Source organism: Narcine bancroftii, chromosome 1, assembly GCF_036971445.1.
Source record: "Narcine bancroftii isolate sNarBan1 chromosome 1, sNarBan1.hap1, whole genome shotgun sequence".
Classification (NCBI taxonomy): domain Eukaryota; kingdom Metazoa; phylum Chordata; class Chondrichthyes; order Torpediniformes; family Narcinidae; genus Narcine; species Narcine bancroftii.
The window spans coordinates 390,900,036-391,021,931 of record NC_091469.1 but is presented as its reverse complement, the minus strand read 5'-3'; the positions used below and the strand labels follow the sequence as shown (position 1 = coordinate 391,021,931).

Here is a 121,896-nt window from a genome sequence, read left to right as displayed (position 1 = left end):
ACTACCAGCCCCCCCACATCTCCATCGGGCACACAAAACTCAAAACGGTCAACCAGTTTACCTATCTCGGCTGCACCATTTCATCAGATGCAAGGATCGACAATGAGATAGACAACAGACTCGCCAAGGCAAATAGCGCCTTTGGAAGACTACACAAAAGAGTCTGGAAAAACAACCAACTGAAAAACCTCACAAAGATAAGCGTATACAGAGCCGTTGTCATACCCACACTCCTGTTCGGCTCCGAATCATGGGTCCTCTACCGGCACCACCTACGGCTCCTAGAACGCTTCCACCAGCGTTGTCTCCGCTCCATCCTCAACATCCATTGGAGCGCTCACACCCCTAACGTCGAGGTACTCGAGATGGCAGAGGTCGACAGCATCGAGTCCACGCTGCTGAAGATCCAGCTGCGCTGGATGGGTCACGTCTCCAGAATGGAGGACCATCGCCTTCCCAAGATCGTATTATATGGCGAGCTCTCCACTGGCCACCGTGACAGAGGTGCACCAAAGAAAAGGTACAAGGACTGCCTAAAGAAATCTCTTGGTGCCTGCCACATTGACCACCGCCAGTGGGCTGATAACGCCTCAAACCGTGCATCTTGGCGCCTCACAGTTTGGCGGGCAGCAGCCTCCTTTGAAGAAGACCGCAGAGCCCACCTCACTGACAAAAGGCAAAGGAGGAAAAACCCAACACCCAACCCCAACCAACCAATTTTCCCTTGCAACCGCTGCAATCGTGTCTGCCTGTCCCGCATCGGACTGGTCAGCCACAAACGAGCCTGCAGCTGACGTGGACTTTTTACCCCCTCCATAAATCTTCGTCCGCGAAGCCAAGCCAAAGAAGATTACTGTGCCAGCAACCCAGGTACAAATCCAGCACTGTTTGTGTGGAGTCTGTACATTCTCCTTGTGTCTGCGTTGGTTTCCTCCAGGTGCTCCTATTTCCTGCCACCCTTGAAAGAAAAGCGTTAATTTGGAGTATTTGGGTGGCACAGGCTTGTGGGCCAGAATGGCCTCCTACTGTACTGTACATCTCAAAACAAAATCAGTGGTTAGGCTGAATAAACATTTTTGTAGACTGTGTCATTGATTTTTTTTCCACAGGGGTGACAGGAAGAATGTGGAAGCATCATGGTCTGGATTGCATTGCCCTCATGAAAATTATATAAAAAAATATTTCCCAGGTCCAGTCTGACACATTGCCAAGATGTATACCATGTCACTTGTTTAAATAGAGATATAGCAATCTGTTAGAATGAACCTTCAAGTTTTGTAAGTCGAGGGTTCTCCCCTTTGGACATGATGAGACATTCCCTACTAATAAGCAAATGCTAGGGCTGAGTATTTCCTGAAACCTGTGGGATGGCTAGGCCTAAGGCTCAAAGGGTCAGTAAGGATTCAAAAGGGTGGGGTGGGGGGGAAACGTGGCATGATGGCGTAGGTTGGAGACCTGAAAATATGCTTCTCCCGGCAGAATTAATTAAAAACCGACTAAAAATACTTTTTTTCAAATTTTCTTAAACTTAAAAATTTCGGGAATTTATTCACAAATCAGTATAACATGGCTTCAAGTAAAGGGAAAATTCAAATGGCTAAGAAAGCAGTTGTTAAAGAGGTTAGTATAGCTGAAGAAATTGGGCCTACCCTAACAATGGAGCCTTGGGCTCATGTTACTCCTCCCCCATGAGTGACTCACTCTGCGCTAGCACAGATTCATATGACTCCACTGTCATCTAGCCAGGGAGCCAGGGGAAGGTGGCACTGGAGTTCAGAAGATGATTGAACTATAGACGCCACAGGAACAATTGCGCATGTGCAAGAGTTTGCATATAAGCACAACGGAACAGGCTGTTTCCCTATGACAGTAGCGTTGCTAGCCAGACACAGCCATTGACTCAGATGGACAAAAGGATGAAGACCAAGATAAAGAGAAGGAAGAAAAAGCTTATGAAGAATTGGAGGGAGCAGGAATAGAATATGAAAAAAATGAAGCCCAACTGATTCACAGGATTGAAGCTAAACAATTCAGATATCCTGAAGCTCGAACCTAAGGTATAGAAGCACAAGAACAAACCTCTGTAATTATCAACCACATCCAGTTAATGTGTAAACATATGGTTTGCAATTTGTATCTATCAGAAGTGATGTAAAAGCACAATTTGAATACGTCAAGGGTGAAATTAAAAATATTAAAGTTGTTAATAAAGTTGAAATTCAAGTCCAGAAAATTGAAAATTATATTCAAGATTATTGTTATGAAGTGGAACAATGCAAAGATGCAGTTAATAAAATGGAAGATTCTGTTATGTCATGGGATGTGCAAAGGAAAGGGCTTTTACAAAGGATTGATTTATTGGAAAATCATAGTCACAGGACTAATGTTGGGTTGGTTAAAGAATTTGAAGGTTCTAATCCAGTACAATTTTTTTCAAAAATAGACTCCAGAATTTCTGGGTCCTGAGAACTTTCCAAATGGTCTTGTACTGGATAGAGCACATAGGGCTAATAGAAAGAAGTCATACCTGGGACAAGCGCCACGCTCGGTTATATTATCAAGATAAAGAAATGATATTAAGAGTGGCTGTACAAAATGCCTGAAAATATCAAGGTCCATTAACAGTTGAAAATAACAAGGTGAAGTGCTGGACACAGCCAAGAAAGACTCAGCCACTACATTGAAAGTCGTTAATGACTGTTTTTATTCAAATTCAGCGTGCGCCCTTTTAAGGGCAGCATGAGCTTAGTCACCTCGTGCCTTGTGACATCATAATCCCTGCCCCAGGCGTGCACTGGGCAGGAGACTTGAGGCAGGGAGAAAACCTAACAGCGGCATCTTCCCATGGCTGCCCCGCCAAGTGGCGTTACACGCAGGGCCGGTTCGCCATGAGAGAGTGCGCCGCCACACAACACCCCCCCAGAACTGGCTAATCATTTGCCGCTTAAGCGGGCAGCCTTGGTGTTTGGGCATGGATACCTGCACCGGCCGTGATAGGTCTAAGTGCGCCTTCAAACAGTCCACGGTGAAAAGCTCATCTTTACCCCCAATGTCCAAAGTGAAAGTCCTGCTGGACCGCTGGAGGACCTTGTATGGAACTTCGTATGGGCGTTGTTAAGGTGTGGGCCATGCCGAACACATACGAATTCTGCCGAGTCCAGCTGTTTGGGATAATGTGTCAATGGATGCCATGATGCGAGGGAGGCTTTGGTGGGGGAGGGTCTAGCATGGATAGTTTCTTATGGTGATCTGCCAAAAGGTTCACATGCTCGGACGTGACATTGGGCTCCAGGCCAAAGAACTCACCAGGCAGTGGGAGCGGCGCGCCATAGACCAGCTCCGCAGAAGACACCTGTAGGTCCTCCTTGGGGGCTGTTCTGATGCCAAGGAGGACCCAAGGCAATTCGTCTGCCCATCCTGGGCCAGTGAGGCGAGCCATGAGGGCAGATTTCATATGACAATGAAACCTCTCCATCAAACCATTTGCTTGCGGGTGGTAGGCTATGGTGTGGTGGAGTTTAACCCCCAGGAGGTTCGCCAGCTGAGCCCAGAGCATGAAGGTGAACTGGGCATCCCTGTCACTGGTGATGTGCACTGGGACTCTGAACCTAGAGATCCAGTGACTGACTAGGTTCCTGGTGCACATCTCTGCGGAAGCCTCTTTGAATGGCCTCCAGCCATCTTGTGGTCCGATCGACTATTGTGAGAAGGTAGCGCGGTTCTCTGGACACGAGCAGGGGGCTTATGACGTTAACGTGGATGAGTTGAAATCTCTGCACCGCCGGGTCGAATTTCTAGATTGGGGCCTGTGTATGCCAGTGGACCTTGGAGGCCTGGCTCATGGTGCAGTTCCTCGCTATCTCAGCCACCTCCTTTTTGAGCCCGTGCCACACAAACCGTTCTGCCACCATTCGCACTGAAGTCTTCACTGAGGGTTGAGCTAGGTCGTGGAAAACCCTTGACCTCCACTGCAGTGGGACTACCGGGCACAGCGAGCTGGAGGAGGCGCCGCAGAGCAGCATGTCCAGGCTGTTGGGCAACTGAAAGTCCTGGAGCTTGAGGCCAGAGATGGCGTTCCGGAGAGCCTGCATCTCTCTGTCCAACTTCCGGGCCTGTGCCAACTGTGCATAGTCAAGGCTGGGGGGGAAAGCGTTGATCGCCGAACGAGAGAGTGCATCCGCCATGATGTTATCTTTGCCTGTCCTGTGCCAGATGTCTGTGGTGAACTCCAACACGTTGGAGAGATGGCATTGCTGGCGAGCCGAGCACGGATCTTTGGCCATCGTGAGTGCCTGTATTAGTGGCTTGTGGTCGGTGTACACCGTGAAGGGCCTGCTCTCCAGAAAGTATCAAAGTATTGGATGGCCAGGTACATCACCAGAGCTCCCAGTCAGAAGCACTGTACTTGAGCTCTGGCAGGCGCAGCTGTTTGCTAAAGAAGGCCAGTGGGCGCCACTGTCCATTGTGCCACTGCTCGAGTACATACATTACTGCCATGGCTGAGCCATCCACCGAGAGTGCCGTGTGTGCCTCCGGGTGTGGGTGCACCAATAGAGTTGCATTGGCGAAAGCCTCCTTTGTTGCAGCAAAAGCAGTCTCTGCCTCCTCCGACCAGGTTAGGACTTTCTCCTTAGCGGCATTCAATGTGAACAGTGGTCGCATGGTGTGGGCAGCGCTGGGGATGAACTGATGATAAAAATTCACCATCCCCATGAACTCCTGCATGCCCTTGAGGGTGGTTGGCTTGGGGAACCGCTGGACGGCCACGACCTCCTCTGGCACTAGGCAGCACCTGCTGCGGAGATGATGTGCTCCAGGAACTGCAGTGTCTGCTTGCTGAACTGGCACATGGCCACATTGACCGTGAGGCCAAACTCCGCCAGTCGGGCAAACAGGGTACGGAGGTGGGCCTTGTGCTCTTCACGGTTGCGGCTGGTGATAAGGATATCATCCAGGAAGATAAACAAAAGTCCAAGTCCCTACACACAGCATCCATGAGGTGCTGAAAAGTCTGGGCTGCGTTCTTGAGGCTGAAAGGCATACGCAGGAAATCAAAGAGGCCAAAGTGGGTGATGATTGTTGTCTTGCCAATGTCCTCGGGGTGGACAGGGATCTGATGATACCCCCACACCAGATCGACCTTGGAGAAGACTTAAAAAAAAGAAAAGTTTGGCTGAGAATTCCTGAATGGGGGAAACTGGGTACCTGTCTGGAGTGGTTGTGACATTCAAATGTCAGTAATCACCATAGGGTCTCCAGCCCCCGGAGGAGGACCATGTGGATAGGGGTTACCCAGGCGCTGTCTGAGCAACAGATTATCCCCGACTCCTGCAGTCGGGAAAACTCCTCCTTTGCCAGCTGCAGCTTCTCAGGCAGAAGTCGTCTGGGCTTGGCATGCAGCGGGTGGCCCTGCATGGAGATATGGTAGTATACCCCATGCTGGGGTAAGGTGGCACTGAATTGTGTCTGTCAGATGGTGGGGAACTCAAGGAGTACGCTCAAATACTCATCGCTGGAAATGGCAATGGCGGCGATCTCGGGCTTGCAGGTATCCGTGGTGTCCAGGCGCACCAAATGGAAGGTGCAAGCATTGACCAGCCTCTTGACCTTTATGTTGACCAACAGTCAGCCCCAACAATGCAGTGCCCACTGAGGCTAACACGAACTTCCAGTGGAATTTCTCTTTCCCGATCTGTATCTGCGCCCTGTGGGTACCGAAGGTCTTGATGGTGGAACTGTTGGCTGCCCGCAGGGTGGAACCATGAGATAGGGTGCGTGTCTTGAGGGCGGTGGGGGGGGGGCAGGACGCTCAGCACTGCTCCTATGTCCACCTGCCAGTTGACTTGTCAGTAACATGAAGGAAGCTGTCCACGTGGCCAGCTGTTGCAATTATCAACTGTGGCTGGTTGGGTCATTTCCCCTGGTAGTCACATGGTTTTTTTTTAAACTTTATTTAAGATTTTATAACATGAATAACATATAGAATTACATTTTAAAAAATTAAGAACAAAATAATAAAATTACAATGCAGTATCAGTAATCTAAATAAACTACACCCCCCCAATAATTATTACACATTAATAACCCAACTCAAATTAGTCCAACCCCCCCTTTCCCCCCAAAATAAAGAGTGAAGAATTAATAAAGTTAATAATATATGTGAGAAAAAAACCCACTTACAAAAAAAACAAAAACATAACCGATTAAAATACTAACAAAAAGAAAAGTAGTTAATACTGATATCAGACTTAAAAACATATTTAAATCAAACTTAAATGCATATATTTAACAGAGTTAAGATGAAACATATATTTAACTCAAACTTAATATAAAAAATTAGTAAAGTTAGTAACATTGTCTATCAAAAATTCTTAAACAATAATCAATTCTTTAAAAAAAATTGTAGCATGAGAAAAAAAAAAGATCAAAAAAAAACTTTCTCTATAGAGATAAACCTTCACCAAATATCAACTAACTTCACATCTATCATCATATTAGTCACATAAACCACCATCTTAAAACAAAATTCAAACCTCATTAAACATTGTACAATACAATTTTAGTATTCTTCCACCATTTTTCCCTTTTACTCTTGAATAATTATCCAATAAAAGCTCCCATACCACATTTAAATATCCCCAATCATTACGTTAAAATTCAGATATCCAAATAATAAAAACACATCTACAACAAAATCTATATCTTCAACAAATGGAGCATAAACCACAAACAAAATTCAAGCCTCATTAAGAATTGTACAATTCAATTTATAACTTTCACCATTATTCCCTTCGTTCTATAACTAAAATAGCAAAATAATATACATCAAAATTACCACTCCTTTCACCTTAAAGTTAAAGAAAAAATATTAAAATAAACTTATCCATCCCATTCACATTTAAATTTCAAATATTCCTTATCTACTGAATAAACTTTACAAAAAAAACCACATCAATTTTTAGTTTTTTAAACAATCAAATACTTTCTTATGTTTTTTTTTAAAAACCCTTCACTCTTTAATCTAATAATACAAAAAAAGGAAAACAAAAATGGGTAGGAGGTTAAAAATACCCCCTCCCGTCTAAACCGCACAATGCGGTAACTCCCAAAAAAAAACGGGTGTGAGATAACTCACAGGTAGCAGATGACTTTCAGGAAATAGTGCCCATCCAGTTCTCTCCCCCAACTCTCACTTCATCTTAAACCATAGGAGACCCTATGGTGATTACTGACATTTGAATGTCGCAACCACTCCAGACAGGTACCCAGTTTCCCACATTCAGGAATTCTCAGCCAACTTTTCTTTTTTTTAAGTCTTCTCCAAGGTCGATCTGGTGTGGGGGTATCATCAGATCCCTGTCCACCCCGAGGACTAATATTCCTTTTTTTTAAAAAAAACATTAGAAAAAAAGAGAACAACTCTTCTTTTAATCAACTCCAACTGCTGAGTCACCATTACAACTATTCCTTCTTGGAGCACGGCTCTTTTCTTCCATCTCTTGTCTCCTTAAAGATCGCGGCGGACTACGTCTCTATTGAAACTGAGTAATTGGCAGCTCTTGAGCAAATGCTATAGCTTCCTTTGGAGAATCAAAGAACTTTGGTTGGTAACCATCTTGAAAAACCTTCAAAACAGCTGGATATCTAAAGGTTGCCTTATAACCTTTCTTCCACAACAACTCTTTAGCAGAGTTGAATTCCTGTCGTTGGAACATAACTTCTTGACTCAAATCCGCATAGAAGAAAACTTGATTATTTTGAATCATCAAGGGTGATTTTCTCTGTTGTGCATTTCTAATAGCCACTCGTAAAATTATTTCTCTGTCGTAATAGTTCAAGCAACGAACCAAAACAGGTCTTGGACTTTGACCTGAAATAGGTCTTCTACGCAAGGCTCTGTGAGCACGTTCCAGTATTATACCTTCCGGGAAATGTTCTTGACCCAGCACCTGCGGAATCCATTCAGTAAAAAATTTTCTTGGGTCTGGTCCCTCCATTCCTTCCGGCAAACCAATAATCTTTATATTGTTCCGTCTGGATTGGTTTTCCAAATAATCAATCTTTTTCACCAAATTTTTATTTTGAGTTTGTAAGTCTTCGACCATTTTGGTAATATCTGAAACTTGATCTCGTATTTCGTCTATATCTTCTTCACGCGAATTAAATTTATCTCTCACTTCAAGCTTAAAAGCTCCAAACTCAGCCATCTGTTGAGAATTTATTTCCATTAGAGTATTGAACCTAGTACCAAGTTCAGTCATAATCTTAGATAATCCCTGCATTGTATAAGATAATTTAGATTCAAGATTCACAAGAATCTTTTCAATTGGAAGAGATTCTGGCTAAACAGATTCCTGCTTCTTCTGCATAACCAAAGGGTCTTCTGTTGCTTCCTTCATTCTGGTTGCCTTCCTTGTAGTATAGCTGCGTGTGGAAACCCCAGCCACAGCCTCTCCAGCAATGACTGGAGGACGCTGGCCGGGATTTTCCCCAGTCCACAATGTGTTAATTTCTCCCAGTACATCAAGTTGTATAGGTTCTTTTATCTCAAAAGGTGCAGTTTGCAGTGCCACCGCTACAGTTGACAAATGCCTTTCCCCAGCCGGTACTTCAACTGATGTTACTACAAGTGATTCATTCATAACATTGCTGTCAGATGCTACTGCACATGAGCGAACCTGAGTAACTCTTTGTTCTAAAGGCTGTTTGGCGCTCTCTTTAGAGGGCTCTACCGATGTAATATTGAACTCTATATCCGAAAGCTGTACCTTTCTCCTGGGATCCATTTCAGGCTGAGTATCGATGTCTTTCCTGTAGGTAGGCTCCAAAACTTGAACTTTTGGAAAATGTAGTTTTTTGATAATCTGTTGTCGTTTTTTTTTTGCTCTTTTCCACCAATTGTACCATCATAAGTTAAATTAACAGCACTGAAGTTATTTAAACTTTTAAAGAATTTTAACGGGCATTTCTAGACAAAACAATAAGATAGAGTCAGGAGAGGACTGTAAGGTACGTCTGATCCTTACGCCATCTTGCCACGCCCCCCCCCCGGTAGTCACATGGTTGTCAGCACTTACGAGCTTGTGCTCCCCATTGCTGATGGTAAAAGCACCAGGTGGAATGGTGCTCCTCCGGATTGTGCTTGGGGGAGTGTTGCAGCCGGCTGGCTCTTGGTTGCGCAACCTGACTGAGGGTTGCTTCATTCTCCCTCTTGGTGTGCCAGAGGCTGTCTGCTCAGGCTCCAACTCGGCAAGTGTCCATGAAGTCCTCATCCACCAGGAGTAGTTGGATGTCCCTGGGCATCTGCTCGAGGAAGATCTGATGGAATAGGAAACAAGATTTGTGATCCTCTGCCAGTGCCAGCATCTCATCCATTAGGGCTGATGGTGTGTGGTCCCCAAGCCCATCGAGGTGCAGGAGCCTGGAGGCATGCTGCTGAGGGGAGAGCCCGAAAGTGCCAAGGAGCAGGTTCTTGAGGGCAGGATATTTACCCTCGGCCAGTGGGTTGTGTATTAGATCATCCACCCTGTCTCCTGTTTCTTCATTCAGCACTCTCAGGACGTGGTAGAACATCGTGGTGCCTGCTGAAATGTTCCTCATTTGAAACTGTGCCTCCGCCTGCCCGAACCATGTATGCGGGTGATGGGTCCAGAAAGGGGGCAGTTTGATGGCAACGGCTTTGATCTCTGCCGGATCCATGTTCTTGAGACCAGAGAAGCATCTGGGCTCAACGGGGTTACCAATGTAGTGCTGGACACAGCCAAGAAAGACTCAGCCACCACATTGAAAGTCATTAATGACTGTTTTTATTCAAACTCAGTGCACGCCCTTTTAAGGGCAGCATGAGCTCAATCACCTTGTGCATTGTGACATTATAATCTCTGCCCTAAGCACACGCTGGGCAGGAGACTTGAGGCAGGGAGAAACCCTGACAGCTCCATCTTCCCATGGCTGCCCTGGCACATGGCGTTACACGCGAGGTTGGTTCGCCATGAGAGAGTGCGCTGCCACAAAGGTATTTTGCTATGCAGATTTAAGCATGTTAATAGTGAAAAGAAGAAAGGAGTTTAATCCTGCAAAATCAGTTCTCTGGAAAAAAGGATATAAATTTTATTTTCAATATCCAGCTACACTTAGTGTTTTCTGGAGAAAACCAATCAAGATTTTTTACAAATAAAGAAGCAGCTTTGGAATTTGTGAATTCACTTCCAAATATTAAACAGGATCAAAGAATGGATGTCAGAGTTCAGTTATCCCACAAGTTTTGGCAGACCGATCTGTGATGATGCAAGATGCAGGTGTTGAAGCAACAAGAATAGGTTGAGATCAATGATGTGAAAGTGAATAAAGACCTTGCAGAAGTTCATTACACTTATAAGTGAAATGTTTAATTAAAGTAATGTATATTCTGTCTGGGAGGGGTGGACTTTTTAATTTTCTTCTTCCATGACTATGTGCCACTTTTGGTGAAGGCCACTTCCCGTATAATAGTGGGAAGCAGTACTGATCTTTTTTTCATCAGGTTTTTATTTTCATTTTTTTTTCTGGTTTTCTTTCTTTTTCTTTTCATTTATTTCTAGTTGGAGATGTAAAATGTAAGTGAAGATTGTTTTTGAGATGGGGCTCTAATGGGGAGGAAGGGGGGTGGTGAGAGTTCTTTAATATTTGGATTTAAGAGAAGGTAGTTAGTAAGGAATTAAATTTTGTAAGTTTTAATACAAATGGGCTTAATAATAAAATTAAGAGAAATTTAGTGGTACTAACTGCAGAGCTCAAGAAACACAGCTTACCAGAGAAGAGTCAACTACCAACTGTTTAAATTTTAAAAAAATCACACACCTCAAAGGGGAGCAATGTCAGCGTGTTTCATAAGGGGAGTGATGTCAGCATGTTTCATAAGGGGAGCAATGTCAGCATGTTTCATAAGGGGAGCAATGTCAGCGTGTTTCATAAGGGGAGTGATGTCAGCATGTTTCATAAGGGGAGCAATGTCAGCGTGTTTCATAAAGGGGAATAATGTCAGCGTGTTTCATAAAGGGGAGTGATGTCAACACATCTCACAAAGGGGAGTGAAGTTAACGTGCTGCAGAACCATTGTCTTTCTGGCAACATGCCTGCAGGGGAGCAATGTGCTTCATCAACCCATTCAGGTCTGCAAATGTGGGCTTTTCCTGGGCATTCTGTGCCATCCACTTGGTGCGGCAATTCTGCCTATGCAGCTGTGCAGCCGCTCAGTCACCACATCACCCCCCCCCCAAGAAAAATTGCTTAATTGCCATGTCACAACTTTAGGTATTTTAGGAGGGTGACCCCGGTGCTTGGGAGGCGGGACATGGACAGGTCCAACAATGTCTATGTTTACAGGCTTTAGTCTGTCTCGAGTAAAAAAAGTTCTGGTTGACCACCAATGTCCAATAGCACCATAGATCATTATGTTGTAGCACTTTATAAGGCCCCTTAGGGTTGCTGCAGGACTGTAGCGTGGGATGGACATTGAACAAAGACATAGGAAGTAGAGGCAGCAGGAATGTGTGTAGGTGATCCATGATGAGTTGCTGAAAGCAGAACCAGGGAACCCATCTTGTTTTTTAATTCTTGTAATTCCTCTGAAAATGATGATCTATTTTTGGCTGGAGATGGTGTGATGTCTGCCAGTACTAGGAGTGGAGCACCATAAACTAATTCAGCTGAAGAAGTCTCCAGGTCAACCTTAGGTGCCATTCTAATACCCAAAAGCACCCACAGTAACTCAACTGCCCACTGAGGCCTGTTTGGTCTTGCGTGCAAGGCTTATTTTAGTTGCCGGTGGAAATGATCCACTAGCCCATTATTCTGCGGGTGGTACGCCGTTGAAGTCTCGCTAGATTTGCCCATAAGTTTGAAATAAACTGAGTTACCCTGTCAGAGGTTAGATGGACTGGTACTCCGAATCAAGAAAACCAGGTCAAGAGAAAAGTCCAAGCACATGCTTCAGCTTTGATGTCCATTATTGGTGTAGCTTCCAGCCAGCGGGTAAAACGGTCAACAATTGTTAGTATATAGCATTGACTTCTGGACCCAGGCAACGGGCCCACAATGTCTATGTATACATGCTGAAACCTTTGAGCTGTGGGCGGAAATTGTTGAAGTGGTGCTCGGTTGTGCCGTTGACCTTAGCTGCCAAGCAGGAGAGGAATGTTCGTGCCTAGAGAGTGACCTCCTTCCTTAAGCCATTCCAGACATACTTTGAGGACATAAGCTTGATGGTTGTCTTGTCAGATAGATGAGCTAGGCCGTGAAGTTGGTCAAAAAGCTTCCTCTGCCAAGACAGTGGGATAATTGGTCATGGGTGGTGAGTTGAAGTAACACAAAGTATGTTCACCTGGTTGGGAGCCCAATGATATGTTGGCTAAGAGCAAGTCCTTAATAGCTGTCCAGAAAGCTTGTACCTCCTAGTTCTCTTGTTGGGTTATTGCGAGAGCCCAGAGATCCAGCCCTCCTGTAATCACATTGACCTCTGTCCTGGGCAAGGCATCAGCTACAACATTGTCTTTACCAGACAAATGCTGCACATCGGAGGTAAATTCAGAAATATAGGCTGGACGCCTCTGTTGATGCAGCGACCAGGGATCTGCAATCTTGGCAAGGGCAAACATTAGAGGCTTATGATCAGTAAATGCAGTAAAATGCGAGCCCTCAAGAAAATATCTGAAATGTTTGATGGCCAGATAAAGTGCTAACAACTCCCAATCGAAAACGCTATACGCCAGGGGTTGCCACTGACTGCTGATTTTCTATTCTAAGACCGCCCCCCTACAGCGATGTTCAGTGTGTCTGACATGAGCGCAAGCAGGGTGTGCATATGGGGGTGGGCCAACATGGTTACCTTTGAAAGCACCTCTTTTGCTTTGTCAAATGCTTCTGTGGCTTTTGTAGTCCAGAGCAGTTTTTTTTAGGTTTTCCGGTGAGGATGTGGACCAAGGGCTTCATGATCCTGGCAGCTGCTGGAATAAACCTGTAATAAAAGTTAACCATTATCTGGAATTCTCTAGCCCTTTAACTGTAGTGGACTTTGGGAGGGCCTGAATGGCTGATATTTTGTCTGGAAGCAGTGCTGTGCCTGCATTCAAAATCCCGTATCCCAAAAAGTCAATTGTATGTTTGCCAAATGCACACTTCGCAAAGATAGAAAGCCGAAATCTCAAAGCCTCTGGAACAATTGTCGCAGATATCAGACCTTCAAATGATACCTATTTCCTCCATAATTTTGAACTCTTTTTTTGGCCTGTAGTAGCCAGTCAGAGGGAAGTCTGTGTGCCTTGGAATGTAGGGGAGAACCAGGTGGTGGTTATGTAGTGCTGAACTCCATGACATGGAGACACTAAATGGAAATCTAATGTAAGTAGTATGGAAAACTCTAATAAGTTTGCAAAATCCTCAGTGATGAGTGTTTGCACATGGAGCATCTCAGCTGAATACCTGAAGAAAGTGGGCATGTGTGGAATGTGGTGGTGTGGACAAAACGGTACCCTTTTACATCTATCAACAAGTCATGTGCCCTCAGGACGTTTGCTCCCAAAGTGGGCTGTCCTACGGCCACTAGTGTGAAAGTCCAGTGGTAAGGTATATCCCCAATACCAGTTGTAGCAACTTGGTATCATAACTCCAAATCGTAGTGCCATTGGCGGCACACAAGTCGACTTGAAGCACTCAAGATTCCTGCTCGTAAGAGGATGGCAGGAAAATACTGAGTTGAGCTCCGGTGTCGACTAGCAGTTTGCATCCCATGCACTGATCATATAACTGGTCGCCAACTGCTAGAGTCATCAGTGGTGGTTGGTATTGTCATTTCACTGGGAGTCAACCACGTAACTGCAAGGTGGCACATAGGGGTGTGCATTCCTGCCCCACTTTCTGGATAGAAACACTGCTCTCCAATGGCTTTTTCTTCCTCAGTGGCTTGTGGAGTGCCGTAGAACTGATGGCTTCATTGACTTGACTCTCTGAGGTGACCTGTTGAAACTTTGCCATGGGAGGCTACAGTACCCTGTGAAGTCTGTCTGCCTCCCTTGCCACTTTCCTTGGATTGGAGAAGTCAACAGAAGAGAGCAGCAGGGTGGAGTCAAGAAGGGAGCCCATTCTAAGAAGGCTGCCTTGAAGGTTAAGCAGTTGAAATGGCCGTCTGCTAACACAAGCATTTCATTCATCAGTTCTAATGGCCTTCTGTCCCCCAAATCGTCGAGGTGGAGTAAGCGTGTGCCTTTTTCCAGGTCACACATGCTGAAAGACGCGAGGAGGTGTGCCTTAAAAGCACTATATTGATTCTCCTCGGGCAGGTTGTTGATAAAATCATCTACCTTGGCAGGAGAATCTTCATCTAATGAGGTGACTACATGCCAGAATTTGAAGGCTTCATTTGCTCTGTTCCTAATATGGAATTGAGCCTCATCCTGCTGGAACCATGGACGTGGTCTGTGAGGCCAGAAGGTGGGAAGTTTCACAGCCACCGCGGGCAGCGCAGTAGTGACATCCATTCTGCAGGCTTTCTCACTATGTTCCACTGTTGGGGCTCAAAAGACATTGAGCATCCGTCAGGGTCACTAATTCAGTGGGACTAACTGCAGAGCTCAAGAAACACAGAGAAGGGTCAACTACCAACTGTCTTTTATTTTAAACATTCATGCACCTCATAAAGGAGAGTGATGTCAGCATATTTCATAAAGGGGAGTGAGGTCAGTGCACCTCATAAAGGGGAGTGATGTCAGCATATTTCATAAAGGGGAGTGAGGTCAGTGTGCCTCACAAAGGGAAGTGATGTAACATTTCATAAAGGGAGTGATGTCAGCGGGCCTCACAAAGATGAGTTGTTAGCTTGCTGCAGAATCACTCCCTCTCGGGCAACATGCCAGCAGAGATCTTCAGCAATGTGGACACTTATGAATATTTATGCACCTATTGTTGATGATGAAAAATTTATTTATGATGCTTTTATGGATGTTGCTGAAGCTCATGAAAAGGTTTTAATTAGTGGAGATTTTAATTGTTTCCTTAATCCAATTTTGGTAAGTCGCAAAAGTCAGTTATTAGGACAAACTGCAAAGAGGATTTTGACTTTGATGAAGGATTTGAATTTGATAGATATTTGGTGAAGGATAAATCTGAAGGAAAAGGATTATTCTTTTTATACTTTTACTTTTATGCATGACTTTTATTCGAGGGAAGCAACAAGCTATGCCAACCCATGTGGGTCTGCAAACGTGGGCTTCTCTTGGGTGAAGAAGGGAACCTGCACCATTCTGTGCCAGCCATTCATTGCAACAATTCTGCTTGTTCAACTGTGTAGTCACTCAGTCCACCACAGAAAAAAACTTTTAGCTTATATTAGAATAAAAATGAAAATTGATATTACTTTTTTTTTACAAGAGACGCATTTAACAGAGAAAGAGCATCAAAAATTAAAAAAGAGATAGGGTAGGGCAAGTGAAAGCTTCAGCATTTTATTCTAAAGCAAGAGGGGTTGCAATTTTGATTAATAAGATTCTACCTGTTAAGATTCAATCTGTAGTTACTGATCCTGCTGGGAGGTTCGTTTTGGTACATTGTCAAATTTATTCAGAGACGTGGACACTTATGAATATTTATACACCTAATGTTGATGATGAAAGATTTATTTATGATGCTTTTATGCATCTTTCCGAAGCTCATGACAAGGTTTTAATTAATGGAGATTTTAATTGGTCCCTTGATCCAATTTTGGATAAGTCGCAAAAGTCAGTTATTAGGACAAACTGTGAAAATTTTGATGAAGGATTTGAATTTGATAGATAAATCTGAAGGAAAAGGATTATTATTTTTATACTTTTATGCATGACTCTTATTCAAGAATAGATATGTTTTTAATGTTGGCACAGTTACAAGGAAGAGTTATGCATACAGAATATAAACCTCAGATTTTATCTGATCATTCATCACTTTTGATGACGTTTAGTTTCTAAAAAGGAAAAATAATTTTATAGATGGAGATTTAAATCTATGTTTTTGTAAAGGGTAGATTTTTGTGATTTTATAAGAAAACAAATTCAAGAATTCTTAGAAATAAAATCTAATTCAGTGTTTGATAAAATTTATTTTATGGGATTCTTTCAAAGTGTATTTAGGAGGACAGATAATAAGTTGTTCAGATAAAATTAAGAAGGATTATAATAAAGAAGTTGACCAATTGCAAAAAGAGATAGAGAGTTTAGAAAAGAATTCACAGAAAAAGGTTTCTGATGAAAAAAGAAAAAGTTTAATAAGGAAAAATTGTTATTATAATACTATTCAGAGTTATAGAACTTAAAAATTAATTGAGAGAACTAAACAAAAAGTATTATGAATTGGGAGAAAGAGCTCAAAGTTCTAGGTTGGCAAATGAAGGCAGAATAAACTTCTGGAACAATTCATGCTATTAAGAAGAATACATATAAGCCTCAAGAAATAAATGATTTATTTAAAGATTTTTATTTTAATTTATATAGATCCCAGTCTAATATCGATGAGGTTAAAATTAACCATTTTTTGTATCAAATAAATGTTTCTACTTTGAATTGTCAAGCCCAAAAAGTTCTAGTTGCTCCATTTTCGGCAAGAGAAATTAATGAGGTACTTAGTTCTTTGCAAAGTTGTAAGTCAACAGGGAGGATGGTTTTCTGTCTGAATTTTCTAAGAAATGTAAAGATTTTTTAATATTTCCTTTTATGGAATCTTTCTCAAATGCAATTATTAGTGTAATACCTAAGAAAGACAGAGGTTTGTTAAAAACTGAAATTATAGGCCAATATCTTTGCTAAATGTTGATTATAAAATTATTGCCAAATTTTTGGCAAATAGAATGACCAGATATCTACTGAATTTAATTCATATGGATCAAACAGTCTTTATTGAAAAATGGCAATCTGCCAATAATGTTGCTAGATTGATTAGTTTAATATATTTATTGCAAAAGAAGGGTGCTTTATCGGTGGCAGTAACTTTAGATGCTGAGAAGGTCTTTGATAGGGTAGAATTGAATTATTTATTTAAGATATTAGTAAAATTTGGTTTTGGATCTATATTTATTAATTGGGTTAAAAGTTTATATAAAAATCCCTTTGCTGAAGTTCTGCTTTTCTAATGTCAAGATCATGTAGTCAAGGATCTCCTTCATCACCAGCTTTATTTGTTTTAGCAATAGAACCTTGAGCAGAGTTAATAAGACAAGATTCTAAGATTAAGGGTATAAAGGTTAATCAGCAGGAATATAAGATTAATTTATTTGCTGATGATGTTTTGGTTTATATTACAGACCCTATAAATTATTTGCATCAATTATATAAGATTGGAAGAATATGGTGAATATCAAGTTATAAAATTAATTGACACATGTGAAATTATGCCCATGGTTAAGGATGATTTTACTAAATGCAGAAAATTTACTCAATTTAAGTGGCTAGAGGATGGAATTAAGTATTTTGGGATTAAGATTGATAATGACTTAAATAATTTATATAATTTGAATGATTTACCTTTACTTAATAAAATTAAAGATTTGAATAGGTGGAATAATTTGTCTACAACCTTAGTAGGTAGAGTTAATTGAATAAAGATGAATATTTTTCCAAGGGTTCAATATCTTTTTCAGTCAATTCCTTGTTTGAGTCCCCAAATTTTTTTTTAAAGATTTGCCCTCGAGTATTAGGAAGTATTTATGGAAAGGAAGATGCCTGGAGTGTCTTTGGAAATATTGACTTGGACGTTTGAATTGGGAGTTTTGCAACTTCCCCATTTTAAGAATTATTATAACTCAACTCAATTGAATTTTATTAATGTGATGTTTGATGTAGATACAACTCCAACTTGGGTTAAAATAGAATTGAGTAAAATAAGAGAAAAAAGTATGCAGGATTTTATTTATAAATGGAATTCAAAATTGTTAATAGGAAGTAGAGACACATCCGTTTTGAAACATTTGATTGAATTATGGAGTAAAATAGATAATGAAGTAGGTCTGATTTCTTGAAAAATGCCTTTATATCAAAATAGACTTCTTCCTTTATCTATGGATAATCAATTTTTGAGGATTTTGAGTGCAATGGGGGTTAAGAAAATAGAAGATTGTTTTGAAGATGGTAGATTTATGACTTTTGAACAAATGAGGAATAAATTTAATGTTCCAAATAATACCTTTTTTTGTTATTATCAGGTTAAGGCTTTCTTGGTTGATAAACTAGATCCTAGTTTAATACTACTTAGACAGAATGAATTAGAATTATTGATTTGTCAGGGCAGTTTGAATAAGTTTATTTCAGTGATATATAAACTACTTCAAAAAGAAGCTCCTAAATTAGGAATGCATAAATCAAAATTAAGATGAAAGATCGATTTAAATAGACAAATAGATGAAAATTATTGGATGCAATTATGTAAAGAAAATATGACAAAAATTACTAATGATAGATAGGTATAGACTAGTTCAATGTAATTTTTTGCATCAATTATACTTAACTCCTCAAAAACTTTTTAAAAATTGAACCCAATATTATCAGATTTATATTTTAGATGTAGTCAGGAAGCTGGTCCTTTTTTTTTCATTCTATTTGGAAGTGTCGTAGGGTATAACATTTTTGATTAGAAGTGGGAAATTTTTTGGATTATGGAGTAAAATAGATAATGAAGTAGGTCTGATTTCTTGAAAAATGCCTTTATATCAAAATAGACTTCTTCCTTTATCTATGGGTTAAACTCCCACAGGATCTGATGTCAATTTTGTTGGGTAATATTAAAGTTATTAGACCTAAAATTGAGGTTAACTATGTATCAAATTGAATTTTTATGTTTTGTTTTAGCTGTTTCTAGGAAGTGCGCAGCCATTACTTGGAAATCCGATACAAATTTAGGGATGGAGAGATGGCATGCTGAATTACGTAGCTGTATCCATTTGAGAAGATAACATAATTTACATAATATTAACATTTTTTGCAAATATGAAGCCCATACTTACAGTATATTGGTTTGAAAATTCGAAGGATTCTCTGAAAGCCTATCCTGTTGGTAACCCCTAGCTCTGTTATTAGTAGTATTGAGATTTTTTTTTACATTCTCCAAATTTTCTTTATCTTATCTATTTTTCTTTTGGTATATTCTGAGGGGGAGGTGGATGCGGGGGGGGCGGTTGTTTATAATTGTTTGCAGTTTTATTGATTATGTATACATTGATGTGGTTTTTAAATTATTTAATATTAAAAAGGATTCAAATTATTAGTTGCTTTACTCTGTATATATGCTGCCCGACCTGCTGAATTGGCTTTATTTTTGACTCAATTTAATGAACGTGGGAGGAAACACTCCTTTCCATTTTCCTTTCGATATGTCTTTTCATATATTAATTCTGCTGCAGAAATCATGTAATTGGCTCTGCATGACTTTCAAGTTGATTTGTGTGTTGACATCATCGGGCTATGACTTTCAATCAGAAGTAGGATCCTTCTGGTATTTTATGTGATCCTTGTTCAATGTCTGCTTTACCCTACTATATATTTACATATGAGAATATGCCTTGAAGAATCTCCTCTTACTTGATTTCCTGGTCAACTCTTGCTTATGTGTTGGTTGGGACGGAGATGAATGATGAGGTTTGTGAATGGCTCTAAAAATCATAGGAAATCCGAGATGATCCCTAACTAAAACAAACCATAAATTCAAGCATACAACCAAATCTAAGCAAATACTTTCAGCTATAATGAAGCCTCATTCTGTTGTCTCTGCTCATTTTAGCCATTATATTGTATGGTCTCAGTTTTCCTGTTGTTAGAGGTGACCAGTTTACTTGGGTTAGTGCTCCACATTTTCCCTGCTGAAAGAATGTATGCACATGTCTTCAGCTCAGAGCTAGGTTGAGATGCAACTTCCTCTGAAGTATGAGTGAAAGTAAATTAAACATTGGTAGTATCATATTGTAAAATTTTGCCAACTTACATAGATTTTATTTCTGCTTTCTCACTATAATGTTGTACTGGCCAACACTGGCTTTCTTCACCTATGCCCTCCGAATGTCTCAGCTGCTGATGCTCAGGTTGAGACTTGCACTTGAACTGTGGACATTTGGCAAAGCCAAATATTATTTGAAATCTTCTGCAACAATATTCAATCCTTTTGCAAAAAAGAAAACTTGACTAGCTCATGAAAAAGAGACAGTTTGTTTTCTAATGTTGCTCATGTTCCTCTGACCTGAGTGAATATCTCAGTTTATCCATGGTTCTCAGAGCTCCAAACAATATTAAAGTATTTAAAGGCTGAGGAAAAGATTTTAGCCTCACCTGAATATCAAAAAAAAAACAAGACCTATTAAAGATTTTTAGTTTAGAAACATGCATTGTTATTGTTTGATTACTCTCCAATAAAGAACCTTGCTGTATTTTTCTATTATATTGGTGATAAATAACACAAGTCATGAGTGTACCTGGTGAATGTGGAAACTGAAAAGCAAAGTTGGAACATTCAAATGAATGGAAGATAAAAATGCACAGTCAAATAGAAGGATTTTAAAAGACATGTAGAAGCATGAAGTAAAAGTTCCCAAGCAGACATTTTAAAGTGATGTGGAACATTAATATTTCATTGTTACAAGATTACAAAATGCTAATAGGGTCTCAGAGATTTAAATATAATGATGAACATTTTAAATTATGCATATTTTCTGAGTTCCATTGAAAAAAGATTGAAAGTTAACACAAAACAAACTCTTTGGTTCCAGAAATATTTTCTACCATTTTTTACATTTTTGGTTATTTTACATTCAAAATAACTATGTGCCTTTACATTTTAAACTACCACTTGAAAGGATGTTTTATTGCACCACCCCTTCTGTTTAATTTACATTGAAAATCACATTGAGATTATAAATTAACTCAAGTAGCTTGTGTATCAGATATGGACTCAGGCTATTATAACTGGGTATTTAGCAAGAGATAAATTTAGATTCCCACATGAGAAAGGTGGCGACATGTGAATCAGTTACTCCTCTCTCTTTGGAAGACTTTGGGGAGTGGGGATAATTTTTTTTTTTAAGTTGTAACATGAACTAGAGTCATGAAACAAGTTACTTCAGAACATTTTCATGCTTTATTTCACAATTATTAAAACATCTCACTTGTCACATATACAAAATAGGAACATTTTTAGTTGTCATTGTTTGATTTAGAATTGTCGCCTCCTTTTTCCATTCAGATGGAGTGAAAGTGCATGGCTAAATAGCATGAACACCTGAAGTAATAAGATGGAAATGGCAAGGAAGGTATCCACATGTTTAATTTGGGAATAGACAAGAGGATTCCATGGTAATTCAATGGAAGTTGTTGAGAAATAAAAACCACTGTACATCTTAATACAGTACTGGAAATGTGGTCTCACATAGTGACAGACTCAGTGATGGCACAGGTCATTCAATTAGCACCACAATCAGTACTTCAAGTACGGTATCTGCATAATTCAATACCACTTAGCACCTTCACAAAATGACGTGAACCCCAAGTACCACAGTTAATTTTGAGAAAGAAATTATGTGTTTAATACTTTAAAATAAGTATATGAGGTAGTTTAAACCTTGGGAAGCTATGGTTTTAAACTTCCTCTTTGAAAGATACTGAAAGACTACAAATAACACTCATTTTCACTTTATTTTATTTACTTTCCATTGTTTTGATTTTAATCTTTAGGCCAAGGTTTCATCTGCAATAATCTCTTCAAATTTCCATAGTGTTGGGAACTGCATTAAAATTGCATGAAGAAAACAGTTTTCCTTTTTTTGTGGATCTCCTACTTCTCTTTAAGCCCAGAACTTAAGCAAGTGGATGAGCAGAGGACATGGAATGAGTCAGCAATGTAAAAAATAAATGAAAAAATGCAGAGAGTATTCTAATTTAGCTCAAGTTCATTTATTTGAAACAGACTGGGCCAATGTCCAAACCAAATTCTTGTTCTGGGCCACCAATATCCATAGGTGCAATGTCCATAAATGGCAAGCGAGATGTTTTCTGTGTCCTGTATTCAATGACTGTCTTACTCCATTCACCGGTATGTCTCTGTTACAATCAAGACAGAATAATATTATTTTGAGGTAATACATTAAATTGGTTTAAAAAAAAAAACCTGATTGAAAATAAAATATTCTGAAGAGGACAAAAAATGTTTGTGTTTTTTTAAAAAATATGATTATTCAAGGATCTGGATTTGTCCATTACCTAGATGTTGCTTCCTGGCAGTTTTGGACAAGCCACCAACCAAGGATGTGTGAGGTAATGTTGGACATGGTTTTGGTTTATTAGTTTCCATGACCACAGGTTATCCTTTAATCCAGTGTAACAACTTAAGATACACACACAAAACTAGTCATTTTATTTGCCAGAGTATAACATAAGAACAAGTTGGGTTAAATTATATGGTTCCCATTTCAATATTTATGAGGAGATAGAGCAATTTAAAATGCTCTTCTTGAAATTACTGAGGATTACCTGCACATTACAGACCTAGTAAATATTTGAACATGTTTATGGAACATTTTTAGTATTGTTCTGATTGTTAGTGATGGCAGCACTTTATTAAGTTATTTTTTTTTTTAAATTGTTGTAAGTATGTTTTACTTTACAGAACACAATCAACAAAAATAAAAAAAATATAGTATGTTCCTTCCCATTGACCATTGCTATAGATATCACTGGAGAAGCATTGAGAACACTTACTGTACTAAGAGGAAAAAAAAGGTAGAGGCAATGAAATAGTGGGAAGGAAGGAAAACAAAGCAAGGCTTTTACTGGAACTAAATAATTTAATATAGAATAAATACTAAGAACAAATAGTAGACGAGTTCGTTATACAAAGTTGGAATATAGTTGAGAAGTGATTGTGGCACTTTGGGCAAAAGAGTTTCTTTGTCTAATTGAAATATTGGAAAGAAAAAAAAATCATAAAATGGCAGATTTTGAAAAGCAGGGTATTTTAAAAATAGAGGGATTAAGCAATAGCCAGCAGTAAACAATGAACAGATCAGAATTTAAAACTTTTGTAGCTTCTCTATTTTGCCTACAGCTTAAAAAGTGGATGTATTTGATAACTGATGGATTGTTACATAATGCACATTTAATAACTTTGAAAGAAACTACCATAACTTACCGTGCATCCATCTTCCAGAACATTGTAAGTGAATCTGCTGTTACCTTCAGCTCGGAGTTCAACATCATTGGAACCGAGAAGGATAACTGACTTTTTCAGGCTTCCGGTCTCCGCATCCATGTATGCAACACTGTTCTTACAATGGTAGGTGATATTCTGGGAAACTTCATTGGAGAGAAGATGCAGGAAGGTCAGCTGGGTCCCCATGATAAATGGAGTGATGTGCTCATCATTGTAGGCGAACTAGAGTAAAGGGATCAAAGTTAGATATCTGTTGAGCATTTTAAATTAATTTTATTGAACATTTTATTGTACAAAACTGCAGAATAATTTGTAACATGCTACATTTGTGTTAGTTACCTGTACACCATCTTTAATAGTTTCACCAAACCAGACGTGTTTCTTTTCATGGAGATTCTTGTTATTCCACCAGTTCCTACGTTCAATGATGTCTGGGTTGGCATGTACACAAGTCTCTCCAGATACAAAGTCACAGTAAACTCTAATAGCATCCATGATACATCCTTGATTGGGATCGATCCAGTAGTAGCCTAAGGCAATCAATTGATAGTATTAAATCAAATGTTCTCATTGCTGCAGCCACTCAGATTAGTGCCAACTCAACACAAACAGAAAACAAAAATAAAAAGCAGTTGAGCAAATCAAAGCTTGGATAGTAAGTTTTGCTCGTAATCCAAACAAATCATACAGTATGCACAACTTATTCTTGTTAAAACAAGGTGTGAAATTTATCTTTGGATTTACCAAGAATAAATACAAAAATATCCTTGACCTAGTAAATGGATCACATTGCAAATTTGATCAATTTTCAACCTTATCCCGAATATATCCTTCCATAGATCATTTCTTGGTGAAATTACACCAAACACAAAATTGAAGCAGATTCTTCCATATTGGAAAGCTTGATATTTTCCCAATATCAAGTATGCACTAAATTATATTGTTATTTATGTAAAATCCTTTCTGTTCTTATCAAGCCCAAATTGGAATGAAAAGCTGGAAGATGCAAGTTCTTTGGAACACACTTGGTGGAACACTTGCGACTCCATAATCCTGGGGAATCAGCGCTTCATTGGTCTTTGCACTGCCTAGAAGGATTGGCCCAGGGGATAAGGATAACCCACAGTTCCATGAATTGTCACAGCAGTGCACTCTCCAACCACACCATGATGCAGTGAAAGCCACTCATACATCAAGGGAGATGTAGATAATGCCATGGGTCTCTTAAGATGAGATTGCATTGTCTTTATTGTTCTTGGGTATCCAACTGAACGTACCAAATATGTGGGATAGCTTCATTGCCTCAATCTTTATAATCTAACAAACAGCAGCTGTCATCAGATGAAGACCAGAAGGAACACCCCAGAGAACAGTAAGAGTAGAAGGAGTGATAGGAAGAAGTAGGGCATTGTTGCCCAGCATCAACAGCCTAATTTCCAAGCTGAAGTTTGGAGGAAGGGATTGATTGGACAGAGGGATGCTCTAATAGAGATTGGATTATTCATAAGGAATCTGCAAAATAAAAATTCCTACTGGAAAGGCAAGTGGGTGTGGATGGGGTCTCCATACTATAGTTCCCAATACCAACATGGCACAAGTGGGAGAATCCAGATGATATATGGCATCCTTTCACATATGGCTGTGTAGGTCAACATCTTTTGAATGTAATACATGAGTAAGTGAATCCTTGTTTAAAAATTCCTACTGGAAAGGCAAGTGGGTGTGGATGGGGTCTCCATACTATAGTTCCCAATACCAACATGGCACAAGTGGGAGAAGCCAGATGATATATGGCATCCTTTCACATATGACTGTGTAGGTCAACATCCTTTGAATGTAATACATGAGTAAGTGAATCCTTGTTCAAATTAATTACTTTGGTGGCACAGATGGCATAGCAATTAGTGCCATGCCTTTACAGCGCCAACTGCCAGGACCTGGATTTGAATCCCACACTGACTGTAAGGAGTTTGTGCATTCTCCCTGTCTGTTTGGGTTTTCCACGGGGGATCTTATTGCCCACTGTTCATAACGTACTGAGTGTGTAGGTTAATTGAGTGTAAAAATTGGTTGGCATGGACTTTTACAGAGCTGTATGACTAAATTTAAATTTAATGGTTTGTTGCAACATTTCCAATGTCTAGTTATTCCCACCAGAGGAGAAAATCTTCCATCTTAATGGTGAGCTTGGCAGGTGTCCTGCCTATTTCCTAACCTGATTACCTGTAGCATGTTTTTTGTTGACCAGGTCTTGAATGGCCCATGTACTTGCTTTGGAAGCAACTTGCCTCCAGTGAAGCCAAAGTGTGTGTTGCAGCTCTATATCTGCACTGGAAGTGTGCCTTCAGGGTCAATGACCCTTCTTTGAATACTGCAGTATTGAGAACTACACAAAAGGTCCCACAGGAAATGGTGCAGATCTTGTATTATTGCTTGCTTATGGATGTAAACTAGCCTGACACCAATTCACACTGGAATACGCCCAATTTTAACATTTTTGTGGATTTTAGCACTAAACATAGACACTGAAAACAGGTGTGATCCGATTCATAGACAGTTATTTCTAGTTCTCTATGTGAAGCTAGAAATCTTTTTCTATCCTAGTTTCCTTAGTTCAGTTTGCAGTTGTTGGCAATCCCTTGACTTGTTACTTCACTGACTCATTTTCACATGTGAGTTACGTAATGATTAATAACTTCTGTCAAAGATAGAGAGCAACAGGGTAATCAATAACGGCCCCTTATCAGAGATCTCTAACTATTTAGTAAGGATCACCAATCAGAAACTGCAATATGGGCCAACATTTTGCTTTTCTTCTCCTGTGGGGCTCACTCAGTCAGATCAGCAATAGAATGTATGCCTTCCGTGGTCTGCATGTGCCATCCTACAGGGTATTTGGTGATGTTTGATTTTAAAAAGAAGACAACAAAGATACTATCATTTTCTGCAAAGACTAACCTGACATCCATTCAGGATGGCTGAATCTCAGGTCACGGCAAGAGCGAGCAGGATTTTTCTTTGAGCCTTCAGGACTGCGGATGTTCTCAATTTGCTTGGTCAAAACTTTCAATTTGGCATCAACTTCAAGATCTTTCTCTCTGGCAGCCGGTTGATCAGCTCGATAATATTCATGATCATAGCTCACTTCGTAGTGACCGCCAGCAGCACCTGGGAATCCAGGGGGACCAGGAGGACCTGGGGGACCCTAAAACAGGGCAAAGTGCGGAGATGATATGCCTCATTTCACCAATCTTTTATTATGTGCCAATCACTTATACACTGTTATTCCTCCTCAGAGGTTTTACAGAATTTTCACCATAAGGAAACATTGCATCATATTTTTAAGAAAAAGAGAGTTTGGGACATGAATCTATCTGCTTCAGTTACTTGGTTCTTGGGTCGCTAATTATGAAGCTACTGGGAATTAAACATCTAAGAAAAATGAATTTCATTAGGTTCCAAACCCTTTTTTCTTTTAAAAAACCTGTACAGGATAGATAATTGCACAGCCAATCTGCTTCTTCCCATCCCTTATGTGTACAAATCACAGAGAATAGGAACAGGAAAAGGCTATTCAGTCTTTTGAACCTGATTCACTATTCAATAAGACCATGGTAGATTCTTAATCTCAATTCCACATGCTCATACTCTTCCAACATCCTTTGATATTTTTTGAACATCATTTATGGTTTTTACACAGCCACTGCGTAATGGGAAATTACCGTTCCAAATTTTTTCCTGCGGCAGCCCTGGATATGTTTGAGGACTACTTGCAGTCTAAAATGAACTGCAGGCAGTCCGCAACAATGGGTTAATGAATAGCATGTGTAATTGGATGTCCCGCCTCTTTACCTACCACACTTCCATTGTTTAGTGTAAATCGCGCAAGGGACTGGAGATTGAGTTTTGGATGCTCGTGTGTGAACGGCCACTCCGGAATGTATGAAAAAAATTTTGAAGAGAAAAGATCTGTAATTTCTATGTAAAAAAGACATAATTGTGTCCACCCTTTCTAAGTAGTCCTTTCTCCATAGGTTGCTCTGGTACATCATGAATTTATGAAAGGCTATGTTAGAAGGCAAGTATTTTCCTGTGTATAAAAATGAAACAGAAAATTGTTCAGGTTCCAAACATCGACTTACTTGGGGACCCATATCACCATTACGGCCACGGTGACCAACAGGGCCGATAGGGCCAACGTGTCCAGCGGAACCATCTTTGCCAGGAGGGCCAGCAGGGCCGGTCGGACCCTGGGAGGAATGAGTAGAGCTGATTAGTTTTCTGCTGGTGTGTTTGATTCCAACAACTGATTAGTAGAATTACAAAGCAATGGCTCTTTTCTTACCCTTGGGCCAGAAGGACCAGCAGCACCATGACCACCAGGTTCACCAGAAATGCCCTGTCAAGATAAAAAAAACAATGAGGAGCTCTTGTTATGAAGAACAATTCCACATGCTCATATGGTATGAAGTGAAGAAGGAGGGAAAAAAAAATCAAGGATCATTGATTCCTTACAGAAACACCAGGGAGACCTTGCAGGCCTCCGGGTCCTCTTAACCCTTTCAGGCCTCTGGAACCAGGATCACCAACTTCACCCTTTTCTCCACGTGGACCTTGTGGACCCTACAAAGAGAAATATCAACATTTTGTATTGATGAAATCAGGTGAAGATGGGACAAACAAGATTACAAAGGAAAACTATTGGCCAGAAAGATGGACAAGACTGTAGCCTTTGTTTTTGAAACCTTCAAACTGCTGCTGGAGAAGAGCAGGTAGAAAAGGTTTGAGGCATGGTTCAGTGTGTCACAGTTGCAAGGACACCTTGCTCTTGGCACATCTTTGCCTAATGCTTCACAATCTCAGGCTCTTCAGGCCAAGAACGATCTAAGAGTGTTGCCAGTGTCAGGATGTTTGGCTGTGATAAAAGATAAGTATCTCTCTAGAGGATTAGCAGAAATATTGAGGGAGAGGGAGCTGGAAATGTTTTTTCTCACTTCAGCACCAAGGCCCCAATGAATCTATGCCTTAATCCCCAAGCAACACCAAGGTTTCATCTCCCTTCCTCTCCATACTGCTGCTGAATTGACTGCTCCCATCAGAAGAAGAGAGATGTCAAAGGCCAAGTCAGCCTGATAATAGTGATATATTCAGCTTCTTTTTTTTTTAAATGACAACATCTTTATTTCCCAGAATGGCTGGAATACGGAGTTGTTTTGATAAGCTTCAAAAGAATAAAACTTCCTCTCTAGCAGATTGTTAATTTCACAAACACATCTTAAAACATTCAGAACATAGAAAATTTCTTTTGGAAATATCATTATTTCACAAACATTTGTTCAGTGGTTTATACGTGAAAATGTATAAAAATTAAAACATGAAACCTACCCATCTCCCAGACACAAAATGAATATGAAGCATTTGACATTTTGTACCCTCAGTGTTTACAATATTTAAAAATAATAATGCAGTCAAGAGAAATGTTTGCATGCAAGTTATATTTATATTGCGACTTCTTAAAGATGTACTCACAGCAAGACCTCTTGGCCCCATTGGTCCGACAGCACCAACTCCACCAGTGACACCCTGGAGTAAAGGAAAAATAAGAAATTACTTTGCTGTGCAAATGATAAAAAGGAAAGATTTAAATGAACTGATTTTTAAAAACTCCTTAATTGAAGAAGTAAAATTGCAAACGTACAGCCTCACCACGGTTGCCAGCCTTGCCAGCTGGACCTGCGTGACCTGAATTACCAGGCTGACCAACAGCACCAGGAGAGCCAACCCTTCCACTTTCTCCACGCTCACCCTGAATATTGGGAAAAAAAACATGATCAAGTTAAAATGTGAAAGAAACAAGGTGGTTACAGGTCAATGAACAAAATATAGCTTTCTGAAAGAAGCCATAGTGCTGCATGTACCTTGGGGCCAGGGAATCCAGCACGGCCAGGAGCACCATCATTACCAGTATTTCCCTGAAAATCAAATCAGGAAGAGAGTTAAAATAAGTAAAAATCAGACATCCCACTGGCATCATCTGCAGTTTTAGGATAGAGATTATTGGCAATAATGAGTTAGTCATGCACTTACATCCCGGCCAGATTCACCATGTTGACCAGTGAGACCAGCAGGACCAACAGGTCCAGCTGCACCACGTTGACCAGGAGGACCTGCAGGCCCAGTTCGACCAGGCAAACCCTGGAAATAAATAACATAGAAATAACATTAAATCCTGGGTAATGAATTTACTGACAGTAAGCTAACCATTCCAGAAATACAAGAAACATTTCTAAAAGAAGGGTCCTCCAAGAATTCAGTAAAAATTCTGGCATGCCTTTAGTGAGAAACTGCTGTAAAGCCGAGTGAAATACCACATGCAATGATCATGGAATTCCTTTTTCCAGGACTTAAGGGAAGTTTCAATGGATAACCAGTCACTCCTCTTTTCTTGAAAGGGTTTAAAAAAAAAAAAAAAATCCTCTTTCATGGGACGTGAACATCTCTGGCACCATAGGCATTTATTGTCCATCTCTCATTGCCCTTAAACATTAGTTGGACTAGGGGTACGTGTGGACCCAGAATGTGCAAGGGTGGCAGATTTCCTCCGATCTGGTAGTTTCTTGCTCATCATTACTAAGATTGTTTTCAATTCCAGTGTAATTTAACTGGTTGAACTGGAAGAGCCACAAAATACATTACTCTTCTGGTAAGAAAGTAAATACTCAGCAAAAAAAAACTCCTTGATTTGCTAAATATTTGAATATTATTTTAATAATTCTTTTAATTACAACTTAAAATGTCTCCAGGCGTGGAAAATTCCCAAAAGTCAACTGCTTGCATTATTTTATTAACCAAGAACATCATGGCTCATGTCATGGCTCAGATGATCCACATATCCTTAGACTCTTTTGGTGTATATAATCTATTGGTCTCAGCTTTCAATTATTCACAAGGATTATTTCGAGCATTGGGAATACCTGTTATAATATTGGCAGAAAGGAAGATTTATTCAAATCAGTACTAAATGCTTGACTGCTTATCCTAGGATTATATCCCAAGGATTAGACTCTGTGACAAAAGGAACAGCTGTATCCATGTTCCCATCAATCCCTCAGAGAACCTTATGTTCTAAAGATCTCCTTTAGACTTTTAAATGTGAATGAGCATTGAGCTATTGCACTCATTGCTCATCAAAGAGACTACATTTGCCCACAATGGTTGAGATTTTTTTTAAATTTAAAATTTAAATGTAGACAAACAGAGGCCCATGCTGCTCAATTTACATCCAATTAATCTACACCCCAGGTATGTTTTGAATGGTGGTAGGAAACCAGAGCCCCCGGAGAAAACCCATGCATTCACACGGGGAACATACAAACTCCTTACAGATAGCGTGAGATTCAAACCACTGTCCAAATTGCAGCTGGCACCGTCGAGGCATTGTGTTAACTGCTAAGCCAACCGAGCCACCCTATATATCACCCATACCATGTAGAGTAGTGACAAGATTTCCTCCCTCTTCTAATTGAATCCTCTCAATAGAGACCAGAATACTATTTGCTTTCCTAATTGTTTCCTATATCTGAATCTCTACTTGTGTTTCATAATCCAAAATAATCTATATTGTTATTCCTCCTACCAAAGTGATTAACCTCTTATTTTCTTACTGATGTTTTACCAATTCTTCAGCCAAGTTGATTACCATCTCTTTGGCTTTGCATTAAAATGTAATCTCTTGCCTTTCATTAAGTGAACATTAAAATTTCCATTTTCGACTTTGAGAGAACCATTCTCTAATTAGAATTATCAAACCCATTTTTATTTATTAAGCTAAAATTGCTTTATCAAATTTTGGTATTCTAGGTGTCTTATTCTGCTTCCTTTACAATGGATTTTCATGAAAATTGATGTCAGTCTCACCAGTCATCAGTTTCTTATTTTCTCTGTCCTTCCTTTCATGATTTTCCTTCTACTCCATGTAAATGTAGTGAATATAAAGAATTTAAGAAGTCCACCACTGATTCAATATTTGTACCGCTGCTTAATTTTTAGAATCTGAGGTTATAGGCTCAAAGACTTTGTTGACTCTTTGTCCTACATTACTTCTGCTGCACTTGTTGTTTGTTTCACACACTAATTTGTCCATTGGTTCCCCACTATTTCTAATTCATCTTTTATGTCTTCTACTGTGAAGATAAATGCAAAATATTTGGTGAATAACAATTTATTCATTTTTATATTCTTCCTGAAAATTTACCCTGTATTTGGCTCTGAGAATTTTTATTTATTTTTTCTTCTATTATCTCACATATTCTATTTTTTTCCCTTTTTAATAGAAATTGTCACACTTGTTTTTAAAACTTCCATTCCTTAGGCATACAACTCTTTTTAGTAACTTTATAAGCTTCTTTGTATTGACTTGAGCTAGTGATAAGTCTTATCTAAACATTTTTTTCCATAACACCATCTACAGGCTTTTAAAGCCCAAAATTTTAGCCTCTAATTGTAACTTCTTCGTTTATATTGTTTCCTCTCGCTCTAATTTTCACCCTATTTTCTCAAGCACACAAAGGACTTAACAATATTCAAATTAAATATAAAGCCACCTCATACAATGTTTTTTGAAAATTTAGCTTAAGCTTAATCAGTTCCAAACAAATCCATCATAGTACTATTAAATTTACTTGTTAACCCATTATAAAAAAAAACTTTATACTTACATTTGGACCTGAGATACCTGGGAGACCTGATTCACCTCTCATTCCTGGGAGACCGAGTGAACCTGTGTGACCAAGCAAACCTTGAGGACCAGCAGAGCCTGGAAGACCCTGTACAGAAAGATGGACACAAGTGGATAAGTCAAGTGTTACTTTCCCGAGTAAAATCATCTTTGAAACATGTTTGAAGTTTCCTTACAGGAGCTCCTGCTTCACCATGTGCACCCTTGTCTCCAGGGAAACCAACCGAGCCTGGAGGACCTGTTGGACCCGAACGACCTTGTGCACCGGGGTCACCTCTTGCCCCTTGTGGGCCCGTGTTACCAAATGGGCCAGAAGGACCTGAAAGACCTTGAGGACCCTGTCAAAGCACAAATTAGTTCATTACTTATCTACATTTATCCTTTTGATTACAATTTCTGTTTGCTAATAGGTTTTCTATTATTTCTTCATAATTTGAAAATTTGATAGAAATATAGAGTGTAGCATATTTTTCAAAACAATATTTTATAAAACAACAGAATGACTAACATTTATTCTAGAAAAAAGATTCATTTAAGGCAAATGGTAAGGAAATGGATATAATGAGGGTTAGTTGATGTGGTTTACATAGGTCAGCACAACATCGTGGACTACAGGGCCCATACTGTGATGCAAGATGAAATAATTACTGCATTTACTAGAAGCATTCAACAGATAAAATGCCATCAATAGGAGAAGGAATGTTTTAACTATACAAAATTTTGTCAGAATTGAAAAGGGTCATGAACTAAACATTAAATCTACCTTTTCTGCCTTAGTATCCTCTGCTTTACTTAAGATTTTAAAGATCGAGAGTATTTTGCTTTCCGTCTATAAGATAGATATAAGACACTGCTCCACATCTAGTTTCTCGTTTTTCTTGTTCCTCCTTCACCTAGTAGTGACAGGTTTCTACTTGATTGTAATTAAACTGGCAGTCTAAGCTGACATGTGCTTGAGGACTGCTTTGGAGGGAGCATGCAAGTTCATGTGTTTCTTCGATGTAGTTAATGATTTCTGGGATCTGGTTCGGGGGACTGGTTATATTTGCCCTCTGCTGCAGGCCCCCTGGAACTGAGTTTTATAACAAACATCCACACAACATTCATTTTTGGCCTATTGATTTGGAATGGAGATGTAATGAATGAAGTAAACATGCAAGTTGAAATTCTTGCCAAGGGCAGTAAAGGTTTACAGATCAACCATGATAAGGAGAGGAAATTAAATAATCCATCTAATTATCTTTATGAAATTCCAAACGCATATAATCTTTGATAATTGATTGGAATTAAAATAAATCATTTGTTACTTTAATCATGTTTAACACTAATACTGAAACTTGCTCTGGATTTGTTAATCATAGGATTGAACTTCAATGTAAAATAACATTGACCTACATACAGGTATAATTTCTAACATTGACATGAAGCACTTGTCTACTGCTTATCAGATTTATCAGACTACTAAAGTTCATTAATAAGCATTAACAAAAGACTTACAGCTGGGCCAGGGGCACCCATTAAGCCAGCAGGACCTGGGAAGCCAGTCATGCCCTGGAAATAGCAAAGCAGTTTTTGAAAATATCTATTTGTAAACATCACATTATTCAATTGACACAAGTTGGACAATAATTAGGTTGTTTAGCCCAAATACTCTGCCATTCAAAAAGATCATAATGCCTCATCTCTATAACTCTATATTCCCTTTGTGTATAACATCTATCGACTTCCATCTTCTATACACTCATTACCTGAACAGCCGCAACCCTCCATATTTAAATTTCTTTAAACAATGTCAGTCCTAAATGGTTGAATCCTTTTGGTTAGATTAAAACCCCAGATCTAAACACTTCAGCTATGACACCAACCATCCTAACAAACCCTTTTAAGAATGTAATATTCTCCAATTAATTCTGCTCTCATCCTTCTCAATGAAATGATTTTTCAACTTACTGGTGCACCAGATGAACCCATAGCTCCTTGCAGACCAGGTTCTCCAGCAGCACCCTAAGGAGAGAAATACAAATACATCAACATGGAAAGGGTGTTTATGATCTTTGCTAACATATAATGCTAGATCAATCCTGCTGACATGTTCAGTATGAACAAATTTCTGTCCCTGGATCTAAGACAATAATGTTGAACATTTTCCTTTGCCCATTAACAATTTATTCCTTTCATTTTTCTGCTACACCATTTGGATGTAGCAACTGTGACAGAGTATATAGAAATGTTTTGGGGAGAGAAAATGAGAAAAGTTTGTTAGAGTAGGTCACTTTAAAACAGATCTTATTTGAAATACTGGAGACAGAGTGGCTTTTCACCTTTTTACAAGAGCTTTGAAGAGTGCTCAAGAGACATCACTAATGGATTATTGTTTATCAAGGCAACAGATGAAAAAGCAAGTCGGAGTTGCTATTGTCTGAAGGAGAGTTTTGTTATTGTAATAGGATCATGTGGTTTTGTAAGCTGAGAGAGTCAAACAGACTTTTCTCTGAATGAATGTGAGAAAAGCAGAGATCACTCTGACTGCATTTCAGCCAGCAAGAGCAGCTGGAACTAAAACAGGAAAAGCTGGCAAAAAGCCCCAGTGTGGTAGATGGCCTAGTTACAGCCCTTGTGGTCATGCAAGAGGAGAGGACTGGCTGTCTAATGTTACACTTGGAATAAGCGAAACAGAAAGGAACTCAGTGATGACCTGAAAGAAAGAGGTTACCATTTGGAGAACCCTGATGGGCAAGTTTAGTCAGCAAAACACTGAGGTGACTGATGGAAGTACATCAGTTGTGGATGTCCTGGAACAACACATCGCTCTCTGAAAACTGACAAGAACCTTCCTGAGCGGTAACCATTTACCTTTCGAGGACCAAAGCCTGGTGAATTTTATACATATTAAATTCTGTGCACAGTATAAGAATTGTCTGCAACCAGTGAACTTGGAGGAATGAAAAGTGAGATTGGACTGTGAACCAAAGAACTTTTCTGAACTTACACACACACATTACATACACGTGTGTTTAGAATTAGAAGGGGTTAAGTTAATAATAGATAAGTTAAAGTTTGATTTTGTTTTCATGTTTAAAGATAATTAAAAGCATCTTTTGTTTAAGTAACTATTTGTCTTGGTGAATATCTACTGTTGCTGGGTTCATGGGCCCTCCATGGTTTACATCTCACAGGTATAGGAGTCAATAATACACAATTGAATACTGTACATGAACCAAAAGGGGCTTCACTGAATAAAGTTTCAGAAGACTAGCCACCACCAGTTCATAAATTTATAAGAAAATGGTAATTTCCTGGACAACAAGCACAATATTTACATTTTAAGTTAGTTCACTGTATTACTGATGTTTTAAAAGATAACTGTAAATCTATTTTACATTAGTATTGACAATCACACTTAATAATCAGATATATGCAGTTTGAAGGTTGTTATGTCATGAGTAAGAACTCCCAAAGACAAGGTGACAAGTTAACATAACAGCTTGCTCTGTTCCTCAAGGTACTCAGACAGTGAGAATTCCTGTGTCAAATACTTTTATAAATGATTGCACTGGAGTCAAAAACTTAATCTCAAAGGATCTTGACAGAAATGTTAGTGGTCATGAAATGGATTTTTAGCAGTTCCTCAACTTTCACCAGCTGGTAAATTTTCAGTGGATCTGTAGGAAAGTCCATTGTTTTAGCTTGGTGTAATCCATTTGTTCCTTAAGGCAGGGTGCTGGATAGTCTCCATGAAATAACCAAGGAAACTGTTGCAGGAGGTTACAGGTGTAATTTCCATGGTTTACATGGGTGCTCAGGACTTTATATAGGAGTTGGATGGGATTAATACATTATTGGTCCTCAGATAAGAGCTCTATGTACATTTACTAAATAATATTGAAACAATGAAAACATGCTTATCTAACTCTTCAATGTCAGGAAAGTTACTCTTAAGGTCACATGATTTTTTTTTTACATGACCCGGTAAATTCTGGAGAAAGAACACTGAGGCACACAAAAAAATGTTCGGTGGGCTATTTTTTTTCTCTCATTTGCAGATCAGATATGATGTCACTTGAATAAATCTGTCATTCATCATATTAACTACTTATTTCAATGTAAATTAATCCCAGAGATCTCAGATTCAGATGGTACTCCAATCTCACAAATGTGGATATCACAAAAGCAATAAATGTAGTTTAGTAGATTGGAAAGTTTCATAATTTCATCAATCCTTTAGTCATTGCAAAAGGAGTTGCTAGAGACAGAACTGGGTATGAAATTATAATGCCCTAGTGCTGCCCACTTCAAGACAAATGTTTACTTTTTGAAATAAATGATCTTCATTTTAAAAAAAATATCCCATAACTATCAATGAGTTAACGTAGGATTGCTCTTTAGTCTAATAGCTTTATATTCAGAGGCTCACCGCAGGACCAGCAGGACCAGGAAGACCCAAAGCACCAGCATGACCAACTTCTCCTTTGGCACCAGGAGTGCCTTTCTCTCCTTTAGCTCCAGGGTGTCCATCTGCGCCCTAGAGAGCAAAATAAAAAAGAAAAAAAAAGTGGGTCCCCATGTTTAAATAAAGTGAAACAATTTAAATAAATTAGGTGAACAATTTCAAACTTACAGGAGGACCAACAAATCCAGTAGGCCCACCACGACCAACTTCTCCACGTTCACCCTAGTACAAGAAGAACAAACCAAACAATATCATCGTTAAGCCATCTCACAAAGTAACCAAATACTGCTGACTAAAATAGATTTTTTTTGCATTTTCAGCAATTAGTTTAAATACAAGACAGGTGATTTGTGGTCTACATGGTCCAATATTGACAAAAAAAAACAAAGATCAAGGATGCACTGCATGAATGATGATCTTTCAATTTACTCTCTGTGTTCCCTCATGCATCAGAGGAGTGGCACATAGAATGCCATGGATCTGTGTGATGGTGCCCTATGGCATGCAATTCATGTTCAAGAGCTAGCTCTGGGACTTTAATTCATGTCAAAGAAGAAGGTTTCTAACAAGTCTGCCAGGCGTGTTTATGGACCGAGGAAATAGGCCTTGCCATGCAGATTCTAGCTGGGACTAGGTACCTGACTCAAGTGGGGTTTCTTTACATTACCAGCTCTCCTTTTGAATCCCACTTCTCTTATGTGACCCCAAATCCCCTACTCATGATTGATGCCTCCTGATTCCCATTCAGAAATATCTACCGATTATGTCACTCAACCTTTCCCATGAAAAATGTTGTTTGATCAACTGACAGCTTCCCAGTTTACCAATTACTGTCAGAACCTGTTGCTGATCACTCAAATACCACACTCACCAATCATCTGACCAGAATGTTTCCCACTACCCACCCACCCACCACCCTAACCCTAACCAATGACCACAAACATCTCTCCAACTGCCACTAGTGATCATTTCAAGTTCCCCTTCTGATCCAGAACCTCATTGCCAACCTAGACCTCTTTTAGTGCTTCCTAGATTTTCCTAGGACCAGACCTGGCAGACTCACTCTGTGTGCTCTGATCTGACACAAGGTGCAAAAGAAAGGCCAAACCCGTGGTAACTACTTGTGAGCCTGTCACATAACAGTTGTTTAACTTGCCTTTCCAGGTCCCATGGAAATTCCATGGCCCATAGCACTAAACATAGAGGGAAATAAGAACTCAGTTTAAATTACTTTCCCCTCCCCCTTCCATTTTTACTTACAGGAGCACCACGAGCACCAGCTAGGCCAGGTAAACCAGAGGCACCAGCTTCACCCTGAGGAAGAAAGATATAGGTCAGCTGATGACTGTAATTAAAAGTTATAGAATGAAAACTATTTGGAGAGGGAAATCTTGACTATGATCAGGGTGCAGTTTAAATTTTAGGTGCCGGAGCTCAACAAAAACAAGACACCTGGTCTTGTTGGCCTCCTCATTATATTTGGTATTAATGACAACAAATTGTAGGACTACGAAGAAGAATGACTTGATGTCGAAGAAAAAGGTTAAGAATAGCATTCGGGGGTGGGGGGGGGGTGGTGGGTGGCCATGAGGTGCCGGAGTGGCCCCAAAGTGGCCCGATGAAGTGCCAGAGTGGTCCGATGAGGTGCTGGAGCAATACTTATGTTGCCTGTTACAGAAGAACGATCAGTTTAACATTCATAGAAAATTATGACACAGAAGGAAGCCACCGTGTTCATGCTGCTCTGTCAAATTTCTTTGGTTATTACTTCTTTTCAACTCTTAATTCATAATGCAAGGACATGAAAAATACTGCACCATTACATAAGAACCTTGGCAATCTGATTGTGGTCTTCATTTTCCTTTGGGTTACATATAATTCTTAATTTACTGAAGAATAAAAATATGTATCCTCAGTTCTGAACATATTTATTGATTTAGATCTCTGAGGTGGCAACTTTCAAAAGCCACTTTCACACTTGCAAGTGGTCCCAAGAATTAATGAGATGACATCATCTCACGCCGGGGATATACTGCCTCGACCCCTAGTACAATTCCTGGTATCTGCAGGCACTGACATTGCAATCAGGCATGAATAGAATGGGCAACTCCATACTGGGATAGAAATGACCCAAGTTTTTGCAGGAAGGTGAAGGAAGAAAAGATTAAAATGAAGGTATAAACTTTGCCATGGGAAAGTCGCAGTGGGAGAGGAAGAGAGGATATAAATAGCAATTGGCCAATTTTTAAACAGCATGGGAAAGTTGGTAACCCTATAGCACACAATTTATAAAGACAGTGGGAAAAAGTGATGGTGGACCTGACTTCCCAGAATGCCGTGCAGCAGAGAAACCCTCCATGAGTGTTTCATGCATGGAGCTGTGCATACAGCCCTTTCTCTGGCACATAGCATTCTGGGAGGGCAGGTCTGCTATCACTTTTTCCCCCACTGTATTTATATCTTGTGCACGATAGCGCTACCAACTTTCCCATGGTCTTTAATAAATTGTAAGCTATTATCAACTTTCCCACACTTTAAAAAAAATTGTCTGCTATTGCTATTTATTGTTAGCACTTTCCTATGGTCCCTCAAAAGTTTATATAGGTCGGCACATCAACAACATGGGCTGAAGGGCTCATACTGTGCTGTACACAAAACTCAAGTTATAATTAGGCATGATTAATTTTGTTCAAATACAAAATCATAATACATTGATCAGGATTAGGCAGGTCCACAATCACTCAATGTGTCATGACATCACCAGTAGAAGGTAGAACAGTCCTAACCCCAGGGATGGCTCCTTGCAAGTGTGAACACAGTTAAGAGTGGTCAAGTGTGAACATCATAAAAGCCATTCCTATCCCGGGACATTGTATGGCCGATTTAGTGGGATGCAAATGTAAATGGGGCTAAGGTTTGCAACCCTTGATGTGAACCATTTCTTATAAATTTTATTGTACACTATCAGGCAGTAGTTTTCAATCCCCCTCTACTCTGGGTGAAAAATATTTTCTTCAAATATTGTCCAATTATTTTATTTGGTAAATCAAATCTATATTTTTGACTCTTCTCGTCACCCTGTAGAGAAATTTTACAATTGTCCATCAGCCTCGAAATTTCATAATTTGATTTCAGTTACATCTCCCTGTCTAGGCCAGTTTTACTCATAATTAACATTATCTGACCCTAGCAACTTAATTAGTACATCAGAGAAGGAGGCCATTCCGCCCATTGTGAAAATGCTGGCTTAAGCAGAGCTTTCCCAGGAGTCCCATTCCCATTTTCCCTGCAGCTTGTTTCTCTCAGATCAACCCCCCCCATCCCCACCCCTTTGGTTCTTTTGCTGTGTTAAAGAGTTAACTTTGTTAATTAACCTACCATCTCATCTACTGCACTTGAGGAAATGCATGAAATTACAATGGGAACTTAAGCATACCACAAGGCAGTACCCAAGGTCCCTGAACTGTGATGCAGTAGCACCACCCACATTAACTTTCTTTGTTCTACCCCTAATATGTTGACCAAAACTATATAGAGTACTCTTGTGGCAGAATTAGTGTTTTTTATAGTTCTAGCATTGTCTCCATATTTTTATATTCTAAACCTTGACAGATTTGGACAAGTGTCTGTTAAGACCATCTTCATCACTTTATTAATCTGTTCTACTTGTTGCAGGAGTTTGTGGAGAAGCACTCCAATGACTCCATGTTCTCCTTATCTCTTATTTTATTCTCCATTTATTGCATAGAGCAAATTTTTTTCTGAGCATTTAAAAAAATCTCAGAAAATGAAGGGCAGTTTCCCAAGTTAAATTTATGTTTTTCATGGGATGATTGATCATAGTCTGGATTGCAAAGTTGTATGAGAAATGGTGAAGAGAAGCTATTACCATAAAGATGACAAGAAATGATTAATGCAAGTTTTCAGAATCTTACCCTGTCACCAGGAGGGCCAGCTGGACCAGGTGCACCAGCAGAACCAGGAGCACCCTGGAAAATAAGAGAAATATTAAGCCATGCATTTCATTGGTATGTATTTTCCAATGGAATTGTATTAAAAGTAAAACAGACTAATTTAATGCAAAGATACAAACCCGTGGGCCATCCATGCCAGGGTTTCCTTGTGGACCAGGGGAGCCAACGTCACCCTACAAAGACATGCAGGACAAGTTAGAGTGAATATAGGATTGTATAGAAATAGGAATACTATTGCATCTTAACATCTCTCAATTCTTTTAGGCTTTATGTGCAAGACTGATAATACTTTGTACAGTCCTGAAGAATATTAATTGGCCATGAGCTACACTTGTTCTAATTTACACCTCACTTTTAAACTGTTAAAGGAAAACAAATGATAGAAATTTATTTTGCTATAGACCTTCATCTCTGTAGTGCTGCACTGAAGCAGCAACATTTTGCGTTCTGTCTCTGGAATGCACCCCTTTTGAAGTCAATGCAATGGAATTTCAGAGGTGTGCAAATTGTGCTACCACAAGAATTTGGTAACACTAACTCGTAGGATGACTCAGTATTATAAAGCATCAATATAAAGGTAAAGGTTTCATTATTTTCATGTATGTTACACTTAGAATATAACATACATGAAATTCTTTAATTTTGTCTACCGTAAGGAAGACAGAGAGTTGTCACTTTATCAGGTGCCCCTCACAAAAATGAGGTCCCAACGAGGAACAAACTTGTGACCTCTGGTTCAAAAGACCAGTGCTCTAACCACTGAGCTATCAGAGCCTCAATTAACATAGAAAATGGGAGTTTCAATAGCTTTAATTCAGATTAGTAAATGGCACACAGTGCATTCTAATGACTCCTCAAGATATACACTTAGCCAGGCACAAATGGAGAAATTTATGAAGATTATAAAACTTGAAGAAAAATCATCATTATATGGAAAAGAAATTACCTTTTCACCCTTTATGCCAGGACTCCCAGAACCACCTCTCTCACCTGGCATACCTTGACCACCTTGAGGGCCTGGGTGACCAGCAGGACCAGAAACACCAGCTTCACCCTAATAAGGAACAAGGTTGATCAGTTACTTAATATTTTGTACTCGAATCACTACAATCCACTTGTTTCTTCTCCCAAGAAATTTGAATTGTAAAGTAGGACTGAGTTTTCACATTAAAAGGTGTGCATTCATGGCAATTGAAAATTGGTCAAGTCAGTACAATCAACTCAGACAAATACTAATGCAATTTTGACATGGAAGACTGAAATATGTGCAAGAATTTTGCAGACACCAATGATCTTATGATCAAGTCTGCACATGCATTTGGCCAATTTTTTTGTGTGAATTTGCTGGAAGAAACTAACTCCAGACTTAACAGTAGGTCATGCCCTCTGCACAGAAATCAAATCAACTGTACCGAGAGTGGAGGGGAAGATCAGTAGCAAAACTGCAAAATAAAACATTTACAAGCAGTTGAGATGTGCATGGACTTGACTGCTGTCAAAGCTATCCATGTTTCAGTCATTAAGAACATTCAAAAACATAACTGTTAAAAATAGCCTATTTAAAAAAAATTACATTAGCATTAAATAAACAAATTAAAATTAAAAGTTAAAATCATTCAGAAAAATGATTAATCAGTAGGTTGGCACCACGACACAGTGTGAGAGCAGTTTCCCTTGCAGCCCTTGTGACCCAGCCTCATTCATGATCTTCAGTGATGCCTGTGTGTAGTTTGTACATTTTCTCTAGGTTTCCCTCAGGTCCTCTGGTTTCCTCCCACTTTTCATGTGGGCTGATAGGTTAACTGGCCACTATAAAATATCACTATTGTGCAAGTGAGTGGTAGGGTCAGGATGGAGTTGATGGGGACTGGGGAGAATAGAATGGGGAGAATGTAAATGGTCAACTCAGTGGACTGCAGGGTCTGTTTCCATTGCTGTGTTACCCTCTGTGACCCCATAAATTGCAACATTATTTAAACATTTAAAAATAGTGAAAAGATAAATGTTAAGAAAAAGGATATCAATTCAATTGAAGCAATTAAAAGGACCTAAAATACAAGTACTTTGCTTATTCCCTTGAAGAACCCCCTCCCCCCATTGAATTATTGGAGCAAGATCCCTGAGCAGACATAATTGGTGCAATTTTGTACTTCACGACAGAACTTAATTGTAAATGCATGGCTAAAGAACCATGAGTGGTTTGGAATGTTGTATTTGGGCTAGCATGTGTAGAAATCGTGACTGTGCCAGAATTTGTCCATAAATCTAGCTAGTAAAGGCCAGTAAAATGTAAGGATGTGAATATTTTCCCCTTGTTGCATCCATGACAAGAATTTCAATTATTTTAAAGCAAGTCAATAAAAAAAAGTGAAGCAACACTTTTCTGAGAAAATGCTAAAATTAATTGTGGGCACGATTCCTATGCAAAAAGCATGGATTCCAACTTTTCTTGAAATGAAAGGTGTTAAGTTACGTACTCACGGGATGGAACTTGACTTCATAATGATTGAGCAGCTATGTTGGGAATGCAGTTTAGTGAGAGGGGTGTAATAACCCTTAAACAAAAGTGAGAGTGAGGCATGAGTGATGCTGTCAGTCTTCATTTTGGGGGCCAGTTGATTTTGGGGACATGATTTATACCAGTAATACACAATTTATATATTCAATGTTTGCATGAGACTGGGGGAAAAAACTGCAATTAAAGGTAGACAGCACTGGAATTGCTTTTTATCAACATACCTTTCCACCATCAGTTCCAGGGGAACCAGGGGGACCACGAGCCCCACTCAGACCTTGAGGACCAGCAGCACCTCGAGGACCTGGGAGACCTCGATCACCCTAAAGAGGGAAATACAAGTATGTGCTTTAATCTTGATCTTATGATATGAAGCAAACTCAAAGCTTAAAACACAGAAGAAACTTACTCTTGCACCAGAAGTGCCTTGTGCACCGGGATCACCTCGGATACCCTGTTATGAAATGAGAAGAGGATAAGTATGATGTTTTAACATTACATGGAAAAAAAACATTTGATAAATCTGTCAATTACAGTGCTGGCTCCCATTTCCTCTTAGATTGATTTAAGCAGTATGAATTTATGAAATAAGGAAACCATACCCCCAAAAGTGATGAATGATAAAATAAGCTGTTTTTGTCTTTAGCGTGAATGTTGTGGACATGCGGTAGATTTTAATTTTCAGTGTTGCAATTGTAATCAAGCTGACCATATAGTCTATTGTCATCAAAGCAACTGAAAATTACACAGATTCTAATCTGTCTCATTAAATGGGCTGCGAAGAAGAAAACTCTATTTTCAACAATTTAATTTGAACAGTACTTGAACTGCAAATCAGTGATAAAAGATGAACATAAAAAAATTGATGCATTATTTGCTAATTTAGCTCAATTATTATATAAAATAGGATACATTTTGTTCTCAATATTTTTGCATGTGTTTATAATATTAGTGAGCTCAAAATCAAATTCATGAGCTGTTCCTGCTGACCTTGACTCAATTAGAATTTTGTGCACTATTCTGCTGGAGGCTGCTTAAAAATTACTATGGCTACACAACTATGATTATTGGAGCCAAATGCACAAATCTGTAGGGAACCTACTTATAATATTTTAAGAAAAGCTGCCCAGGAAATCTAACATATTTGATCAGTATATTTTACAATATTATCAAAGTGCATGAGCTGGATAATTTTCACCCTTTTTCAATTTATTCATGTTCGTAGAACATCACAAAAACAGGCCTCTTCGGCCCTTCTAGTCTGTGCCGAACTTTTTTTTTGCCTAGTCCCACTGACATACACCCAGCCAATAGCCCTCCATACCATTCCCAATAATGTACCTGTTCAAATTCTCCTTAAATGTTAAAATTGAGCCCACATTCATTACTTCAGCTGAGATCTTATTCCACACTCCCACCACTCTCTGTGTAAAGAAGTTCCCCTGAATGTTCCCCCCTAAACCACAGTTTGGCGGGCAGCAACCTCCTTTGAAGAAGACCGCAGAGCCTACCTCACTGACAAAAGGCAAAGGAGGAAAAACCCAACACCCAACCCCAACCAACCAATTTTCCCCTGCAACCGCTGCAATCGTGTCTGCCTGTCCCGCATCGGACTTGTCAGCCACAAACGAGCCTGCAGCTGACGTGGACTTTTTACCCCCTCCATAAATCTTCGTCCGCGAAGCCAATCCAAAGAAAGAAGAAACCTTTCCCCTTTCATTCTTAACTTATGTCCTCTAGTTTGTATCTCACTTACCCTCAAGTGGAAAAAACCTACCTACCTGTCTATCCCCCTCATAATTTTAAATACCTCCATCAAATCTCCCCTCATTCTTCTATGCTCCAGGGAATAAACTCCTAACTTGTTTAACCTTTCCCTGTAACTCAGTTCTGGAAACAGGAAACATACTTGTAAATCTTCTCTTCTTTCTATCTTATTGATATCTTTCCTGTAGTTAGGTGACCAAAACTGCACACCATACTCCAAATTTGGCCTCACCATTGTCTTAACCATAGAACACTACAGCACAGAAAACAGGCCATTCATCCCTACTAGTCTGTGCTGAAACATCACACTGTTAGTCCCACTGATCTTCACCCTTCAGATCTCTCCCAAACATGTATCTATCCATTTTTAAAACTTAAGAATGAGCCTGCATTTACCACATTAGATGGCAGCTTATTCCACACTCCTACTGCTCTCTGAGTGAAAAAGATCCCCCTATACAACTTTACCATAGCATCCCAACTCCTATACTCCATACTTTGATTTATGAAGTTCAATATGCCAAATGTTCCCTTTACAAACCTATACACCTCTGATGCCACTGTCAGGGAATTATGTATCTGTATTCCCTCTGTTCTACCGCACACCTCGGTACCCTAACATTTACCGTGTATGTCCTTTCTTGGTTAGTCCTTCCAAAATGCAAGACCTCACACTTGTCTGCATTAAATTTTATCTGCCATTTTTCAGCTAGTCTAGATCCCTCTGCAACCTTGTCCAATATATTTCCAATCTTAGTGTCATCTGCAAACTTGTTGATCCCATTAACCACATCATCATCCAGATCATTGATGTAGACAACAATGGTCCTAGCACCCATCCTTGAGGCACAGCACTAGTCACAAGCCTCCAGTTTGAGAAACAATCATCCACCACTACTCTCTGGCTTTCCCATCCAGACATCGTTGAATCCAGTTTATGACCTCACCATGAACACTTATAGCGTCTAAGCCTTCCTGACCATCCTCCCATGTGGGACCTTGTCAAAGGCCTTACTAAAGTCCATGTCGACAACAACCACAGCCTTTCCTTCATCAACTTTTCGGGTAGTCTCCTCAAAAAACTCTATTAGATACATTAAACATGATCTACCACACACACAGCTACAATGACTATCCTTAATCAGCCCTTGGCTGTCCAAATAGCTGTATATCTGATTTCTCAAAACATTGTCTAATAATTTTCCTACTTCTGACATCAGACTCACCAGCCTATCATTTCCAGGGTTACTTTTGGAGCCTTTTTTAAAACAACAGAACAATGCAAGATACCATCTAAGCCTCCAGCACCTCACCCTTGGCCAAGGACATTTTAAATATTTCTTTGAGAATGCCTGTAATTTCTACATTAGCCTCCCTCAAGGTCTGAAGGAATATCTTGTCAGGCCATAGTTATTTCTTACATTTTGCTTTTTATAAATGCATTTCATAAATTACTGGTTAATTATTTCCTTACCTTGTCACCCATTTTACCAAGTTCTCCAACTGCACCAGAAGGACCTGGGAGACCCTACAGTGGCAAAAAAAATGGACAATGATATTTGATGTGGATAAGGTTATGTGAAGTTGACAGATATGCTCCTTTTCAGTAATCTACATTTATAATATTTTAACTGACTTTTAAGAATAAAATATGGAAAATCACCTCATGTCAGATCTCTCAATAGCTGCACTAAATATTGCTAAAGATAACAATGTGAGTTATATAGATCCATCCCTTATGTAATCCTATCGGTGCAACAAGTAACTAAATAAAGAGGAAATTGAGCATTTGGATGGTAATGCATGATAATACCACTAAGCAAGCACTGCAAACACTGAGATTGTAGCAAAATCAGAAGAATGCTGAAGAAACTCAACAGGTCTCACAGATTCCACAGGAGGTAAAGATATACAACCAACGTTTCGGCCTGAGGCCTTCAATGTATGAGTGAAAAGCAAGCAGGTGCCTGAATAAAAAGGTTTGGGAAAAGGGAAGAAAGAGCAAGGAGAGGACCACAGGTCAACAGACAAAAGGTGATAATTGGACATAGATAGGACATGAGACCATGGACAGATATGTTAGCATGGAAATGGGTTATCATGGGTGCTAATTAACTTTGATATCTTTCATCTTTGTAACCAATCACCTTTCAGCAATATTTAACATTTAGAAAATACTTGAGAGCAATACTTATTATCATTGAGAACAATTTCAACAAATGATTGGCATAAATTAAGAATATATCTGCTTTATTTAATGAGGTAAGCGCCTATTGCTTTGTGGTAGAACTAAAATGTGATTAATGGATTTGAAATGGACACCAGATAGTTAGAAGAGTTAACAAATTGGCTACAACCTGTAACTAGCTGAGTAGGCTCAAACTTGGCACTGGTTTATCTACATGTATGGAACATTCTGTTTCATAATTTTCAAAGTGAAAATCTGCTTCTATAATTGACATTATTAACTTTAAGCATTCAGAAAAGCAAAAAATAGAAAAATAAATCAAATATTATTGCTTTAATTGCTGAACAAAATGTATGTCATATTCTATTGGCACACATACGTTAACATGTCTGCTACTCGTGCAATGAGGTAAACCTGTTCATTTCACATTTATTTTCATTAAAATATATTAATGTTTTTAGAAGATCATTTTACCCATTGAAAGTATGTTTGAGAATAAAATGATACATTTCCCCTTATTCATGAAAAGGAATACAATTTCAGAAACAAACCTGGAATCCAGCACTTCCAGAAGGGCCCGGTTCACCTCTTGCACCAACGGGACCCTGAGGAGTAACAACATTCAAATTATTCGGATGACCAAATTATTGAGTATTAACTCTATCTAGATTGTCAGATTTGTTCTGGTAGTCAAGGAACATGTATAACTTGATTCTGTAATAAGTTGTAATGATTAAAACACAACAATTAATACTGATGATCATTTCATACAATATAAATTTAACATATATAAAATGAACCCAACCCATGATCATCAATATTCTTTTGATTGTAACTGGAATTCTAAAAGATATTTAACAATGTGAAAATATTAACATTAATTCATTTTAATAAATAAATATTGAACTTAATCCTTAATTCCATTCTTGACTTAAATTAATTATTTTTTAACTTGTTAAAACTGCTGGGAAGTGAAGAAAAATAATTCTGAATGATCATGTTTAGCATTCATAATTAATTTTCATGCAACATGATTTTAAGGCTTAACTATAAATCCCTAATTTGTGCCTAAAATCAAGACCAGTTTTTTTTAATGATTTACTTACCACAGCACCAGTAAGACCTTGGGCTCCAGCCTCACCATCTTTGCCAGGTGCACCCTGAAGTATAATTTGACCAGAGAAACATTCTGTGAGTTCTATTATATCAATGAACATTCCATATTGTCACTCCTTATTGATTGTCAAGGTTCTGTTTAATACTGTTGTATAAACGTCAGAAGGAACAGGTAAAATTAATTTTGTCATTGTTGTTCTCAGAGATCTTTGTGTTTCTGGACCAACACACAAAATGTTGGAGGAACTCTGCAAGTCAGGCAGCACCCATAGAAAGCAATAGATAGTCAATATTTTGGGCCGAACTGTTGACTACCTGTTGTCTTGTATTGCCGATGATGCCTGACCTGAAAGAACAAACAAAATGCAGGAGGAACTCAGCAGTTTTATGGTATCTGCAATCTCTCGTTTATTTTATTTTATGATTGATTTTACTTGAGACATAATTAATCAATGTGCTTCTCTAGTGATGGAGATGTGTGCATTTATATTCATTCATTTTTGTTTTGGCAACTTTGCCAGCAATTTTCAAACACTAGCCATTGCTTCTGCATTTACAAGCAGGAAGCCTTGAAGGACTGCACAAAATTACACTGGATACCAATCGACTTCCCTAATTCAATATTCTCTTGCATGCCTTCTCCAAAGCAAGAAAGTTTATTTAAATATATAAATTAGCGATATAGGAGGCTGATTGCAATGTTAAATAAGAGCTGGGTGGGCTACGTCTCACACACATTGGTCCAAGCCATGCCAGGGTTTAAGATGCTTAACTTATCTGCATGGAAGGACCTGTAATTGAATTTGGTTCTGAAGTTTTTATGAAGCTTGGAGGATCGGACCTTTTGTTTTGCAGGTCACACCTTATGAAAGCAAGTGATTTCCTCCAAAATGAAACAGGCATTCTGTGACCATTTTACTCAGGAGCTTTCAGTAAATTTCAGAGGTGTAAACCTGAAAATAATGTGGGCCTGTTGACTGTGATATAGGCAGCCATTGCCACATCAACTCCAACTTCAGGGTGAAATTCCACCCATTCCCTCTAAGGCATTATTCACATTTATGGGAAAATATGAAAGTAAGCTGAAGTATGTCATGAAATAGCTCCTTTAAATCCTGATCTATTTGTCTGAAGTTCCTTTTTGTCCCACTTTAACAGTTCATTTTAATTTTTTTTTTATGGAAGTCAGTGTGCTTCAACATTTGCATCTACATGTGATTACATTCTTTTTAAAGGCAAACATTAATTTTTTGAGTATTTTGTGAAATTATCAAATTATATCAAACTCTAAAGGGTGAAAGTCACTAGAAATGGTCTCAGTCACCACTTCTGAGCAATCACCCCGTCCTATTTTAATAGTGAAATTAGGTCATTTATTTTAAATGTGTTAATCTTCTGCTTTCATATGGACTGATAAGCATTAGAGAAAAAAAATAGATGTGTGCTCCAGATAATATCAAAACAGTAGTTTTTAATCCTTGAATTGCACAAAATTGCAACACAATTTAAAACGACAAATTTTATGACTTGTTCATGACAATAAATTCTGATTCTGAAATAAACAGAGACAGTGACATTTGTGGGTAATCATGCATTTGTTGAACTTATACAGTGCATGAACTAACCAGTGGATTGAAACTCAAAGTATTTATCATGTTAGACTTACCCTTGGGCCAGCAGGACCAACAGCTCCTCTATCACCAGGTTTACCAGATTGCCCCTGAGAAATACAGCAAAGAGTTTTTAAATTAAACTTTGGCTTTTGAAAAGTGAACTTTTAGGCATTATTCTAATTAACTATTTAACTTGATTAACAAGATGAATTAAAACTTGCAGCTTAATTTCTATATAATTGATAGTTACAGAGAAGGTGAAGATCTGAAATTGCTTTCACGTATAACGCTTCAATAATTGAACTGAAGTGGGATCACCATGCTAGAGTGAGGTTTAAAAGCCATACTAGACACTGATCAACATGAAGTTAACCAGCAAAGCACAAAACAACATATGGTACAGATAGTGCATGCATATTATACAGAGATACATGCACACACATTTAGATGCCCATTCACATGTATGTAAATACATGTATACCACACTCTATGGCATTAAAGACCCCCCAAGTGGCACCCCAGGCCCTAGGGGGAACCCTCCCACTGTGATACCAGGTCCTGGCAACAATACTGGGGAAGACAGCGGGGGATTCCTCATCCTTGATACCAGTACCTGGTGGCAATACAATACTCCCCAAAATGTCACCTTCACATACAAGATCAGGGTGGCTTTTTGGAGTGATTTTTTTTTTTAAGGGAAAAAAGGGGTCTTTTATGCCATCAAATATGGTGCATATTATATATACACACATATATATAGTCAGCACGAGTATTTGGATCTACACTCTCATTTTTATTACATAAATGCAAATAGCTAGCACTATCCATCTTTTAGTTCAAACAAAATAGCTAACATCTGATGGATAAACCTAATGACTAATATCAATGCCTTCAGGTGCGGAAGAGTAGAAATACTCATTTCTTATTAATCATCTAAATAAATAAATCTTTAGTGCATCAAGGTAACATTGAATATATATATATATATATATATACACACACACACACATACACATATATATATATACATACACATACATATATATACATATATATATACATACACACACACATATATACATATATATATACATACACACACACATATATATACATACACACACATATATATATATACATACACACACACATATATATATACATACACACACACATATATATATACATACACACACACATATGTATATATACATACACACACACATACATATGTATATATACACACACACACATACATATGTATATATACACACACACACATACATATGTATATATACACACACACACATACATATGTATATATACACACACACACACACACATACGTATATATACACACACACACACACACACATACATATGTATATACACACACACACACACACATATGGATAGATAAATAGATATTGGAAGTAAAATATCTTGTTTATATTCAGGAAATATTACAATGATGTTAATAAAAATAATTTAAAAAGGATATTGAAATAATCTTGATTTGGAAAGTTTAAAAAAGTAGATCAATTAATTGTAAAGACCATTCAGATAACCTTAACAATAACACATTTGACATTTAGTATCCAGTTGCTGATAAATATATAATTAAATTACTTACAGTGGACCCTTTTGGACCAGGGAAGCCCATCATACCGACTTGACCTCTTGGGCCAGTTGGACCAGGGGGACCAGCACGACCTTCTTCACCAGATGGGCCCTAAAATATATGATCTTAGACAATGAAATATTGCTCTTCACAAGTTACTGTGGATCTTTCTTGCAAATGCATGTTTACAGTTTCACTTCCATGCATGTTATTGCTAAATGCAAATATATTTGAATAAATTCTTTGCATTTGTTATTCATTTGTAATTACATAGTAGTTGATATTGTAGCATCAAGTAAAATGCATAGACTTAAAACATTAGTAGGCTTTAGTATTTTAAGAGTCAAATCACATATTGTAATAAAACAATTCAGACAATGAAATATGAAAGTCAATTGAGGATGCTATAAATTAATTATTCAGTGTTACTGCTTTTAAAGCTATATAAATGCCAGCAGGATCTATTTTAACCTATTTGTCTACATATTGGACTGAAATAGTGGGATTTAGTTCAGGTATATGTAAGAGCATTGCAACTAAATCAAATTAAACAGCTGCAGTTGACATGAGATGGGTGATAGGAACTGGAACTTGTTATGGCTTGGAATTCCTTGTGCTCAATGCAAAATTAGGATCCAATATAATGCTTAAAATATGCCCACATGGATGCCTACAAAAGGTAAAATGGCAATACACTTTCAACCAGGTGATTGTTGTCTTTTGTTTAGCAAAAGTTATATTTGAAATTTGTTCTTCTGGAGTCTTTAATACTTATTGCTGTATTATACTAACTATTTTGTGTGATCATCTACAATTTCACAATATCATATTAATTGTCAAATATTTACTTTATGTATATGATTTGCATATGGGTTCTTCATGTTTAAGGTAGGTGTTGATGTAATAGATATATTTTAATTTGTTATTAATTATGAATAGCAACTTTTGTGCTGAACACACCGTTACCAATTAAATCGTTTCAAGGACATAGCTGTTTGTTAAGTAATAATGAGTATGCAATGTTATTGCATCATAAATAAGTAATTGTTAGTAGAACTAAATGGCACAGTTTGCAGTTACTGCACCAAAATTAAATTACTACATTATTCAAATTATATTTTAAAAAATGTTACTTTAATAGTTAGCAAAACCTAATAGTTAATGCCAAATTATTTTCTAAATGTTTGGGAATAATTCTAATGTAATATTCCCATGCAACTTGCCATGCTTTAGTCAAACCTATTAGATTGAATCAGCTGTCAAGAATGGGGAGCAGAAAACCTAAAACCAACTTACAGCAGGACCTGATTTGCCTGGAGCACCTATATTGCCAGTACTACCTACGAGACCCTGAAAAATAACACATCACTGTAAGGTGAGAAAACTTACTGGAACACCTTGATTTCCCATAACACCAGTTCTACCAGGTGGTCCCATATGACCCTACAAATAGTGAGGAAAGCAAAAATGATTTTTATCATGCATACAATGAGGATGTATTATTTTAGAGATTTTCATTGAATTTATCTAATCAGTTTTAACAATCTATAAAAATCTTGTGTTAATTTTATCTTAGAATGAAGACAATTTATAGAATTATAGAAACAGACTGTTCCTGAGACAATGCAGGAAAGAAAAAAGTAAAATACAATTGGATACCTGTTCCAAAGATGAAACATGCAAAATTGGTGACTATTCATTTATACATTATAGTTGTGCAAAAATAAATTGCAACATCAGCTAAAATGTCTAAATTATATTGTACATTTCAATTGATACAGTATTATTATATTATTTATGCATAATTCTGGAAGCTTCTACTAAAATGCTATCAAAAATGTAATATAAACTACAATGCAAGGATCAGTGGTATGTTGTTTTCAGTTTTGAACGTTAAATGAAGATTAAAAGTACATAAACAAAATAGAAAAGTACATAAGTAAAAGAAAAAATATTCTTGTGCAAATCTTTTAGCTCATCATTTCCATACTGTAGTTGCTCACCCGTGCACCAGGCATACCACTTTCACCAGGACGCCCCATGTCACCAGGAGGCCCTTTGACACCAGTAGGACCAGTTTCACCACGTCTGCCAGCTGCACCCTAGAAATGATATCAAAAGGAGGGCAAAATCATTCTGAATCCCTCTTGTAAATGTACCAATCTACCAGTAATTATTTAATAAAATGGAAGCATTATTGTAAAGAAACACAGTTGACATTGCTCATTTTATTTGATTTGCTAACATTCATAAAGAAAAAAATTACCATGGCACCAGCGGCTCCATCACGACCTGGGATACCACGGTTACCAGGGGAACCCTGCAAATAAAAGAAAAAGATTGCAAAAGTGAAATGCAGAATTATTCTTTTCCCATTTACCTTAGTTATATTGGTTTACATGTTGCAGACTGGCATTGGAGATGCTCATTCTATGTGTATGTGATTGTCACACAATCACCCTTTGTAATTTCATAAAATAACTCCTGAAGAATTAAAAATTAAAATAATCTATTGTATTCAAATATTGGATGCAATAGGTCAGAAATATTTTACTAAGGCATCAATGTTGCAAACAAAAGATACAAGGTCATCTCGATCATGAAATAGTTGTAAACCTGATAAGTAAATAATCAATTGTTGTTCATTTAGCATGTAAAACTGAAAATTTGAATGTTATGCAGTTTTTAAAGTTTAAAGTCAACTTTACCCTTGCACCAGGAATTCCTGGAAGTCCCTGAAGACCAACTTCACCACGTGGACCCTGTCTGCCTTGTTCACCAGATGGACCAAAGGCCCCTGCGGGTCCAGCTTCACCCTGATTTTGCAACAGGAATTGCAGACGTGAGTGATAGTCAATAGACATTTAAAATTGCAGAAGGTAATGGCCACTAAACTTAAACAAGAACATCAGACAGACTTACAGACTCGCCTTTGGAACCAGTCTCACCCTTGATACCAGGTACGCCAGGATCACCCTAAGAAAATGGATTATACAAATGCATCTATTTCTTTTCATTGTTATGAAATAGTTATGGTAATTGCATTACTGTAAGATATTTATACTTTACTTACAGGGAGCCCTCTAAGACCAGCAGGACCGATTGCACCTCCAGGACCAATCAGACCACGTGCTCCGGGGAAGCCAGGAGCACCTGCAATACCTGGAGCACCCTATGTAAAATAAAAACAAGGCAAATCTTTAGTAATAGGAAAAACAAATGAATAGATACTACTGATGACTGCCAAATGTTACCTACCATTGAACCCTTTGATCCAGTGAGACCATTAGAACCTGCAGAGCCCTAGGATTTATAACAAAAATAATGAATATGTAAAGAGAAATAATTTCATTTGAATCAAATCATATCTCAACATTTAATGAAGGTATACTTATCACAGTACTTACAGGAAGACCCACAGCGCCAACAGGACCTATAGCACCAGGTTCACCTCTAGACCCCTGAGCACCAGATGCACCACGAGGACCGACCGACCCAACCTCACCCTTTGTAAGGCAGAAATAAAAGAAAGTCAGGTTGTAATCACAGGTAGATTGTTTTGATCAACTTGCCACAAAGTTATTGATACTGCATCTGCTGTATATGACATAATCTAATATATAGCCTCTCCATCGAATGCATGATCTATCACAGAACATTGCCCACTGATTTTGCTTAACGAATGACATTTTTTCTTACAATATGCATGATATAATTATGGTTTTTTTTAAAAATCAAAACTCCAAAATTGTAGTTCAATAGTATGAAAACTGCAGTTTGTTTCATCTAATAAATATATGACCTGGTACTTAAAATTTATTACCTTAAATATTGAATGTACCAAATATAATGTTTATACAACATGTTGGGGCTGTACAAATTTATCTTCAAGCTTTAAAATCAATTACTGCAATTTATTGAGAATTATTTGAATTAATTATGAATCCAAACCATGATTGACTTTAAGAAATTTTAAAATGCAAAATACTGAAGAACAAATGATTTGTAAATAAAGCACACTCATGGTTTTTAATGCATTGATATAAAGGATAAAATATCATGCATATAATAAATTATGTGTAATCACACTTTTCAATGATATCACCCAGTATTCACTCTTTGTGACATGATAAACCGTTAACTTACCTTGAGACCAGGACTGCCTGGGAAACCTGGAGGACCAGTTGCACCAATGGGGCCCTATAAAGCAACCAGATTACATAAGACTTAGCTTGTGATCATTTTGTAAACACAATTCACTAAATGACTCCTTATTTCTCATTTATCTTCCTGGCATTTTTTTCATTAATTCTGCTAAAAACTATTGAATTAAGAAAATAGTTAAATTCACTCAAAGTTAGTGACTCCGAACAAATGTAAGCACTTGGAGAGATAGAATTCCACAATCAGTATCTCTTCACTCCCATCTTATAATCACAGATAAGTTAGTAGATTATGATGAATATATTTTTGGTGGAAGTTGTTTATAAGCTAAAATCATTCCACATCATACTTTTAGGTTCATCATGTGTAGCAACTAACCAACATTAATATGCAATATAAAGAAAAAGTCACTGGAGGAACTCAGTCAGTCAGGCAGCATCATCTGTGGAGTGAACAGGATAGTTGCATTTTAGCTCAACACCCTGCATCAGAACCTTGTTTTCCCTCCAAAATCTTGCTTGACCCATTGCATTCCTCTAGCAGTTTGTCTTTTGCTCCAGGTTATAGCATTTGCCCGCTTGTGACTTTAACTTAATTTCTAACGTATAGTATGTGGCCTTGATTCAAAAGGGGAAGATTTTTAAAAATTTAATTATAAAAAATTTAGACATACAGCACAGTAACAGGTCCCTTTGGCTCATGAGCCTGTGCTGTCCAATTGCATCCAAGTAACCTACAACCCCCAGTATGTTTTGAATAGAGGTTGGAAACCAGAACACCCAGGAAAAACCTACACAGGCATGACGAGAATGTACAAACTCCTTACAGCATGGGATTCAAACCTTGGTCCCAGTGCACTAGCCATTACTCTAACTGTGCTAACCCTTCTGGTTGGTTACTAATTACAAGTTGTGTACTGCAAGAGTCAGTATGGTGGCCACTTCTTTTTACGTTAACTGTGCCACCCAAGATAAATATAGCTTTGGATGCAAGGTCTAAACCTATTTGTCAATAGCAGAAAGTTTCATTTATTTCCCTACATATGATTCTTTAGAAAACCAAAGACCCAATGTGTGAGAGGCAAGTACAAAAGACGGTGAGGCCACCACAAACATTTAGGGCTGGAGATCAAAAGCTAATCCTATTATTTTTGTGGGCACATGGGCAGTATATGAATAATTCTACAGTCCTTTTCCAATTAAGAAGGCTCCTCTCACAACAGTTATTGTGGAAACATGATGGAATATCACAAGCTAGATTTTCCCATCCAAACTCCCAGGGAGTATGGCTCCCCACTTGGACAGTTAAAATTCACAATAGTTTCATAATTTTCAAATTGAAGATATATTATCATGCATTAAGCATTATGCAGACAGGGATTGCTTAAAGGTGCAGCTAGTAGAACTTTTGCTTCATAATGCCAGAGACCCAGGTTCAATACTGATCTGTGATGCTCTCTGTATGGAGTTTGAACTTTCTCCCTGTGACTGTGTGGATTCCCTCTGTGTGCTCCAGATTCCTCCTACATACTAAACCTATGTGAATTGGTTGGTCAATTGGCCACTGTGTGCAAGTGAGTGGTAGAATTGGGGCAGTTGATTCTACAACTGGGAAATGTGGGGAGCAGAAGAAATAGAATTAATGCATGATTAGTGTAAATGGGTTGTTGATGGTCATGTGGGCTTAGTGAACTAAAAGGCCTATTTCCATGTTATATCTCTCAACGCTCTATACATGTAGTATACTTACAGCAGGGCCGACTGGTCCTGGCATTCCATCACTGCCTCGGGCACCCTTCAATGGATCACAAAATGTTCATTAAGAAACATACCAAAACCTGCTAATGCACACTATTGCCATGAAAGTAATAATGAAAAAAGTATGTGGATATAGATTTGTCCATAAAATACAAAATGGAATATTATAACAACATTACAAATAAGCAAATTTATACATTACTGATGCTGTTAAAATCAAATTAAGGATCTAATTTATTAGTGTCATACTAATTTTAAACAAAAACTATTAAGAGAGTTTGGCACAGCCAAAATATACATCAAGTCATATTTACAATTCATATTTGGAAAAGCGGGAGGATGGGATGATTGCCCAACACACCTTGCCATCTTGCCTACCTCCACATGAATAAGGGCCCACACCAAGAGAATTAATAAACAACACTGAAAGAGGTACAGAAACTGAAAACTCACAACTGCGCCTGCAGATCCAACGCGGCCTCTCTCACCTGTCAGACCACGGAGACCCTGTTTGCAAAAGTGGAATCATGAGATTTTCTTGTAGGCAGTTTATTTAAACAGAAGTTACCTTGGCCCCAAAGGTACTTACCTTTAGTCACCAGTTCCACAAAGAACTGCTGGCAATACCCTGATTTCCATGACTAGTATTGAAACATCAAATGCAGACGGCAGTGATAGATCAGGTGTCAGTACATCTGACCCTCTATTCTGCAGATGGACTAGAAACACTTTACATCCAGACCCTCAATATTCTGCTGGTCATGGCTGACGTATGCAATGCAAGTTCATTCCAACCATGATTGGAAATATCAGCACACACAAGTAGGTGGCTTATTTATTTTACCTGATCTTTCAATTAATTTCTTGAACTTTGAGGTACAAGTGAATACTTATTTTAAAACATTTAAAATATATTCATTTTTAGATATCCGATTAACCAGGGTTGGAGCTCCTGTTTGACTGTATTCACGGACCTCTCCCTGTCACAGCTTAGTGACAGCAGAGAGGCGCAAGGACAACTGGTTCTGTTGGGCTGCAGAAAGCTTGGCTGGGAAGCGCAGGAAGGCAAAGGCAGGATGTGACCAAATCAAACATGATTTACAAAGCTATCTAAATTAATTATTCATGAAATAAGTAAAACCAGTCCTCCATTTCGAACAGGCAATACATACCACCAGTCCAGGGCTACCATTGTTTCCTGGGTTGCCAGTTTCACCCTGGAAAAAAAATGAGAGCCATATGAATTTTAATATCTACTGTTCATGATAAAAATCTGCAATAATTAATCTTAAGGTAAATATCTGATTTCTTTTAACCTTACCTGATAACAAAATACCCTATTGTTCAATGCAACTAACAACCTTAATTCAGTGTTTCAGTGAACAAGATTTCCTGTTACTTTTGAATGAGTACCAGAAATAAAAGGAGAATTAAGGCTCAGGACTGAAACATCTGGATTATTTGCTGTGAACACAGCATTCCAGCAATGTGTGCTTTAATATCTGCACAGGTTGGTTCTCAGTTAATCTGGGGCAACACAAACTAGTGACCCAGAATTACAGAATCAATTAACCACCTAATTTTCCTAAATTTGTGGTAAATTTCAAAATATGAAGATGTGAAAAATGTGTGCTGGCCCATTTCAAGCTGCATTATGAGCTGGCTATGATGTATTTTTTTTTAAATTATTTAATATTTCAAGGAACTAACATACACTAGAAGCCACACTGTAATGATAAGCACCATGTACAAGAACTAGCCAAACCAAACCATATTGAAAGCTGAAAACCAGTCTAATGGCACCAAGTGAATAACCTTATGTTTATGTTGTACGGTAAAATAAAATAACACAAGCCGGAAATGTATTCAAGCAAATATTTTAAGTGTGCCGGAAATACCTAAAACATATAAGCGTAATAAAGGCTGTTAAATTTTCTGCTATAATTATGAGCTAAAACAGTATTTGCCAAACATTTCAGTGAAGAACACCTGCAAATAATAACACACTTCATGGGGTTCCTTGCAATTTTTAAAATTCTTCAGGAGTTTTGTCTCAACTATGATGTCAGCTGCCTAAAGGAAAGTAATGCAATTATTGCAGAAAATAAAGTTTATTAGTGTAACTATTTTACAAAAATTCTATGCATTAACAAACATGATAATCTGATTACTGAAATCCATTACTATTACAATTCATGGCCCATTTAAATATTATGTAAAATCACAATTAATTTTGTCAGACAATGGGCCAACACTATAGAGTCTTGCAATAAGGTTTTGGACACTATTGATGTTTTGATTTCAAAATAATTGTTCTCAATCATCATTCATGTTTTTTTTACTTAATTTCTTCTGATTAGACATGAGAAGGGACAAAAAAGTTAACCTCACCCATCCTTTGTCATGGGAAGATGGTTGTGAAATGCAGATGGCATAAAAAAAGGAAATAAAAATAGATTTGTTTTACCTAACAAAAGTAGAAATAAGTTTATTTAGAATGTTGGGAGGTTGCTTTGAGAAACAATTCAGAGTCTTAAAGATAGATATCAGTAGAAGGATAATGTTAGATCCTTATTATCAGTCACAATCTTTAATCATGTTATGTCTGTGCACTGTTCAATTAAACCATGTTTAATTAAACCCTATATACATGATTTTTTTTGCTCTTGTGGGATATTTCTGTAACTATATCATTGAGTTAAGTTAGCATCTAATTTGTGCCCAGAAACAACATCTGGCATGTCTGCTTGAGAAGTTTTTTTTTGACCTTGGATATCTATTTAAAATGTGTTCAGGCAAGTCTTGAGAAGGTCTTGTAGATCAATGTAACTTTAAAATCCCTAGACAACTTTGCTTTCCTGAAGGAGTCAAGAGATGATGATAAATCTGCTTCTAATTTCAGTATTGGAATATGCATGTCAATGAAGTTGTCACTGGTGTCATCAAGTGGTTCACATATGGTTTGTAAGTACATACAACATTTAGCAAAATACTTTGCAACTATGGCAAGTAATCAAGAAACGAGAGTTTCTTACTGTTTGTGCTGTTATTTTCTGATTTGTTTGATGTGTGAGAACATGAATTAAGAGCTGAATTAGGCCATTTGACCCATCAAATCTACTTCACCATTCAAATCATGGCTGATGTATTTTCCCCTTCAAACCCATTTTCCATGCTTCTCCACAAAACTTTTGAAGTATTTAAGAATCAAAAATCTATCAACCTAAACTTTAAATCTATTTGATGACTTGGCCTGCAGAGTCGTCTAAGGTAACAACTGCCACAGATTCTGGTTGAAGACATTTCTCCTCACCTCTGTTCTAAAGAGTTGCCCTTTTATTCCAAGGCTGTGCCCGCTGGACCTAGACTCTCTCACTACTGGAAATACCTTTTCTATGTCCACACTGTCCAGCCCTTTCAATACAAGGAATGTTTCATCCTTCTAAACTCTAGCAAGTACAGACCTTGAGACATCTCATGCTCTTCATACATTAACCCTCTTATCCCTGGGATTATTTTAGTAAACACCCTCTTCACTCTCTCCAACTCCAGCATATCCTTCCTTAGATCAGCGCAAAACTGCTCACAATACTTCAAAAGTGGTCTGACCAATGCCTTATAAAGCTTCACCATTACATCTTTGCTTTTATATTCTAGTCACCCTCTGATAATGAAACGTCTGACAGAGCTTCAAATGATGGGCGTACCACTGTTACGCTAAATTTGTAATTATTTTTCATTATTTTATGTACTATTTTAGTCTTGCTGAGAAATTTTGTACAGTTTCCATTTGAGAAGCAAATATTCATTAATTCCTGAATTAACTTGGAAGCCAGAAAGGTGAACACAATGTTGGGTTTTTAAAAAAATCTCTTAATGTAATGATTTTAACTATCAGTGATTGCTCCAGACTTTATGGAACATTTTGTTACATCACTTATGGTAAGACATTGTGGTTACTTAATCAGAATTCTAATACATGATAGAGTACTTGGTTGCTGCACAAACTCGACCAAAAAGCTGAACCTCAGAAATTTATTCGCAATAATGTAATGGAAGGCACTGGAAAGATGCAAGATAAAATTTCTATTGAAAAGCTATCTATTTGGCATCTACAATCCCAGGATTACAGGTGCCAAATATTTTTATATTTAAAAAAAAATCATCGTGAAGAATGAAAAGTGGCTGAACTACCTACTTTTAACATTATTAGTAAAAATAATGGTCAGGCTGGGTAGATTTCAATCAACTCTTTACAAGGGAATTTCTCACTGCAGCACTGTACACTGGGACCCTGTGAATGGACCACAATGGCATTTTCTAGTTCCACTCAAATGTACATTTCAATTAAGTATTTCCACAGCAGAAATAAAATGTAGAATTTGCACATGTTCAGTTTTCTCTCGGTTTTGACTTATTTACTGTAACTTAACCACAACTATAGTCTTACCTTCATACCAGCAGCACCTGGCTCTCCCTTAATTCCATCCAGACCATTGTAACCCTGTAGAGAAATGTAAAATCTTATAAAGCAAATGCTAGTCACACAGTGGCATTAATTATTTGCAGATTTAAAAAGTATCAAAAATATAACATTCAACTCACACGGTGTCCTTTCCTGCCAGGGAGACCAGGGGTTCCTGGGAAGCCACGAGCACCCTACGAACAGGAAAGAGGAAAGACAAAATAAAGATATTACAGAATTATATTTTACTGACTTCAAGTCAAACAGTGATAGACCTCATGCAGCAACGTCACTTACCTGGGGTCCAACAATACCACGTTCACCAGGTTTGCCAGATTTGCCATTTGCACCCTTTAAAGAAAGATGGAATTTTAGGATTAATTTAATGCCAAAGAAAAATTATACATAAACTTAGAGTGCAAGGTGGATTAAATAATCATTTTAATATTTAGGTATGTCAGCTATGCACTGCGTTCCTACATTTACAACCAAACAACAAAGACCAATTAAGTACTAGGCTTTTCCAAATTATTTAATATCTATCACATGAATGGATTTTCAGTAAAAACTGCCTGAATAATAACATCACTTAACAAAATCTGGTAGATTTAATCTAGGTTGTCTTCTAGATCAGTGACCATTATATTTGGGTTAAGAAATGGTGGACAGACCAAATTCAGAGCTCACATCTGATATCACCTATGTTAATTTGCAGAGATGTAAAAAAGAACTCAAGTTACTCCCTTCTTTTTGAGATGGTTGACTTGTGGCCAAAACTTATTTAGCTTCTCCAATTGTTCAAAAGAAAATTACTGACCTTGTGCTTTCCTGACCTCCTTGCCTGAACTTTGCATTACAGAGGTCAGAAAGGGGCAAGAGGTTGGTTTTGGTGCATATGTCCTTCCAAACCAACACTGCACATGCAATGAGTCATTTTTGGGCCCTCACTGTTCCTAGCTGACGAGTTGATTACACGGTTTAGCTTTAAGTTTGCCATAGTTGCATATGCAGTACAACCCCTATATTTAACTGGGGTCTCTGATCTGGATGGCAAGTTCAAGTAGTTTGATTTTTTTATCCTTTTTAAATTAATGTTAATTTAATGATTTTATGTCACTTTATTGGACATTAAAATAAATATACATAATTTTTAATCTAATTAATCTAATTGGTTATAAACATTTAGAAGCATGGGAAAGGTTTTTGGCACTGCATAATGGTGTGCTGGTGGCTGGGCCTCAGGTCTCTTCAAGGAATAGCTCCAATGCCAAAGCCTGGAGCTTGATTTGATGCCCAAAACTGTAAAGGGCAGAGGTGCCCTGGACATGATATATGAAGGGAACGTCAAGGAATGGCTTGGATAAACCATGTCGCAGTCTAAGGAATCCTCATGATAGTTTTTGCTTATTACATGCTGAAATGGTTAGAAAATAACTAGCTGTTCACTTTGCCAAGGTAACATGATGGCAGTCTTCTCAGTAACGGACAAATATGGCAAAAATAATAGTTAATTTGAAGAAAAAAATTCTAGATCATGAATTATTAGAATCTTTGGCTCAGTCCTTAAAAGGCTACTAAATATTTAACAATTCACTAATGTAAATGTTCCAATAGGAATAAAACATGACATGATTGAATTATTGATGGTATGCATTATAGATTGGTATTCCATTCTAGTAATGTTATGTTATATTGTTCATAGCTGCACACCTATGTTATTACTTATTTAATTACATAAGAATCAAATGAAGAAGGGACAAATCTTGGCAAATTTGTGTGGCCTTTTCAATGGCAATATCAGTAAACTTTATCTATCATTGTGTTTAGCTTTAATAGTTTTGAGCTAAAATATATGCAACCCATGATGAATTTTAATTCAATTAACCATGATTTTAACATGAGTTTTAGAGCCTCACAAAGGATAGGATTGCATTGTTCATTGAAGTGAAAGATTACATTTAATCTTGTTAAATGACAGAGCAGGGAAGAGGAGATAAATGACCTGTCTGTATTTTATATTCTCCTTTTAACCCTCAAAACTGTGTACGGTACACTAAAAAGAAATGCAGTCCTGACCAAAAGGGTATCCATTACACAAATGCATCATCAATGTGGGATGCTATTACTCTATCCTGATATTTTGACCCCTAACTCCACCAAAGTTTTTGCCCAAGTAGCAATAGCAAGACAATTCTTTGAAATATGGAATTTATTAGAACAAAACATCATTGTGAATCTACCTACTGAACATGATATTTGGAAATATTTCCCCCCTCTAATTATATCCACCTCAGTTTTGAATGAGAGAATCTGATACATTTATAAAAAAGGAAGCCTGATAAATGTTCCATGAAATAAATATGATAGGGATGCTTAGAAAGGGAAGTTGCACATGTTGAGCCTTGCTGGACTTTAGATGGATTTAATTGAAACATACAGGATCTGGGGCGACTTTAACAGAGTGGATACCGAGGCATTCCTTTTTCTCAAGAGAAATATAGAACCAGCGTTTTTGGTTTCAATCAAGTCATTCGTTTCAAACAGATCAGGAGGATTTTTCTTACAAGTTTGTAAATCCTTTGAATTTTCTAACCCAGTGATCTATAGATGCTGAGTTCCTGACAATATTCGAGGTGGAGACAGACAAATGGTTGGTTTACAGGGAATCAAATGTCATGGGAAGTAGGATCTAAGCGAAGATCAGTTGTGATTTTTTTTTTGTTTGGCAGGACCAGTGAGGGGGCCCTGTGGCTGACAGACCAGTGCATGGTGACTCAAGGTGAGGAACCCATGGAGGTTGTGGACTTCTGGATACTGCTGTTGGGAGAATCTCGCTGAGCTGTGGGCTGCTGGAGACTGGTTCGATCTGGCTGGAGGGGTACCAGACATCGGAACCGGGTTGAGATGAGTTGCTGAGGGCGCTGAAGGATTCTTAACTCTGTCGGGGTTCAGATTTGGAGCTTGGGTTGCCAACGGTTTGGACTGGACTCTGTGTGGCTGCGGGGGCTGTGGAAGTGCTAGAGGCGAATCTATGGACTTTGGAGGTGACTCTGGGGGAGACTCTCTTTTGATTCTCTCATTCTGACTGTAAGAGTCCAAGGGGAGCTTAAGTAATTCCTGCTGGTGGCAAAACTGTCTGCCTTGCAGCAGGCAAAAAGAAATTTCATGTAATAGGACATTGTTTTATTAGTATGATAATAAATTGAATCTTGAATCCCTGGTCCAAACCTGAGATGATTGTCGAACAAAAGGTCAATGGCAGTGCAGTTGTCTCTTGCTCATTTTCCTAATTTATTTGTTTTTCATGCCTTAATAATATAAGCCAAATTGCTGCATTTGAGAAGCTATCACAATTTAATAATGTTGACACAATCTATATTTTCCTCATCCAAATGTATACTTACATCTTCACCAGGCTTGCCTGGTACACCTTGAGGACCACGAGGACCTGATGCACCCTAGACAATAAAAAAAATAGAAAGAAAGCCAAAATGAAATGTTAACTAAAAAAACCCATTTAACTTAAAGGAAAATTCAGCCATGAAATATACTTACAGTTGAACCAGCTTCACCTGGAATGCCTGGTAGACCTGGGGACCCAGGAGAACCCTGTAAGAGAGCACGTAAATTTGATTACATTTATTCAACAGTTCTTAAAGTTAACTTTAAACATGAAAAGTTCATATGGAGGTAGTACAATGTGTTGCATAGTTTCAAGTTTAAATAAATAAAGATAAAAATACCAAGATAATATAACACTTACAGGAGCACCAGGGGCACCTTGTGGACCTTTCATTCCCATTGGTCCCTGAAAAAGAAATATTACATCTGAATTAATACACGATAGTTTAATTACAATTAAAACAAAATCCTATGCTTAGTGAAGTAAACACACCAGAGAAGGAAACAAGACTGATTAGGCTAGTGCGATTGATAAAGTAAGGAATATCATCTTTTTATCTGCCTTTATTCCCCTATTCAAATTTCAATCTTCAATAAATTATGAGTGAATTTTACTTCAAGTTTGGAAAAGAATCTGAATTAAAGGCACCTTAACCGGTAATGTTTCATTCAATACAATCAGTGTTTAGGTTTCATGAGTACATGTGTTTCAAGAGTTTAATGTTGTATATTTCATGTAAACTCAAGTTTACTGAATTTTTATATTGATAAAAATTGAAGTCAATGAATCCTCCTAATGAAAGTAGTGGAATAAATGATTAGTTAATCTGCGTCAAAACAGAGAATGCTGGGAATCCTCAGTAAGCCAGGCAGCTTCTGGAGAGAGAAACAGAGATCAAGTATTTCTGATTTTTGATGAGAGATTGTTTTCTTGAAATATTAACTTTGTTTCTCCTTGAGCTGCAGAGTAGTTCAAGATTTTTTTCAAAATTTTTCCTTTCCAGCTTTTGCAGAGTTTGTTATTTAGACTAGTTAAAAGTTTTTTTGATGGTGTTGATTGAGGGAAATGTTAGCTATGACAGTGGCAGAATTATCTGTTCTCCATTGACATCACCCTAAAATTTTAACCAATGTTGCACTGAAACTAGCAAACCAATTGTTGGCTTATACCAGACTCTCAACATTGTAACACTCCAGCAATAGTGCATTAAATGCAAATTATGTCCTTTATGAAAGGACTGGAGTGGAGCTCAAATGTTTTGAAGAGGTAGCCAGTAGGTAAACCAAACTTTCCTGGTATGTCAAGTACATACGAGGAAATGTGAAAACCTATATTAATAAAGTAAAACAATGAAAACATTTTCTATTATAAAGCCACAGTGACCAAAATTTCTTCCACTATTGGTGAATTTGTACGTTAAACTCAAATCAAATCTTCTGATAATAGCAAGTTTATACACAAGAGTTTCATTATTAATAATTTTAAGCGGCATTTGCTTAATCATAGAAAGATTTAAATTTAAACGTGTTATATTAAATCAATGGTTTTCAAACATCCCTCCACCGAACTCACATTCCACCTTAAGTAATCCCTACGCCATAAGTGCTCTGTGATTGGTAAGGGATTGCTTAAAGTGGAAGGTTGAGAATCACTGTTCTAGGCCCAATTGTTGCTGAAATACTTTGCTTGAGAAAAATTGTAATTGGCCCATTTTCTTTGGGTTTATGAAACCGTGAACATAACAATTCAATTAGGTACGATTAAAACGGAGGTCTTCAAATTTTTTTCTTTCCACTCATCTACCACATTAAGCAATCCCTTACTAATCACATAACACCTATGGCATAGGGATTGCTTAAGGTGGAATGTGAGTTTAGAGGGGCAGTTTGAAATCCACTGTATTAAATGAACCATTTTGAACTCTATGTGTCTTGTTGGGCATTTGCCTCTTCCCTTTCATTGGGAAAGAAAATGATAGAATATGGAATAATGGGTTAAGAAAAATCATTAATACTTGGAGAGAGTCAGCCAGAGGATGCAATTTAGATTCTACTTATCCATTAGGCTGAGAAAAATGCAACAGTTTACTTGCCTAAGTAACATTGATTAACACCGAGTCTGATTCATATTAAAGAATTCTGGTTTTCACGGTGATGCAAATTTTGAAAACGACTGTACCTTATTTCACTGAACAAGTTAAATTGAGAGGGATTTTTAACGTGTGGAGAACAAATCAGTGGAAATGATTCCAGGGAGAATGTAGTGACAAGAAATGGATTTCATAAAAAATGAAAGACATTTCCTTCATTCCTTGAACTTATAGAATGGTAAAATACTGATGTGACCCCAAATGTACTTGTATATTAGGATGCTATTTTAAAGTGACTTATTATGTAGAACATCTGGTACAGAAGCAATAATGTTTCTATACAATATATGGGGTAATTGTTACTTCTATAATAACAAGGCAGGACAACATTTTGAAAGCTTGAAAATCACATGGTCTAGTATATTCTGGCATTTACAGTTACAAACTATGTATCTAAACCTCTCCTGTGATGATCAGTCCACGAGTTTTATTTTTCTGCTCAAAAGCTGTGAGTAAATTCATTTTTAGTGAGAAAACTTTAAAATAACATTCATTTCAGGACATTAAAAATGAGGAGTTGCAGATAGAATGACATAAAGAGTTTGGTGAACCCACATTCCCACAAGGTAACCACACTTTTGAGTTAAATAATCATAGGAATAAACTTGTGGCTCTTTCTAGGCTTCACGTTCCATACAATTGCGCTTCTGTGCTGGGAGAATTGGATCTTGAAAGTTAGCCTAAGCTTGAGTGGGATGATTGTAGAAGTCATTGTAAATACGTACCATGATTCCTGGTGTTTGGTCGTCCCTTTTGTACTGAGCAGCAAAGTTCTGAAAGTAAGTACAGCAATAAATTACTGCTTAAGGAAATTCCTCAACATCCTCAGTTTATTTGTATCCTGGGAATATTCACTTTTTAAAAGCACCAGGGCTACATTGTTTGAAGATGTTTCAAACATACATACATGGCAGACCTACACATTTTAAAATTAAAATTAACAAATTAAATAAAAATATAAAACAATTTCACATACAAAATAAAGCTACAATCCCTCGCAGCAGAGTCCAGAAGATTTAGTGTTCGGTATAGCCATTTAGTTAGAATAGAGAAATCAATCTAAATTCATATGCTCTTCTTGTTATTATTATTATTAGGGGCAATTTCTAAGTATTCAATTGTTGTCAAACAAAGTTTAAAAAAAAAAGCAGTGGACTTAAAATTCTTCATGAGGTTAAAATGGGTGGAGCTATAAACTTATTTGCTAGTCAATGTCCTATAGGGTGGTTATTGTATTTTACTGGTTTGTGACCAATTCACAAGTTTGCCCTGAATAACTGGAAATCCATCTGTGTACCCTTCATAAAATTATAGAGGAGTGTTAGCACTTTGCTTCCATACTCACCTTTATGGCCACCTACATTAAGGGCATTGGCCTACATTAGGATCTCAGCCCTCTGCAGCTTAAATGTCTGAAATGGAGTAATCGTGTCAATTCCACCACTTTCTCTGGCAGTAGGTTCCAGATATCAACCATTTTACATGTAAAAAGTTTACCCCTCAGACCAAACCCCCCCCGCCTTAAAACTCCACCTTCTCAACTTAAACCTATGCCTTCATGCTTTTTGCACCCTTACCATGGAGAAAAAAAACCATTTTGACTATCTGTCTTTTTATAATCTTATATGCTCATCTCTCAACAACCTCCATTCTGGAGCCTATTCAATCTCACCCCATAACACATCCTGAAGTCATGACAAGAAGTGGGATAGTGTCACATTTTGCACTACATCTTTCTAACACCCATTGGCCAAGGGAGAAATTTGTTCTCATTCACTAGCTCAAAGTGCATAATCTACCACTGCCAAACATTATACTCCACTTCCAAAATTTGTTTGCACTCTGCTCAGAAAATTTGAAAGGAGAGCATGATGCCCAGATGCCATAATATTGGACATTTTGGAAAGCGATTTAGACATTTCTACCCTAGCGATCGCCATAATTTCAAAGAATTTTCCATGATTAGGGCTGGACAATAATAAATATACTTAATTGTATTTTGATTTTAACATTTTAAAAATATATATTATTTAATTAATTGAATGTACCTAGAGAAAAGGTTAAGATGTTGGTCTCTTCATTGATCTCCTTTGGTTACAAGAAACAACGGGAGTTGAGAGAAAATGCCTCATTCCGTAAATATCTTTCCCTTAAATAATTGCTCATTAATGGGTTTTAATTCAAGACTATAATTAGGTAGTAACTCACTAAGCCAGGTTGTCCGGGTGGTCCAGGTGGTCCAGGAAGGCCTGGCTTGCCTGGGATTCCATCTTTTCCGTCTGGTCCCCATGGGCCCTATGTAAGAAAGAAGGTAGGCTGCGATTATGCATTGGAAGGCAAAAAGAGTATAACGCAAATATTCAAGTGTAATATTTTAATTAACATGGTGTAACTAGTGATGTTAAATTAATGTCAAATAAAAACAAAATGAAGTATTAAAAAATGTTTTGGAGAAACAACATTTTCTCCAAAACAAGTTCAATTAAGTTTACATTTTAAAAAATCTGAAGAAATAAAACCGATAAAAATAAAATCGATTACCCTGTCTCCATGTGGACCTGGATCGCCAGGTGGTCCTTGAGGTCCCTGCAGACACAAAATGTTTGTATGAGGTTAGATTAGTTGCTCAGATAGTTTTGCATGTATTTACAATTTTGATCTATTATCGTTTCTTGTTTACATAAAATCTTTGCAAGTTCAAGGAGAAAGATAGAAAGATGAGCTTGCATTTATACAGGATAGGATACCCCAAAAATGTTTGCACTTTCAAAGTCTCAGAAGAAAGCATTTGCACCTCTGAGTCAGAAAATTCTGGTTTCAACACATGAATCTCAATCTTTCAGGCAAGAGGGTTAAGAAGCCACAGTCTGACATGGATATACAAGACCATATCACTTTTTCAAAAAATCTGAGAAAAGTATCCTTGCCAAACTAATGATGAGCAAGTTGCAGATGCCACTCAACATTGCTAAAACAGTTCATCCAGAGATTATCACGATGCTGTTTATGAGAGCTTGCATCACACATTTTAGCGATGGCATCTCCTGCATTAGAACCATGATGCAACTTTAAAAGTATGTCATTGGTTCTAAAGTACACCCTGCAAAGGACATGAAAGAGTTTGTACAAATGCTTTTCATATTGGAAAGCAAGCAGTTAATTTGTCCAGCAGGATTTTAAAAAATTTCTGTAACTGAATTTGGGTGAAGACAGGACAAGTGAGGAACCTCTTGGAACTTGTTTGAGCAATAAAATGGAATATTTTATATTGATCTGAGGGTAGATGAATTCAAAATTAACTCTTCTGATAGTTTAGCACTTGCTGGTACTGCACTGAAAAGTTATTGAATCGGAGGTAACAGTGCATTACAGAACTGAACTAGCACGAAAAGATGCAGAATACTTATTTTCCAATAAATTCCCTCAAATAGACTCACAGAAATAAAATTAGTGTAAACAATTACAAAGTCAAGAAGATAATTATTGTAGAATTAAATGCTAAATGCTATTCAGAAGTATATTTTGGAGTGTTGCTTCTTTCATTTAAAATAGATGGTCATTAGGAAATTGCTGTTGATCTTGTTACTCATTGTTACTGCACAACATTGTTCGAGAAAACATGACCAGCTTCAAAATGAAAAAGTAGCAGAACAAATTGGGTAAGTGTGACAATATAGTTCATTACCTGTTTGCCTCACAATTGACTGGGTCTGCTTATTATTGTTCCCTCCATCAGAACTCAAGGTAAAAACAATTGGCTAAGATTGAGCATATATCAGCTGGGTTGAAGTTCTGATTCCGAGGTCTATTTTTAAGCAAGGGCTTTTGGTTTGCAGAAACAGGAAAACAACATGATCTCGTTCAATAGGTTTCCAGTCCCTGGAAAGCAATCATGTACAAGGCTTTGCCGCAGATCATGCTGCGATCCAGGCCGGAGAGGACATGTGAGAAAGAAGGGAAATAGATGAAATATGAAGAAACAAAGACAAGCAAATGAAAATATACAAAATTCATGCTTTAGATTAATGTGATTATGAGATAAAATTCCAGACCTATTGATCTTATTGGACTAGAGGCCTGTGACGAGTGGTGCACCACAATGTTCAGTGCTGGGCCCATTGCTGTTCATCATCTATATTAATGATTTAGATGAAAATGGACATGGCATGATTAGCAAGTTTGCAGATGACACAAACGAGTCTGGTATTGTAGACAGTGAGGATTGTTGTAGAAGATTACAGCAAGACCTTGATAGGTTGGGCAGAAATGCAAAAGAATGGTTGATGGAATTTAATGCAGAGAAATGTGAGGAGCTGCACTTTGGGAGGTCTAACATGGGAGGATCTGCAAAGTGAATGGTAAGAGGATCTGGGAAAAGTTATGCAACATAAGGATCTAGGAGTACATCACAGGTGGGGTGATCAAAAGGCTTTTGACACATCGGCCTCATCAGTCAGTATTGAGTATAGAGGAAGTCATGTTGAAGACATTGGTGAGGCCCCATTTGAAGTATTGCATTTAGTTTTGGTCAACAAGCTGCAGAAAAGATGTTGTCAAGCTCAAGAGGGAACAGATAAGATTTACAAGAATGTTGCCAAGAATGGGAGGCCTGAACTATTGTGAGACATTGCACAAGCTAGGGCTTTATTCCTTGTAATGCAAGAGGATGAAGGGTGATCTCATGAAAATTATGAGAGCAATAGATTGGTTACTGACTCTCTGTGTTCACCCAGAGGATATGGTTTTAAGATGAAAGGGGGATGGCTTTAACAGTAATCTGAGGAGTAACTTTTTTTTCCAGAGAGGGTAGTGGATAAATAGAAAGGACTGCTGCAGGAGACAGTTGAGGCAGGGTCCATTGCAACTTTTAAGAAGAAAATTGAACAGATAAATGGATAAGATATGGGCCAAATGGAGGCAGAGGGGGGACGAACATGGGTGGCACTTTGATCAACATGGGTAAGTTAGGCCAAGGACCTATTTCCTTGCTGAATGACTCCATGACCATCTCTCAAAAGGGTTTGTTGATGAGAGTTGGAAATGTTCATTCTTAAAGGAAGTTTGTTAATTTTGTAATTTATTTTTTAGTTATATCTCTTTGTTTCTGTCAGATGAACAAAACACAAAAGATGGCAAAGGTTAAAATTCTGCGGCACATGATTTATTTGACTTGAATGTACCTGTTTAAAGCATGAGGGACATTGAATATGTAAACTATGGTGGCAAAGACAAGCGTTACAGTAATCATGTACCCTGGTTCAGGACAAGTTTTCTAATAAAGGATGAGATTAAAAACTGCTTAATAGATTGACAGGAACACAATATTCCTTAATGGACAATTATACACAGTGCATGAGATATAAATCAGCTGAGATACTGTGGTGAACTTCCTACAGATGACGTGACAGAAATAGTAAAAAAAACACCTCTTATGAAAATTTATTGCAGCAGACATGTGGAATGATCTTATAGTGACAGAGGGAATAGAGATAGTTTCATGGGACTGCGGTCTGGTGTGTCAGAAATTGGTTGAGTCCATTCATGACTCTCTTTCTATGTTTGCATTTCAGCGGTTGATTGAAGTTTCTTGTAGTACATAGTGCACGTTTTACTAATAACGTAATTGTAGAATTATACATACCATTAATTCCTCTTGGTAACCCTAAAATAAGAAAGAATAAATAAATTGAAATAGCTTATCTTAACAAAATGAAAATATAATTGAATTTATACAAATAAAAGTATCCAAAAATTAAGAAACTCTTAAGAGTTAAAGAGAATTAAAGAATTTCAACACTTACATTGCTTTCATTGTCTGAAGAATAAAAGGAAACATTAATTAGAAAATTTATGATGCAAACATTTGTAGAGTTACACACATTCTGAATTTGAAAAAAAAATCATCCTAAACTGTTATGAACTATTGATTTATTTGGTGATGTTATGAGAAGTCTGTCTGTGATCCTCTTGAAATTTGTAAAAGAATAGTTCTAAGCTCAATAAATTAGAACAAATCATTCCTACTCTTACATTGGTCAGTAAAACTTATGGTTATCCAATTTTTAGTTATGAATAATTGGTCTGTAATTTGGACAAATATTAAGCTAAATACTTGGTAATGGAACATCTCTTGTTTAGGAAAAGTACCTTTTGGAATTATTTGTATGTTTTTCAAAAAATTATACTTTTTGGTGAATTTATAAAAGATTAAAACTTTTCCTTTTTTTTCCAGGCTCCAACATTAAGTTCTTGGAGTTCAAGTTGTTATAGCAGGAGAAAGACTTTATTCAATATTGCTGAATCCAATGTTTACTGGTAAAATGCCTTTCACATCAGAAGCTGCTGGACAGAAGGGCCGACACAGTTAACCTTGCAGCGCCAGCAATCGGGACTAGGTTCGAACCCCATGCTATCTGGAAACTCATGTCTGCGTGTATTTTCCCCAGGGGCTCCAGTTTCCTCCCACTGTTTCCCGGGAGTGTAGGTTAATTGGGTGTAATTTGGGCAGCATGGACTCATGGGCTGAAATGGCATATTACTGGGCTGTGTTATCTGTAACCTAACACCTCAAATAGAAGTATCTAAATTCAGTCAAACACAAAAGTCTACAGATGTTTTGATTGTAGTAAAAACACAAAAATGTTGGAGGAACCCAATCAGTTTTGCAGTGTTTACCTGCTATGGACACTGTGAGACTGGTTGAGCTCTTCCAGCATTTCTGGTTTAAATTCAGTCTCCTGAGTCCTTATAGACAATAGAGTCACTAAAATAACAAAGTAAATCAATTGTATTTCAACTCAGGACCCAAAGAAGCCAACATAATCTCTGAGGCAGTGTAGGTCGGAAAAAGAATTGTTGAAAGGGATTGACCATGCATGTTGGATCTCTTGACTGTGTTATGAACCAATTCTATCAAATCTGAATGCACCAAAACCACATATTGGTAAATGCACATCCTATTCGTTCCTGTGATACTAAGATATGGTTCAATCATGAATTGAGATAAACAATGTAAATTAGAGGAAAAATTAATTTTTGGAACAAGCAGCAAGTGCACCTTGAAGCAAATTTTCAGGGATGTTTTTGGAAATCAATTAATATTTTTCTGATCTTATTGTTTGATACAAGTTAATAGCATTGTTTATATCTGTCTTGATGATAAAATAGGTTTTTAACCAATAAGTTAATTCTTAAATAACAATATAAATCTAATTTCAAGTCTACTGGGCAATCCCTTTCTTGAGTCCAATTGTTAAAAGCAAGGCAAGCTATTTTCTTTAAAATTTATTTTAAAGGATGCCAATTGTAGTAAACTTTTTTCTTTTTTTTCTCAATTGCTTATTGTAAGATTCAGTGGATACTCAATTTTCAAAATTATTGTTTAATCAGATTAGCATATATTTAGCAAAATTTAACATAAATGTAAACAGGTACATTTGTTTAGGAAAATCTTTTTTTTATTAGAGCTAGGTTATAATTAATTATCTTTTGAGTAGGAGGAAAACTGAAGTTCACAGCTTGGATGAGAAGCCAAGAGTTCCCGTGCTGTCAAGTTGGCACCAGGGTAATATTTCAGCCTCCATGACTCTGGCAGTGACCTTGCCGACTCAACAAAGTAATTGCCAGGGGATTTGCTGACACATAAACACAGCCAAACCAGGCTGAGGTTTCCACACCTCCTTGCCTTTAATTTCCTGCACTTTGATTCACCTTACACCGTTACCTAGATCTGCCCTGCATCAGGGAAATGATGGCAAGAAGCCATAAACCACATAAATATATAAGCACTTTTGATAGACCAAGACCAGGTTATTTTGAAACTGTTTAACAGGATGTATCTATTTGATTGGTGGTGGGAAAGATGTTTAACTAATCAACCTCACATTCACAACTATGCTAAATAATATTTTCTAAAGTTTATATGCCAGGTTCACTGCAATAGTTGTTTCATGAATCATTTAGGCTTACATAATACAAGCAGAGTTTACCATGGGGATTTGATTTTGAACCTGTGGGATTGGCTTGGTACATCCAAATAATACAGGTGCATGGCACTCCAAAATAAGCAAACAACATGGACACAATACACACTAGAAAGTTATGACCATAGTAAGTTTATGGTTTGGACTTAATAAATACAATAACTCTGGAAAAGGCGGCAGGAATACATTTCATGGATTGTTCAATGAGGCACAAAATACATGAAATTTGCGGGTAGGATCCTCATCTGGTTGAAATAGACCCGGATGTCAATTTTTTTTAAATGTTGCATCGAGCTAAGTAATTTGTCTAACACAAATTATTTCCTTTTGAATTGAAGATCAATTTCCCCCAGCCCTTTCATAAACCCCATCTTCAAACGGGGTACCTGGGCAGCTACATCGAATTATCAACAGGAGGCTCCAAAGTTCGTGCTGACTTTCTGAACTTTGCCAAAGTGGGTACAAAGGTACAAAAGTAAACGCTCAAATGCATTTCTTGTCAAAGATAGTTAAATTGTGCCATCGATTAGATTATATAACATATTATCTGTCGATATGGTAAAAAATTCAAAACAACTTTGTTCTAAACGGGAAAAAATCTGCACACATGTTTTACATCTAAACACTTTAGGGAAGAGAAGGGTCTTGAGATTCTGCAGATGTTGCCTCATTCTCACTGCCGATCTCCCACGTTGACACGAATTTCTCCTCTCACAGTCCACGCCTTCTTAGGGTTTAACAAAAAAAACTTACGGGCAACTTCAGAACTCGCCCTTCAAACTGGGCACTTCACAGATGCTCTGCATTATTTCCACGGGGCAATGAAGCCACGTCAGATGGGTGGAAGAAAAAATTCCACGCGCGAAACACTGTTTAATGATTTTTAAAAAATGAATGGTTCGGACTTGATAAACAGAAGTTGTTGAAACCACTTGAAGGCGACTGGCAACACAGCGGATTCCAGTGAACACTACCGCGAGGTGGCGGTATCCGCACAATACTCGCTCCCTTCTCTCTGCCCAACTCAACATTGTCATGGAAAACATTACCATCAAATTCCCCCATTTGCACCCAACCCAGAACAGACCTTTCTCATTGTCTGACCCTTATCTTAATCTAGCTAAAGCTTGCATCACCTGGGATCAATAACACAACGGGTGGGGCAGCTGCCTTCAAAACCCATTCGCTGGATTTCGTTAGTTTCAAGAAATTGTTTTACCCGTTTTTGACTACTTAGCAATTCAAAATGTAAGCCAATATTTACAAATATATATATTTTAAAATGTACCGAATAAGCAAGGTGCAGATGCGTTTGACGAATACTTGCCATTGTATTGGTTACTTGTTTTAAGAAAAATTGCTCATTGCAATTTACAGGATTTATAACGGGATTTAATACTTTTATTATTCTTGTTGCTATACGTTTTGATTAGTTTGAACGTAGGGTTTCTGAAAGAATCTGGCATGCCTTATCTTACTGGGCTGCAGCCTCCAAGCAAACATACATTACATTGTCAGATTTAAAAGGGGCACTTACATTCGTCTTCATTTTGGCCTCTTGCTACGAACGTCGTTACTGCAAGCAGCAACAAAATCCGTGTATCCACAAAGCTGAGCATGTCTAAATGATAGACATGCAGACTCCTTGTGAAAAATAGCCCAGACTTTTACCCAGCAAGCATAAAACAGAGGCGATGATAACTCCAGACTTTACAGAACCCTCCTGCCGAATCTCCAGCGTGATGTACCCTTCTTATAGTACAGGAGGATCCCTGTCTGCGTGTCAGGACTTCCCCTTAACCAATAGAAACCCTATGGCCCAGCACTCTCTACCCCAACAGATCCATTGGAGGACTAGGTTCCAATGTGCACAGCCTGCCAGGAGATTACTGGCACAGCATCATTGGAATGACGATTCCAGAAACAATTAATTGAATCCAGCCCTCTGGTTTGTCATTTCGGGCTTCACTTCGCTAGGGGGCTGTGGTGGGGTATTTAATACTTGTCCCACCTTGTAAAGTGGGAGACCACGTCAACAGACTGCCGCCACTCCGAGTGTTCGAGCAAGACCAGAAATCAGGGATAACTTCTCGTGTGAACCCGATGAACAGAACAAATCATTTGTTTGCTCTAGATTTATATTAGCGTTGTTGATCATCGTCTCAATAACTTGCATCGGAAAATACCAGTATTTGTGGCAACTGCTTGCCAGTCATTAAATTCCAGTGGATTTGTCAGAAACTTCGACACGTATTAGTGGGGAGAAGGAACAACGGCTTCTGACGATGCCAAACTGCCTCACGCCCTTATCCCAAGAGTTCACGCGGCTTCTTTGGTCTCAATTTTGTTTTCAATTCTTAAATGCCACTGCTCGCTTATCAATAGATCATGAAACGCCGGGAGCTAAAGGTGCAAATCAGCAGAGAAACGGTATCCATCCAGGAGTAAAACACCAACATCTGCCAGACACCGTGGTTGAAGTAAAAACACAATGGTGGAGACACTCGGAAGGTCAAACAATGTGGCTTTTGCAGCAAAGATAAGAGATACAAGTACACTGTTTGACCTGCTGAGTTACAGAAGAGTTGGCATAAAGATTTATGTGGGTGCGGATAAAGGGAGATGCTCTCTTTCTCTCACCAAAGCCCACGAGTTGACGTGCAACCCCTGAAGCTTAGCAGACGTCAAGGAGCCAAATGAAACATAGCATGATAGGAAATATATACACGATTGATTCTGAAGCTCATATTTTAATTTACATCAATATCAGTTTCCAAGGTTTAACATAACTCGATTACCCAGGGCTGTAACCCACGGACCAAAAAAAAATCACTTAAACCACCCCCCCACCCCCCTTCCACCAGTTACAATAGAATGAGAAACTATCCATCTCTGCCGACTATATTAATTAATCTAAGGATCGGCCAATTCCCTCTGAAAACAGACGAGTTCGTCGAGCTTACATATTTCTCTTTCAAAACAATGATGCTTTTAAAATTGCCCGTGCATCCTTTTCATTGAAAATCGAACGACCTTCGGAGTTGCCCATGCTCTGATGGTGTGGCAAGTCTTATCTTTGAAACGGCATTGGTGAAAGGTAACCCTTGCATTCTCGTCGGACAGAGGGCATCCAAACTGTACTCGTGGCTTGGCGGAAGTGCCTTTTTAATTGTCATCTGTAAAAAATGTGATCGATTTGTGACTGTAGATCCAAGTTACACCACATGAACCTAATTATATTTGTGGATGGTGGGGGATGGGGCGGACGTGTTGCAGAGAGCTGGCTGTATCTTCCAAAGGGAAAAGGTCCAAAATGTTTCAAACCCGAATGCAGCCTGCCTCCTGCTTTCGGCGTAGAGATTTTATTAGCAATGCAAATATATAATTCAGAGATAACTGCTAATTGTGTACTTTGACCTGTCTGAATTGGCACTAAAATATAAATTGTGCTATTAGTATTGGTTACTTGTTTTAAAAATAATTGGTATCTGAGACATTTCCCAAATGATCAGGCTTGAACGCTTACCCCCCGTCTGGAGATTAGAAAAGATGCCACATACTCAAATTCCTTTCTGCCTACTCAAAGGCACGTACATCAGAAATCAGACAGCGTCAAAATGCCACACTGATACTTCTAATCGATATTTGTAGGTCGATAACATTTTGGACATCTCAAACATTGCGTATTTCAGATGAGAATCCCCATGCAGTGATTTTTCTTGTTCCAACTACAGCAGTTCTTAACATCAGACGCTCTGAAGGTTCAGAAATGCCCTCGGAAACAGACATGGAACCTAGCTTTGACTTGGAGAAGCACCGTTTATCAGCGTACAGGTCTCAAGCCCAGAGGGAACATGGACGAGAAAGCTCTAATTTCACTTTAAAAACTGAGAATCCGGGCAAGAGCAGCTACAGGCGGCCCTTTGTTTCACACCAGATCTCTTATCATCCACATAATACATGAAAAGATGTTAGCCAGATGTAAGATTGAATCGTAGGGATATTTTCACTTTCACCGATTTCAAGAAATCCGTTTCAGCATTAATTAACAGCAAGATACTGTGTAATCATTTCTCAACAAGACGGAAAGCTACGTTTGATCCTGGATACATTGGGAAGAGTGGTTAAGATTTTTTTTGGTGATTGCTCCAGTCAGCTTTTCTTGCTTTTTTATACATCTGGAAATGATTTCAAACTGACTATGATCCACAAGGGAAGATCATCCACTCCCCTCTCTGACTCTTCCATAAGTTTAAAAAGAGGAACCTTTCAGGAGGCAACATTAATTTTGTTGGATGTAATTCATTTTGAGAGAATAAAATAAATAGCGAACTTTGTATGAAGCACGGAGATGGTGGACATCCTCAATATTTCTCATCTCAATTTACTGTGGTCATGAAACCTAGGGTGTTCAGGGAAAGGTGATTTTTTTGAAAGATTCCAGATTTTATTCAAGGTTATTTGTGTACATTTTGGTTTGAAATTATAGCACTTTTTATACATTGTCCCCTCATTTCAGGGAACCATAATGTTTGGACATTTGGCTTCACTGGTATTTATAAGTACTCAGATATGTTTCATTGCTTCGTTGATGCAGGTATAAGAGTGCTCGGCTTGCTTCTAAGCTTTTGATCATCTATGGAGTCTGAAGTTTCCATTTTCAAACATGATGACCAGGGATGTGCCCCAATGAAAGTCAAAGAAGCCATTATGAGGTTGAAAAACATTAATAAAACAGTAAGAGACCTCTTACTAAAATACCAACAGTTTGGAACATCATTAAGAAGAAAGAGCATATTGGTAAGCTCAAGTAATCGCATAGAGACTGGTATTTCAAGGAAGAACTCCACTGCTGATGAGAGAATTCTCATTAAAATGAAGAAAAAAATCCACAAACATGTGTCTGTCAGATCAGAAACACTCTTCAGGAGGTAGGTGTGGATGTGTCAAAGACTACTGTCTGTAGAAGATTTCATGAACAGAAATACAGAAGCCACACTGCAAGAAGCAAACCACTAGTTAGCCATAGAAAGGATGGCCAGATTACAATGTGCCAATAAGTACTTAAAAGACGGCAGAGTTCTGGAAAACAGTCTTGTGGACAGGGGAGCCCAGGGTTAACCTGTATAAGAGTGATGGCAAGAGCAAAATGTAGAGGTGAAAAGGAATTGCCCAAAATCCAAAATATACCACATTTACCATGGTTTGCATCTTGCAGTGTTGCCTCATTTATTTCTGTTAATGAAGTCCCCTGCGCACAGAGATCATGGACCATATCCACACCTGCTTCCTAAAGAATGTTTCTGAGGTCGGACATAGATTTGGGGACTTTTCTTCATTATGATAAGAACTCTTCTGTCACTAGCAGTGGAGATCTTCTTTGGCCTTTTGCGATTTCTGAGCACACCAGTACCCTCTTTCTTCTTAATGATGTTACAAAAATCTGATTTTTGATATCTCTTGCCACTGATGTTAGGCGCATCATCCTATGGTTCCCTGGCCTGTTTTTCAGCCTCATAATGGCTTCTTTGACTTTCATTGAAACAGCCCTGGTCCTCATGTTGAAAAATGGCAATTTCAGAATCTAAAGGTGATTAAATACTTAGAAGCAAGCCTAACTCTCTTATACCTGCACCAATGAAACAGTTAAACATACCTGTGTATTTAAAAACACCTGTGAAGCCAAATGTCCCAAATATTATGGTGCCCTGAAATGAGGGGACTATATATAAAAAGTGCTGCAATTTTTACACAGACAAACCAAAATGTGTGCAAATAACCATGAATAAAATCGGGAACATGCACTTTAATTGTCTGAGTACAAATTTAAAACGGTGGAGCACAGGGGCAAAAATAGGGGAACAAATGTATATTTGTCCCAAACATTACGGAGGGCACTGTAGAGCATTGTATATGTGGAAGAAATTGCTCAGACCCTGGCAGGGATATTTCTATTACTATTAGGCATGAGTGAGTTGCCAGAGGGCAGGAGGGAGGATAATGTTTTGTGTTGATTTAAGTAGGGCTGCAAGGATGAGCCAGGGAGCCACAGGCTGATAAGCCTAACATCAGTGGTGGGAGCTTCTGGAGGGACTGAGAGACATAATCCACCTGTATTTGGAAAGATATGGACTGATTAAGGATAACCAGTATGACTTTATATGTTGAAATACGAATCACATGAAGAGAGTTTTTTTTTGAAGAGGTGACTGAGTCTACATTGAATTTAGCAAGACATTAGCAAAGTCCTGCATGGTCGGCTGGCTGGAAAGTTAGATAACATGAGACCCTGAATGACCCTGAATGAGTGAATTGGTGCAAAATTATTTTGGTGATAGGAGCCAGATTAAGGCCGGTGACAACTCATATGCCATAGAGATCAGTTAATTAAAAAAAAAAATCTGTATTAACAATGTTCAGCATGCTAATGGCAACAAAATGTGTGGTTCAGTGGACAGTGAAGATGATTTCAACAAGAATTGAATGAACTGGGAAAGTGGGCCAAGGAATGGTAGATTTAAGTTCAAAGGTCAAATTTATTGTCAGTGCACATATATGACATCACATAAAATCCTGAGATTTTTTTCCCTGTGGTAGTGCAAAAATCTGAAATCAAGAAGGTACATATACTTTTAAACAAATAAAGAAATGTAAACAAACTGACTGTACAATACAAAGATTTAAAAAATCAATAAAGTGCAAAAGTAAGAGTCCAGTTTGAGTTTGTTGTTGCAGAGTTTTATGATGGACTGATAGCACCTGTTCCTCAAGGTGGTGGCATGAGTCTTGTGGCATCCATATCTATAACAATTATAGCACAGAAACAGGCCAGTTTGGCCCTTCTAGTCCATGCCGAACACTTTCTCGCAGTTAGTCCCATTGACCCGCACCCAGCCCTTAACCTTCCATACCTCTCGCATCCATATACCTATCCAACTTTTCCTTAAGTTTAAAAATTGAGCTCGCATCTATTACTTTGGCTAGAAGCTCATTCCACACCCCCACCACCCTCTGAGTGAAGAAATTCCTTCTCATGTTTCTCCTAAACTTTTGCCCTTTCAATCTCAATCCATGTCCTCTTGTTTGAATCACCCCCACTCTCAATGGAAAAAGCCTGTCCCCCTCAAAATTTTAAATTCCTCTATCAAATCACTCCTCAATCTTCTATGTTTCAGGGAACAAAGACCTAGCCTTTCTAACCTTTCCTTGTAACTCAAACCCTAAAACCCAGGCAATATTCTTGTAAATATTCTCTGCACGCTCTTCATTTTGTTGATATTCTTCCGATAATTTGATGACCAATGTTGCACCCAATATTCAAAATTTGGCTTCACCAATGCCTTATACAACTTCAACATGACATCGCAACTCCTGCACTCAATACTCTGATTAATAAAGGCGAACATACCAAAAGCTTTCTTCACCACCCTATCTAATGTGATTCCATTTTCAGGGAATTATGTACCAGAATTCCTAAATCCCTTTGTTCTACTGCACTCCTCAATTGTCTACCATTTAACATGTATGACTGTTGCTGAGTTTCATTCCTGATGGCAGCAGAGAGAACAGTGTGTGCTGGATGGTGTGGATCCTTGATGATTGCTGCTGCTCTTCAATGGCAGCATTCCTTGCAGATCTTGTTGCTGGTGGGAAGGGGGTTTGCCTGTGATGTCCTGGGCTGTGTGTACTACCTCTTGGAGAGTTTTGGCTCAGGGATATTAGTGTCCCCATACCAGACCATGATACAGCCAGACTGCATGCTTTCCACTGCACATCTGTAAAAAATTTGCAAGGTATTCTGATGTCATACCGAACCTCCAGATATTCCTGAGGACAAAAACTTTCTTTCCTGTTCTGGTGTTTTAGGTTTCATAAGGAAGTAGGTTCTTTTTTACATTTTACCTGGTCAACCGGTACGGACTCGAAAGGCCGACATGGCCTGTTTCCGCGCCGTAAATGGTTATATGGAAGTAGAAGTGCTGATGTGGTTTCCTCACAATACAATTGGTGTGTTGGTTCCAGGAAAGATCTTCGAAGATAGTGACTCCCAAGAATTTAAATTTGTTTACCCTCTCCACTGCTGATTCCCCAATGATCACTGCATTGTGCACCTGCGGTTTTTCCTTCTTGAAGTCAATAATTAGCTCCTCAGTTTTGGTGACATTGAGTGGGAAGTTGTTGTTGGTGCATCATTCAGCCAAGTTTTCAATCTCCCTCCTGTATACTGACTAATTTCTCCTTTTTATACAACCCACTCCTGTGGTATTGACAGGAAATTTGTAGATGTTGTTATTGTTGTATTAAGTCACAAAGTAATAGGTGTTTAGTTCATAGAGCTAGGAGCTATGAACACAGCCAGTGCTTCGGTACTGATAGTGATTGTGGAGGAGAAGTCCTTACCGATCCTCATTGATTGCAGTCGAGAGGTGAGAAAATCCATGATCAGATTACACATTGGGGTGTTGAGTCCCAGGTCTTGGAGTTTGCTGATTAGTTTTGAGGAGATGATGGTATTAAATGCTGAACTGTAGAATTTATCTCAAAAAAGTGCAAAATGTGGCATTTTGGTAGGTTATACCAAGGCATGACTTAAACAGTAAATGTCTGAGCTCTGAGATGTGCTGTCAAGTGGACAGGGGTGTAGGTCCATCGTTCCCTGAAAGTGGCAATACAGGTTAAAAAGTGTGGTGAAGGAACGTTTGGCACCCTTGCCTCCATTGAAAGGACAATATAGGAGTTCAGATGATATGTTACACTGTATGAGATGTTGGTGAGACCACACTTGATGTTAATATGCAATTCTGGTCATCCAACTGGAAAGCGTGCAGAAATGATTGATAAGGATTTCACCAGGAATGGAAAGCTTATGTTACAGGAGAGGCTGGGACTTTCTTCCCTGGAGTGTTGGAGGTTGAGGGATGACTTTATCGAGTTACATAAAATTATGAAGGGTGAAGATAAGGTGAATGACAGACTTTTTCTAGCGTAGGGAAAACTAAAACCAGAAGGAGTAGGTTTAAGGTAAGAGGGGATCTGAGAAACAACCTTTTCAGACAGATGACGGTGGATGTATGTAATGAGCTGCCAAATAATGCTGAAGTGGTAGACAGAATAGGGTGGGGGAGGGGGGAAAGTAATTTGATGCTCTAGGGCAGTGGTTCCCAACCTTTTTCTTTCCACTCACATACCACTTTAATGCTATTGGTGCTCTGTGATTAGTAAGGGATTGCTTAAGGTGGTATGTGAGTGGGAAGGGAAGGTTGAGAAGCATTGCTCTAGACCCAATTGTAACTGAAATGTTTTGCTCAAGACAAATTGTCATTGGCCAATTTCCTTTGGAGTTATGAAACCGTGCACATAACAAGTCAATTAGGTACAATTTTCTTTGTCTTTGGCTTGGCTTCGCGGACGAAGATTTATGGAGGGGTATGTTCACGTCTGCTGCAGGCTCGTTGGTGACTGACAAGTCCGATGCGGGACAGGCAGGCACGGTTGCAGTGGTTACAAGGGAAAATTGGTGGGTTGGGGTTGGGTTTTTCCTCCTTTGTCTTTTGTCAGTGAGGTGGGCTCTGCGGTCTTCTTCAAAGGAGGTTGCTGCCCGCTGAACTGTGAGGCTCCAAGATGCACGGTTGGAGGCGATATCAGCCCACTGGCGGTGGTCAATGTGGTAATTAGGTACAATTAAAACAGTGGTTTTCAACCTTTTTCTTTCCACCCACTGCTCTAGGGTTATGATGTGGAACTTAACCCTCCTGGGAAAACTGTAAAAAAAAAGTTCAATTATTTAATGTGATTAAAAGTTGTCTAAAGCACATTTAAACAGCTGGACTACACTACTCAACGTCTCAAAAAAAAGAACTGCTGTTGTCTTACCTGGAGCCCGTCATGATGAGAGAACAAGGAAAGAAAAGGGACTACCATTAAAAAGAAGCAGGGAGCTAGCACTTGCGCTGCTCTCAAGGTGAGTGATCCTCTTTCGTCATTGCTCTCCTACAGCGACACAAGATGGCATTGAATAAGAGGAAACCAGAAGTGACGTGACATGCATGCGTGAACAGGGAAGGCCTTTGGCAGTGCTGACAGAAGAAGACTCGGGCTCACAGACATCAGGCAGCGAAGAAGACGAAGAAGATGAAGGAGAAGAAGGAGGATGAGGCAAAGAGTAAAAAAAAAACTACTAGAACTGTAGCAACTAGATTTAAATCTAAGGCTAAAGACATATCAAATAATGAACTGTGGGTAAATGTAGAGGGGGAATAAGTAAAGTACTGGTACTTGAAGCTGTTCACAAAATGAAGAAAAAATTAAAATAAGTTAGAAGGTTCAATGAAAATAATGCAAGATATACAGCAAGTAGAAGATAGAGTATCTATTGTAGAAGATATTACTCTTTTAACTATGGAGAATAAGCAAAAGTGGATGTGCTCAAAAATTTTAGTAGGAGAAACAATATTAAGATTGTTGGTCTAAAAGAAGATGTGGAAAAGCAAGATATGATTGGCTTTCTCCTGGAATGGCTTCCTGAAATGCTGGGTGCTGAACATTTTGACCATTCTATCGAGATTGAAAAAGTGCACAAGGCTCTCAGACCCAAACTGTCTCTAAATCAAAATCCACATCTGATATCAAAATAAAGAGAAGATTTTACCTTTGGCAGCTTTAAGGGCAAAATCAACAGGAGGCCCACTTGAATATTAAGGTGCTAAAATTCTATTTTATCCTTTCATAAGTGGGGTGTTCTCTGCTTCCCTGGAGTCTGCAACTCCTTTTTTTTTAAATTTTTTATTTTTCACACCATAAATCACATTAGCCATGATATACACTTTTTCTTTTTCACTGCAACTCCTTGAGGCTGCTGCCTATCATAGGCACCACCATCTTGGGCCAGACCCCAGGGTCACAGGATTTTAAAATAAGCCAGCATTAGCTCCTTTAATAGACAACTTAAAGTCTGTACAGAGCCATCAGTAGTTGAACTGGGCGATAGAAGCCTGTGGAGGAGCATTGTGTCTCCTCCCATTGCTCTCTGAGGCTCCGCACCAGTGGCGGCACTCCTGTCACAGAAGCTCCAGTTTTCACCACCATGTTTTCTACTCCTCCCATCAACCTACACCTGTTCTTCTTTATCTCTCCACCCTTCACCTGCATGATCTCCCCGCTACCTCTCTCTCCACCTTCTTCTTCTGTCCAATGTCACCTCTTAGCCCCTCCACAGCTTCTTCCACTTCCCTTCAACAGGTCATCATTTGCTTAAGATGCTTGCCTTTTTAGTTTTTGTATCCTTTGTATATTTTACAATAAACACTGCTCACAAAGTAGTATTCCTAACACTCATGAAATGTAGATTGAATGATCACTTCTGAACACTTCTGCTGAACCAAATGAAGAACATCTTCCTCTTTCAGATTCTGATATGTGAACAATCTCTGAATGTGTGAGACCAAGCAATCTCATCAACATTAAGAAATTATCAAAGGTTGCTCACTGCTTCTGATTGTGGGAAGAAATTTGGTAAGGTTCAACCGTTATAATTCTGGGTGAATTGCAGTATGCTTGTAATACATTCACCAGGGTCTCATTTGCATTCATTATGGCATGGTATAGTTCTTTACCTTTATGGCCTATGAGATAATAACAACATCTATATGCTTTGTTTTGGTTTATCTCACAAAACCAGCTCAAGATATGGTGTAGCATTCACTTAGCCTGTCTATGTTCCATAGTTGAGTTACCTGACTGGAAATTAACAGTTCAGACTTCATCATTTTCTCCATGGTGTATTATTTCATTTGAACCAATGTCCTCAATGAATGTTCACCTACTTTCTCAATTTTCAGGCCAAAAAAAATCCAAATTTGCAATGTTCATTAACCTGACATCATGCCCAAATATCACTTTCTAGATTTTCGGAGTAAAGTCAATAGGATGAACAAAATACACTAGAATAGTATATTTACAGAAAGTTCTAGAAATACTCAGCAGGTTATACAGTATCTGTAGCCCTTTTTCCCATTAACTGGCCATGCAGTGTCCTTGGATCGGAAACCGTTTGTGCTGTTTCCCCGGGCCACCTTCAACCGAGAAACTGACTGCTTTTCCACTGAACACAACTCATCCCTGGGGATCAGAGCATCTACTTTCTAATGGAATGGAATGGAATGGATGAAAGTTGTCCCTCCTCCACTGGTTTAATCAGCATGCTGGCATCAGCTGATGCTGGGGATATGAGTAGGAGGGTAGAAGTCATAAATCCCCAGTGTGATTTGACATGATTTAATGCAGGTGTGCTGATTGTTTTCCTTTTCCACTGGACCCTCAACTGGTTAATTCCCCGTTAATTCCTGGGACAAGGTGAAAATGAAAAAGGGGCTTGTGGATCTGAGTTCTGTTATAAGGTTACCAATCAGAAATATTAACTTTGTTTCTCTCTTGAAAGATGCTGGCTGACATGCTGTATGTTCCAGCATTTTATATTTTTATCTCAGATTTTTAGCATCTGCATATTTTGTGGTTTAAAGTTGCTCTTGAACCGAGAGGTTCTAGAACTCAGAATTCTGTACCTTTCATTCGAAGGTAGCAGTGAGAAGAGGTTGTGGCTGGGGTAATGGAGGTCTTTTGTGATGTTGGCTGGCTTCTTGGGGCAGCGTCTCCAAAAGATGTTTGCATGGATGGGAGGTCAGTGCCCATAATGGAGTTGGTTGGCTAGCTTTGCTATTTTATGTAGCCTTCTGCATTCTTCGGCACTTGAATTATCAAACCAGTCTGTGATGCAATCAGTGAATATACATTTCACAGTACACCTGTCGAGGTTTGATAGAGCATTCAATGACATACCAAATCTCCTCAGACTTAGAAAGTTATAGGCATTGGTGTGTCTTCTTCAGTTGCTTCAACATTGTGGTTCCAGGCAAGATCAATATGTGAATTCCCAGGGACTTGAGGATGGTGCATGGCCCCTGAGTTTTCCCTTCAAAATATCCACTACAAGTTCCCTTGTCTTGCTGACATGAGAGTAGAACTGTTGTTCTGCCTCAACCCAGTCAGAATCTTGATTTTCATCTTGTATTTGGACTCAATCTCCTGTATTTCTTTCAACAACAGTATCATCATGAGCAAGTTTACGGACTGTGTTGGAGTTGAATTCGTGAGTTCACAGAGAATAATGCAAGGGATTAAACAGACAGCCTTGGGATGGCCTTGTGTTGATGGTCAATGAGGAGGCAGTGATGTTTCTAATCAACACTGATTGGGATCTGCTGATGAAAAAATCAATGAACAACTGTCTGACTTTGTGTTCTTCTGTTTGGTGATCAGAGCACAAGGCCAATGAAATGGCATCTGCCATTGAATTGTTGTAACAATAGGCAAATTTTAGTGGGTCTGGGTCCTTTCTGAGATGGGAATTGATTCACTCCATAACCAACTTTATAGTTGCTCTTAAAATAATTATAAAGCATCTTTGGATTTTGCTTTATTTTACTTGCCAATATTTTTTTCAACCTCCTTTGTCCTCATAAGTTCCTTTTTTTTACTCCATCTTTTCCATATTTCTCTAAGCTTTCTGCAATATTGAGATCCTGGTCTATTGTTAGATTTCCTTTCTTGTCTTATCTCGCATTCTGAGAGAAACACGATAGACTGCAGATTGTAGTAAAATCACTGAAACGCTGGAGGAACTCAACTGGTCTTTTCAGCATCTATAGGAGACCTGAGCCCTGCTTCAAGGAAAAATCAGAAAAGGTAGAAGCAGGATGTATCATAAAGTCTCAGAATTCAAACAATGGGGGAAGAATCCAGACCAAGTCTACATTGGAGAGACTGGATGCAGGCTGGTCGGTTGCTTCGTTGAGCACCTTGGCTCTGTCCACCGCAATAGTGTGGATCTCCCAGTGGCACCCATTTCAATTCTCCATCCAATTCCTTTACTTTCATGTCAGTCCATGGTCTTGTGCTGCCAGGCTGAGACCACCGATAAATTGGTGGAACAACACCTCATCTTCTGACTGGGCACCCTCCAATTGAATGGTATTAATATCAACTTCTCTGGATTTTGTTAAAACCACTACCTCTCCATCCTCACCACCACCCTCTGCTACTCCCCCCACCCCCCCCCCCCCGTCATATCATTATTCCCTGTTTCCTTTTGTACAGGCATGAAAAATTTTACTTAGTCCCTTATCACATTCAATTAACACCTTTTGTTGGTCTGGATTGTTTGTATCTGACCAATATCATACTTCTCATTTTTTACGCTCCCTTCCTAACTTCCTTAAAAACTCTACAGCCAGTTCTGTTAAACCGTCCTCTCGGTGGTTCAAATTTTAGTCATCACTGAGATATCTTGACTTAGCAGTGTTCAACCATAACTTAGATTATTCACTAAACTAAGCACATAACACATTCAGACACTTTATTAGCTGTGTTCCAAGCATTTGCTCTAGTTTCCAAACTCTAGTTACCAGTTTCCTGCATTTTGAATTTATTCACAACTTCTCATCATCCTCTAAAATTACTTTACACTCTCCTTTATTGTATTGCAACCCCACAGTACTTCCCCTCCAGTTATTTTCTCTCACCCAAATAACATCTCCCCAATGAGTATACTTGGATATTGTTCTAGCTTTGTTAAGGTGCAACCAATCAGGTCTGTGCAGATCCCACCTTTCCCAAACTGGTCTCAACAGCTCAGAAACTAATCTTCTTGCACTATCTCTCCAACCACACATTTATATATACTATGCAATTTCTATTTTTTTTAAATTATAGTTTTGTATACAGTACAATATAATATAGAATCATATCCAAATGATACTTACAATTATCAAAATAGAATTAAAAAAATGGTTGTACTGTTGAGAAGAGAGAAAAAGTGTAAAAGAAAAGAGAATACAGATATATGTGCAAAGCTACTATAACTACCCCATCCCCCACCACCCTCCCAAAAGGAAAGACAGGATATTAATATCCGAAAGTAGAATTAAACCAACATGAAAAAGTTCAACCATTAAGATTAAAAAAAAGAAAAGTGGTGGTGGGGTTTAGAAGAGAAAACATTAGCTGTCTAAACCCATCATATCTAAATACAGTCTAAATCTAAGTATGTATCATATCTATTTCTAATATTATGTAACCTTTTCAAAAGGAATACAATTTTGCATCTCCCTCTTTCAACATTCAATTTTAAGACGGGATTCAGATTTCCATGTAATTGCGATACCTCTCCTGGTCACCATCAAGTGACTTTAAAAAATATTAATTGATACTTTGATACCTTCATTTGGGGTTCCAAATCATAGACATTTCCCAAAAGAAAAAGCTCAGGTGTTAATGGTAAATGTATTTTTACGATTTGTTCCAAAAACTTGTCCACATCTTTCCAAAATGATGTCATCTTGGTACATGACAAGGTAGAATGTATAAATCGTACCAATTTCTGTGCCACATCTAAAACATAAATTTGGAAAATTTGCACTAAAATCATTTAATTTATGTGGTGTCAAATATAATTGATGAATAAATTCATAATTAACTAATTTGTGGTGAACATTAATTATATCCATCATACTGTCCCAACAAATGTCAGACTAGCTCATGGCACATGGGTCTGGGACTATTCCACTGACTACTTTGAGGTCCTGCTTTTCTTTATTAAACTTAGACTCTGCCCACAAGATTTCATCCCCTTCCCTATCAATGTCATTATTTTAATGAGCTTCATGACTTCTGCCTGTTCACTCTCCCCTTCCACACTTTTGCAATGAATCTTTGACTCTGCACCTGTAAGGCCACAGGTTGCACTGGAATTGTGTGCATCCATCATTGTTGAGAATGTGGATATATGTCCTTGGATTTCTCCCCTGCCTTCTCCCCTCAATAAAGATCTCCCCTGCCTTCACCCCCAATAAAGACCATTAGGGTTAGGGCTATTATTCCTTTAAATGTAAGGAGACTACCAAGCTTTGATCAGATCTAATGGTTGTGAGATCATTTTCTTTGTCTACTTCATGGCTTCATTTCCTTAATTTCCTGCACATCTGTCTTGGCCTCCACTGCCCCAGATGCAACAAGGGCAGGATTCCCCATTGACTTCGCCTAGCAGCCCACCAGCTCAGCTAATTATCCATTATCCAGCATCTCCACAATTTTCATCACCTAAAACATAATCCCACAACTAGACACATTTTCCCCTCTCCTCTCCGCCTTCCATAGGGACTTCTACCTCCATGATTCCCTTATCCACTCATTCCTTCCCACTAATTGCCCCCTTAACACCTACCACTGTGGCAGCAGGAAGTTCAACACTTGCACCACACCTCCTCCCTCATCACAATTTGGTGCCCCAAGCATGAATTCCAAGGGAAGCAACACTTAATTTGTGAATCTGTAAGGGTCATCTACTGCATCTGGTGCTCCTATTGTGGCCTTCTCTACATTGGAGAGACTGGACAGACTGTGAAATTGTTTTGTTAAGCACATTTGCTCTTTCTGCAGGAATGGTCAGGGAGTCAGGGCAGATGTACGGGAAATGGAGGAAATCGGTTGAGTTGATGGTGGCAGAGGGGAAGCCATGTGATGTGGACAAACTATTTCAATTCCATGTCCTACTCCCACACTGACAGGTCTATCACTTACAAACTGAGGCAACCTTCACATTGGAGGAGCAACATCTAATATTCTGTCTGGACACTCTTCAACTGGATGGCACCAACTTCTTCGGTTTCCATTAGGCCACTTCTATCTCTCTTGCTTGCCCATTCCTCTGGTCCTTTCCTCCAGCTCCCAATCCTCTTCCCTCTCTATCCCCTCTCCCTATCACTTCTCAGCTTTTTTCTCTTGTTCCCTCTCACCCATAGCCACTTATGACCTCTTGCCTGTGGACCTGTGCTCCTCCACCTGCCCCTTCCCCCACATTTATCCAGATATCTACTTGGTTTTTGCTCATACTTTGACAAAGGGCTCACCACCATCACTAATGCTGGTTGTCTATCTTTGCTACATAAATAAAATCTGCATGATTTGCTGAGTTCCTCCAGCATTTTTATGTAATGTACAATCATAGCATCTGTAGATTTTCTTGTCTGACTTCGTTTACTGCATGCTGTTTTTCTCTTTCTAATCAGCCAGATTGTTCAAACTCACAGTTTTGCAAGGCTGGCACTTCATTATTGGTAGAAATGCCTGCTACTAGTCTTGACAAGCCTCTCTGCACTCTTCATTGGACCAGAATTGATTCCTACTGGTTTGATAATAATGGCAGCGTGAAGGATATTCTGAGCAGTGAAGTTATGGATTTGTTTGTCCAATTACTTTCTATCTGCACAGTCCTAAGCTGTAGGGTGTCTTCAAATCCTCAGCCTTAACCAAAATAACATCAGTCATTGCTGAACTTGAATGTCCCCAGCTAACTTTTCCTGCTCTTTAGGCAGTGCAGGATACATTCCACAGCGCAGAAGGGCAGTTCCATTATTCTGCTCATTAGAAGAATGCATTCTTCAGAGATAAACAAAACAATTTATATTAAAAAAAATTGATTGTTGAAGAGTAGGCACAACATTATGGGCTGAAGGGCTTGTACTGCACTGTGATGTGCCATGTTCTCTGCTCTATAACATTTGCCATTTTACTAACTGCCATTCTTTTAAATTTCCCATTTCTTAATCAACAGTGGTTAGTTGTTACAGCAACTCAGGTTCAAATCTAGCACTGTCTGTGAGGAATTTGTATGTTCTTCCCGTGTCTGCATGGGTTTCCTCTGGGTGCGCCGGTTTCATCCCACCTTCAAAACATACAGTGTTGTAGGTTAATTGGGCAGCATGGCTCATGGGCCAGAAGGGCCTGTTATCCTGCTGTATGTCTAAATTTAAATTTAAAGATAGCAAGTCAGAAAGGGGTAATACTCAGCAGCTTATCACATGCCTACTTTATTTTGAATTTACCTCTTGGCTTTTGTTGTACATCCGCTCTTCATGTTCTGCTCCTGAGCTTCTTGAATCTCTTGTCTCATGCTGTACCTTCCTGCTCTTGACATTCTCTCCACTGACTCTGCTCTTAACTGCCCCAGACTGGTTTCCCTTGAGATTGGTTACAGTGTTCTTTCCTGAACTGGGACTAGTATTCTAAGGACTGGCTGGGCATTTTTTTTAATAAGTCAATATTTTTCTCTGGTGTAATGATTTTATTTTCAATATTTTCTTTTAATTCAGACAAATATAAGGAATTTTATTTTGGCACATCAAATGTATAAAACTATAAAGCCATAAAACATAGGAGCAGAAATAGGATATTTATCCCATCTAGTCTGCCCCACTATTTAATCATGAGCTGATCCCTTGTCCTACTCAGCCCCACTGCTCGCCCTTCTTCCCATAACCTTTGATGCCCTGGCTAATCAAGAATCTATCAATCTCTGTTTTAAATACGCCCAGTGACCTGGCCTCCACAACCACCTGTGGCAACAAATTCCACAGATTTACCACCCTCTGGCTGAGAAATTCCTACGCATTTCTGTTCTAAGCGGATGCCCTTCAATCGTGAAGTTGTTCCTTCTTATCTTAGGGTCTCCCACCATGGGAAACAAACCTTCCTACATCTACTTTGTACACGCCTTTCAACATTCAAAATGTTTCAATGAGATCCCTCCTCATTCTCCTAAATTCCAATGAATACAGGCCAACAGCTGTCAAATGCTCCTCGTATAATAACCCTTTCATTCCTGGAATCATCTAAGTGAACCTCCTTTGAATCCTCTTCAACATTAGCATATCTTTTCATAAATGAGGAGCCCAACACTGCTCACTATACTCCAAGTGAGGTCTCAGCAGTTCCATAAAAAGCCTCAACATAACACCCCTGCTCTTATATTCTATTCCTCTTGAAATGAATGCTAGCTTTGCATTTGCCTTCACTACCCTCTCAATATGCAAGTTTACCTTCTGGCTATACTGCACGAGGAGTCCCAGGACCTTTTGCATCTGCATATTTTCAATTTTCTCTCTATTTAAAAAATAGTCTGCCTGTTTATTTTTTCTACCAAGGTTTATGAACATACACTTTCTGTTAATATAAAGGAAGTAAATCAGTTGCTACTTCTCTACCCTTTTTCCTAATCTGTCTTAGTCCTTCTGCAGCCTTCATGTTTCCTCTACACTACCTGCTCCTCCACCTACTTTCATATCATCTCCAATTTTGGCCAAAACAACCATTCATTCCATAATCTCTTTCTTTGGCTTGGCTTCGCGGACGAAGATTTATGGAGGGGTATGTCCACGTCTGCTGCAGGCTCGTTGGTGACTGACAAGTCCGATGTGGGACAGGCAGGGACGGTTGCAGCGGTTGCAAGGGAAAATTGGTTGGTTGGGTGTTGGGTTTTTCCTCCTTTGTCTTTTGTCAGTGAGGTGGGCTCTGCGGTCTTCTTCAAAGGAGGTTGCTGCCCACCGAACTGTGAGGCACCAAGATGCACGGTTCGAGGCAATATCAGCCCACTGGTGGTGGTCAATGTGGCAGGCACCAAGAAATTTCTTTAAGCAGTCCTTGTACCTCTTCTTTGGTGCACCTCTGTCTCGGTGGCCAGTGGAGAGCTCGCCATAGAACACGATCTTGCCCATTCTGGAGACGTGACCCACCCAGCACAGTTGGGTTTTCAGCAGCGTGGATTCGATGCTTGTGGACTCTGCCAGCTCGAGTACTTCGATGTTGGTGATGAAGTCCTTCCAATGAATGTTGAGGATGGAGCGGAAACAGCGCTGATTGAAGCGATCTAGGAGCCGTAGGTGATGCCGGTAGAGGACCCATGATTCAGAGCCGAACAGGAGTGTGGGTATGACAACGGCTCTGTACACACTAATCTTTGTGTGTTTCTTCAGGTGCTTGTTTTTCCAGACTCTTTTGTGTAGTCTTCCAAAGGCGCTATTTGCCTTGGTGACTCTACATCACCTTTGTTGACCTCACCAAAGCCTTTGACACCATGAGCAGGAAAGAGCTTTGGCAAATACTAGAGCACCTCGGATGCCCCCCCAAGTTCCTCAACATGGTTATCCAACTGCACGAAAACCAACAAGGTCGAGTCAGATACAGCAATGAGCTCTCTGAACCCTTCTCCATTGACAACGGCATGAAGCAAGGCTACGTCCTCGCACCAACCCTCTTTACTATCTTCTTCAGGATGATGCTGAAACAAGCCAATAAAGACCTCAACAATGAAGATGGTGTTTACATCCGGTACCGCACGGATGGCAGTCTCTTCAATCTGAGGTGCCTGCATGCTCACACCAAGACACAAGAGCAACTTGTCCGTGAACTACTCTTTGCAGACGATGCCGCTTTAGTTGCCCATTCAGAGCCAGTTCTCCAGTGCATGATGTCCTGTTTTGCAGAAACTGCTAAAATGTTTGGCCTGGAAGTCAGCCTGAAGAAAACTGAGATCCTCCATCAGCCAGCTCCCCACCATGTCCACCAGCACCCCCATATCTCCATTGGGCACACTGAACTCAAAACGGTCCAATAATCTAAATCATTAATAAACAACATAAAAAGAAACATCCCCAACGTAGCTTACTGAGGAGCACCACTCGAGAATATGATCCTTGTATTCCAACTCTCTGCTTCCTGCCAATCAGCCAATGCTTGACACATGCTAGAATGTAAAGGGAAAGTACACAGTTAGCAGCAGGACTCTTGAAAGCATTGATGTCCAGAGGAATTCAGGTCTGCAGCTTCTTGAAAGTGGCCAAGTAGATAGGGCGGTAAAGAAGATGCATGGTTTGCATTCATTGGGTGGGGCATTGAGGAGAAACGTACGTAAATCACATTGCAGTTATTTAAAACTTTGTCTGGCTGCACTTGGAATACTGTCTGCAATTCTGATCACCCTATTACATGAAGGATTTGGAGGTTTTGGAAAGGGTACAGTAGAAATTTATCATTTTGTGACTTGGATAAGGTGGTATGAATGTGGGGAGTCATTGGGCAGACTGGTGTTGTTTTCTCTGGAGTTTTGGAGGCTGAGGGGAGACCTGATAGAAGTTAATAAGATATGAGAGACATAGGTAGTGTACAAAGTCAGAATCTTTTCCTCAGGATAAAAACAATTCAGAATAGATAACATAATTGTAAGGCGATGGGAGGAACATTTAAAGGATATTTATGGAACAAGTAATTACTCAGGAAGTGATCAGTGCCTTGAATGGGTTGCTAGGAGCTGTAGTGGAAGCAGAAATAGTTGTCATATTTAAGAGGCTTCTAGACAGAGAATGATATTGATCATGCACAAGCAACAGAGATTTTTTTTTAAATTTGGGCACCATGTTCGACACAGTCATGTGGATTGAAGGGTTCTGCGCTGTATTGTTAATCCTCAGCAATAGTCCCTGATTAATGTAAGGGACTGTTTTGACACCATGAAAGATTTGTCTGCACTATTGGAAAGTCACTTTGTTTTGGACGAGGATAACTGAATATTTATTATTTATCTTTTTTTGTATTTAATGTCATAATTGATCAGGGAGCTTAAGGTAAGGGAACCCTTAGGAAGCAGGGATCACTATTTGATAGAATTCACTCTGAAGTTTCAGAGGGAGAAACTAAGATTGAATGTGTCATTATTACAGGTAAATATGTTACTATGGAGGCATGAGAGAGGAGTTGACCATAGTTGATTGGAAGAGGGCCCAAGCAGGGAAGACAATAGAGCAGCAATGGCAGGAGTTTCTGAAAGTAATTCAGAAGATGCAGGATTGTTTGATCCCAAAGAAGAAGTAGCATTCTAGAAGGAGGATGAAGCAACCATGAATGACAAGGGTGTCAATGACAGCATTAAAGGAGAGGGAATACTGTTTTCTAAAAATTAACAGGAAATTGCAAGATTTAAAAAACCAACAGAAGGTAACTAAAAGAGGCAATAAGGAGAGAAAAGATTAAATATGAAAGCAAGTTAGCCAATAATAAAAAAGAGGACACTAGAAATTAAAAAAAATATATATAAAGAGTCAAAAGGTAAGAGTGGACATCAAATAACTGGAAAATTATGCCGAAGTGGTCGTATTGGGGAAACAAAGCAATTGTTGATTAATTAAATAGGTATCATGTCAGTCTGAACTGTGGAAGACCACCAATACGCCAGTATGAGAGAGTTGGAGTTTGAGAGGAAAAACATATCATCCATGATTTGAATGGTGGAACAGATTCAATGGGCCAAGTGGCCTAATTTTAATCCTACATCCTGTGGTCTCAAATAAGCAGAAAATGGCTGAAATATGGGCATGCCAAGCAGCATCTCAAGAAGAATTACTGGTGTAATATTTTCCACTAGCTGCTTAAACTTCGATTTTGTGAGAAAGAGGTTTAGGTTTTGAAGGAGGAACAGGACTTGAGATTCTCAAGTCCTTGAGAAGAAATAATGAAAGAAGAAATTTATTCCAATCAATCAGTAATTTGGTAAAAAAGTTAATGATCTTTTGTAAAGAGTGGCCGAAGATCTAGAATTCGTCTATTGAGTAAACTGAACAAATTGGGACTATTGACAGAATTTAAATGAGCATAGCTTGCATACAGAGTGAAAAAATCAAAGTTGAAAGATATTGTTGGGTATATCTTAAATTTAATTCTGTATTTCTCTCTACTTGGAAATAAATTTCCAAATGCAAGCATTGAAGGAAATGTAATTTCATGCACTGTACCTGAAGTTATCTCTTTGGCTTGGCTTTGCCGACGAAGATTTATGGAGGGGTAAATGTCCACGTCAGCTGCAGGCTCGTTTGTGGCTGACAAGTCTGACGCGGGACAGGCAGACATGGTTGCAGCAGTTTCAAGGGAAAATTGGTTGGTTGGGGTTGGGTTTTTCCTCCTTTGTCTTTTGTCAGTGAGGTGGGCTCTGCGGTCTTCTTCAAAGGAGGTTGCTGCCCGCCAAACTGTGAGGCGCCAAGATGCACGGTTTGAGGCGATATCAGCCCACTGGCGGTGGTCAATGTGGCAGGCACCAAGAGATTTCTTTAGGCAGTCCTTGTACCTCTTTGGTGCACATCTGTCACGGTGGCCAGTGGAGAGCTCGCCAAATAACATGATCTTGGGAAGGCGATGGTCCTCCATTCTGGAGACGTGACCTACCCAGCGCAGTTTGATCTTCAGCAGCGTGGATTCGATGCTGTTGACCTCTGCCATCTCGAGTACTTCGATGTTAGGGATGAAGTCACTCCAATGAATGTTGAGGATGGAGCGGAGACAACGCTGGTGGAAGCGTTCTAAGAGCCGTAGGTGATGCCGGTAGAGGACCCATGATTCGGAGCCGAACAGGAGTGTGGGTATGACAACGGCTCTGTATACGCTAATCTTTGTGAGGTTTTTCAGTTGGTTGTTTATATCTATACACATGGGAATATGCCCACAGAGAACTGGGGGTGAGTGGTGGGTGGTGTTCTCCCCATTTCTGGTGCCCTGTGCCTGCCTGCTGCTTGTCTGGGGTCTAAAACCCTATTGATGCCAACATTGACATGTGGGTGGGAAGAAACACTGACTGACTTTCCCATTTGATTTCATCACAATGAAAATGTGTTAAAAATGCACTTTGTCATTTCACTTTACTCCACCTCCATGGCTTCGGCCTCAGAACTACAATCTAGATAGAAAAAGACCATGAAATCTGATGAAAACCATGACTTTTAATTCATCTGGTAGATATTACAGATCAACATTCCCTTAAAATAATTGAATTTGTTTGCATTATTTTGTTAAATGACCTTTCCAGTTAAAAGTGGGCTCACAGTGTTATGTGAAAAGAAATTGTTCAAATTCCTTCCTTTCTCTACATTTGTATGAACATCCTAGCATTTAAATGAATTGCTAAAATAGCACAGTTATTGATGAATAGCAGAGCAGGCTTGAAGGGTCAGATGGCACTTATTTCTTAGGTGAAGAAAATCGATATCATCAAGGAGTGACAAGAAATTGGAGGTGTATTTTAACCATACATCTAAATACATGCTCAGAAAGAAGTGGATGAATATGTGGTATCAGACAGGACTGTAAGTTTGAGGGATGTATGGAGATTGAATAAAAAGTTCAGATTTATTGTCAGGATACATATGTACATGACATTACATGCAACCCTAAGATTCTTTTTCCTGTGGGCCAGGCAGATTTTCTAAATATCGCTAGTGCAAAAAAATTGTACTCAAGAAATGTATACAAAAGAGAGAAATGTAAACACGAGGAAGTGCAAACAAACTATGCAATACAGAAAATAACTATTCACTAATAAATAACATGCAAGGAAAGAGTCCTTAAAAGAGTCTCTGTTTGAGCATGTTCTTTTGGAGTCCGATGGTGGGAAAAGGGTAGCAACTGTTCCAGAAGAGCATAGGAAGATGTGTGCATTGTAAACTTAGATAGAAATGAACAATAATTTAAAGCAATAAGTTCAATCTAGCTCTGCAGTACTGCACCATGCATTCTGGAATATGGTGATCGATTGAACAATTGATGGATGGACACCTCATGAAGATCCCATCCTCAGTGAGGCAAAGCCCAAATGGTGATAGATGGATGAAGCATTTGCTAGAAGCAAGTTTATTCTGAGGCCCTGACCATTACAAAAGTAAGTGCTTGCTGATCTTGATTCACTCCAACTGATATCAAGAATTGGCTGATCATTCTCCATGCACAAAGGCAGCCCACCCTGCTATGTTTAAGCCTGCATGGGTACAATGTCAGCTCATCCTTTGTAATGATGTGGTCACCCATATATAATGTGTACTGGGGGAAACCATATTATACTTGAATTAAAGCATTAAAATAGCTCTGATTCTCTGAATATCAGTGGCGATGAGGATCAAAAGGACCCTCTCGATGCCCCATACAGTGGAGGAAAATGTCAGATTTTCGACACAGTAGGACCCCACAAAAGAACAAAAGAGAACAAAGGACTGAAGTCTCAAAATGGCAGAGGTAAAGTTCGGAGAAATCGTGGAGTCAGAGGAAAACTGATTTAACTATGTAGAAAGATTTAATCATTACTATCCAGATCATAATATGATGAGGCCCTGCTGAAAAACAGAAAACGGTGTCTATTTTTAAGCCAACTGGAATCTCTGCTGGCATTAGATGATCCGGGGACAAAAACGTGCACACAGAGAAAACAAAGAACGGCACACGGTAGAAAACAAAGAACAGGTGACTCTGTAAAAAAAATTCTTAGCTGCATAAACTAGCACCCTCTGGGAAAAACAGTCCCTCCTCATCTCTGTCATAAATCTTCTACACTGAATCTTGAGGCTATGTCCCCTAGTTCTAATCTCCCCAGTAATGGAAACATCTTACCTACCTCATTCTTATTTATACCTTTTTATATGTTTCTATAAGATTGCCTCTCATTCTTTTAAATTTTAGTGAGTACAGTCCCAGATAACTCAATTTATCCTCATAGGCTAAACCCCTCATCTGGTGAACCTGCTCTTCACTGTTCAGTTAGTTGACCATAACTGCACGCAGTATTCCAGATGCGGCCTCACCAGTGTCTTGAACAGTTGCAGCATAACCTCCCTGCTCCTAAATTCAATCCCTTTAGCAATGAAAGTCAGTATTCCATTTTCCTATTTGATATCCTGCTGCACCTGCAAACTAACCTTTTGTGATTCATGTACAAGCTCTCCCACATCCTTTTGCTCTCACTTGCCATTTAAATAATCATTTGGTTTTCCATTTTTCCTTTCAAAGTGTGCAACTATAATCTCACATTTGCCAACATTGGACTTCATCTGCCAGACCCTTGTCCAATTACTTAACCAATCTATGTCTCTCTGCAGAATCTCTGAATCCTCTGATCAATTTGCTTTTCCACTCACTTTAGTGTCACTAGCAAACTTAGATACTGTGCACTACACTCTTCCCCCACTTCCAGATTGTTAATGTATATCGTGAACAGTTGTGGGCCCAGCACTGACCCCTGCAGCACCCTGCTCACCACAAAGAAAAACACCCCTGATCCAAACTCTCTGCTTTCTATTGGTTAACCAATCCTCTGTCCATGCTAATACATCATCCCCAGCTCTAGGCATCCTTATCTTACGTATGCCTTTAATGCGGCAATTTATCAACGCTTTCCAGAAGTCTAAGTACACAACATCCATCTGCTCCCCTCTATCTACCGCACTCATTATATCCTCAAAGAACTCCATTTAGTTTGTCAAACAGGTCCCTGCCTTTGCTGAATCCATGTTGATCTATTTCACTCCAGATGCCTCACTATTTCTTCTTTAATGATAGCTTCAAGCATTTTCCCAACTATAGATGTTAAACTAACTGGCCTATAGTTCCCTACCTTTTGCCTACATCCTTTTTTGAATAGTGGCATGACATCATTGTCTTCTAATGTACTGGGACCTGGGCAGGGAATTTTGTTAAATCACCAAAGCCTTTGCTATAACTTCTGCCATTTCTTACAGTACCCTGGGATGTATTCCATTAGGATGAAGGATTTATCTATCTTTTGACCCACAAATTTTTCTGTATTAAGTCCTCACAACCCATCACATCCATAACACCTGTTTTTGGCATGGTAGGCATGTCCTCCACCACGAAGAGACACAAAATATTCATTCAAAACCTCAGCCATTTCCTCATTACCCAATATCAATTCCCCCTTCTCATCCTCCAAGGGACCAACTTTGGCCACCGTTTTCCACCTTATATAATTATAAAAACCTTTACTGTCCCTTTTTATATTTGGTGCTAATCTTTTTTATAATCTAACTTCACTCTCTTTATTGCTCACTTTGTGGTTCTTTGTTGCTTTTTAAGTTTTCAATCTTCCAGTTTCCTACTGCTCTTGGCGATTTTGATGCTCAAGCTTTTAGTTTTCTTAGGAAGGCTGACCTCACTCTTAATGACCTTGGTTTTCACTGGAATATACTTTTGTTGAACACCTTGAGAAATCTCTTTGAAAGTCCTCCTCTGTTCCTTAACCATCCCTCCATGTAGACTGTGTTCCCAGTCTACCCTGGCCAACTCCACCCTCATCCCCTAATAGTTCCTTTTGTTTTAGACCAAACTATTGGACCCTCCATTTGTATGAGAAATGCAACAATACTGTGATTAGTCTTTCTAAGAGGACCTCAAAGTACAAGATTGCTAATTTTACTTGTCTCATTGCACATGTTCCTTCGTAGGTGCAGTAAAATGCTGTTTTGAAAGCTATCATGAATGCTTTCTAAGTAGTCCTCCTTACGATTACCTCGACCAACCAGAGTCACCTGGTTTATGTGCATGTTACATTCCTCACGATAACTGCTGTTCCATCTTGGCATGCCTCCAATAGTTCTTCGTTTATTGCCTGTGCCAGTATATTTCTATTATTGGGTGGTCTAAGACCACTCCCAGAGTGATTTTTTTTTCCATTTACTATTTGTAATCTCTAACCAGATTGATTCAACATTTTGCTCCTTAGATCTCACTTTTGAGCTACCCCCACCCCCCTATCTTCCTGCCTGTCCTTTCATAATACTTGATACCTTTGGATATTTAATTCCCAATCCTCTCCACCATGCAATCATGCTTTTGTAATGGCCAGTAAATCATACCCCTTTGCTTTTAATATCTGGTAATCTTTGTCTCTTTTGAATTTGACTTTTACATGGTATACTCTTAGTATTCTCTTTTTTAACTTTTGATTTTACTTTATCCACACACTTCTCTTCTACTTTATCCATTCCTCTCCAATCTGATCACACCCCTACTATGTAGTTTAATGCCCTGTCCTCAATCCTAGATATACAGTTCACCAGGATCCAGGTCCCATCATGCTTGAACAGTTCCTTCACCATTACTGCGTTAAAATCCTGGAACTGTCTCTCTAATGGCATTGTGGGTATGGTCACACTTCAAAACTGCAGCAATTCAATAAGAGAGCTCTCCATCACTAGAGAAGGACAATTAAATGTTGGCTCAGCCTAAAAGATTCACAGCCTTTGAATATACAAAATAAAATTGCCTATCTTAGTGGCACTTCCCTGTATCAGCACCAAGTTCTTGATAATCCTAATGTTCAAATATTTGTGGAACTTGGATATACACATGACAAGATCCCCCATGAGAGACTTGTTCAGAAATTTATGAACCATGGGATCCAAGGAATCTTGGCTGTGTGGATAAAAAAATGGCTTGCATGTACAAAAGAGAGTAGTAGTATTTGGCCTGGAGATCAGTGACTAGTGGAGTTTTGGGACCCTTGCTCTTTGTGATCTTTATAAATGACCTAGATGAAGAACCAGAAGGATGGGTCAGTAAGTTTGTGGGAGATATGAAGGTTGGAGGAGTTGTGGATGGTGTTAAAGGTTGTCGTAGGTTGCAAAAGGATGTAGAGTTGGGTAGAAAAGTGGCAGATGGAGTTCAATCGAGATAAGTGTGAGGTGATACATTTTGGAAGGACAAACCAGAAGACTGAGTACAGGGTTAATGGTTGGTTACTTTGGAGTGTGGATGAACAGAAGGCAGGACCAACACTACCATTAGGCCATCTATGCAGCCGTCTAGGGTGCAGACCTCAGAGGAGTGCTGCTGAAGAGGCCAAGGAGGGTTTGGAGTTGCTGTCAGGAGCTCTGGTGTGCATATGTAGGCTGACTGCAAAGGGAAGGGTTTTGAGTCAGGTGTCGGGAGCTCTGGTCTCTGAAGCCAGAAGCTACCGAGTCTGAACCTTGTCCTCGGCCTACAGCAGAGCTCCTGACACCTGACTCCCAACTCCAAACCGTCCTCTGTCCACTTGTCCTACTGATCACTCACACTGGACACCTGTGTGTGTGTGTGTGTGTGTGTGTGTGTGTGCGCGCGCGCGTGTGTGGTAGTAGGCTGAGGGCAGGGTTCAGAGTTGGCATCGGGAGCTCCAATGTGTGCTTGTAGGATGACTGCTGAGGGGAGGGTTCGGCCTTCAAAGTTGGGCATCAGGAGCTCTGGTCACCAGAGCCAGGAGCTCACAATGCCAGACTCCAAACACTTCCCTCGGCCTACACTGGAGCTATCGATGCCAGAGTGCGAGCCCCTACTCCAAGCTGGTTTTTAATAGCAGAATTACTATCAATACTCATGGATGAGAAAAATGTATATATAAATACATATTCTTAAAAGAAATTAACTCAGCAATTACTCCGTGCTATTTTTGGCATTATATTAATGATTTCGTTTATCCTAGTTGTCAAAGTTTCATAAAACATGAGAACTTCAAAAGGCAGACTAATAGAAAAGGATTCATGAATTTCCATGTGTAAAGCCATGCTGAAATTACATAGTTACATTTTGTTCATGGTTCTCTATCAATGTATTGCAAGTTCTCACAGTTGTGTAATATGGAGATACTATCCTTCCAGGCAGTTTTTAAAGAGACATGTAATGAATTTCATTATTGCTAGAGTTGATGCTGCTTCACAGAAGTGCAATTAATAGAGCTACTACCTCACAACTCCAGCGATCTGGCTTCCGCCCTGAAATCTAGTCCCGTCTGTGTGCAGTTTGCACATTCTCCCTGTGATCATGTGAACTTCCTCTAGATGCTTCTATTTCCTCTCAAATCTCAAAGATGTGGGCAGGTAGATTATTGGCCTTTGCTGTAGTGTGCAAGGGAGTTGTAGAATCTGGGGGGAAATAATCGAAATGTGGGGAAAATAGAAAAAGTTAGAGCAAATTTGATGGGCCAAAGGGGCATTTTCATACTGCATCATTCTTGTGGAAAAAAAAATGAACACTGGAAGGTATATAGACGTAAAGGTATGTGTAGTACAAGGTTTTAATGTTGTATTGGCAGAGGTATGCATTCTACCAAATGCACTTTAGTTCAAAATGATTCGTGTGCCAAAATGGTTTCTTTTGTATTTGAGAAAGATAATCAAAGATTACTGAGATTACTTACAAAGTATTACTTATTCTTGTAATTTAAGATATTAGCAGTTTCAAGTTTTGTGCTTTTCACTTTTTCTACAAAAGATCTGTTTTTGAAAATTGAAGTAGGCAATTTTTTTTGGAGGGGGTGCTAGAAGTTGGTCTTGCCTAGGGCACAAAATAGTCTGGCACTGGCCCTGACAGAGGAACGTTAGGGTACAAATCCATTCATCCCTCAAGGTTGCTGTGCAAATTGATAGGTTAGTTACAAAGGCCTATGGGATGTTTGGCTTCATTAAGAGGGGGATTGAGTTCAAGAGTCGGGAGGTCATGATGCAGCTCTACAAATCTCTGGTGAGACAACACTTGGAGTATTGTGTTCAATAAAAACCGACTGCAAAAGCTTTTATAAATATGTCAAGAGGAAAAGATTGGTGAAATCCAGAGTAGGTCCTTTGCAGTCGGAATCAGGGGAATATATAATGGGGAATAAGGAAATGGCAGACCTATTAAATTCTTACTTTAGTTCTGTTTTTACAAGAGAAGATACAAATAACCTCCCAAGGATATTGGGGAACATAGAGACTAATGCAAGGGAGGAACTGAAAGAAATCAGTATCTCTAAGGTCATGGTCTTGGGGAAATTGATGGGATTGAAGGCAGATAAATCCCAAGGGCCTGATAATCTACATCCTAGGGTACTTAAGGAAGTGGCCATTCAGATAGCAGATGCTTTAAGAATTATTTTCCAGAACTCGATAGACTCAGGATCAGTACCCATGGATTGGACGGTAGCTAATGTTACCCCACTATTTAAAAAGGGGGTAGAGAAAAAGTGGGGAATTATAGGCGATGAGCCTTACATCAGTAGTGGGCAAAATGATGGAATCCATTATTAAGGATGTAATAGCGGAGCATATGACTAGCAGAGAAGGGATCGGACGGAGTCAATATGGATTTACAAAAGGTAAATCGTGCTTGAGAAATCTATTGGAATTCTTTGAGATGGTGACAGGTAAAATAGATGGGGGAGAGCCAGTGGATGTGGTGTACTGGACTTCCAAAAGGCCTTCCAAAATCAAGGCTCATGGGATTGGGGGCAAAGTATTGATGTGGATTGAGAACCGGCTGGCAAGTAGAAGACTGAGAGTTGGGATAAATGGCTCGTTTTCTGAGTGGCAGGCGGTGACCAGTGGGGTGCCACAGGGATCTGTACTGGGACCCCAGCTGTTCACTATTTACATTAATGATCTGGATGAGGGGATTGGATGTAATATCTCCAAATTTGCAGATGACACTAAGCTAGGAGGGGTTGTGTGCATGGAAGAGGGGGTCAGGAAGCTCCAGTGTGATTTGGATAAATTGAGGGACTGGGCAGATACATGGCAAATGCACTACAATGTGGATAAATGTGAGGTTATCCACTTTGGTAATACAAACCGGAGGGCAGATTACTATTTGAATGGCAATAGATTAAGAGATGGGGAAGTGCAGAGAGACCTAGGGGTACTTGTACACCAGTCTCTGAAGGCAAGCATGCAGGTACAGCAGGCGGTTAAAAAGGCAAATGGTATGTTGGCCTTCATATAGGAACAAGGATACCTTACTGCAGCTGTACAGGGCCTTGGTGAGACCCCACCTGGAGTATTATGTGCAGTTTTGGTCACCTTATCTAAGGAAGGATGTTCTTGCAATGGAGGGAGTGCAGAGGCGATTCACCAGGCTGATACCTGGAATGGCAGGAATGACTTATGAGGAAAGATTGCGCAAATTGGGATTGTACTCACTGGAGTTTAGAAGATTGAGAGGGGATCTCATAGAGACATATAGAATTCTGGCAGGACTGGACAGAATGGATGCAGATGGGATGTTTCCAATGATGAGAAAATCCAGAACCCGGGGCCATGGTTTGAGGATAATAGGCAAACCATTTAGGACCGAGATGAGGAGGAATTTCTTTACCCAGAGGGTGGTGAATCTGTGGAATTCATTGCCACAGAGGGCAGTAGAAGCAGGTTCATTAAATATATTTAAGAAGGTATTAGATCTATTTCTTCAGTATAAGGGTATTAAAGGTTACGGAGAGAAGGCGGAGACGGGGTACTGAACTTTAAGATCAGCCATGATCTCGTTGAATGGCAGAGCAGCCTCGAAGGGTCGAATGACCTACTCCTGCTCCTATCTTCTATGTTTCTAAGTTTCAATTCTGGTCACCTCATTATAGGAAGGATGTGGAAGCTATGGAGAGGGTGCAGAGGAGATTTACCAGGATGTTGCCTGGAGTGGAAAATAAGTCTTATGAGGCAAGGTTAGCAGAACTGGGTCTTTTCTCTTTGAAGCATGGAAGGATGAGAGGAGACTTAATAGAGGTCTAGAAGATTACAAGAGGCATAGATAGGGTGGACAGACAGTGCCTTTTTCACAGAGCAGGAATAGCAAACATAAGAGGACATGTGTACAAAGTGAAGGGAAGGAATTTTAGGGGAGACATTAGAGGTATGTTTTTTTTACACAGAGAGTTGTGGGTGCCTGAAATGTCTTGCCAGGGATAGCAGTGCTGAAACATTAGGGCCATTTATGATACTCCAAGACAGGCACATGGATGGAAGAAAAATAGATGATTACAGATAGGGAAGATTTAGATTTTTTAAAGGAATATATGGATTGGTACAACATCGAGGGCCGAAGGACTTGTATGTTTTGTAGTGTTCTGTGTTCCATGTTAGCTGACCCTCACTGAATCTCATCAGTCTTTTGGGTCAAGGATGCTGAATATTATCTACCTTCTGCATGAAGACAATACTTTTCATCTCTGTTTTCTCTGGCTGACCTCTTAACCTTTGGTTCTGGAAATCAAGCCAAGAGAACGTTCCTCTGTGCATCTGTCCTGTCAATTCTCTGCAGAGATCAAGTGTCTGCAGTCCCATAACATGGCCTCCAGTACATTTCTAGGTTTGTTGCTTTACCCTCTGAGTAGTCCCAGCTTCGCCAATGCCCTATTGTAGCAAATTAGCCTGGATATCTTGGATTGGTCAGATGGTGGAGTCTTCAGACGGCTCTTTGGCATTCAGAGCTCTTTGAGTTCTTCCTCCTGGGAATAAGGGAATGAGGTAAGGGCAGAAGGAAGGGGGGGGGTGTTGTGGAGCAGAGGAAACTAGCATTGCATAGGATTACTGGAACAATACACAAAAGTGCTGGAGGATGCAGAACATGCAGGGACTGAGCCCTTCATCAGGGATGCCAAAATCAGGCAAACACCCAAATAAGGGACTGTAGTGAGGGGAAAGGGGGAGAAGTGCAGGCTTACAGGGGATAGGCAAATGTTTGTGGGAGGAGGAAGAAAGGAAAGAAGCTAAGTGACAGAAGAGGGGCCAGAGAGCTGATGAAGATGCTCTCTGATAGTAAAAGGAAAGAAAGGGGATGGGGTGCTGGAGGAAGGAAGGATTAAGTAATGATCAGGGGAAAGAAAAGGAAAGGAGTCCAAAGGATGAGGGAAAGAGAAGGGAAGGGGAAAAATAAGATAAGGGGTGAGGATACTACTGTTAATTGCGAGGTTAATATTGATGCCATCTGGTTGGGGACTGCCAAGATTGATTATAGGGTGTTGTTCCTCCAACTTACATGTGGCATGGGATTACAGGTGCTTTACTGGTGTACAAGGAAACTCGGGCCTGCCACCATTTAAACAATATCCTGCAATTTTTCCTATCAAAGTAGATAATTTCATATTCACCATATCATGTCTCTGTCACCTATTCAACTTGTCACCTTGAAGCATTTTTGCATCCTTCTGACGTCACCCAAAGCATGTATGTTATATATATTTGTGAATAGCTGGAGCCCAATCACTAATCCCTGCAGTACACCACTACCAGCTACCTTGATAAAGACCCATTTATCCCTACTCTCTGTTTCCTATTCGTGATCAAATTTTCAATTCCTGCCAGTTCAATTTTCTATCCTAACCTCTTATGTGGACCTTATCAAAGTCCTTCTAAAAATCAGAATATACCCCATCTACTTATTCTCCCCATTTATTCTTCCAATTATATCCTCAAAAATATTTTTACTGATGGTCCAACTACAAAAACTTAACAGTAATATGTGTTAATGTGGTTATTATATCATGTCTGGTGCAAACTGATTCAAATTTGCACCACTTGCCTCTGTGAAAATTGTGCATCTTAATTTGTTGCAAATTCAACTGAGAATACATTGGTGAAAATTTTGAAAGTCATTCCAAGAGGATAAAGTCCTTCTCTAATATACCTATCATCCACAAATGCAAAATTTAAGTAGCCCGAATGTTCCTGAAATAGTAAGGAAGAGAAGCAACATCAGCTTTCTGATCATGGTAAACTGGAAGTGATGTTTGTAGTCCTAACAGCAGAGCCAACTTTTACTGATTAATACACCAAAAGGAACTGGGAATGTGACACAGGCTCACATCACTCATTGCAGGCAAGATCGGTAAGAAAGTACTCTGGAGATGCGAAAGAGTTAAATTTAAAAGTAAAGCCATTTTTCTCCAGATCCAAGACCTCATAGCGCAGCCAATATAAGACAAGCTTTGTTTAATGAACACCATATGAAACATACATTCATTCTCTCCACTCTATATCAGAGGCATGGAGTTTTAAAAGTAGAGTAAGTGAAACTTGCAGCTGTTGTATCTAGATAATGGTGAAATAAATACACGACAAATATTTAAATATTTAATTTTGTTTTTATTCTTCAAGGTACTGATAGATTTCAAATTTTAAAACTTTACTTAAATAGCTAAGTGCTTGTTGGTTAAGAAAATTTCAATGTACTAATGTGCATTGAGCCATTTGGATTACCCTAATGAGCTGGTGATTTAAAAAAAATAATTGCAAGAAAGATTGCTTAAAAGTTGCTGGTTTGGACAGCAGGCAAGAAATATGGTTCATCTGTTAAAATGTAACTTGAAACCATTTTTAAGTGCCACGAAGAATAGAAATGTGGAGAGTTCAGATGAGGATTTAGTGGGAGAGACACAGAGTAATACGACAGCCCACTGAAGTCATGCAACTCATTGGAAGAACAATTCGATTGGTCCATCTTCATGCACTTGCTGCTCCTGGCAATTCCCAAATGATTGAAGCTGAAATAAAAGTTATCTGGAAATAACACATTCCCTAAGAATGATGAAATTGTCAGAATCAAGCACAATTGGGATCTATATTTGCCTGATGACTGAGATTTCATTTAAAAAGGAAAGATTGAGTATTCTAAAGCATGAGTAAAACACAAAAGTCTGCAGACCCTGTGATTGAAGTAAAAACCCAATGCTGGTGGAACTCATCAGGTCAAACAGTGTAGATAAAGATATGTAACCAATGTTTCATGCTGAGCCCTTCATCTAGTTATGATTATTGCAACACATGATCAGTAAAAACCAAATAGTGGTGAAAATGAGATCCAGGTTGAATTGTTCATTTAACATTATATAAGCTGCATGTTTCTCAGCTCAGATTTAAAATTTAGATGGTCAGAATTCAAACAGGCTCAAAATTGGACTACAGCAATTATTTTACAGATATTAGCACATTACCTGTCTTGCACTGGCAATACCTGCCATTTTAGCAAAGACCCCCTCCATAAACATTTGGGCCTCATAAAAAACTAAATGCCTGTTTATGGTCTCATTTCTGAAACTGGTTTGGATGTGATAGTACTGCATGTGTAGCGGCAGTACACAAAAGTGCTGGAGAAATCCAACAGGTCATGTAGCATCCCTAAGGAGTAAAAGGAAGTCAACAGTTCGGGCCTGAGTACTTTAGTAGTCAGACTCCTGAATAAAAAGGTGTTGGGGGTGGGAAGGGGAAGGGGGAGAAGCATAGACTAATAGAGTAAAGGTAATAGGTGGATACATGTAGGAGGGTAGAAGAGAAAGTTGAAAAGTGGCAGGTGAAGAAGGCAGAAGGCTAAGAAAGAAAGCTCTGATAGGAGAAGGAAGTGGTTAAGGGACCTGAAGAAAAGGCAGCAGAGGGATGTGGGAAAGAGAGAGACTGATGGAGGGTGGGGCAACAGAAATTGAAGGTTGATATTGATGACACCTTGTTGGAGATTGCTGAGATTGAATATAAAGTGTTGTTCCTCTGCTTTGAGTTTGTCTCCCAAAATGGAGATAGGGAGATCAAGGAAGGGGAAGTTAACAAAGATGGACCAAATGAATTTGAAGTCAGGGTGGAAACTGGCAGCAAAGTGGATAAATTTGATGAGCTCATCATGGTGCAGGAGGCAGCATCAATGGAGTGGTCAAAGACAAGAGTTGAGGAGCCTTTTTCTGTCCTCCAAGTATACAATCAAAAGGCATAGCTGCAATCCATGTGATTTCCTTTGACTTGGTGGGATGAATCAAGGAGGGGTTATTGTGAGTACAACTTCTGTCAGGTGGACAAGAGTGGTGGTGGAGGGGGCCTGGTTAGAAATGTAATTCAGGAAAAAGCAGGGAGCAGGGTGATGTGGCAAGATGGTGTAGAAGAAAGTCGTGTGTTCCACCTTTCCCCAGCTGGATTATTAAATACCTGACTTTAAAAAGTATAAAAGTGGTTAAAAATAATATTTATAGATTTTTGAATAACAGTGATCCATCATGGCTACTAATGTGAAGAAATCTAAAATTCAACTTCAGAAGAAATTACCATATAAAAGTATAGACAATCTGAGGCCTACCTGCACAGCTGAATCCACGGAGTCGTTGTTGGGAGTCTCCAAACCTCAGAGGACTCCTGCCCATTCAAGTTTGACCTCAGTGCTGATCCTGCAGTCACAAGATGACACTGGCACTTTGGTGAGTTCGGTCGTAGCTGACCCACGTGCATGTGAAGCTGTGTGCGTGGGTGGCCCGACTGACAAAGGGCCCTGTGAGCCCGCGACATTGCTAGGTGGCCTGGGGATGCACAGTGTACCATCGGAGGACGCCCCTGCACATCCAGCGGCTCTGCAGGGCATGCGCGGAGCATCCCGGGTCCGGGACCTTGGGAAAAGTGTGGGTTGTGGGGGAGCCCTAGTGCCGGTGCTCTGACAAGGCCGGGGTGCCGGCGTCGGGTGTCCAAACCCGCAGCTGCACAGTCAGAGGACCTATGGTGACTGAAGGTGAAGAGGAACTTACCTTGTTGGAATTTTCCCAGGAGGAGGTCATGTACTTACAGAAGGTAGACCTCAAAAAGTGGCTATGGAATCTGGATTGGACTCAGTGTTCACTGTTTTGGAAGGGGTTGCTTTTCAAATCGATAATATGTCAAAACAAATGTCAACTCAAGGATTTATGGATGTGAAAATAAAAATGAATAATTTGTGTGAAGAAATGTCAACTATGAAACAAGAAATGACTAGTTAAGAGTGATATTAACAGATGTATAAAATCTGTTGATATTGTACAAGATAATTTTTTTTTAAATTGAAACAGCTTTTTCTGAATGTCAAAATCAAGTGGAACGCAATAAAGAAAAAAATGGAAAAAGTGGAAGGTTCTTTTGTAGAATGGGGGATTCAAAGAAGGGATTTATTGAAGAAGATTGATTCTTTGGAAAACCAAAGCTGGAGAAATAATGTGAAAATAGTTGGTCTTCCAGATGACTTTGAAGGTTCTGATCTAATAAAAAATTTTAAACATTGGATCCCAGAGGTATTGGGTAAAGAGTTTTTTCCTGAAGGTTTGGAACTTCATCGGGCCCATAGAGTGTTGAGGAAAAAACCACTTCCTGGACAAACACCGAGGGCGGTCTTGATTCGTTGTTTGAAGTATCAAGATAGAGAAATGATTTTACGAATGGTGGTACAGAAAGCGCGGCAGAGTCAACCCCCGTTGATGATTCAAAATAATAGTGTTTTTTTTTTAATGCCGATTTGAGTCATGAGGTTATTAGAAGATGATGGGAATTTAATTCGGCTAATGATGTCTTATGGCAAACGGGCTATAAGTTTGCTTTTCATTATCCTGCAATTTTGAAGGTTTTTTATGAAAACCAATCTCAATTTTTTGAGAACGATCATGATGCCTTGGTTTTTGCTAATTCATTGCCAGAATTGTGAAGAAATGGGCGGTCTTCACCATCGTCTCCTAAGAGGAGGGTAAATGGAAATGGAAATAGGAATGGGTTTGGAAAGAATGGTAAGAATGTAAAGAATGGAAAGAAAGAAGAGCTGACACAAAGTGTTCTTGACATTGAAGATCTGGAACAATCACTGGGCTTGGAATCATTGGGTTGAATATATTTATTATACTTGATTGTTCTTAATTATATAATGAATATGTATCTGGCTGAGGGGGTGGATGACACTGAAATATACTTGAATTTTTTTGTTGGGTAATTTGATTTCATTGAGGGGATTAGGTTTGGATAAAATTCAAATTGCTTTTGTACGTTTGGTGTTATCAGTAGCATGTAAATGTGTTGCGAGTACTTGGAAAGACAATACAGAGATACTACATTGGCATAATGAATCGAAAGTTTTTAATGTTATGGAAAAAATTACTTATAATTTACATGATAATTATTCCCTTTTTGTTAGCAAATGGTCTCTGTATTTGAAATATATGCATTTAGATATACTTTGAATTGTTCTCAACATTTATAATTTTTAAAATATATATCATTTACATTTTTGGCTCCCCTTAAGGGAGCTGGCTGAAGGGGTGGGAGGGGGGGAGGATTGGGATTTATCTTGTAAAATCAATACTTGATGATTATTGGATTGTATGTTATGTTTTCTTTTAGTCTTTAAATAAAGTTTGAAAAAAAAGGAAAGAGCAGAGAGCCCTGAGACTTTCTTTAAGGAGGATGGAAATATATGGGGACTGGTTGTCCATAATGAAAATGGAACAGTCCAGCCCAGGGGAACTGAAAGTTGTCAAAGTGATGAAGGGGATGTGAGATGCCCTTGTTTTGTGTGTGAAACCAGTTCGATGGGACCCAAGGGTAATGAATCTGAACACAGCTGATTGAGTAGTGGTGTTTTATTTGCACATGTAGGGGAGTCACAACACGCTCACTGGATTAAATGATACACTCACAACCACTAGTGGGTAGAAGGTTTAAGTTACATGCCCTGCACCCCTTGATATCCCTGATAGGCACGGCTCTTATCTAATTAAACTAGGGACACTAGGCTCAAAATACTACAGCTCCCAGTCCCTTTAATGTACAAACCTTACCAGCATTGCCCATGGTTCCCAACCTGAAGTGGAGCTCAGGTTTGTCCCAGAGGAGAAAGAGGCAGATAGCCCACATGTGGTGGGCTTCATAGTACCATCAGCTGGAGGGTCTGGCTCAGGTATCAATGAAGCAATTAAAGGGGCCAATGACCAGGTGTGGACTGACCTGAGGGCAAGGCTTGACCTAGATTGATAGGTGAGGTGACTTATGATCAGGTTCCAGATGGAGAGTTCACATGCCCCTCTGCCGTTCACATTCCCATCAGATTCCAGATGGAGGGGTTACACGATCCTTCACAATCCACACTACATTCCACTCCTCCGAAGTCAGGACACTCACCAATTATTACATCAATATAGTCTAGGAGCCTTCTGGATAAATTTACAAAGCAACATACAAGACAAAACCCCAACACCACAAAAATGATAACAGTGACCCAGTGAATCACAATAGCTCACTAACTCCCCAGAGCTCCAAAGGGCCACCTGCTTCCCCAAGAGGAGTTGTGATGCAGGAACTGGTCCCTTGATTTTTCAATTTTGCCTATCAATTCTCAGATGTGCTCAGCCAGATGAGCAATGTTCCCTGATTTGTCGGAATGCAAGTGCAGCACTCTTTACCAATCACTGCACAGTTAGCACTTTCAGCGGTAGGAAGGTAGTCCAGGGCCATCCTGTCCTGCAAGGTGACCATGCAGATGGCTGTCAGCTCTGATGCCACTTGAGTCAGAGCACCCTCCATATATTGCAGTGCCACAGCGACTGGTCATGCGTATTAATTCGCGGGCCAGGCGGGCAGTGCCATACTGGGGGAAGGAGAACATCCTGTACCTTTCCACCTCAGTGACTTCCATTCTGCCCTGGTGTCTGTGGTAGGATGAGTGCTCCCTGAAGACATTAAGGTAGGAACAACATATCCTGGAAAGCAACATCCGTACCATCCCTTGGTACCCCTGCAGGGTACTGGTGGGTGTCAGTGTGCATATCTGTTCTTTGAGCAGGTTATTCATTCTCTCATTGAGCTCAGATACCTGTGGGTGGTAGAAGATATGTAGCAGCCATGAGATAATGGCCTCTGCTGCCCATTCCTGTACTTTTGTTCCATGAAGTATGAGCCCTAGTTGGACTGTACCGATCACAGTAGTCCAAAAATGGAGGAGAGGTATTGTAGCCCTTTAATGGCACTGTCCTGCTCACCTGCTTACGCAAAGGGTGGTAGGGATGTGGAATGAGCTTCCAATAGATGTGGTCGAGGCGGGATCATTGGTTACATTTAAGGAAAGACTGGATAGTTACATGAATAAGAGAGGACTGGAGGGGTATGGACCAGGTGCTGGTCAGTGGGACTAGGAGGGTGGGGATTTGTTACGGCATGGACTAGTTGGGCCGAACTGGCCTGTTTCATGCTGTAAGTGGTTATATGGTTATATGGTTACCAGGGGACCCAAGTGTGTATTGACCATTGTGAGAGTATATTGTTTTTTATTGTGGCATGGGAGAGGCTTGGTACAGTCAATTTGCCATACCTGGCCCATTTCCGTGCCCCAACAAATGTGACCCCTAAGGTCCATTGGCCAGCTCCTTGGTTTTACTCGTTGATCAAAGGGGCAATTGGCAGCAATGGCTCTTGCTTCATCATGGGAGAGTGAGACCCCCATAACCTCTGCCCATTGTTGCATTCCATCGGCCCCCATATTCCAACTTTTAAAGTGCAGCCATAATGCCAAGACGCAGGGGTCGCTCTGCTGGGGACAAATGGTGGCAGAGCAGATTTGAGTGGCTCGGTCCACAGTGGCATTGTGGGCAGCTTCAGCGGTTTCCCTGGAGGTGTGTACATCCAGTGGTGGACCATAACTGTTCTTTGTTTTACCACCTCCCAAATGAACCACCAGTGTTGTTGTCCCTGGAGCAGGCATCTGTAGATCTGCCATCCCATCTCCTGCCACCAGGCCATCCATACTGCCATGCTATTTGCCACAACCCAGGAATCTGTGTAGATGCGGTCTGGCCAGGTAGTTTCTTTTAGGATGAGTGCCACAGTGTGCTGGACCCTCCACCCCTTCTTGTGCCAGTATTTTACCTGCGATGGACTGAAGCGTTCAATGCCTTCCACCACTGTTTGCTGAAGTTCCATTGGCTGGAGCTGTCAGTAAACCAAGCTTCTTGCTGTTGTCTGGGGTCTCGGGTGTCGAACAGTTGGTCTCAGGTCAAGGGGGTTGGCTGTACTGTGGGTAATTAAGGTGGGAGGCTGTCAAATTTAGGCTGCTGTGTATCACTTCCACTTAACTTTGGAGGACCACAGGACACAACCCTCTTTGTGTGTGTCTTCCATAGATTTAACCCATTGCATGATGGGGAGGTGCAGCTGGAGTGTGACTGCCTCTGCTGCCTTCTGGTGCTCTGTGGCTAGGGGATGTAACACATGAGCACCTGACACTTGAAATAGGAGATTAGTGGGAGGCAGCTACAGGGAGGGACTTGATCCAGAAGTTGAGTGGCACTCTGCGCCCTTGTCTCTTTTGCCAGAGGCTCCAATCAGCTATTGTCTTCATGGCAGAGACGTGTAATTCAAAGGTGTAATTTCATCTTGTTTATCCATTTCATATGCAGTTTGTTGCTCAGGTTCCCAATGAAACATAGCTTTTTTTTAGGAAACATTGTACAACATATGGAGGAGAGAGGTGAGATGGGGAATGTGTTGGCACCATTAACTCCTTTGTTAGTGGGCACCGCTGCATTGAGGATTTTGCTTTTAGTGGCCACGGTAAATTCTCTTCTGCTGTACTGCCATTTAGATGCCCAGGAAAAGGATTGTTTGACTGGGACCCTGTACCTGTACCTTTTCCAGGTTAATGGCTCATCCTTGTGCCCGCAACGAGGTGATTAACATGTTAAGGGCTTGGGCTATCGCTTCCTCTGAAGAGACCTGGAGGAGGATATTATCAATGTAGTGAGTTTGATATTTTCTAAAAGTCCTGGGTGATTAACCCATGACACAATGTGGGCTTGTGCACATAGCCTTGGGGCAGACGGCAAAACGTACACTATCTGCCTTCCCAGGTGAAGGCAAATTGATCCTGGGACTCAGGACTGAGGGGGATGGAGAAGAAAGCATTTGTGAGGTCGATAATGGATTATCAATGTTTATTCTCCTGTCCCCCAATGTCCTCCACCAGTATGATGACATCGGGGACTGCAGTGGTGATGGGGAGCAACTTTGTTTAGTTGATTGTAATCACTGGTCATGTGTCATATGCTATTTTTCTTTCACATGAGTGAAATGGTGAATGTTGAATGATGAAACGGCTGGCTGGACGACTCCTTCATTCAATAGTGCGACTACAGATTCTTTGATCTCTATGATGCCCCCAGGCACCTGATATTGCTGATTGCTGACTACCTTGGGGAATGACTTGGTGGGGGAATGACCTTGGACTCCTATTTGGCTGCCCCAACTACTATGGTTGCATGGGCTACTCTTCAGGTGAACTTCCCCTTGTTGGTGTGGAAAAATTTTCCCCTTTAGCACGTTCGTGCCCAAGATACACTCGGATGAGTCAGCAACCAAAACAGGGATGGAGTGGGGTGCATCATTGCCTGTAGATAGTGTGGTCGGCCCCAGTGTCTACTAGGGCCATCCCACACTGTGTATTCCCTTTGCCCCAGTGGACAGCTACTGCTGGGCTTTATTAGTTGGGGAATTGAGTTCAAGAGTCATGAGTTAATTATACAAATCTATGGTGAGAACACACTTAGAATATTGTGTTTAGTTCTGGTCACCTCATCATAGGAAGCTATTTCAGAGGAGATTTAGCAGGATGTTGCTTGGATTGGAAAATTATTCCTATGAGGCAAGATTAGCAGAGCTAAGACTTTTCTCTTTGGAGTGAAGAAGGATAAGAGGTGACTTATAGAAGTACACAAGATTCTGAGATGCAAAGATAAAGTTGATAGCCAGTGCCTTTTTCCCAGGGTGCAAGTACCAAATACCAGAAGGCATCTGTAAAAAGTGAAGGGAGGAAAATTTATGGGGGACATCAGGGATAAGTACTTTACGCATAGAATTGTGGGTGCCTGGAATGCTTTGGCTGGGGTGATGGTGGAGGCTGAAACATTTGGGGGATTTAAGAGACTGAGACAGACACATGGATCAATGAAAAAAAGAGGCTACGAGCTGGAAAGGGTTTAGATTTTTTTTGGTAGGAATATGTAGACCACCACAACATCAAGGGTTGAAAGTCATTTACTCTGCTGTAGTGTTCTATGGTCTATGTTTTATGTACAGAGAATGTTGCTGGGATCTTTATTGGTATATATTCTTTGGCTTGGCTTCGCGGACGAAGATTTATGGAGGGGCTAAAAAGTCCACGTCAGCTGCAGACTCGTTTGTGGCTGACAAGTCCGATGCGGGACAGGCAGACATGATTGCAGCGGTTGCAGGGGAAAATTGGTTGGTTGGGGATGGGTGTTGGGTTTTTCCTCCTTTGCCTTTTGTCAGTGAGGTCAATTTTGTCAATTTGGAAAAAATGATTATTAAGTTTGCATGAAAATTAATGATAGGACACTGAGTGGACAGGTTTTAAGATTTTACTGATGTGTCGGTGAGATAGGCAAAGCAATGGCAGATGAAGTATACAGAATTTCTGATCAATGTGAGGTGGTACACAATGGATGTAGTGCTATCAATTAGACCTGACAGATCAGAAGTTCAGATTAACTTTAATCGCTATAAACTTACAGGCATAACTTATGTACTGTTGGCTCGATTCTAACGCAGTTCTGAGGGAGGGGATTGGGTGGTTTATCAGGAATCCTGAGTGGGAGGAGGTACAGAATCAGGGGAAGGCCAACCTGCACAATGCATGTATTACAGTGCTCCATCACAGGCCTAAGAAAGTACAGAAGAATGGAGGGTGTCCAAGTCCAAGGACCTCTTCCTGAAGGTGGCAGCACGGGCAGATCAGGTGACAAAGAAGGCGTATGGGATATTTGTCTTTGTGAATTGGGACAAAGGAAATAAAAGCAAGGTTATAAAAGAAAGCTAGCATATGCATCTAGTTGGGTCACCATACCATAGCTAGGATGAGATTGCATTGGAGAAAGTAAAGAGGAAATTCTCCAGGATGATGCCTGTCATGATCATGTCAGTCATGAGGAGAAACTGGATAGGTTTGGTTTTCCTTTGAGTGTAATGAGCTGAGGAGTGCTCTCATATACAAATTTGTGAGAGCAATTGATAAGGTAGATGGGCGCTTTGTCCCAACTGAAGTGTCTCAAACCAAAGGGCATAGTTTTACAGTAAGAGGTAGAGAGTTTAGAGGGGACATGAGGACTTAAACACATATGCACTTAATGGTTGGCATGAAAATGGTAGGATAAAGAATCTGTTTCTGTGCTATATGACCTTAATATGATATTTCCAAGTTGCTGATAATATACCACTAAGTGGGAATCTGAATAGAGAGAATATAGACAAGCTGTCATGCAATGTAATGTGGAGAGATTAGAAATTATCCACTTGGGTGCATAAAACAGAAAAGCTGAATATTTTATAAATGGTGAGAGATTGGGTTGGGTTGATGTTGAAAAGGACCCATTGTTACATGATCAATGACCACTCACAGACACGAAGCAAGAGTCAAAGGCTTCATTGATCAGAAGACCCAGACGTGCCTCTACATGGTGGTGGCTCACGTCCAAGGCAGGTATGAGGGATGAGACTAGGGTTCTCAGCCTTTATTAGGGAATCTTAAGGGGAGGGGGTACAGAAAGCAGGCCAGTCTGCTCAGCCCAGTGAAGACATACCCAGACATGCCCACAGTACCGTATTCCATCACACCCAGGTGCCCTTGTACATGGGGATTGCTCAGATAGACAAGATGGCAGGCATGAACTTGTTGAACTGAAGGGCCAGACTTAATATGTTCTGCAAATAATTCGGAAAGCAAGTGGTATTTGGGCAATTATTATGAGAGGGCTTACATAGAGAATTAAGATGTCTGACAACTGTATAGGACCTCTGTGAAACCATAGCCAAACAATAATGTACTGTTTTAATCAACTTACCTGGAAAAGGATATATTTGTCATAGAGGAACTGCACCATTGATTCAGTAGCCTAGTTTCTAGGATGATGGACTTTCTGTACAAGGAGAGATTGAATAGTATAGGCCCATATTCTCCAGAGTTTAGGAGACTGAGATATCTCATGGACATAAGAAATTCTTACAGGATTGATAGGCTGGATGTAGATTTCCCAATGGCTGAGGTGGAGCCAGGCATCCACACACTCAGATTGAGGGGAGGAGAAATTTCTGAGGGTTATAGGTTCTTGCAATTCTCTGCAGGAGGGTGTGATGGTCTAATCACTGAATTTATTCAATTTGATGATTTCTGAACATTAAGATAATCAAGAGCTTGAAATGGTGTAAGAAAATGACACTAGCATTATGATAAGACAGGATGGCCCATGTACCAATTCCTGCTCCTTTTTCTCCATTTCTTTTGAATTTACATTCTTACCCTAATATTTGTACAACATTTACTCCTGCCCCCAGCTGCAAGGATGGTGGAAATTTGTGGGGGTGGGTTCAAGAATCCACTGGGAAGGGAAGGTGGGGAAGTGGTCAAGCATTGTGCCAAAATAATGAAGGAGTGGCTTTTCTGTCCGGCTCAAGATAGTATTGGTGTTTGATGTTAAAACTGTGGGAGTGTTCTGATGATGCCAATGGGATGTGATTTTCCATTTTGATTTGGAGCCTGCTTCTTTGACTCGTTGGTCTTTACTTGCTTGACTTCAGCAGGTTAAGGTGGAATCAAGAGTTCAATGGGATATAGCATAAGTTCATTCCACCAGCAGAAATTCTTCATCTGGGCAGATGAGTTAAAGATATGAATGGAGATGAAAGAGGATGGTGAACTGAAGCCCAATGTTTTACTTTGGAATTGTTGAATAGCACACCTATGACTTGAATTTGTTTAAAAAAACAAAGGATTCAGGAGAAAGCCAACTCTACTCCCCAGTAGAGTTATTGATTCGTACAGCATTGAAACAAGGTCATTGGACTGATTTGACCATGGCGGCCAAAATGTCCCACTGCTCTATTCCCACCGGCCTGCATTTAGACCAGATCCCTCTAAACACATCCTTTCCATGTATCCATCCATTTTTAAAAAAAAAGTACAATAGTACCTGCCTCAACTACCTTCTCCAGCAGTCCATTGCATTCACTCACCAACTACTGCGTTTAAAAAAAAAGGTTCCTGTTAAATCTCTCCCCCTCACCTTAAACCTTTAGTACTGATTCCCCAATTCTGGGCAAAAGACGCTGTGTATTTAGCCCAGCTATGCTTAACCTATTTTGAATATGGCTGCCTTAGGACTCTGCTCAAATTTTATAGGCCTCCTCTCCTGTGAAGCAGTCAAGTTTTGGCTTTTACTGTACTTCTCTCCTAGCAAATTTAAAAAAAAAGAAAATATTTATCTAAGGTAAAAATAAAACAAAGCTTTTACTTGTATGTGTTGAAGCCCCCACCCCACCCCACCCCTACCAGGAAAGCAGTAGGGCTCCCAGGGACGCAGTGAGCCACTGTTGTGAATGGCTGGTTACCCAATCTATTCCTCTCATAATTTTTATGCCAAATCACCTCTCATCCTCCTGCACTTCAAGGAATAAAACACTGAATACCTGTGAGCATGACATCCTTTTATTCATCTAGATCTTCTGTCTCTTAAAAATATAATTCAGAGAGAGAGAGAGATGTCAGCTCTTACA

At 39.3% G+C, this 121,896-nt stretch overlaps 1 protein-coding gene and 1 long non-coding RNA gene across 3 annotated transcripts; one reads left to right on the top strand and one right to left on the bottom strand.

The window, feature by feature from the left end:
• Nucleotides 1–14,772: 14,772 nt before the first annotated feature.
• LOC138751415 (uncharacterized) lies at nucleotides 14,773–21,200 on the top strand. Its single transcript, XR_011349908.1, has 2 exons — nucleotides 14,773–15,041; nucleotides 18,843–21,200. It is a non-coding gene; the product is annotated as an uncharacterized lncRNA (long non-coding RNA).
• Nucleotides 21,201–21,658: 458 nt separating this feature from the next.
• col1a2 (collagen, type I, alpha 2) lies at nucleotides 21,659–76,833 on the bottom strand. Of its 2 annotated transcripts, none has more exons than XM_069913656.1 (52): nucleotides 76,623–76,833; nucleotides 72,905–72,918; nucleotides 72,745–72,765; nucleotides 69,645–69,689; nucleotides 69,312–69,398; nucleotides 67,829–67,876; nucleotides 65,315–65,359; nucleotides 65,107–65,160; nucleotides 64,956–65,009; nucleotides 61,849–61,902; nucleotides 61,692–61,745; nucleotides 61,537–61,590; nucleotides 58,259–58,303; nucleotides 57,540–57,593; nucleotides 57,079–57,123; nucleotides 55,312–55,365; nucleotides 54,573–54,671; nucleotides 54,424–54,468; nucleotides 54,239–54,337; nucleotides 54,088–54,141; nucleotides 53,874–53,981; nucleotides 53,432–53,485; nucleotides 53,169–53,267; nucleotides 52,555–52,608; nucleotides 51,178–51,276; nucleotides 49,598–49,651; nucleotides 47,922–47,975; nucleotides 47,367–47,420; nucleotides 46,102–46,155; nucleotides 43,270–43,314; nucleotides 43,085–43,183; nucleotides 41,292–41,399; nucleotides 40,465–40,518; nucleotides 40,307–40,360; nucleotides 37,632–37,685; nucleotides 36,540–36,593; nucleotides 36,336–36,443; nucleotides 33,872–33,925; nucleotides 33,419–33,472; nucleotides 32,098–32,259; nucleotides 31,902–32,009; nucleotides 29,272–29,379; nucleotides 29,103–29,156; nucleotides 28,883–28,990; nucleotides 28,714–28,767; nucleotides 27,700–27,807; nucleotides 27,530–27,583; nucleotides 27,327–27,434; nucleotides 26,143–26,389; nucleotides 23,524–23,714; nucleotides 23,164–23,406; nucleotides 21,659–22,076 (listed from the first exon to the last, which is right to left on the bottom strand). In XM_069913656.1, the coding sequence occupies exons 1-52, from the start codon at nucleotides 76,702–76,704 to the stop codon at nucleotides 21,930–21,932; spliced, it is 4,113 nt and encodes a 1,370-aa protein (XP_069769757.1). In that variant the 5' UTR covers nucleotides 76,705–76,833; the 3' UTR covers nucleotides 21,659–21,929. The 2 variants fall into 2 exon arrangements, with proteins under 2 accessions (XP_069769757.1, XP_069769758.1); XM_069913657.1 differs by lacking the exon at nucleotides 52,555–52,608 and adding an exon at nucleotides 52,462–52,515.
• Between the last annotated feature and the right edge of the window lie 45,063 nt (nucleotides 76,834–121,896).

Bases quoted from the DNA above. Each gene is read 5' to 3' on its own strand.
- col1a2 (XM_069913656.1), bottom strand. From the start codon at position 76,704: ATGCTCAGCTTTGTGGATACACGGATTTTGTTGCTGCTTGCAGTAACG. The intron at 65,161-65,314 runs GTAAGTGTTATA...GCTCTCTTACAG, and splicing joins AAGGTGCCCCTGGTGCTCCT to GGTTCTCCTGGGTCCCCAGG. The intron at 49,652-51,177 runs GTAAGTAATTTA...TGTATTTCTCAG, and splicing joins CTGGTCCAAAAGGGTCCACT to GGGCAATCTGGTAAACCTGG.